General features: G+C 40.4%; 12 protein-coding genes and 1 long non-coding RNA gene across 27 annotated transcripts in view; 2 read left to right on the top strand and 11 right to left on the bottom strand.

Annotated features, from left to right (window-relative positions):
- LOC141776932 (voltage-dependent calcium channel subunit alpha-2/delta-2-like) overlaps window positions 1–18,700 on the bottom strand; it is a 70,774-nt gene extending 52,074 nt beyond the window's left edge. The window contains exons 1-4 of the mRNA XM_074650795.1: window positions 18,591–18,700; window positions 18,210–18,467; window positions 11,885–11,966; window positions 2,405–2,521 (exon numbers count right to left, since the gene is read on the bottom strand). Coding sequence (XP_074506896.1) covers window positions 2,405–2,521; window positions 11,885–11,966; window positions 18,210–18,467; window positions 18,591–18,700 — 567 coding nt within the window. The remainder of the gene's footprint in view (window positions 1–2,404; window positions 2,522–11,884; window positions 11,967–18,209; window positions 18,468–18,590) is intronic.
- Window positions 18,701–19,132: 432 nt separating this feature from the next.
- On the bottom strand, window positions 19,133–21,446 carry LOC141773204 (uncharacterized). The gene is made up of 3 exons (XR_012595034.1): window positions 21,035–21,446; window positions 19,895–19,964; window positions 19,133–19,288 (listed from the first exon to the last, which is right to left on the bottom strand). It is a non-coding gene; the product is annotated as an uncharacterized LOC141773204 (long non-coding RNA).
- Window positions 21,447–37,866: 16,420 nt separating this feature from the next.
- Window positions 37,867–41,770, bottom strand: hyal1 (hyaluronidase 1). The gene is made up of 4 exons (XM_074644784.1): window positions 41,631–41,770; window positions 40,399–41,309; window positions 40,225–40,314; window positions 37,867–38,822 (listed from the first exon to the last, which is right to left on the bottom strand). The coding sequence occupies exons 2-4, from the start codon at window positions 41,305–41,307 to the stop codon at window positions 38,496–38,498; spliced, it is 1,326 nt and encodes a 441-aa protein (XP_074500885.1). The 5' UTR covers window positions 41,308–41,309; window positions 41,631–41,770; the 3' UTR covers window positions 37,867–38,495.
- A 535-nt stretch (window positions 41,771–42,305) lies between these two features.
- Window positions 42,306–50,478, bottom strand: LOC141773087 (hyaluronidase-2-like). The gene is made up of 4 exons (XM_074644773.1): window positions 50,043–50,478; window positions 47,461–48,433; window positions 46,843–46,932; window positions 42,306–43,384 (listed from the first exon to the last, which is right to left on the bottom strand). Exons 2-4 carry the CDS (start codon window positions 48,388–48,390, stop codon window positions 42,992–42,994), a joined length of 1,413 nt encoding a protein of 470 aa, XP_074500874.1. The 5' UTR covers window positions 48,391–48,433; window positions 50,043–50,478; the 3' UTR covers window positions 42,306–42,991.
- A 6,633-nt stretch (window positions 50,479–57,111) lies between these two features.
- On the bottom strand, window positions 57,112–61,796 carry tusc2a (tumor suppressor 2, mitochondrial calcium regulator a). 3 transcript variants are annotated; one of them, XM_074644966.1, is made up of 4 exons: window positions 61,654–61,796; window positions 60,762–61,004; window positions 57,936–58,056; window positions 57,112–57,840 (listed from the first exon to the last, which is right to left on the bottom strand). In XM_074644966.1, the coding sequence occupies exons 2-4, from the start codon at window positions 60,908–60,910 to the stop codon at window positions 57,775–57,777; spliced, it is 336 nt and encodes a 111-aa protein (XP_074501067.1). In that variant the 5' UTR covers window positions 60,911–61,004; window positions 61,654–61,796; the 3' UTR covers window positions 57,112–57,774. The 3 variants fall into 3 exon arrangements, with proteins under 3 accessions (XP_074501067.1, XP_074501075.1, XP_074501060.1); XM_074644974.1 differs by having other exon boundaries at window positions 61,407–61,659; XM_074644959.1 differs by having other exon boundaries at window positions 60,762–61,659.
- Window positions 61,797–62,269: 473 nt separating this feature from the next.
- LOC141773107 (ras association domain-containing protein 1-like) lies at window positions 62,270–78,297 on the bottom strand. 4 transcript variants are annotated; one of them, XM_074644794.1, is made up of 7 exons: window positions 77,976–78,297; window positions 75,650–76,008; window positions 73,506–73,630; window positions 64,885–64,989; window positions 64,504–64,792; window positions 64,288–64,403; window positions 62,270–64,192 (listed from the first exon to the last, which is right to left on the bottom strand). In XM_074644794.1, exons 2-7 carry the CDS (start codon window positions 75,972–75,974, stop codon window positions 64,046–64,048), a joined length of 1,107 nt encoding a protein of 368 aa, XP_074500895.1. In that variant the 5' UTR covers window positions 75,975–76,008; window positions 77,976–78,297; the 3' UTR covers window positions 62,270–64,045. The 4 variants fall into 4 exon arrangements, 2 of the variants coding, with proteins under 2 accessions (XP_074500895.1, XP_074500904.1); XR_012595015.1 differs by lacking the exons at window positions 73,506–73,630; window positions 75,650–76,008; window positions 77,976–78,297 and adding an exon at window positions 67,730–68,322 and having other exon boundaries at window positions 62,270–63,325; window positions 63,408–64,192; XR_012595013.1 differs by lacking the exons at window positions 73,506–73,630; window positions 75,650–76,008; window positions 77,976–78,297 and adding an exon at window positions 67,730–68,322 and having other exon boundaries at window positions 62,270–63,350; window positions 63,421–64,192.
- Window positions 78,298–80,462: 2,165 nt separating this feature from the next.
- On the bottom strand, window positions 80,463–87,779 carry zmynd10 (zinc finger, MYND-type containing 10). Its single transcript, XM_074644692.1, has 11 exons — window positions 87,554–87,779; window positions 85,978–86,086; window positions 85,691–85,807; window positions 85,552–85,605; window positions 85,163–85,386; window positions 83,486–83,580; window positions 83,207–83,379; window positions 82,116–82,241; window positions 81,910–82,031; window positions 81,700–81,825; window positions 80,463–80,836 (listed from the first exon to the last, which is right to left on the bottom strand). Exons 1-11 carry the CDS (start codon window positions 87,640–87,642, stop codon window positions 80,737–80,739), a joined length of 1,335 nt encoding a protein of 444 aa, XP_074500793.1. The 5' UTR covers window positions 87,643–87,779; the 3' UTR covers window positions 80,463–80,736.
- A 2,339-nt stretch (window positions 87,780–90,118) lies between these two features.
- nprl2 (NPR2 like, GATOR1 complex subunit) lies at window positions 90,119–96,204 on the bottom strand. Of its 2 annotated transcripts, XM_074644594.1 has the most exons (11): window positions 95,627–96,204; window positions 94,538–94,629; window positions 94,232–94,400; window positions 94,004–94,112; window positions 92,661–92,797; window positions 92,257–92,354; window positions 91,967–92,003; window positions 90,971–91,064; window positions 90,767–90,884; window positions 90,518–90,660; window positions 90,119–90,421 (listed from the first exon to the last, which is right to left on the bottom strand). In XM_074644594.1, the coding sequence occupies exons 1-11, from the start codon at window positions 95,705–95,707 to the stop codon at window positions 90,354–90,356; spliced, it is 1,146 nt and encodes a 381-aa protein (XP_074500695.1). In that variant the 5' UTR covers window positions 95,708–96,204; the 3' UTR covers window positions 90,119–90,353. The 2 variants fall into 2 exon arrangements, with proteins under 2 accessions (XP_074500695.1, XP_074500701.1); XM_074644600.1 differs by lacking the exons at window positions 91,967–92,003; window positions 92,257–92,354 and having other exon boundaries at window positions 95,627–96,201.
- A 158-nt stretch (window positions 96,205–96,362) lies between these two features.
- Window positions 96,363–105,257, top strand: hemk1 (HemK methyltransferase family member 1). The gene is made up of 11 exons (XM_074644614.1): window positions 96,363–96,663; window positions 97,894–98,067; window positions 98,167–98,258; window positions 98,345–98,438; window positions 98,527–98,664; window positions 102,076–102,140; window positions 102,270–102,319; window positions 102,413–102,518; window positions 103,706–103,801; window positions 104,113–104,223; window positions 104,453–105,257. Exons 1-11 carry the CDS (start codon window positions 96,601–96,603, stop codon window positions 104,514–104,516), a joined length of 1,053 nt encoding a protein of 350 aa, XP_074500715.1. The 5' UTR covers window positions 96,363–96,600; the 3' UTR covers window positions 104,517–105,257.
- Window positions 105,171–107,966, bottom strand: cisha (cytokine inducible SH2-containing protein a). Of its 7 annotated transcripts, none has more exons than XM_074644644.1 (5): window positions 107,818–107,966; window positions 107,625–107,728; window positions 107,237–107,330; window positions 106,316–106,479; window positions 105,171–106,110 (listed from the first exon to the last, which is right to left on the bottom strand). In XM_074644644.1, the coding sequence occupies exons 3-5, from the start codon at window positions 107,254–107,256 to the stop codon at window positions 105,614–105,616; spliced, it is 681 nt and encodes a 226-aa protein (XP_074500745.1). In that variant the 5' UTR covers window positions 107,257–107,330; window positions 107,625–107,728; window positions 107,818–107,966; the 3' UTR covers window positions 105,171–105,613. The 7 variants fall into 7 exon arrangements, with proteins under 7 accessions (XP_074500745.1, XP_074500762.1, XP_074500753.1 ...); XM_074644661.1 differs by having other exon boundaries at window positions 107,237–107,301; XM_074644652.1 differs by having other exon boundaries at window positions 107,237–107,298.
- Window positions 107,967–118,946: 10,980 nt separating this feature from the next.
- twf2 (twinfilin actin binding protein 2) lies at window positions 118,947–128,511 on the bottom strand. Its single transcript, XM_074644543.1, has 9 exons — window positions 128,038–128,511; window positions 124,297–124,475; window positions 122,726–122,821; window positions 122,509–122,613; window positions 122,370–122,384; window positions 122,034–122,159; window positions 121,756–121,906; window positions 120,596–120,717; window positions 118,947–119,814 (listed from the first exon to the last, which is right to left on the bottom strand). The coding sequence occupies exons 1-9, from the start codon at window positions 128,132–128,134 to the stop codon at window positions 119,647–119,649; spliced, it is 1,059 nt and encodes a 352-aa protein (XP_074500644.1). The 5' UTR covers window positions 128,135–128,511; the 3' UTR covers window positions 118,947–119,646.
- Window positions 128,512–129,769: 1,258 nt separating this feature from the next.
- On the bottom strand, window positions 129,770–135,038 carry wdr82 (WD repeat domain 82). Its single transcript, XM_074644557.1, has 9 exons — window positions 134,662–135,038; window positions 133,248–133,345; window positions 132,253–132,319; window positions 132,062–132,161; window positions 131,814–131,930; window positions 131,579–131,734; window positions 131,362–131,431; window positions 130,873–131,015; window positions 129,770–129,981 (listed from the first exon to the last, which is right to left on the bottom strand). Exons 1-9 carry the CDS (start codon window positions 134,820–134,822, stop codon window positions 129,952–129,954), a joined length of 942 nt encoding a protein of 313 aa, XP_074500658.1. The 5' UTR covers window positions 134,823–135,038; the 3' UTR covers window positions 129,770–129,951.
- A 1,022-nt stretch (window positions 135,039–136,060) lies between these two features.
- Window positions 136,061–141,236, top strand: glyctk (glycerate kinase). 3 transcript variants are annotated; one of them, XM_074644515.1, is made up of 6 exons: window positions 136,061–136,275; window positions 137,407–137,502; window positions 139,013–139,399; window positions 139,483–139,634; window positions 139,725–139,900; window positions 139,981–141,236. In XM_074644515.1, the coding sequence occupies exons 3-6, from the start codon at window positions 139,044–139,046 to the stop codon at window positions 140,869–140,871; spliced, it is 1,575 nt and encodes a 524-aa protein (XP_074500616.1). In that variant the 5' UTR covers window positions 136,061–136,275; window positions 137,407–137,502; window positions 139,013–139,043; the 3' UTR covers window positions 140,872–141,236. The 3 variants fall into 3 exon arrangements, with proteins under 3 accessions (XP_074500616.1, XP_074500622.1, XP_074500632.1); XM_074644521.1 differs by lacking the exons at window positions 136,061–136,275; window positions 137,407–137,502 and adding an exon at window positions 137,620–137,754; XM_074644531.1 differs by lacking the exons at window positions 136,061–136,275; window positions 137,407–137,502 and adding an exon at window positions 137,759–137,898.
- The last annotated feature ends 643 nt before the right edge of the window (window positions 141,237–141,879 follow it).

Raw genomic sequence — 141,879 nt, 5'->3', positions numbered from 1 at the left:
AGGCACAGTGAGAGAGGGGAGGGAGCCTAAAGGCGGCGTTTACACAAACAAATAAGATTCAGACGTCTTGTTTCTCTAGCGGCCCATAAGGCATCGACCTTGCAAGTGACTGAGAAGGAGAAAATTGCATACCCATTGTCTGGAACAAGCAATAGCTAAAAATAAATAAGTCAAAAAAGCCAAGTGACATTCCACTAGAAAGAGAGAGAGCACATGAGTGCTCTTATAGTTGGTACATCTGTTAACAGGTCTGTGCGATTGCCTGGATGACCTGCTTGTTTTGTCCGTCTCCTCAGCCGGCTGAGTGGGGAGGAGCAGAGCGAAGCAGCATCAAGATGCAGCACAAATGTCTCCTTGATCAGAGGTGAGAGCGATGTACTGTATACACACACACACTCTGCGACACGAACACAACAGAACCAGACTGCGTACACTCATCCACAACAAGCTGCTATCTGTGTCACGTCTTGACAAAAACTCTAGTTATGCCAAAACACACACATTATGTGAAAACACACACACACACACAACATACGGCATGAAACTCCTCAGCATCTCGTTTGGAAGACGAGCGTGATTGTCCCGGCATATGCGCGTGTGTTTAATGCACATAAGACACACTCTCAATCACCATTGGTCACATATTACACCCACACAAACTTCATTGCGCACACTGTACACTCGCAATCAGCCCTCACTAATCAACATGCAATCAATTATACACACATTTTGTATTCTCTGTGCCCTTTTCTTTTGGCAGGCTCAAACTGGCTGCTGAGCTTGGATGCAAATACAGTCGGAAAGGGTCAGATGTGAGTTGTTGTGACAAATTAAAGATGGGTAGTGGGGGAATCCCTTTTTGGACTTTCACTGAATATTACCGTAATGTGTGATCAGTGATTTTGTAAGGACAGCTGTCACTGTTTTTCTGTTATATGCAGTGGGCAACCTCTGGGTCTGAGAAGTGAAGCCAATGCTGAAGTGCCTTACACTGTCATTCTCTCTAACAGCCAGCAGGGGGCGACTCCTCTGGTTGCAAAAAGAAGTCTGATTGTATAGAAGTCTATGAGAAAATGAGCCTACTTCTCACTTGATTTATTACCTCAGTAAACATTGTAAACATGAGTTTATGGTCTCAATGGCTAGTTTCAAGTCTTCTTCAATACAGCATGATGTTCATTTAGTAAATGATGGTCCCATTCAGAGTCAAATAGACCATAAAGCCGGGTATGCTTTAGGGCGGGGCTACCTTGTGATTGACAGGTTGCTACCACGGCGTTGTCCGGTCTGGGAGTTATCCGTGTTTTAGTCTTACAACTTTAACCCTTTCACAGTGTGTTTTCAGTTCATCAAAGTTAATTGTAACATTTTGGTCGCCTAAAAATTTCGTATTCAGCGTTCCGTTGTTCTTAGCTCCACCCTCTCGTGTCACTTCTGGTTGCAAAAACCAAGATGGTGACAGCCAAAATGCCGAACTCGAGACTTCAAAACAACAGTCCACAAACCAATCCATGACGTCACAGTGACTATGTCCACTTCTTTCACATGTATACAGTCTATGGTTTATATCAATACACTACAATATATATATATATTAATACATACTGTACATACAACATTGGAGTTGACAAATATGCTGCTTTATACAAATATATGTATATATTTATTATTAAAATCAATTAACACAAAAAATGACAGATATTGTCCAGAAACCCTCACAGGTACTGCATTTAGCATAAGAAAATATTCTCAAATCATAACATGGCAAACTGCAGCCCAACAGGCAACAACAGCTGTCAGTGTGTCAGTGTGCTGACTTGACTATGACTTGCCCCAAACTGCATGTGATTATCATAAAGTGGGCATGTCTGTAAAGGGGAGACTCGTGGGTACCCATAGAACCCATTTACATTCACATATCTGGAGGTCAGAGGTCAAGGGACCCCTTTAAAAATGGCCATGACAGTTTTTCCTCACCAAAATTTAGCGTAAGTTTTGAGTGTTATTTAGTCTCCTTCGTGACAAGCTAGTATGACATGATTGGTATCATGGATTCCTTAGATTTTTCTAGTTTCATATGATGCCAGTATCTGCACTCTAGATCTAAAACTGAGCCCGCTACAACCTCTGAAAGATAGATTGCATGAATGTGTTAAAGAAATTAGTGGCGTTAAAACGAATTTTATCACGTTAGCTTTGACAGCCCTAATATATATATATATATATATATATATATATATATATATATACACGTCTAAACTAATATAAGCAGAAGATTCTCCTCACGAGTCTTGAATATATCAGAGCTCAGAGGATTTAATGACAGCTTGTTTAGTGTGTTATGTTATATATACTGTATATATCTTATGGTGCATGTTTGTACACAGGTGCATCATCCTCTTACCTCCAGGGCTTTCCTCTTACTGTTGAGCAGCTTGGAGATGTCCCGTGCCACTCTCTCCACCAAGTCCTTGGGGTTGTTTCTCTTGATTTCAAACTGGCTCTTCTTCTCATTATAAATCTGCAGATGGAGAACACAGGGAATCAGAGGTCAGATTACGGAGCCATTAGTTTAATTAAGAAGACCACAGAGGAGCGGTTTGATTATTCTCAAGGTAGCACACAAGATGGTAAACATTTACTGTAGAGCAGGCAGTATGCAGCCTGGCGTTATACCCATAAGCCTCAGCACTGTAGCAGAATTAAACACAGAACAGAGCCCTAATGGCAAAGCACTTAGCTAGCCAGCTGCAGTCTGGCAGTCAGGATCAAATTAAATAAATGCAAACTCCAGCAGATCCTCACTGCTGGGTGAACACCTTGTATCTCCACAATGTTAAGTCCTTTGGAACTAACACAAGCAGTCTTATTTACAGCTCGGCAACAACACATTTTGTGACTTAATCCAACAGGTCACTGAAGGCTACCCTAAACCAAACAGGCCGGAGAATTATTGCAACCTATGAATGCCCATAATCCCCTAGTTAAAGTGCAAGTAGGAATTACAACACTTTCACTCAGAAACAGCAATATATCAAGCGCTCTTACTGGGGCGTTACCTGAATGAAATCAGGTAAGACCCAAACAGACGCAGACTTGGCAAACCACAAAAAAAAAAAAAAAAAAAGTAAGAGAAATGGGTTTGGGATGCCACAAGGGACTGGGATGTTTGGAAAGTAGCATCCAGAGGCAGAACGACAGATGCTTGGACCGCTGACAGAGGAAGGTACTCGGGAAATTAGTCTGCTCCCCTTGGAAGAATTGTAAAGGCTGAGTCAGCGGCCCGAGCTCTATAGGATCTGTAGTCTACAACAGAGCACCACCCGAGGGATTACCACTTATCCCGCTGCCCTAAGACACCGCAAGACCCACTTTCACACCATAAAACCATTTTGTATAGTCCTTCTGAAGAAAACTGAGGAAAAGCCTGTTGTTGTTGAATATTTTAAAGCAATTAGGGTCTTTTTAAATCTTAAACGCGGGGCTTAAATGCTGCATTTACTCAGGTTGTGTGTCTAGTTAACTGCCCTTAGTGTTAGGTACTATAAATACACTTCTTCAATCATTTACTCAAGCAATTACACACACTTTAAACTCTTCATACATGATGATATGACGCAATGTACTTCACAGAGAATAACTACAATTGAAAATCAGTGAAATCAAGAACAAAAAGGTACATGTTAAGCTTTAGTTTAAGTCTGAGTAGCAAAAGCAAGTGTGAAGACACAGCAGCTAAAGGAAGCATCAACTAAAAACCTGATACTTAACATTGAGAGGTGAGGCGCAACACGGAAAATGTGACTGACAGGCAGCTGGTTTAGCCTACATACTGGTGCTGCAGGTATTAGCACTGGCTGTAAATCTGCAAACTGTATAGTTAATATGAGTGAAATCTTGGATTTGAAGAGCTATGAATTTTTAGGAGGTTGATTTCAGGTTCCTTTTGTTCTCTCAGCAAGGCCTGATGTTGCTTTCATCAACAGCAGTCTGTCAATAAGCATGTTGGTTTTTCTCAGGTGGTCAAATGTTTTTTGTTATATTCCTCATGTGTGGTTCAAAACTTGTGAGTATTAAAAATCTATTCATCTCCTTCACCGAAGCTCTTCTCAGGCCTGAGTAATATGCCAACCACGCAGTAGATTAATGCCACAGATTTTAGTTAATGAAGGAGTCTAGTACAACATTAGCTGGCAAAACATAGATGTAAAACTGTGTGTCATCTGCACAGCAATGAAATCTAATAGCACGCTTACGGTTGCTGCTCACTGAGCCTCACAGCATGACAAACGCAGAAAATAACTCTTTGTAATGAGAAATTCCACAGAGATACAATCACAACTTGTGAGCTAGGCTGTAACACGTCTCCCGGGAAAAAAGTATAATGGTCAAACCATATCAGATATAGAGCAATCAGATATTTAACAACCTTAAGCTTTTCATCATCGTGTGTATTGCATGTCAACTAGACCAGAAACTTCTGGAATAAGCTGTTTTTGTTTCAATGTTGAGAAGCAGAGGTTAATAATGTTTGTCCCGTGCTGCATGATGTCACTGGTTGGTTTTTATTTGCTGAAGTGACACAACCAGACATAACCATTTCTCCTGAAGTGCGCAAATGTGACTTTTATTCCAGTTACAGAGATCACCACTAGCAAATTTGGGCAAAGTTTGAAGTGAAACAAAGCAAAGCCTGACTATCTGCATCAATTGTTGGTTGAGCTGACGGCTAGCAGCTAACGGTGCTAACAGCAGGAACGGTGCAAACACTGGCAACCGTGCTGACAGAGCTAAAAGTGGCGACGCCAGTGGGGCACACACACTGGGACTCACGTGCACTAACATGCATGCACTAACCAGACCGGCTATGTAAACAAAGCACAGAGAAACTCAGATTACAACACACATAAGAGCGACTTCATTCTCTGCTCAGGTAGACATTACTCCTCTATATCTTTACATAGCAAATAGTTGTTTGCTGCTCTATTAATGATCTGAATTTCAAACCACCTTTAAACAACCAATAAAGCTCGGGACACCCTATGCTTATTTTTGATTTGCTTTGATGTGTGTACCTGTGTGTGTCTCTGTGTGTGTGTGTGTGTGTGTGTGTGTGAGACCATGACATCATTTCTGCAGTGTCTAATCAAGGAGAAAAGGAGACGGCTTTTGCAAGAGGGCTGTAATGGAAACACAATTGACCTGCTTTAATAAGAAAAACATGATACCTGCCCTTTGCCCACACTTTCTCAGAGACACCGAACACCGTCACTACACCTGCGACGACACACGGCTTCACCACCTGCAAACAGATCTGAATGTATCTCTTGCTCTTTTGAAGTTTTATCTTTTCTCAGCGAGGGGTGGCGATTCGGCACGTGGCAAAACTCCATCTGTTCATTTCAATATGAATGGGCATGTAAGTTTGGTGCCGCTGGAGCGGCAGAGATGTGAAATTGAGGATGGCATGCAGAGTGGCCCCGACACGCAGGGTTAATTCAAACCGCCTTTGATGTCTGTCTGTGTGTGAAATGAGCTGGTGGTCCAGAGTTCACACAAACACACGCCGGCGCACACATACACGGCCGTGCGCGCGTATACACGTGTTGTAATCATCACACCGAAGAACTCGAGAGACCACTCGTGTAGCCACATGAATCCAAACACGCAGGAAATACCTCCGCTCATATCACGGACTGAATAGCACCAAAAACACCGATGAAAGCTCAACTTTACTGTGTCAGGGAGTCTTAAATCCATTGCACTCTTCAGGATTTCTCTCCTGAGCATGCCCAAACATTCACTCACATGCCATCCACATCCACATGACAATGGAAGCTAAGCTGCCTGTAGGCAAAACAGACTGCTGGCTTACACACACAATACCTATGTAAAGCAGATACTGCAGCTTTACAGCAAGAATAGTCAGAATGAATGAATGAATTTTAACATATCAGACTGTTTAAGATCTCAGTAGTCTGTAACCTTCATAAAAATAAAACAAAATCTGCATTCCCAAAGTTCCACAGTCTTCACACCTTTACAGTCACTAATGTGATTATATGCATTTAGCTTGAATTCAATTAGACCGACTGTGTCATTTACAAGTATGTGCTGAGTGATAGCAATTACAGTGTTGATGCTAATTTAAAAAGAGATGTCATATATAACTGCAACATCGACAGACCACCACATCTAAACTGGCAAATTAAAAAAAGTAAACAAGAAAACAGTCTGAGTGCAGAATTATTAATAAACAAACTCTTGGATTTCAGTTTACTGGACAAGCTGTTAAGTTAGAAGTCCGGCCAATTATACCGAGCCAACCACCGTTTCCATGATTATAAACAACAAGCTTATGTAAGCAGTAATCATTGATTTGTTTTGGTGGTAGCATACTTTTAAACCTATTTGCAAATGAAGCTATTAATAAAATAACACTGCAGCATTAACAACGTGCTGGATTGAGGGAAAGCTGCTCAACAGTTTGATGTAAACAGTTTGAAAACGTAAACTGTAATATTGGTTGGGGGAATGGAAATGGTTTTCATTATCTTTCAATTTGACTGTGAAATGGCACATACTAGAAGCTAATGATGTTCTCTGTGTCTCTAATCAGTCTAACGTGTGATGGTGAGTCTCAGGCCTTTTTACTACATCCTGCTTTGAGCTCCATCAATATTTTATACTGGCCTGCGTTTATGACACTCTTCCTGGTCTATAAGTTTTGATGGTTAAAAAAGGATAAAACAGGCTAACATGTCCTTGTCTGTTTTTGTAAAACTGATAATGACTGACGGAGCAGAGTTGTGATTGTATCAATACAATCAATGTGACAATTTTTGGACAAACTGTTTGCTGTTCATTTATGCATTTTGTGTATAATGTACAGTGTTGGGAAGGTTACTTTTGATATGTAATCACATATTACTAGTTACCCTGTTGAACATGTAATAAGCAATGTAACTATTAAACTACTTCACGAAAGTAATATAACTTATTATTACAATTGTTTACTTTTTGATTACTTTTCTAACAAATGTTTGAAACTTGGCAATGAAGCTGCATGTTTTCTCAGGTTGACATTGAGCATCTCCATGTTTACACTGTACAGTAATGTTTCTATGGTAATCGAGTTAACTAGTTAATCGATCCCAAAGCAACAGAATGAATGTTATATTCTACACATAAGCTTTTTACTAATTTCATATTTTTTCTCAGTAACGAATAACAATTCCATCATTTCCTAATTTATTTACGCAACGCCGTTACATGTTAACTTGTCACTCCTCAACACTGGTAATGTAACTCCTCGAAATTCCGTTTATATACGAGGGCTGAACAATTTAGAAAAAACATACAATTGTGATTATTCTGATATTGCGATATGATTTGTGATATCAGAGGGAATGAAAATTTTTACGTCATTATTCCCATTTTCATTGAAAAACATCAAAATGGGATCGGTACCGAACAAAGATGTTTTCTTAAGTCTGTAAAATATGATGTGGAGGCCAGGACATCTCTGCAGCATCACAATATTTAACTTAAAATGGTATTTTGACACACATGTCGCCTTTAAAAAATATTGCGCCTCCTGCGATTTGAAAATTGCAGTAGGCCATATTGTGATTTTGATCAAATCTTGATTAATTGTGCAGCCCTATTCATCCATCCATCCATCTGCAACCGCTTATCCCGTTAGGGGTCACGGGGGGGCTGGAGCCGATCCCAGCCGACATTGGGCGAAGGCAGGGTACACCCTGGACAGGTCGCCAGTCCATCGCAGGGCTGACACATAGAGACATACAACCATTCACGCTCACATTCACACCTACGGGCAATTTTAGAGTCCACAATTAACCTAACCTGCATGTCTTTGGACTGTGGGAGGAAACCGGAGTACCCGGAGAAAACCCACGCTAACACGGGGAGAACATGCAAACTCCACACAGAAGGGTCCCAAGCCGGATTCGAACCTGCAACCCTCTAGCTGTGAGGCGCCAGTGCTAACCACTGCACCACCGTGCAGCCCCTGTGCAGCCCTATTAAATACTAATAATTTGTTTGGCCAAATATGTTTTGAGAGAAACCTAGTTGATGCCTGGATTACTGTATGTTCACTGTTTTTTAGAGTAAAGTAAGTGCTACTATTTTGTACCACACAAAATTTGTAGGCAGGCAGTTGAGGGACGGCTGGTGTTCAAACCACAGGACTTTGACACCTGAGTTCACATCCTGAGCCCTGCGTGTGGTTAGGTTCAGAAAACAAGAGCACTCTGGTTAAGGGTGGGGAAGATCATGGTTTCTATTGAAGGTTAATAAAATGAACTGGTCCTGTCTCGTGCTTCAACTCACTTTTGAATTTTTCAAAGTTAAACCAAGACCACAGCATTTCCCCCAACCTTAATCAAGTGCTGAAACATTATCATGAACACATTCATCATGCTTTAGTTGCATTTTACACACACTTTCAGTATGAACATTTAGCAGCGATACTTTCGTTTCCTCGTTATGCTTATTAAATTGTAATTCAGCTGGCAATACATTTTTTTCTCAAAACGTATTTGCTGTTAAAAAATTAGTGGGATGACAAATGTCATTTGTAGAAGACAGGGTTGGGTACACTGAATGGATGAATCGTATGCGTTTGCAAATATGTGCGTGCATGAATACACATGCATGAGTATATGTGTAACGCAGCGATTGTAGTGGCGGAGCACAAATCCCATCAAACAACGAAGCCCTGGGAAAAGGGCCAGAGGCGGAGATGAGAGTGAGTCTAGTTGGAAGCCAAAGAAGAGGGTGGATAGACCGAGCAGAGAGGGGGAGCTTCTCTCAGTATCGCAGGTACCGTCAGGGCATCCTGTCATCCCAGGGATGATAGAAAATGTGTTTGGGACGCAGTAAACTCAATATCGCACCCTATTCTTTCTCTGATAATACTACAATGCGAACAACAAATCTGTGTTGAAATCGTCAGGGTGAGAGCTAGTTAACGTTAGCTGTTAGCAGCCGGTTAGCAGTACAATCCTGCACGGAGCGAACAGCTAACGTTAATGGAAGGTATCATTACATTATGATGCATTCAGGCTCTATTCCGTAAAAATTAGTATTAGGGAAAGGTACGTTATAACGTTATCATGGTGTGTTCAAATGTAAGCTTGTAAAATGTATTTATTGTCAAGAAACTTGTTGTTTGACGGAGATGTTTTCACAGCAATAACAAAAATATATATTATGGGAATTATGACCTGTTTAATTTCTTAAAATGCGTATGTAAACGGTGATAAAGGAGTGTATGTTGAAGTCCATGGGATTTATTGTTTTACTTTTGTTTTTTACTGTATCGGTATCAAAATGGTATCGAGAATTGCGGAATTTCACTGGTATTGGTATCAGCTACTAAATTTCTGTTATCGTGATATCCCTAATAGGTATGGGTAGAGTGGAAACAGCTCAGCTTAGTGCTGGAGTTGAAAAAAGTCAGAACATGTAAATCTTTGAGTTCCTAAAGGCTCAAAGGCTGTGCTGGGTTTGCTGCTGTTGTAAATGTGTTAAAATAGCAGTAATTATTTATTCATTAATGTTAACACAAAGACCTCAATAAGAGTAAACCGAGGTGTGTATTGATGCGTGCTAACACAATGACTGAGTGATACTTAAAACGAGCCGGCAGGAGAGAAAACCGGAGCCGGAGAGTAAACTATCTATCCTGCAGAAATAGCCTGTGATGTTTCACACAGCCAGATAACAAGCTGCTGTTGTGTAAGGTCCAGGCCAGAAGATGGAGGGGAGGCGAGAGGAGGGGAGGGGAGGGAGGAGAGCTGAGAGGGGAGCTCTCTCTCTCTCTCCTTTAAAGGGAACTTCTCATGGTGGGAGGAGGGACCTTCAACTCTCCCTGCACACCGTCTACAGGCAGAAGGAGCCATTAAATCAAGAAACAAATGGCACTGATCAGGCCTCACATCATCGTCCGTCGTGAGAGGGAGGGGGGTGGGGGCTGACATCAGCTTTTACAAAATGAGGAGGGGGGTTGTGGAGTGAGAGCAGGGGTGATGTCTAGTATAGCGCTGGGCATTTGAGACAGATTATTGGAAATTTCTGTAGTCAGCGATAGTGAGTAAATCCACCAGTGCACTTTATAGAGATATGTGTTTGTTGGGGCCGGCTGTCTTCTTTTTCTAGAAAGCAGGAGGTTTGCAGAAGACATTTGGCATTGTGTTCAGCCTGCATACAACATCTCCCTCAAGTCATAAAAGCAAACCTGTGCAGATCAAATATGAACCAGAGGCTTCAGTGATGTTAACGTCAAAAAAAAAGAAGACTTCCCGCACACACACACACATTCGCAAGCATGCACACGTACACTGGAAGCACTAGAGGCAAGACGGTCTGTGTTGAACTGAGATAAACCTGCAGCCAGCATGAGGTCAGCGGGCCGACTGATGTAGTGTTGACCACACAGCACAAAGATAGACACACAGAGTGAAGGGCAAAAGGAAAGGGAATACAGCAAAAAACATACTTGTTCAAGTAAAAGGTTCAAGCTCAAATGAAAACTGGATCAATCCCACACCCATTAATTGGCACTCTGTCTATCCGCCCTGCTTCCATGTGTGGGTATATTGATCAGGATGTGCGTCGCTCTCAGGTTTCCAGTAATCAAGAGCAGCAAACAGCAGCAGGAGGAGGAGAGGGCGTGGAGGCGCGGCAGACAGATCCTCGGAGTGCAGAGTTGTAAAGTGCCAGGCTGAACCGACCGAGGGGTTCAGGAGCAGTCATGTGCACCAGGCTAAATTATTCATGCTGATTACTCTTCTTATTGAAATGAATTTGAAAGAGTTCAACATATGTTTCATGGCATCGCCGTTTAAGAGGTTTGCTAAATTGAAGCTGTGACTCTGTGCCAATTTGCAAGTGTGGTGGTGGAAAGTAACTAAGTAGATTCACAAGCACTGCACTTAAGTTTAGAGATGCACTGCACTTTTATTCAGATTTCTGATTTTTTTAAAAGTCTCACCTGCCTATTCTAATTGTTGCCAATTTCCGATTTTCTTTCTAAGAACTATAATTGACAGCAAGGCTCCAGATTAACTTTTTATTTTTATCACCGCCCCGAAAAACAAATCCCGAAAAATTATTTCAACCATCCCGAAGTCAGCGTAAACCATCAACGAATTCTAATTCTGTTACTCTTTGTTACTGTTAATGTCATCTACAGTGGTTATTTGTATAAAAATACACAATTCAAATGATTAGGAAACAAATGATTGTATTTTATCTAAATACTTATTTTGATTAAAAAAGATTTTCGCATTTTTAGTTCTAATTATATATTATAAGCTGCTTAGAGCTAGTGTTAGTGTTAGGGAGTTAAACAGATCGTATGTCTCTCTCTATTATCACACGTTCACACGTGCTACACACAGCCTCATGCGAGGACGATGACACAAACTACCAAAACACCATATTCTGCTAAATGTGATTTTATATCATTAAAATCTCATGCTTCTGAAAACAAGTGAAAACATTTTGTTAATTTGTTGAAATAATTTCACTTTTTTCCCCCAGTGTATCTTCACTTTAAAACACTGATTTCACAGGATCTTGATTAAGGAAGGTCAATCCAGGAGTGAAATCTGACTCTTGAAAAATAATTCTTGAAAATATAACTGATTAGTGGGGAAAAAGTAAATTTATCTCAGAGTAAAATTATCTTAGAGACTACAGTAAAACTATCTTTAAAAGATCAACATTTTTTGCAGTGCTCATACAAACGCACTTGGGAGCTTATGTCGTACAACCTCGCCCAGTGAAATCTTACTGATTAATAATGCAGGAAAAAAGCGCTGCGTCACATGCGAGCATGACGTCAACTTACCGATCTCATCTGCTGAGTCCCGGTGACGTGCTGCAGAACCTTTTCCAGCTCCTTCTCGATGCGTCCGGCCCAGTGAATCATTCTGGAAAAAATTAAATTAGACATTTTCAATCTGCATCACTCGACATTATCACCTGAGCATGTCATCATCATTCATTTCTCTTGTCAGTGGATGTGAGTGAGTGTGTTTGTAAGACAGTGTCAGAAAGAGTCACTCCCCATCTTTGTATATCTCTCTTTTCTGTTGTCAAACTGCCATACAGTACTCTCCCCCCATTCCAGATCCCTATCTGGACGCGTCCCTGTCCAACCTCTCCTAATGTCTGGGTTAATCATCAGCAGCTTCCCTCCCCATCACATCTTGCATATATCTGGTCGGCCCTGGCAGGACCGGTAGCGAACGTGCCTGTCTTGGCTCGGCTGGGATCAGCGGCTCTACAATAAAACTACTCAGGTCTGACAGAAATGCACCCTAAGCAGGAGCTGATCTCCGTTAGACGGAGCCAAGTTTGGAATTAAGAGATCAAACGGCTCAAGCTCATCACTGTATATCTCCCAGCAAGCAACAAATGACTTAATGGATCAAGATTTTCACTAGATCATTTTAAAGCAGCAGGGGCTAACCTGCCAACCTGGATACAAGCTGAACAATCCACATGCATGGCCAACGAGAAATTCTCTACTCAAAAAAACATTATGAAAGCTTATCTTCCAGCAATCAGATGAATACATTCTGTAATGCGTTTGCGAGCCAACCACTGACTCCATGCCAACCTTTTCCTTTCAGCAGCCTGCAGATAGCTAATCACTAGCATCAACAACACAACACAGTCGTTTGTCTTTTAATATGATGACTGAAACAAATGTCATCTTTAAATGTCAGATTGGCTCAGAAGACAAGAGGGAAGACAGATTTATTAAATTTGCACAAATCTGCCAAGTAGTGACAGCGCTCGCCATAATCACAAAGCCGGAGCGGGCCTCATCGGGAGAGTAACAGCAGAGCAAACACGCCAGGCGCACTGGCTGTGTTTATAGGGGACGAGATTAAGAGCAAGCAAGAGGGCCTCCAAAAGGATGGTGCAGAGCGGGACCGCTGGGGAGAGGCCGCCGACTATGAAAAGGTCACCTCGATATGAAATGAAAACGAGCTTACAGTGAGAGCAGAGCCGAGGACGACGCAGTGATACTAACAGTGAGGGACAATACCTCTGCCCCAAGCCAGGCAGACTTCTTACGCAACTTCATTAGTCTACATACACACATACTGTGTGTGTGTATGTATAAATATATATACACAGACACACAGCTTTGACAGAATGACATGCAATAAGAGGATCATGTTATGTCTCATATTGTAAGTGTATGTAAATACACATATACCATAGAGCTGGGCAATCTTAAACACTAAATTGGCTTTTTACTGTATTCATGAAATATTTGATTCACACTTTTTATGTGTGGATGATATTGACTATAATGTGGACTTCATGGCCAAGCAGGCTGACAGTTTGTTTTTTTATTCAAGTTACTACGAGGAACTTTCATTTTGTGTTGATTTTGGCGGTCCCTGTGGACAAAAGCGGTAGTGTTTCTGAGCGCCAGAGTCCCTTTAGAAAACCTCTCATTTTACTGCAGCAGGGTCTGACAGTCTGCCCCAGGCGGTCCTGGTTCTGGTCTCCCCGTGCCTCCCTTCCCGCCAGCGTGCCCATCAATACGGCCTGGGTCTCCAGCAGCGTGGGCGAAGCTCTGGTCCTGGCCGGAGGAAGAGTCGCTGGTGCTGGGCTCTCCACCGGGCTGGTCGGGAGGCCCCGCTGGAGTTTGAGCTCAAGGAGTTTCTGGTGACCATGCAGGATTTTGTCAGATTTTGCGCGGAATAAGACCTAGTGGAACCGATTACAAGCATTAACAATAACTATAATGAAATAGCCAATCTTCTCGCTGATGGTCTTCTTTACTTATGTAGGTCATATAGAGCAGTCGTTCCCAAAGACTGGGTCGGGACCCACAGGTGGGTCACAAGACATTTTATTAGGGTCGCAAAATAAATTTGCAGAATTTCTTCCATTGTGTTTTATTCAACATTTATATCCGCAGTACACCTCTGAGCCACATGACGCAGCCTGAATATTCGTATTGTTCTGATAATTGTGGCCTGCTCATAACATTGGATCTAATATGAAAGGATAGCGTTTATTCTGTTTCTTTTACTGATGAGAGGAAAAAGACTAGAGCCTGTTAACTCCACCTAAATGCATTTATTGGGTCTCTTTTATAAAGTATTTAACATGTTTGTATTGCATGCATAAAACAAAGTTGGGATTTATCAAACGTATGTCTCTTTGAAATGGCTGATTTACATATTCCAAGATAATATAAGGCGATGAGGAAATGGAAGTAAAAATGGTCAGGAACGTTCATTTATGCACAAATTCACTCTTCTCACGATTTATTGATAAGGCCTATTGCGAATTGGGTCGCAAGGATTTATCCTTTCTAAAGAAGTTGGTGCTCAGAAAAAAAGTTTGAGGAGCACTGATAAGGAGGCATCAGTAATTAATTGAGACCATTTCATAAAAGTTCCTCATAGTAACTTTAACAGAAAACCTGTATTTGTCTTAATTGGATAAATATGAGTTAAACATTTCCCCATGTGATATTGAATACTTAAATAATATCAAAAGGTATCATTAAAGATAATAAAAAGTGATAGTTACGGCAATATTAATTTTCCCCATGTTGCCCCACCCCTGTCAGACAGTTAAGAAAATAAGTTTGGATGGACGCCCTGCGTTGTCAGCGACACACCGTCATTCGTTCATTCTGATGCAATGGATCCAAGTGCAACGCTGAAATATCGTGAAGGGCAAAAGGTGGACTATTGACTCCACTAACATCATCCTTTAAACTGTATCACAATATCGTGATAACAAAATACTCAGACGATATTCAGTTCCATATCACGATAAAATGATTACATCCAAACATGCACCAGCTGTACAGACACACTTGCACACATTAGCCTCATCACTCCTCCTTCCTGCTGTTTCCATTTTCTAAATTGATTTCATTACAGTGAAAACGCCGTCTGATGACATACTTAAATATGCAGACTTAATATCCATGATCCAGTGACAGGCAGCAAGAAGTCGACCTTAACACAACTGACTTGCATCAGGCAAGATCACATTAAGTTGACCCAACAACATCTGTAAAATGTTGTATGATGACTTGAGATCTATGTCGGACTAATTGTAAATCAAAAGGAGAACAATACTCGACAGTCCCAAATGTGCAGAACTCTCCATTCAGTACCAACTACAGAGATATCAGGAGACGCTTCTTAGGTAAATTATCTGCACTACTGAGGCCTGATGTTCACTGAAGCTATGATCCCTCTTAAAAACAGAGGAGTTGTCAATGGGCACTACATGAAAGCCGACCGATGCTCTCTGGCTCTTTGTAGTCTGATGTAGTATATAACATCTTTGCTATTCGGCATCTTTTGTTCTTTCTGTGTATTATGATTTATGTTAGAGAAACATTACGGGGAAAATGTGACGAAATTAGTTTGGATGGACGACCTGTGTGTCAGCCACACACACCGCCACCACGTTCGTTCTGCTGCAATGGATCTCATCATTCCAAGAGCGACGCCGAAATATCTTTAAGGGCAAAAGGTGGACTATTTTCGTATGTGTGCAAACAACAACATTTGGAAGAAATTGCTCTGAGTTTCATATAATGTAGACTCAGCTAAGTGATGATATTTTGCATTCCTGAAGAAGATTGTACATTTAGATAGCAGTTATCGAAACAGGTTTCCTCCACATAATTTAGAAATGTGGAAATAATTTCCCCCATGCAAACACCTTATTCATCTACACACACACACACACACACACACACACACACACATGTGCACTGCAAAAAATTAGACCAGGCTTTTAGGTGTCAACGTGTAGAAAATGCACACTTTAGCACTGCTGTAAAAATGAGCTATAGGACATTCTGCCCTCTCTTATGCACACATTTCCTCAGCTAGACCTCCAACACACACAAGCTCCAACTGGTTTGTGTGTGTGTGTACGTGTGCGTGTGTGTGTGTGGGCATATACACCTGATGGACGGCCACAGCCGCTCCCCATACACCTCAATTAGGTAGCTGGCAACAACTGGCAAATAGCACAGGATGTGGGTGACACAAAACCCAGTTTTTAAAACCCCAGAGATGCCTGAATATAACATAGGTTACCAGACCGACACTATTTATCTCATCTAATGAGATTAACCCGGTTTTATTAAAACAGTAACTGTATTCAAGCACAGTTACAACAAATAATCGAAGTACTTCTGAAAAACATTAGGTGTATTTGGAGAGGAGATATTGCTGCAAGATTATAAACAATGCATTTTAATCATTGAATACAGGTGTAGATTTATAAAATAGATATTCAAATACAATAAATATAATTTTTAAAATCCATGTGAATTTGTTCGCAAATCCATCCAGACAAACCCCTTTTCTTTATGGTGCTTAACTTAATCAATGATGCAACTAATTGTCCTTTTAAGTCAATCAACAGTAGGCCTAATATAAGATAAGTGATTTTCCTGTGAAAGTCACCTTGGCATTCAGGAATAACAAAGCGATCACCCAGAGGATGCCTCAGGGAGGAAATCATGTAAGATTCTTCATTTCTGTGAACCTGGTTGACTAATCACCACTACAGGCTGCATCATGTTCACATCAGATCATCACGTCATCATCACGTATAGACTAGGATGAGGGACTCTGGCTTCACTGGGTTTAATACTGGACTGAAAAATCTGAAAAATGTCATTACAAACTAAGCAACGGTCACTTAAAAAAAAAAAATTTTTTAAAAAAAGGCAAATTGTTTGAATAGTTGGGAATAACAAAGCTGAATAAACTGCTGCGTGTGCAGACGTTATGTTTCAGTCTGCCTCCGTGTGTCATCCAAGGTGAAATTGTCCCATTTCAGAAAGAAACTGCGCTTTAAAATTCAAATATTATTTCAAAAAACTATTTCCCCAACAGGTGAACACTGGAAAAAAGTCCAACACTATAGTTTACACCCAGCTGGATGCTCAGCTTTCTGTGCCTGCATGAGGTCACCTGGATAAAGCAACACACTGCCATACTGGCCTCAACTGCGTCTATACATTTCAACTATAAACATTTCTACAAGACTGTTCACTGCAACAACAACAACAACAACAACAACAAAAATGATGCTCCATTTGTCCTCCGTACTGAGTCATGTATAGTTTTGGGAGTTTGTGTGAGAAACGATCTGAGCTGCAGGGACTTTCACCTGAAGGTTCACCATGAGACCATGGAAGAAGCTATCACGCGTATTAACTAATTGGTTTAGTCTCTGAATCAGAATCATCCTGTTATAAAACACCAGTGTATATCCTGCTGTTGCTGCTGTGGGATATAGAGGAGTATTTCCACGGTGCGTGTGCAGCAGGATCCAGTGGAGGACTTTTTTTTAGTCTAGCCTCACTGTATAGCTCAGCCTATCCATCATCATGCGTAAATGGGATATTCTCCCACCCCATGCAGCGACAGCAAAACAACACATCCACTGTTATTATTATTATGATCATTTTATTTCTATCCCCATATGGATGTCCTAATGAATTCTTGCTCGCTTGGTTTATTCACCTACATGGCACCTGTGCATTCTCCCTACAGCTGACTATGACAGATTGAATAAGGCTTTTGGGTATTAAACTATAGCTGTGTTGACCATATTCAAGATTCAAGAGTTGTATTCGCCATTTGCACCTATAAATAAGTACATTGGATTTCTTTACACCAAGTCAGCTTTAAGAAAATTTAAAAAATGTAGAAAAGGCACAAGGTAATTACAGTACAAAAAATAAGTAGCACATTCAACTACAACAAAATAAATAAATAAATTATTAAAATGTAAAACGCCCTCAGTGTAGTCGATAAATAAACTAAACTACCCCCTGCATAGGAGCAATGACAGATGACAGATTGGATAAGGCTTTTGGGTATTAAATGCTGCTGTTGCTGCTGCTGCTGCTGCTGCTGCACACAAACAACAACAACATTATGAGAGCAGACATTCATAACGTAGCATCAAGAGACAGGAAACTGCGTCTCCTGTTGTTTGAACATCATGGACAGCAGCAGCAGCAGCACGGAGGTAAACGGAGCTGCATGTGCATCATGTGCAGGCGGCTCGGTGGGGCCACCTGTCCTAGTTCCTGGTTCCTCCACTCCGCATCCAGGTTTATCACCCCCAAAACGGTGCAGGGTACTTACGTGTAGTGTTGTGGGAAGAGGTGGGTCCCGTCTGTCGGCGTGGAGATGCATATGATAAGTACAGTTTGCATTGTGAAGAGGCAGAAGATACCGCCATTTTCCATGAAATATTCAAGAAACTGAGGATAAATAAATAAGAGAGAGAGAAGGAGGACCGGAAGGACACAGTCTCTCTCTCTCTCGGCGGCTGAGCTAAGAATAACCCGTAGAGAAAGTGTGTGTTGGTGGTGATGGGTTGGTGGAGGAGGCTTCTGCACACTTCAGCCGGGCAGTGGATCAACCTCAGTCAGGGACGCACAGAGAGGACTGGCAGCTGAAGAAGACACTGGAGACCAGAATGAGGAAGATGCTCTGCTGCTGCTGCTGCTGCTGCTGATGTGCCCGCCTGCTGCTGCTGCCTGTTTGCGCACTCGCTGCTGTCCTCCCTCCCTCTCCACCGCCGCACATTTGCTCCTTTTTCTCTCTCCCACTCTTTCCAATGTAACAACCATGCAGAGTAAAGCTCAACACCACAGTGATAGGGTGTCCTCCATCTATCCCCCCGGTTTTCAAAATAAAACCATTTCTTGTTTTGAGGGCATTAAAGGGACTGTTTGTAAGAATCAGAAATGCTTGTTAACAGCGACACCTGTGGCCGTTAAGTCAACGAAAGTCAGCGTCGGGCTCGCACTTGTGCTCGTTCTACATAGACATGAACGAGCATCGCTCAAAACAGTGAGACGACACACGTCAGCTAAAACCACAATATCACTCTATATTTCACCTGCTTGGCAGTAATGTTAGCTGACCAGACGGAGGTCTCTCCATGAATCAATGCCGATCCTAGTTATCGTCTCTGAATGTGTTGTGCCCCTTAAACTTAAACAGAGGAAATAGTGAGAGAGAAGGATGAATAAATCACAAGTGGCCACTTACCGCTTTATTGTTTTTGTATGGTATTGGCATTTCCAACTGATATTTGAAAACCTTTCTAAAAAAATGTAAGCCTCCGCTAGATATCAGGAATTCTTGATGTAGGATGCGAGATGCTACTCATCTACTGTACTGCTCTTTGATGTATCCAGGTAGCCATTTACATACTTGCGACACCATCGCGCACTCATTTTCATAAAGCTTAGTGGTTGTGTCCGTTGCAGTGAAGGAGAAATCAAGTAAAAAAGTTAATACAAATAAAATAAAATCTACAAAGGGAGGGAGAATATCAAACGAACTATTTACATATTTACAAGCTATAGGAACACCCTAATCCAGAAAGAGAGTGAGAGAAAAGCTCAAACAAACTATTTACATATCAGAGAAGAATCAGAGAAATTATTATTCCATAGCCTACTGTGTATGTATTATAGAGTCAACTATTTAATAACTAAAACATAGCCCACTGTGTATGTATTATAGAGTCAACTATTTATTAACCATCTAAAACTACGTATTTATTTATCCATTTCTGTATGCACAACTGTTTCAGAATCAGTATCTATTTATAAGAATGTAAAGTTGTGTGTATTATATACAATATAGAAGACATAACCATAGAAACTCACTACAACTGAACTCCAACTCCAACGGCAAGCAGCGTCTTCCTGCCTGCCCCACACCTTCTGACTGCCTGCTGACAGGCTCAATAGAAGTACTCTGCATATGTGCACTAGTACAGTGTAAGTAGAAACGTGGGGCTTAGTGCTTACCTAGAATGATCAACCAAGGGCTATCAGGAAGGGTGAGGGATGTCTTCACAGTCGCCGCTGTGTCTGACACCTATATAGGAGACAATAAAGGCATTGCAATTCTAAGTTAATGTTAATACAATTAAACAATGCTTTAACTATAGTTGTCATCAATTTTCCTTTTTAAAGAAATTATTTTTAAAATCCCACTGAGCTCCACTCATTGCATTTCAATAATTTCAATGTCTTAATCTGAAATAAACTACATCAGTTATACTCACATCTGCCTGCAAGATGAGGACATCTCTCTTCTATTTGAAGCACCCTGCATGCTCATGTGAGCACCCTGCTTGCTCAACAGTATTCTCTCCATCATCTCTACATGTCCTGATCTGACTCAAAAGATTACCAACTACACAACCTTTATGTGTTCTTGACAAGTGTGATGAAAAAGTGGATATCACAGTAAACATTTTACCACAATTTGTGAATGGACATAAGACTGGTTTCCCCTCTTTAGTGTGAGTCTTCAAGTGAGAAAATAATGTAGACAAACTGTCACATTTGACAGTACAGAAATCGATGTGGCATGATAAAACGTCTAATGTTAATGTCCTTATGCCAGAACATCCTTCCCTCAAGCTTGACTCCCTCTGATCTGGGTGATCTCTATATACATGGCATTTTAAAGCTGTAACTTTGCCGAATGAACGGTTACAATCGTGGAAAGCACATTTAAATGTGATGTGTGGGGTGTTTTGGTGAACTTTCATATGCCTAACAAAGGCATATTTAGTACCACATGCATGGCGGCAAAATTGACAGTTGAACATTCTGGAAACACAAGAGAGATACTGCCTTGTCTCCCTTTTAGATTGCTGCTACCTATTAGTAATTATATTGAGAATTTAAATGCTGACTAAGCTAAAAACCAGCTAGCTAACGAGCTAGCGCTAGCTAACGCTAGCTAACGAGCTAGCGCTAGCTACCGTGAATATAAGATAGACTACTGATGTTTGTTACCTGTGATACTAATGAGTATTGAAATATAGACGAAGCTAAGAACAGCTAACGACCTACCGTTAGCTAACTAATGTACATCCATGCAGGAGCATGCACTGTGTTAGCAAAGGTACAATACAACTTGATAATTTGACTTACCATGAAGTAACGTAATGTAACCACTGGAGTTTCCCTTCGTCTGGTCTGACGATCAAAATGGAACTGGCGGTGGTGAAAATAAGAAGTGTTTATCCAAACTGCTGCTGTTTCTCCTCAAGTTGCACTGGACAACAACGATGCTGCTGCTGTTGAGCTGTTGAGCTGTTGACCGTTGAGCTGTTGAGCTGTTGACCGTTGAGCTGTTGACCGTTGAGCTGTTGAGCTGTTGACCGTTGAGCTGTTGAGCTGTTGACCGTTGAGCTGTTGAGCTGTTGACCGTTGAGCTGTTGAGCTGTTGACCGTTGAGCTGTTGACCGTTGAGCTGTTGACCGTTGAGCCGTTAAGCTGTGGCGCTCAACGGTCAACTCGAAAAAAATACGCGCGAGAACTTAGAAAAATAGCCGTTAATTTATTTTCCCGAGATTCTCAGCGGCAGCAGCAGATTACTGTGAAAAGATACACTTGACCGCTGGGATCATGGGAGCAAGCGTTCTGACTCCCAGAATGCATTGCTTTCACAGTAATATACAGTAAAAGCATGTAACTTAGAATCTCGCTGTAAACTTACATCGAAGTCTTACAGTGCAGCTTACATAGCAACAGCGTTAGCTAGAAACTTTCAAACATAAGAGTACAAAATGTGCACTTTTCCTCTCTAATGAACAACAACGACGTATAACGAATTCTTAACAACATGTGTTTACAACGTTATAGTGCTTTGTGGACGTTATTTAGCTTAAACAGGGGAAATAGTGAGAGAGAAGGATGAATGAATCACACACGCAGCTCTTCCCTTCACTCGTCTCTGTATTGAGTGAGGAAGAGGAGCGCGATCCCCCTACTGGAGCCCCGAGGCATTACCAACAGATCAACGCAAAATCAACCCACACACACAAGGATCACCTATCTGCATTATTCCTCTTTCTGGTTCACTGCATATGTGCTGCATAGTCTCTACAGTGACCAGTATTGATGCATATTTACATCCAAAAATTAAATGACATGTCCTGAAAATGATACAGTAATAACTGAGACAACAAAGAAATTAGCCTTTCTCTAAATAAATGAATTATGCCTGAAAAATTAATTATTCTTGCATTATTCTTGCCTGTCACACCAGCAGCTCCTACAGTCTTCTCCAGCCACAGCTCATTAATTGAGGGCAGGGGAGATGCAGATTCGGCGGGACAGATCAGATCTTTGAAACTTTGCGACGCGCCGTATAGTGCTGGTGTTGCTGAACTGTGGAAGCAAGATAGCCGGTGGGCATGACTTGGATGGGGACCTTTCAAATCCGATCGCATCGCGTTTGGTCCTCCATCCCGGCCCCGGCCACGCTATATCAGAGCAGATAACGTGCTCCAGTAAAGGTTACGACTCATGGTGACATTTGTGTTGAGACCCAGCAATCCTTGAATCCTGTGGACTAACCTGTGTGTGTGTGTGTGGTTGTTTATAATAAAAGTTGGTAAATCAAAATAGCTGGAACAGACAGTCGATTAAGATAGTGAAATAGGAGTCATGAATCCCATTAAATCCCATTCTGCCTTCATGTATTTTAGTATCAGAGACCGGAACACTTTCCAGAGGCAGGAAATGACTGTTGCACCACTTTGTTGACCTTATTCATACTAATATAAAGATGTGAAATCAACTATGAAGCTAACATATTTTTTGGTTGCAGATAGCCTATACAAGTCTATTTCTTGCTCTCTTTAAAACAGAGCTGAGCATTCATTTTTTTTAAGAATTGCACGGCATGGTGAGTTTTCAAAAAGGGAAATCAGAAACGTGATAAGAAGACAATCTCTACGTGTGTTAGAAGTCTGAAAACAGGGAGATTACGGAGTCTAGAAAGTTAAGTCTGTTCTTTTTTTCAGCTTCATCTGAGCTCAAATTTAATTTAACAGCTATTTTCAATTTTGTCTCTGACGTCTTTGTGTATGTATGTGTGTGTGACTAACATTTGTCAGGATAAACCATTTTAACTGCAGGCCTAACATATGTTTATCTGTTGTCTTGATAGTACTTTTGAGGGTCTGTTCAACAAGAAAGTACTGCGACACACTACATGGCCAAGAATATGTGGACTCCTGACAATTAAACACCGATATAAGGCTTACAATATTTTACATTATTACTACTGCATTTTACTGCGTGTAGTTGTTGACAAGAACATGCAACAAAATTATAGTGTGTTATTAATTGAATTGAATGTAACCAAGTACATTAGTTCAAGTACTGAATTTGAGTACAACTTCGAGGTACTTTTTCTTTACTTGAGTATTCATATTTTATGTAACTTTGTACTTCTACTCCACTACATCTTAGAGGCAAATATTGTACTTTTTATACCACACTACATTTGTCTGACAGCTTTAGTTACATGTTTCCTTAATCTCTGATGACATATCATGGTCATTTTATGATTTATTACAGTAAATATACACTGTAAATTATTTCACAGTGCATTCACAGTAAATTACTGGATGCTAGTTGCATTCACAGTAAGATACTGTATCATTTTTACAGTAAGGTATTGTGAAATGACAGCTGTATGCTGTGACCTCACAGTTATGCCAGTATATTACTGTGATTTAGCATTATGCTGCTGTAGAAATACTCTATTTAACTGTTACTTCACAGTAAATGTTTAGATTTAGCAGTAGGCTGTTGTAGAATTACATTGTAAACTACACACTGTAAAATATTTGACTGACTGTAAATTACTGGCTACTAGTTGCATTAATGCAACTCAGTAGCCAGTAATGTGCCATAAATTTACACTTAAAAACCATTGTAAAATACTGAAAAAGTTTTATCGGTTAAGTTAACCCATCAATAACTAAAAACATTGAAAAAAAGGTTAAATTAAAATAAACTATGTTATAAACTATTGTTAATAAACTGTAACAAAAATATGATCAATTTTACACATTTATTTAGCATGAAGAGAAACCTCTCCTGATGAATTCACAGTAGCTTGCTGTAATCACAGCTGTAATAGCCAAGCCTTGCATTAATTTCACAATAACATTATGAATACCGTATTATATGATGTGATGTAATTATAATGTAATTTATTGTTAATTATTACAGTTGCATCTTGTGAAATCCTGGTAATAATTTACAGTGTATTACATATTGGTCCTTTAAGTATAGGATCTGAATCCTTTCACCATGCTTATGATACTGCCTATAAATGCTAAATATGGGAAATTAAAGAAAAGTGTTACTAACCTCAACGACCACATAACAAATTTGATTGTTTGTGGTAACGAGACTTCTACTAATCCTAAATGGAGTCTGGGATCTGGGGTGCTTTGCGAATAAAACCTTACTTTCCCATTTCCAAAACACCCGGTTCATCGCACTTGACATTCAAACTTTGTCAAAGAAAAAATTACGAATCATTATTAGTATTCTGCATTAAATTGAATCTGGTATCCAATCAGCAATTTCCCCGCTGAGGTGACCAGTGTGACACTCCTCAGTGCCACAGCAGTCTCCTCTCTCATAACAAAAGCATTTTTCTTCTGAGATCCACTTCATTACCCAGACTAATATGGAGCAAAATGTTTATTCAAATGAGCCAAGTTCAAATCCTTTAAAATGAATGAGGAAACATGCTGAAATGCTGAAAAGAAATCATATTTGAATTAATTACAAACTGAAAGGGCATCTGGGTTGGAAAAAACACTTATTCTCCTTAGTTATTTTCTTATTAGCTTGCATTTATTTATTCTCATCATCTGCCGCCGCCCAATGCCATCAATATGCGTCCATGAAACGGGAGCATAATTACATTTGATCAGCATCAACATGACAACGACAAGCGTTGTGAGCAACTGATTGGCCGTTGTTTTCAAGGAGAAAGGCACACCGTGAGCTTTTGATTGGCCGCTGCCAGAGGAAAGACTTTCTATTAGCGATTGATTGGGCAGTGTAATTTTCCACCTGAATGGCTCCCGGGGGCAACACACAGTTATTGTGTGACTTCGACAGGAGCCACCTTTGTATCACCAGTGTGTGAATGTGGGTTTCCTTTTGCTCTTAAATGGTAGGCCTATTCTCCCAGCTCTGATGGGGTCTTGCAGGGCGGCGGGGGGGTTTGCGGATGAGCACAGGGCTGCCCGTCTCAGGAGAAGTCACATGGGACAGTCTGTCAGGTCACCTCTCATCAGGAGGCATACAGCAGAGAAAGCAAATCCCCAACAACTATACCAACACACGGACACTAAAAGACATTGTGATATGTTTTAAACACATCCCTACGATCTCATATAAATGTATTGATCACTATCTGTGTGTCTGCATCCAGCCATGTGACGACGCCCTCCTGCAAGGATGTGGTCTGACTGCTGCTGGTGGCGATCCCACCAGTCGACAAACAGCCTCTCTAAGTGCAGATATATCAGAGCGCCATCTCTTCAGAAATAGGACACTGTGACCTCTCTCACACATCGCCTCTTCTGCCTTTTCATTTCACGTCTCCGATTCCCTGCTCTGATTTCATCTTCGTACATGGAGATGTGATAATAAAATGTGATTCAAGGACCCCTCTCTGTCAGTTTAACAGCTTACTCACTCACAATCAGTGCTTTTAAGTGTGAATTAGTGCCATGTGATTCCAGGTGCGGTTTACCATCTGCCAAATGCATATGTGTGATCATGTGGAGCTGCGTTTTTTTTAAACTGTGGAACATTGTGTTACGAAGACTGGAAACAGCTGACCAGACTCTGACCAAAGGTTAAAAAAATCTGCCTACCAGCCCCTCTAAAGATCACAAATTAACTTGTCTCATTGTGTTTGTTTAATCTGTAGAGAAACCAGAGGAGACTCCGAGAAGTCACTGCTCACCGACCAAGAAATAGTCCGTCACATTACCATTTGGTTACAGTTAGGGAATGACCACAGTCATAGTTATAAACCACAGACTGTGTACAATGATGGACGACATAACAGCTACCCAAACAATCCTGTCTCACTCCCGACTCGTCAAATACCGCAGATTGCCCAGCGCCCCTTTAGCGACAGTAGTGACGAACCGTGCTTTCAACTAACTCCAATGTAAACCCACCCATGGCGTTATTTGAAGGTCAGAGCAAGTGACACAGTATAAATAGCGTGAGAGTCTACTCAGGGCGGGCGGGTCAAACAAACACAGGACTTTCAACCAGGAGACCGCTGTTCGTGGCCCGTGTGAAACTGTTAGAATCCCCGAGCGGTCATGGAGGAAATGAGGATCAGTCTGGATGGCATTTCAGCATAATAGCATTTATTTTCCTTTTCACACCCGTCACACATGTTGCCTCCACCGTAGTATTCCCCCAAATGGACCCAAACTCATGGTTTTTATACTCCCCTATATTGGCCCATACCATTTCCAAAACAACACCACACCAATATACAAAAATATCCACATTTATATACCTAAAGACATTTCCCACATATAAATCCTCTTAATAAATACATACACACCTAACTATCTTCAATAAATATCCATAAACATTACCCTTTCACAAATACACAATAAACAGTCCCGCCGAACTCCCCTCCACCCACTTCCCACTGGTTTCGCCCTCCCGGAACTATTAATAGGGCGCGAGTCCCCGGGGATCTCTTTCACCCGCGCACCTTGGGAGACGGAAACCGGAAGTAGTAAGTTGGGCATGTTATTGACGGTTTTAATTAATTAATACCTCTGTGTGTTCATTAAGTGTATTCAATAATCCATACGTCTAGTAATTATAGTTAAACATACACACAAATTACTATATTACTCCCGTAACGGCGAGCCGTCGTTACATTTCCTAACCTCCTCTCCAAAAAGTACAGTACCTCAATTTTCATGTACTCTGGAGAGACAGTCTGCTACCAGGTTGGCCTTTCCTGCCCGGTACTGGACTGTGAAGTCGTAGGGTTGCAGGGACAGGTACCACCCTGTGATACGTGTATTCGAGTCCTTCATCCGGTTCAGCCACTGCAGAGCCCGATGATCCGTCTCAAGGCAGAAGTGACGTCCCAGCAAGTAGTACCTCAGTGAATCAACGGCCCACTTCATGGCTAGACACTCCTTCTCCACTGTGGAGTACCTTGTCTCCCGGTCCAGGAGTTTGCGGCTCAGGAACAATACAGGACGCCTCTCCCCCTCAGCCTCCTGTAGCAGCACTGCTCCAAGGCCGACACCAGAAGCATCCGTCTGCAGTGTGAATGGCTGAGAGAAGTCAGGAGTGTGTAGAACAGACTCACTTGTGATGGCACTCTTGAGATCCTTGAAGGCCCTGTCACACTCTTCATTCCATCTCACTCTGTTTGGGGCTGAGGCCTTGGTGAGGTCAGTAAGGACAGCTGCCCTCTCAGAAAGGTGGGGGATGAACTTGCTGTACCAACCCACCAGCCCCATAAAGGCACGCACCTTCTTCTTGGTGGTGGGCACCGGATACGAGTGGATGGCATCCACCTTCCCCACTCGAGGCTTGACCACCCCTTGTCCAACGACATGGCCCAGGTACTCCACCTGTTCCCGTGCAAAAGCACACTTGTTTGGATTGATGGTTAGCCCGGCTGTCTTGATCAGGTGGAGGACCCGTTGCAGGTGAGCCATATGTTCCTCCCATGTCTGGCTGAAGATGACAACATCATCCAAGTAGGCGGCTGCAAACTGTGGCACCTCCCTCAACACTTGGTCCATGAGTCGTTGGAAGGTTGCTGGCGCCCCATGGAGACCAAAACGGCATCACCCTGAACTGAAACATGCCATAGGGCGTCTTGAATGCTGTCAGCTCCCTGGACTCAGGTGCCAGGGCCAGCTGCCAGTACCCCTTACTCAGGTCAAGCGTGGTGATGAACGTGGACCTCCCAACTCTTTCCAGCAACTCATCGATGCGGGGCATTGGGTAGGTTTCAAACTTTGAGACTGCATTGAGGTACCTGAAGTCAATACAGAACCTCAGTGAGCCATCTTTTTTAGGTACCAACACAACAGGACTGCACGACTCACTGGTTGATGTCTCAATTATTCCCAGCTGCAACATCAGTTCAATCTCCTTCTTGAACTCTGGTACCAAACGTTCAGGGATCCTATAGCTCTTCCGGCGGGGAGCAGCCTCTCCCTTCAGATGGACCTTGTGCTGGACCAGAGTTGTGAAGCCAGGTTTTTCTTGGAAAAGCTCTGGATCCAGCAAGGCTTTTATCTCCCTCTGCTGGGCTGGCTGGAGATGGGACACATCCGCTGAAGTCGGCTCAGAGTTGGTGGGGAACGACTGCTCTCTGTTTTCCTCCTCATCGAGAGCACGGATGAAGAGTTGCTGCTGGGCAGGTTGCTGGATCGGCAGTGAAGGCACCTGAAACTCCTTCAACAGGTTCACGTGAAAACACTGATGTTTCTTCAATCTGTCAGGCATGTGTAGTTCATAGGTTACCTTACCCTGGTGCTTGGTGACTTGGTAAGGCCCCTGCCATTTGGCTAACAGCTTACAGTCACTGGTTGGGAGCAACAGCATCACCTGCTGCCCTGGATGAAATGTCCTGTCTCTGGCCTTTCTGTCATACCAGGTCTTCTGGTTGGCTTGCGCCATCCTCATGTGCTCCTGTGCTAGAGCCGTCATCTGTTCCAGCCTCTCTCTCATCTTCACGACATAGGCAACAACATTCTCCTGATCTGCAATTGGATTCTCACAGTGCTCTCTCAGGAGGTCCAGTGGTCCCCTCACCTGGCGACCATAGAGAAGCTCGAAGGGCGAAAATCCTGTTGAAGCCTGTGGCACCTCCCGGTAGGCAAACAGCAGGTATGGCAGCCATTGGTCCCAATCAGAGCCTGTGTGGGAGACAAACTTTCGCAGCATGTTCTTAAGTGTTTGATTGAATCTTTCCACCAGGCCGTCCGTCTGGGGGTGGTATGGGGTGGTCTTAATACCCTTCACACCTAACAACTGATAAACTTGCTGCAGTAGTTTGGACAGGAAGTTTGTCCCACAGTCTGTCAGGACCTCTCTAGGTATGCCTACCCTTGAAAATAGCTGTATAAGACAGTTGGCAACCTGTCTGGCTTTAACAGACCTGAGGGGAAAGACTTCTGGGTAACGGGTGGCATAATCACAAATTACCAAGATGTACCGATTTCCTGAAGAACTTTTCTCAAGGGGCCCCACTACATCCATGCCTATTCGGTCAAATGGTGTATCAATGATGGGCAGTGACTGAAGTTGGGCTCGGGCTACACCCTTAGGTGAAGTTAGCTGACACGTCTCACATGAAGCGCAAAAATTCTTAACCTGGGTGTACATGCCCGGCCAAACAAATCTCCTGCCAATCCTGCTGAGGGTTTTTTGAAATGCTAGGTGACCCGCCCAGGGGATAGAATGCCCTAGTTCCATGACTTTCTGTGTAAGGCTCTGTGGCAAAGCTAAGGCTTCATCCTTTCCCTGACGCTGGTAGAGAATGCCCCTCTTAACCACATAGCTAGCATCAGCTAAACAGTCTACCTTTCCCTGTTTCTCACCTTCGACCTCTGTCACCTTGTCAAACCAGGATTTTAGCGTTGGATCAGCTCGCTGTATTGCTGCTATGTCGGGGGGAATGTGAAAATCTAAAGGATGGCTGGGCTTAGGTACTCCCTCAAACTCTTCCCTGGCCGTAGCCAGAACCTTTTCCCTCCTTCTCTGAGCTCTGGACTTCAGCTGCTTGACTGGACCTGCCTCCAACTCAACCTGGTAAAATGGTAACTCCTCAAGTGTATTTCTTGCCTTCTGTGCTCTAGTTGTGACCACGTTACATGCTTTAACTGCCGGTTGGAGCTGTAACTGCTGCTCAACCTCCTGAACTGGTGCCTCAACAGTGCCCTCTACATGTCCCTCACTGGTAACTTGCTTATTACCTTTTGCCTGCTCAATCAAATCTAACAGTGTGGGGACATCCTGGCCAAGGATAACAGGATATGGTAGTCTGGGCACTAACGCTACTGGCAGGAGGTAAGTCTGGCCACCAACCGTAAGATAAACCTCAGCTGTGGGGTACTTTTTCTCATCACCGTGTACACAACTAATATTGGCAGTGGTCTCACTCCACAGTTCTCTAGGAACTATGCTGGACAGCACAACAGACTGAAAACTGCCAGAGTCTAAGAGGGCCTTCTCACACTGACCATTCACTAACACCGGTGTTGTGAGCGCTTCTGCCTGCACAGAGACTGGGTTAGCGGGTCTGGGTACTGTACACAAAAGGGAAGGCTTACTCTGTCTGGTTGCGGGGCATGTATACTGAGTGTGACCTAAGGCATTACACTGATAGCAGCGGATGTCCTGCTTAGAGCTGGAAAAGGGCTTGTTACTGTTCGGTTTACTGGGAGGGAACTGCCTAGCATTGTTCTGAGGCCTAAACTGAGTTTAACCACCCCTTTCACCCCCATTGGACTTACTGCGCCCGGTGAAGTAGCTGTCCCGGCCGAAGGTGGTTCTTCTGCTCCCAGTTCTGGCTGACAGGAAAACCTCTGCAAACCGGGCGGCATCTTCTGCAGACTTTGGGTCCCGTTCACGGATCCAGACCTCCAACTCCGGGTCCACCATCCTCAAAAACTGCTCCAGAATCATCAGCTCGGCCATGTCTTTCACCGTAGAGCTCTGTGGTTTGATCCATTTGTTAAACATGTCCTTCAGTCGAACATACAGTTCACGTGGGGTCTCTCCTTGATCAATGTTCAGTGCACGAAACCGCCTTCTATAGGTGTCGGCTGTGATCTCATATTTAGCTAGAATAGCCTCTTTAACCTTTTCATACTCTTCAGAGTCTGTGATGTCCATGAGAACATAGGCACTACGTGCCTTACCTGTGAGCAGAGGAACAAGATGAATGGCCCACTCCTCTTTTGGCCAACGGCAGACAGTGGCCATTCTTTCAAACGTTGTCAGAAAGTGTTCAATGTCATCCTCCGGAGTGAGTGGTATCAACTTGGGGTCTCTATGCATGTGTCGCACCCTCTGTGGTGGTGGCGACCACTCCCGCTGACTGGATTGGCCGGCCATCACCTCCGGTTCTTCCCCGTCTGCACCATCAACACTTTCATAGCGCTCCCCTCTGCTGTCATATTCATCTCTCATCTCTGTCACCTGTGTTTGAATCCGTTGGAACTGGTGTTGCATGCTCCCCCATCTCTGTCCTTGGCGCATGGACTCTTTTTCCAACTGCTGATCTCTGGATGTTTGGGAGCGGACCAGAGACTTCATCATGCCAGTCAGCTCCTCCAGCTTATCAGGATTTCCACCAGCCGCTGCCCCCTGCTGGTCAGCTGAAGTACCTGCTTCCCCACTGCCTGGCTCCTCCTGAGGATCTTTCTTTGTGCCTCTAGTCATCATGCTCTCCTCAATATGTTGTCCGGCCTTTTCTTCTGACACCACTTGTTAGAATCCCCGAGCGGTCATGGAGGAAATGAGGATCAGTCTGGATGGCATTTCAGCATAATAGCATTTATTTTCCTTTTCACACCCGTCACACATGTTGCCTCCACCGTAGTATTCCCCCAAATGGACCCAAACTCATGGTTTTTATACTCCCCTATATTGGCCCATACCATTTCCAAAACAACACCACACCAATATACAAAAATATCCACATTTATATACCTAAAGACATTTCCCACATATAAATCCTCTTAATAAATACATACACACCTAACTATCTTCAATAAATATCCATAAACATTACCCTTTCACAAATACACAATAAACAGTCCCGCCGAACTCCCCTCCACCCACTTCCCACTGGTTTCGCCCTCCCGGAACTATTAATAGGGCGCGAGTCCCCGGGGATCTCTTTCACCCGCGCACCTTGGGAGACGGAAACCGGAAGTAGTAAATTGGGCATGTTATTGACGGTTTTAATTAATTAATACCTCTGTGTGTTCATTAAGTGTATTCAATAATCCATACGTCTAGTAATTATAGTTAAACATACACACAAATTACTATATTACTCCCGTAACGGCGAGCCGTCGTTACAGAAACTAAATGTAACGTTGACTTATTTTGTCACGTGAGTTGTAAGTCAGTGAAGTTAACGTCAACCACAACCGTTTCCTAACCCTACCTACGTGGTTGTGTTGCCTAAACCTAACTTCCAGTGAAAATGGAAGTTAGGCATCTTGTTGTTAGCGGATTGGTCATAGACCAAACTAAAAAGTCAAATTACACGCCAAATAAATTCTTCCCAAAGATGATTTCTGACATTTTAGGTAGTTCTCGTCACGCTGATGTTTGTTCAAGTGTTCGTTTTCCTGATAAGTTTGACTTTAATTAGTTATTTGATGCTATAAAAGGGGGTGAGTGGTCATGATTGACAGCTGCTCTGAGTGAAGTAGTCATGGAGCTGGAGGCTCAGGAAGTGTACTAGAGAGGAGATGTAACTTTAACTTTCCATAACCGTCATGAGTCTGTGTAATAGAACATGTGTCAATTTGATCATAAATGTAGTTATAGAGATATTATGGTTAATTGTTGTGTCTTTCTAGCCAAACAGCTACCGTGGTGCTAACGTAGCAGCTAGGTGGCTCACGATAACAAGCCGCGGCCGTGGCACTGCTCGTGATTGGTTCGGGTGGGTATGTGGGCGGGACCTCGATACTGCGGCTCCAGTCCACCGATCACTACTGCGCAGACTCTGGCTCCAAATGACGTCAAAATCTCAAGATGGAAGCTCCCATATCCGGGATATTTTAGCTCCACTTTTGTACAGTGGGAGGAAGTCTAGATGCGTCGTCCATCTTTATATACAGTCTATGTCATGACTGATAGGAAACAGGAAATGAACAGCGATCTGGACTTTGTGGCTCAATAACAACGTCACACCGCTATTTTGTAGTTTCAACCTGTTTCCAGTGTTTGTACTAAGCTAAGCTAACCTACTGGTTGCAGTTTCATATTTAGCGCACAGACATGAGAGTGATATCGATCTTCATGTCTAACGCTCGGCAACAAAGCAAATATGTGCATATCGAACTCTTCCTTTAAGTCAAACATTTAACAATAGCCTGATCAATGCCCACCACCACGGCTTTGGTGGCATGTAGGCACATAAATCATGTAAACAAGTGCGCATCAGATCTTTAAGAAACCTGATCAGAGAGTCGACTCCTCTGAAGGACAAAGACACAGAGCGTGACAAAACAGTTATTAAACCAAGAGCAAGCGAGACGATCTCTAGACCGAGCAGCAGGGAAAGGGGAGACGTGACCATGGAGGGGTGACAGAGCGAGACGCCAAAATGAAGAGAGGATAGAGAAATAGAGGGCCTGCCAGACCTGACAGAGGCTGGAGGGAATAAAGGGGACCTCTCAAACCAGATAAACAGATCAGACTGGCTTCTGCTCATGTAGTCACTTATGACATTGAAAGGTAATTTTAAAGTTTGTGATATGTAGGGCTGCCTCTCTTGGTCTTCGTTGATGAAGATTTCTTTCATCGATTGGTCATTCTTTATGCTTTTCTTATACTGAATGACTTATTTCAAGAAACTTACGAGCACATCTCTGGTAAACACAAGATTCAAAGTGTTTTTGTGTGATTCTTTGCGGTGAAACTCAGTTTTACAGTGTTAGTCATCTAAGAATTTCTTTGGTCGGGACAACCCCAGTGATATTTAAAAAAGGTGTCAAATTATAGTTATATCAAATAATTCGGCAGTTGAGGTTTCAACTTGTTGTAAAAATGTGGAGTACAAGTTTTGCTTTTGAATGTTCATGGTTTGAATGAGCAAACACCATAGATAGACTAAGAAGTGGACGTAGTCACCGTGACGTCACCCAGTGGTTTGTGGTTTCCGTTTTGAAGCTTCGAGTTTGTCATTTTGGCCGCCGCCATCTTGATATTTTGCAACCAGAAGTGACATGAGAGGGTGGAGCTAAGTACGTCTATTTGACTCTAAATGGGACCATAATTTACTAAATGAACACCATGCTGTATTGAAGAAGACTTGAAACTAGTGATTGAGACCATAAACTCATGTTTACAATTAGGGATGCACCGATACCCATACCAGTATGAGGTATTGGTTCCGATACATGTGTTCATGTACTCGTACTCGCAAAACGGCTCCATACAACGGCACCGATACCACTTTACGGTGGTAAGCCCGACCCCGCTGGGCCGGGATCCAGCCTCAGCCGGCGCGTTTTGCTTGCACCCTCTGACTCGCTCGTGCGTTAGACTCCTTGGTCCGTGTTTCAAGACGGGTCGGGTGGGTTGCCGACATCGCCGCAGACCCCTGGCGCCTTTTACGTGGGCCGAGCCCCGATCTGGCGACACGACGCGGTTGGGGCGCACTGAGGACAGTCCATCCCGGTCGACAGTCGCACCGGGAGCAGGGGACCGTCCCCGGCAGGGAGAGAGGGCACAGCGAGCCCTTTTGTCCACGGTGCAGCGAGGACCGGGCGGGGAGCGCTGTAAAGCTGCGGCTGTGAGCCATCTTCGCCCCGAGCCTTTCCAAGCCGACTTAGAGCCGGTCGCGCCGCACCGCCTCGTATGCGGGACTCCCCAGCCTGCCATGTGTCGCTCACACCCTCCAGCTGGCTGTTAAGGAGGGTTTTTTGGCACAGAGAAGTACTTGTATTAGTACACAAATGTAAGTACTTGTACTCGGTCTGAAAAAGTGGTATCGGTGAATCCCTATTTACAATGTTTACTGAGGTAATAAATCAAGTGAGAAGTAGGCTCATTTTCTCATAGACTTTTATACAATCAGACTTCTTTTTGCAACCAGAGGAGTCGCCCCCTGCTGGCTGTTAGAGAGAATGCAGGTTTAAGGCACTTCCGCATTGGCTTCACTTTTCAGACCCGGCAGTTGCCCACTAGCAAACACAGGTGGAAAAATTCAACTATAACATTGCATTTTGATTATGATTTTAATGTCGTAAACAAACCAAAAACGTTAATAAACCCAAGCCGATTAAAAACAACACATGATTATCATAATTCCTTCTCTGCGTTTGGACAGGGGGAGTCGGAGGGAGAAGAAAATAATCATAACAAACAGACTGACAGCATTGAATGTCAATCAGTATGAGAGCCCTGTTGTGTTTTTTTTCCTGCCATTATCAAGTAACTACAGGTAAATATAGTGTTTTAGGATAGACATTAAATTCTGTCCTCGGCCTTGAAAGCAAATTGTCTGTTTGTCTGGTTCAACAAACTGCACAATCAATTCTAAAGACTTAAAAAGCACACCTGCTGTAGGTATCTCGCCACAGCTTTCAAAAAAGCATCTATCTCCTCTTCATTTCCTCACAATCCAGCCAGAGATGATAAAGTCGGAAGTAGGAAACAGCGAGGCCTTGTGGGAGTCTGTTCTTCCAGCCTGCCGGTCCTCAGAGGACAGAGGAGGGAAATTACTATCAACGACACCAGTTTGGAGCAGCGGTGGCGATCAGATAAGACAACATTGTACACGCCACTCGTAAATCAATCAAGGTCACCTTGTGCTCTCTCTGCTTCTCTTATAGTTTAATTCATCATGAACACACCGCTGCAGAGTTGGGGGATAAAGTTATCAGAACCAGACGCACTGAGTCAAATATGTTTTTGACTCTTCTTGTGATTACTAACAGCCACAGCTCTGACCTTGATGTCTCATGTGTTTCTTCTAGTTAGCTGTCCCATAACGCCACCTGCTGGTCACAAACCTCCACACAGAGGTTTTAAATGAAAGCCACAGCTTGTAAATTATAGGCAAGTGGTGTTTACTAAACTAACAAAAGTCCCAACATAATGTTATTTCAATTAACATTAAAGATCCCCCTTCAGACAGTGGTGGAAGAAGTATTCACATCCTTTATTTTAGTGAAAGTAGCAATACCATAACATACAAATACTCCATTACAAGTGTCCTGCATTTAAGCAAAAGTACAAGAAGCCAAATGTACTTGGCCCCTTAATAGTTTGATTCCAATAAAATATTATAGGATTATTATTACTGATTTATACATTTTTAAGCAGCTTTTTAATGTGTTCAGTCAACGTGGCGCCACTTTTAACACCTTTATAAACTACTGGGTAATTAATTTCTAGCAAAAAATTATCATACTTCACTCGCTAATCATTTGATTTGAATGGAAAAAAAACAGTAACACTTAATTTTCAGGTCCACAAATTTCATGGTAATTAGGTGATAATTAGCAAGTAACCTATTTGAAAATTTCTTTGGATTTACTGCCAAACTACCCCAATATTTATACTGACAGCAAAAACTCTCAAAATGTATGGAGAAAATATGATCTTAAGGTGTTCAATTTTATGTTTACAGATCATAATTACTGTGCAACTAACCATATTACCACTACTACTAATAATAATAATAAAAATAAAGATGATCTTATGAAAGACTGTTATTTCCATTAGTTATCATTTTGTAGGTGTTCATAAGTTTGCTTCCACTGTACTTTGACTGTTCAGGGTGATATGGGATGGATTCCTGGTTCAACTGCTAAAATGTGAAATGATAAGAAAAGTGGAAACGTTTTCTTAATATGTCAGAATACAGGATCAATAAGAAGGTTTTTCTCTGGAGTAAGTCACATAATGCTCCATGTGCTACAGAACGTCATGCTATTTTTGAGGAAGCTGAATTACAATATATGTACAGTAATAATTTATCATGCAGCATGAACACCAAAAAACAAAATTACGAACATATATTCAAATCAAGCACAATTATGGCACTGAATATTATGTTCTAGCAAACTTATCAAGGAGTCAAAGGTCTTTAGTTGCACAGTTAAGAACAGGAATCCTTCCTCTGACCCTTGAAGTCGGTAGATTTAAAAACATCCAGGAGGACAACAGGTTGTGTATGCGAGTTAAGAGAAGTTGAAAATGAATCACATTTTCTTTTGTACTGTCCAAACTATGATGAGTTATGAACTTCTATTTTAAATGAAATGTCTGTTCAAAATCCAGAAATGTTTTGGTGCTCGGATGATGACAGAATGGAATGGCTATACTATAGCTTGGAAAAAACGTCAGTATGGTTTATTTGTTTAGTATTATTAGTAATTTATGCTGCTAAACTGGTTTCTGCCTTTGTCTTTTCTTTATTTTCTAAATAATGGTGTTTGGGCTGGGCATATTATTTATGCATGACACAATAATAATCAAATAGTTAATATTGGGATCACAACTTTTGAAGTTAACAAACTTCAGTGATTCTTTGTCGTCCATTTTCATTGGAAAACCTCAGCCACATCATTATGATGCTTTCAATGAGATACATTAGTTTAATTCCCCATCAAATAAAACACTTTTAAAAGTAATTTCGAAATATTTGATTTAAAAGGTTATTTTTTTTTAAAGTGAGTTTTCAAGTGTTTCAATTGTTTATTGAAGCCCCACTGAGGTCAAAGCGGTGAACACTGAAAACATAAAAAAGTGTAGATAAGTAAAAGGTGGAGTCAAACCAGGAGTAATGTCTGAAGTCTGGAGGCACCTTTGGTAACCCGCCTCCCTGTCTCTGTCAGCAGACACTCACTCAGATCAGGACTGGGATCAGTCTGCAGGTCGTGGTGAAGAGTGATGCAGCTCGTCCTCCTACTCAGGAAGTCACAAGATCCTGTCGTCGTCGTCCCCCCCCCCCCCCCTCCCTCCCCAAAAAAAAACATTCCTCCCTCCTGCAACTTCAAATGAGACCAGCGAGAAGTCCATGCAGTGGATGCAAGGATTATTTACACAATATTATGTTATGTGTATTATTAACAGAAAGCAATATTTAAATTTCTGAATATCACGGTTATCGTAAATACCGGTATAATCGTGACACCCGTAATCCCAACATAATTAAGATTAAAGACATGTTTTAAGACTGAAAAATGCTCTTTATTACTTCAAGTTACTAAGTACTAATTTGTGTCTAACATGATTTAAAAGATAAAGAAAAGTTCAATTTACTACTTTAAGAAAAAATCTTAAAATTACATCTACTCATTCTCCCTCATTGAAAACAAAAAATCCAGAGTTTATGAATATGCATATATTGTTAATTTCAAAATGTAGCTGCTGGACACAAGATGTCTCCTACTTCACTGTAAAGTCCACTCTCAGTGTTTGTGTACTGGAGGCTTCCAGTTTCCACATCACACTAAGTTGTCCCAAAAGCCTGCTCGTACGTACGCATGTTAAACGTAATCCAAGTGAAGAAACAATAAACAGGACATATTTCTGAGTGGTAAAAGATGATGGAAAAAATATTTGACACATTTTATGTCATTAAACAACACATTATTGTAACACATCGCTGGAATGTAAAAAAAATTGTCGACTTAATTGTTAAATGGGGATTTATTTCACATTATCTCCCATATAATTCAAGAAAAAATTAAAAAAGTTAACTTCACAGGAGCCCCGGTTTGCCTCTGGAGTGGTTCATTTTCACCCTTTTTACAGATTTTACTGTCCTTGAATCACCTCCATCAAGAAAAGTCTTTTATCCCTGAGCTGGTTTGGAGCAGCTCTCCCCGCCCCACCCTGGATAACACTTGCACTGAAACTCAGACTTCATGAACGTTACCTCGTGTGTTCTTATTCGTCCTAAAACTATGTAGTTGTTCCCTCCCTTTGGTTTATTCTCAGACACCACCTTCCACACGGCCGGGTCCAGGTGGAGGTAGGCCCTGGAGTTGAGGTTCTTCCTCTGGCATCTTCCCTGAGAGGAACACATGGTCTGGCTGCAGAGAGTGGCCGCCGCCGTTACGTTCACCAGGTAAGGACCCAGAGTCTCGTCGATGAAGGATTTGACCGCATCACAGGTGGCCTAAAAGAAGGAAAGAAACAAGGCTCACCAATAAAACATTTACACACCTCTGTCTTAATGACAAAAAGTCAACAACACCTCTTTGAAAATCGATACAGTATCACAAAACATAATATCACGATGCTCAATATTTGCGATATCTTATGTAAAAAAAGACAAATTTTCCAGTCGGTGAGATATCATTTACATCACAGCATGTTTTAGGAGATTATTTAGCCTTTAAAAAAAGAAGCTATATATTTGTGATCCGTGTTTAAAGGTGTCTGTATTCAGTAGGAGTGCCCACGGGATAGGATTTGATGTCAATAAAAGAGATACAGAATAATGCCAGATGTTTGTTTGTTTGTTTTCTAAGAACATTTTCAAAGACATGAACTTAGGAACAAGAAAGCAACAACACAATAGAGAGCTGCAGGAATGAGTCTTAAAATCCAGAAATGAGTTAGCATTTTAGCACTTCTGGTTCCCCTGGTCTGGAAGTCAATGGGTTTTGAGTTAGATGCCTGAAATAAGTTCTGTGGTTAACACAAGCTTAAGAGATTTTAACCTTTTTTTTCTACGACATAAAATACGTCAGTAAATACTACACTCGTGAATTTTGAAGCTTTTATATGTCTTAAAAAAGGCGGTTGCTAACAAGTAGCTAAATGAGACTACTAGACGTCATCACGGCGAACACTACTCAAGTCATGTGACCGTGGTGTAGTTCCTTTATAGCCTAACGTTAGCTTTTTATTTCTGGCGATTGCATTCACACTTCAAAAATCACAAAGTGGTGTTCATTTGTGGAGATTATCTTGCTGAACAGAACGTGTAAGTATCATAAACGTGTGTTTGCCACAGAGTTTATTTTCTGCAATAATCCAAAACCCGATGGAACAATCCCATTGGCTTTTTGTCGAGGGAACCAGGGCGATGCTAACTTCCTGGTTGGCCTACAAAAATATGTCATCCCTGGAGCACTCTATTTAAGAAGTTTCAAAGAAACAGTTTTAAAACAATATCTGAGGAAGGAGGTAAATCTCCAAAACATATATTGGTACAATAAAGTTCAAAGAAGGCAACAAGTTGCTGTTCTTCTTTTTAAATTGTCTAACTGTAAGAACGCACACACCATCAAAATTAAAATGGGTCGCACAGCTCTTCTCTAGTACACCCAGCACTATGCTTACATCATGTTTTTTTGCTATCTTGCAATCATCAGGGTGGTGTCTGAGGTTTTTTAAGGCTTCCTCATTCATCAGTCGTGTGACTACTAAATCACCATAGACACCAAGTAAACAAAACCACATCCCCATCATCTTTCAGAACAGTTTTTACAAAAGACTCTACATCCATAAAGAGATTTACAAGAGAAATATGAACGAGCACAAACACAAAACGTGTAGGTCAGTTACTGTACCTGAGATTTGGAGAAGGCATGGTCGCCCCACAGCACCACTCCTGCAGATCCTAAAGCAGCAGTCTCTCCGACGGTGTAGACCAGGTGCTCCTGCAGGAGGAAAAAACAAGAACATTCAGACCAAATCATGACAATCCCAAACGTGCATGGAGTTCAAATATATCTGCTACTTGCCTGGGAGAGGAAATCCAACGTGTACGTGTAGACGATGCGAGCGTAGGGGAACACGGGCAGTGTTGATGGAGTCAGCTGACCTCCTGCTCTCATGGCCTCCAGGATGCGGTGATGGGAGTAGAGGAGCACCTCTTTGTGGAGGTCTCGCAGCTCCAGGCTGAGGTAGATGTCCGGATAAAGAGCAGAGGAGACGTTCCACAACCACTGCAGCTCGTCGTTCCTCTTCAGCTCTACGGGCGGACACTCCCCTGTGTAGTTTGTGCTTTTGCTGTTGTAGTAGTTGTAGCAGTTGGGAAAACCATAATAACCCCAGAGCCCATTTGGTCTCATCTGTTGCCCCAGTTTGAGTGTTTTCTCCATGAACTTCCTCCCAGCAACCTCAAAATCCACCCGTGCTGCAGCGTCCACCTGCGCAGGGCTCCAGTCTGGATGCTTGGACTTCACCAGTGCTCTCGACCCCTCCCAGTACACCTTCTTACTCTCCCAGTTTCTCTCCCACACAGGTCTCCAGCTCTCCCAGTCCACCACAGCCAGGCCCTGGAAATCCTTATCAGGGATGTATGTGCGGATATCTTCAGAGGCCACTTTGAGGTGTTCATCGAGACTGGCGTTCTGCGGCACCCCACCATTGATAGCCTCCGCTTGGGCGGAGTACCTGGGATATAAGCCGAGCTTTTCAGAGTAAAAGATGGTTATGTTCTCACCCATGAAGGTCTGGTTCTGGTTCTGGACGATGCTGAACGTGCCCAAGTCGAGGTCCACGCCATATTGAGAGAGACAGCTGGCAGTAGGGGCGTTCCACACGGTGAGGAAAGGCACCTGGGAGAAAGATGAGGTTGCCGACTGCAGCCCTGGTATGAGGCTGATCAGGTTTAAGAAAAGCAGCAGCTCATGATGAAAGGACCTCATGCCTGCAAAGAAGGAAACGACAGCGACAGGATATTGCAAGATTGGTATCTTCAAACATTTTTTTTTAAATGTTGTGAGGAAACTGGTGTTTGAAAGATCAAAATTCAAAGCAAATTAGTTTTTTTTTTCAATTTCAGATTCTGTATAAGGCAGCACGAATTTCAACTTTTGACCAAACATGTTCCTTCCTTCCTTTTCCCGTCTAATAATCCTGCATGTTTCCCAGATAACCACACATGTTGTTGTGTTGTAGCTCTATGGGACTAAAGTAATAATAGACTATAATGTAATATAGTGTGACTAAATGACTAACAGTAACTTACCTGTTTAAGAAGTAGATGAGGATTTTGGTTTGTACTGTGTGGTCTGGAGCAACCAGCAGTCTCATGATCTGAATGACACAATATGAAAAACAAGGAAGGAACAAAATCAGATGGATTTCTAACAACCAATCAGAAGTGTGCAAATGTTTTCAAACAACCAATCAGAAGCGAGACATGCAGTTTGTTTCAGGAGCAGATTTAAAGTCACAGGCACACTAAAAACCTCATCCCATTATTCTGTCTGACTAAACAATTTTCATTTTGTCTCAATAAAAGAGTATCTATGATTGAAAATAAATAGTTTATTGAAGAGATTTGAGCTGGAAAAACAGTCTACTCTAAATGTCTGTCAAGCCATAATGAAGTCTTCCTCCTGCCAATTTAAATGTATGCCTTGCTCAACTCTTAAAAGTAGTAAAAATAACTCTTGGCTTAACGGCACCCTACAATTACATGAGGAGAGGAGGGGGTATGAGGCAGCAGCCTGCAAGATGTGTCCCTCCCTGAAGACCAGCTGGCTTTGCCTCCCCTTAGTGGACAATGAGGACATGTTTTTCCACCGGAAGTTTGTCTTTTAATGACTGCAAACAGCAGAATCATACCTCGATTATCTGAAAACTAAAGTTTACTCTCCCCTCTTTATTGTAAATCTTAAAAGGAAAATTACACAAGGACTTTAAGAAAGAAGTTTATTTACTTAGACAAAAGTCAAATTTGAGAAAACAGCACAAAGAGAGGCGGATATGTAAGTGTCAGAAATTTGCTTTTTACATTGTTTGTGCTTCTGATGTAAAACAGCTGCTGAAATACAGAAAATACTGTTCTTAAGAGAAAACTAGTAGTCATGTTTTGGACACAAAAATAAGAAAATATCATATAAAACACCTAAAAATACATTCAAATAAATAGTAATACTGTAATTGCCTCCAGAAAAAACATCAGATGTTAGAGAGAGGTCATGTTGAAAAAAGAGATCAGGCACTTCAGATATATTGTGCTGTTTCCAGATTTAAGTGCATCAATTCCTACTGACATACATCATCACATTTCCTCCAAAAAACGTCCTCTCTATGAAAAATATGGAAGTTGACACCTTGGGGAAAACAGTGACCGAGAGGAAACTGAGAGCAAAATGTAAACAAGGTCACTTCCAGCGAGTCCTCCATTGTTTAAAGAAAGTTCCAATCAAATCTCCACAGTGTTTCTTATACAACTTCACTTTGTGTCATCCATATTTTACAGCAATTTAAAGAAATAAAAATGACACTCATCACTCCTAAAAATCCCCACCTCGTCCTCTCGTATGCTCCAGTATTTAGACATATAAAATGCAGCCATGTCTACAGTATTTATGGTGTGTATTAACAGAGGAGCAGAGAGACAATCAATAAGATCACACATTGCAGTGCTGACGCTGTGATTTGAGATGCCGTCCCTCTTTGGTGTAGAGGGTCAGTCTGATCGCAGCCGTCTCCCTGGTAGCCGCTGTAACACTGGCACTGAAACTGGGTTTGAAAACTCTTCTTCTCTTCTTCGCCAAGCCCGCCGATGACCGTCGGCTTGCCGCTCTGCGTGATGATAGTGTGGCTGAGGGGGTTCAGATGCAAGTAAACATCGCTGTCGGAGTTTTTGCGCAGACAGCGGCCGTGAGAAGCACACAAGGTCTGGCTGCATAGCTCTGCTGCCGTGGAGACGTTGAGGAGGTATTGATTCAGCGCACCCCGCAGATAGGCGTCCAGGTCGGAGCAGCTGTTCTGGAGAGGACAAACAGAAAATCACAGTCATCACTCACTGGGGTCAAAAGTCACAATAAGTCAAGTCGGCATTGCCGGGCCTTTAACGCCAAACCTGCATGTGTTTTAACTATGTTAACCATGGGTGTGAGGGTCAGGGTTGAGACTTTTTAAGTACTTTAACAGCTTTCTGTGTTACATTCAGTGGTGGAAAAAGTATTCAGATGCTTAACTTAGGTGAAAGTAGTAATACCAGTATATACTTACACATACTCTGTTACAAGTACAATTTACTGCATTAATTGTTACTTAAAAAGGTGCATTATGTAGGATGGGGCGGCATCTGGTGGTGAGGTTGCAGATTGCAACCAACTGAAATTTCTCCCGTGTGCCAAGCGTGTAGGAGAACTACAGTGACTGACGCAAAAACGTGAAAACTAGAGCTGTCAAAGTTAAAGCAATAACGCGTTAACGCAAATTAGTTTTAAAGCCACTAATTTCTTTAACGCAATCGATATTTTGGAGGTTGTAGCGGGCTCAGTTTTAAGGTGAAGTCTAGAGTTAAGATGCTGGTATCATATGAAACTTGAAAACCTAAGGAATCCATTGGTAACAACCATGTCCGACTAGCTTGTTGCGAGGGCAAATAACACTCCAAACTTAAGCTAAATTTTGGCGATAAAAACACTTGACAAATCTCCCTTTAAGGTGCATTTTGAACAGATAAAGAAATGCGCGATTAATTTGTGATTAATTACGATTAATTATAGACAATCATGTGATTAATTGCAATTAAATATTTTAATTGATTGACAGCCCTAGTGAAAACGCAAATGTCCCTATGTAGAGCCAGTGTTTGGTTTGTCCGTTCTAAGCTGTAGAAACATGGTGGCCAGGTCCATGAAGAGGACCTACTCCGTATGTAGATATACACGGCTCATTCTAAGGTAATGAAAAACACTTATTTTTAGGTGATTATACACTAAAGAAAACATACTTAATATTATATTCCATTTCTGTCTAAAGTATCAAAAGTAAAAGTACTCACTGTGCAAAATAGTTATATTATGGCATTATTGTTTGTGATTGATTAATGTGTAAGCAGTATTTTAATGTTGTAAGAGGCTGACTGGAGTTTTAACCATTTTATATACTGTTGGGTAGCAATGCATCATATAAATTAAAGTAATTAAAATACTTGAGTACGCCGTTATCTGTAAAAAATATTGTTATAATGTACTTAATAGAGTTTTCCTTTCTTGTGAGCTACACATCCAGTTCTATTAAATGGGACGTGTAACTGTGTTGAATCAGGAGAAAACTGTCTTTTCTAGAAGTGATGCAAAGACTACATTCATGAATAAAAACAAGATCTCAAATCTAAACAACACATTTCAACTACATGGCACCTGATCACACCCAGTGTAGGATGTGCTGATTAATTAAAAATAAAGACAAGCAAGAATACAGTGCATTTTCACTGGAATCCCGTCCGTATGAGTGAATGTCTATAATATGCTGTATATATTCTATTTATTACTCTTACTCCCAAAAAAAACCAATAAGATGGATGTAAAATGTATATATTCATAATATCAAAAGAAGAGGATGACCCTGGTGAATCACTGCCGCTAAACGTAACACGTTTGTCAACATGAAAGTAGAACAGAGTAGATTAATTAATGCCTGTCCATCCTGCACAGCTTAAGAAGTGTGTGGTCATTTACTGTGGGTGATTCTTACAGCTATTTAAAGACTTAAGTATGGACCACGTGTATTCAGGCAAATCAACCAAAACCACGATTTTCTCTCATTTTCCTTCAGTTTGAGTGAATGTGAGCTCTGCTGCAAAAAACTGGTCTTTCATAACTGGGAACAAACACTGTTCATGGCTAATTTTAAAGGGGACATGTCATGAAAAATTAACTTTTTCAGTGCTTGTGTTCATACATTTGGGTAACTGGAGTGCCTACCAACCCACAAACTGTGAAATAAGACAACCCAGTCAGTTTTTTTGTGGGCTGCCTAGATCAGAAAACATGTGATTCAATAAGCCATTCAGATTTGGCTCCCCTTCCTATGTCACATGTACGCTCATTAGAACAGTGTTTCCCAAACTTTTTTTTCTGGGGACCCATTTTTAAAAAAATTACAAACCATCGTGACCCAATTCACAATAGGTCTCATCTATAAATCCTGAGAAGATCTAATTCTTGTGTAAATTAACATTCCTGCTAGGGCTGGGCGATATGGAGAAAATCAAATATCATAATATTTTTTACCAAATACCTCAATGTCACAATGATATTGTAGGGTTGACTATTGGTGCTTTTATATTTTTAGTAAATAATCATCAGTAATGTGGCTATAATGGTGGGTAAAGGCAATTAATAGAACAGCTAGGACAGTCTGGTAAGTTCAGAAAATTACATCACTTAAATGCAATGCAGCGTTTAAAACCAGGAGAAGACAATACTTACCTACTTGCCATATTACGATATCAAAAAGACAATATCTAGCCTCATATCACGATATCATCGATATAATATCAATATATTGCCCCTCCCTAGGTCCTACACATTTTTACTGCCATTTCTGCATCACCTTATATTATCTTGAATAAGTAAACCAGTCATTTCTAAGACATTGATAATCACTACTTCATTTTATGCACTTGTTATTGAAAATATATACACGTTAAAGACTTTATAAATGAGACCAAATAAACACATTTAGGCGGAGTTAAGAGGTTGTTGTTTTTTTCCTGTCATCAGTAAAACAAACAGAATGTGCGCTATCCTTTCATATTAGATTCAATGTTATAAGTGGACTACAATTATCTGAATAATACGAACATTCAGGCTCCCTCACGTGGCTCAAAGGTTTACTGAATATATAAATGTTAAAGACTATGGAAGAAATTCTGCAAATTTATTTGCCAACTCTAATAAAATCTGGGGGTCCTGACCCAGTCTTTGGGAATGACTGATATCGCCCACAGCTTGAGAACTACCTTTGCAAAGGTGCACCATTTTTCTCTCAAGCCAATCAGAGCTTTTACAGGAAGGGGTCTTAAAGAGAGAGGAGCTGAAACGGAGCGTTTCAGACAGAGGGTGAATACAGGTATATTCAGACAGACAGTGTGAGGAAGTGTTTTTGAACATTAAAGCATGTAAACGTGTTCTAGTAGAAACCCAAATACAAATATGAACATGAAAATAAGCATGTTACGTCCCCTTTAAGATTACCTAGCAGCCTAACTGTGACTGAAAAAAACAAAGACATCTCCTGTGTATCTGAAGACAGTTCCAAGAGTCACAAGTCCATGTGACTCATGCCACTAACTTTGAACTGGAGCCCTGAGGAGTAATTGTTAGTTATCGAATGACTGCACACATGACTGACAAGATAATATGGTTGAATGTATAAGTAGTGTCGGAGTGATTAACGTCTTTTATAATTAGCGTGTGGATGCTTACTCTGCTGCTTGCATAAGCTGCGTCTCCCCACATAATGATTCCAGCTGCTCCCAGAGCCACGCTCTCCCCGATGGTGGAGACGAGGTCAGTCTGTAAAAGACGACATAGCACGTTATCACATTTAACCTTTTACATTTCTAAGACTGCACAGGAAAAATACACGGTTCAGTATCAGGGGTCAACATGTTGCTACTGTACGTGAAGTGCAGCACCAGTTCTTATATGTTCATTCTCCCATGAGGAAACAGTCTATAGGGTGTTAGCAAGATTTTCAACTCGACCAACACCCATCCTGCCAACTCCACATACACGGGAGGTATTGGGGTGTCTGTCAGCTACCAGAACAGGAAAAGACTGTGGCTGCCGATAAGGAAAAGCAGAGCTGTAGCTCCACACACTGATCAGAGAGAGTCCTGAGTGTTACAGCTACATTGTGACTGAGAGCTAATCTTGGAACAATATCCTTCCTAACTGTGTATTATCATACATGACTGATCCTGGACAGCAGCACATTATAGTCATTTTAAACCTCACCAGAATGGGAAAGGAAAAAAAAAAAGGTTTCAGGAAGAGAAACCAAATTCAGGACCGGCAGTGTTTCTAAAGTTAGAGCGTCACCTCGGTCAGCTGTTCCAGGGAGTTGGTGTACGTGGGCCGGGTGTACACAAAGACAGGACGTGCCAACCCGTCGCCTGACGATGCCAAACGCATCCCCTCCTTCACCCGGTTCCGCACAAACTGCCGTCCAGAGTCTGACGAACGCAGTACGGTGGCCATGTAGATGGAGGGGAAGAGTGCCGTGCTCTCAGTCCACAACCATTTCAGCTGCTCGTTGCGGGCCACCTCCACATCGGGACAGCGGCCTGTGTAGTTCTCCAGAGTGCGTCTGTAGTCGTGGTTGTAGCAGTCAGGGAACAGGTAGAAACCCCACAGCTGATTGGGCCTCAGGTTCTTGGCATGCCTCAGCGTCTCCAGCATGAACTTCCTGGCAGACATCTCAAACTCCTGCTGGGCCACTTTTCCTACCTGCTCCGGAGGCCACGTCGGGTTCTTCTGACGCACCAGCTCACGAGAATGTCTGCGGTAAACATCTTTGGTTTCCCAGTTACGTATCCAGAGCGGGCGCCACTCCTCCCAGTCGATAACCGCCAGACCCTTAGCCCCCGTGTCCCGTATATACTTCTGAACCCCCTCCGGCATCTTCTCCAGGTGCTGCGTTAGACTGGCCACCTGCGGCAGCCCCCCGTTCACCGCCGTTTCATCTGGCTTAAAGGAGGGGTACAAGCCCAAGCGGTCCTTGTAGAAGATGGTGAGGTTCTGCCTAACAAAGCCCTCAGTGGGTGAGGCCACGATCTGGAAATGGTCCAGCTGAAAGCGAATACCGTGCCGCGGGGCACAGTCCTCAGTCGGGGCATTCCAGGCGAGGACCAGAGGTTTTTGTGAATACAGTGGCCATCTCGTGGGTTTCAGTCCCAGAGCACAGAGGCGGTCCCAGAGCAGCACAGTCAGCAGCAGTACTTTCCAGTCAGGCAGAGTCCAGTACAACATGTCTTCAGATGGGAATGGACAGACAGGACTGTCACTCTCTGCTCTGCAAGTCACAGGGGAGATTGAAATTTAGTTTTTCTGTATACTTTTCAAATTAGTCCCCAGTACATTCCTTCACTTCCTTCCTTTTAGAGAAAATCAAGGCTACAATCAGAAACTAAAATGGGAGATAAAAACGGCAACAACCTCTAGGTCTTTTTGGTGTTTCTTTATTGAAAACATCTCAGTTATGTGTGCAGAAAACCTTTCTGTTATGTGAACTGACATAAAGTCACCGTTACTCTCTTCAATCCACAGAGACAATTGAAATGTGTTTAGGCTACTTTTCTAATAAGTGACAATTCCCAGTGTATTAGTCCAGTGGGTTTCAAAGTGGGGTCTGGGGACCCCCAGGGGTCCTTAAAGGGGGTTCCAGGGGGTCCCCAGAAAAAAAGGGGAAGAACTTATTTTCACGATTATAGAGAGCTGCAGGAATGAGTCACAAAACCCGCAAATAAGTTAGCATTATAGCACTTTCGGTTCCCCCGTCTGGAAGTCAATGGTTTTTTTTAATGTGTTTTTAGTTTGATGCCTGAAATAAAGGTTGTGGTTAACACAAGCTGAAGAGATTTTAACGTTTTGTTCTACGATATAAAATACATCAATAAATACCCCATTCGTGATGAGAAAGTGTGCTCCGACTTGTGGGCGGTGCTTGGTATTTTCTCAGCTAATCTCAACATGGCTGCCGGGTCACAAACTTTCTCATTTTACAGCTAAACAGTACACTACAAGATGTTTCTGAAAACATTTGAGGAGAGAAATAGTCATTACAGTAACAGAATATTGATTCATATTTGATCAGCGCTGCCTAGTTTAACCGTTTGATCGGAGTTTGTGAGTGATTGACAGCCAGCTCAGAGACGACAGACTCCAGCTCGGCTCTGATTGGTTGTTTTCCTCCGGTCTGTGAATTCTTACAGATGCCATTAGGAGCATCGGAGGACACGAAGGCAAATGATTTTTTTCAGATTACCTGGCTTATGCACTATACTGTCAGGATAAAGTGACCGTTTTATACAAATATTTTTTTTATAAAAATGACTTTAATCATATTTGTTTCTAATTCTACCCACTGCAGCTTTAAGTCTTTGAAATGATATAATGTTCCCCAAGATGAAACACTTAATGTATTGTGTATTCCTGAAGGATATAGGTAATTCATGATAAAGTCTGTTTTTATGTGTTAATGAAGGATGTGACCATTTTATAAAAATAACTTTTTTTAAATCACATTTGCTCCATTTCTACCCACTGCTGCTTTAATCCAGAGTTATGAGTAATGCTTTTACATTCAGAGCCTGACAATACAGTGACGTTTTACTGTATTGCACAATTGAATGATAAATGCTACAAACACAGTATAGCTAAATAATGAGGAAAAACACAAATCTAGCTAGTTTTCATCTTTATTATTATTATTTATTTATTTTATTATTTAGGGATCCTTAGTTTTATGTGCAGACTCTCAGTGCTCTCCCAACCCTTTTCTGTTGTAGTTACCATAAACTGGCTTTAATTAAATAACAGTTTATTAACAATGAGTGACGTCAAGGCAACAGTTAATCAGTCTCAGAGCAGCTGCAGCTGCACAAACTTTAACTTTAACTCACCTTTACTGGCAGACTGAGGAAGCATACCCAACAACCAGGAGCTGCTACTTCAAGACGAGTTCTTTACTGTTGCTTCAAAACAAAGTGGGAAAAATTAAAAAAGAGCATCTCCTCTGAGTAATAAAAGGACGACAGGGTGACTTTGCATGTGTATCTGGTCCGAGTCCTCTATCTGTCGGTGTGTCCAGGTCCAGAGCAGAGGAGAGAAGTTGCCCCCTGCGATGTTGTCAGCTGCAACTCTCTAGTCCCAACGAGCCAAACCACTTTCAGGATGTTCCATTCAGCTCGGGGAAAAGGGGGGGAGCGGCGGACTAAACCGGACATCCTAACTCCTCCGTCAGCCTGTAACGTGTTACAGCGACGTGATTCTTCACCTAAACTCTGCACACAACCTCAGGGATAAGTCTAGGAAACCTCCGCTTTGGTTCAATTATTTTTTATTTGAGCTGAACAGCGCGGAATGAATCAGCCCAAGAAGTTAGTGAAACAGATACACTGTAAAAGGAGCAATGTCAAGACTGAGAGAAGGTCACAGCGGGCCAGAAGCCACATCCCTAAAAATAAGAGCAGGCCCACAAATGACCACTGTGTTCCTGTGACCTTTCAGCTACATTACAATCACATATACAGCTTATGAGTACTATGACATTTAGAAATGGTGTGAAAACTTTACTGTAAAATATGATGAGGTGTATTTTGGTCCACTTGAAAAACTTGCTTTCATATGAAATAATTGTTCTACATTTTGCAGAGTGTGTGTTCATGTAGGATCCCATTGCTTATAATAATATGATTTAAAAAAAAGTTATTGTACACCTTTCAACCTGCACAATTCAACAATTTAGTTTAAGGTATCAGAAGCAGGAACAAGTTCATTAAACTTAAAAGTTAAAGCTGCAGTGGGTGGAATTGGAAAAATATGATTTAACCTGTGTGTGGTGTTTGGGGTCTGTGGGGCCCGTTTTCAATGTTTACTAAAAGAAAAATGATGTGATTCATTATTTTTTCAACCTCAGACTCATTGGCCTTGGCTCATTTTCTATGAAGAACATATAAAAGAACACATTTTTCAATGACTGCACACTGTACATCCCCCTACACAATTATATTACATATGTGATGTTCGGGTCCTCTGGACTCCCGAGGGAGATAAATGTGTGGAAATTGTAGGTGCTGTGTACAGTACCTATACTCTGTCATCCTCTGACCTGGACCTACTGTAAGTGTGTGTGTGTGTGTGTGTGTGTGTGTGTGTGTGTATTTGTCTTTCTGCTCCTGCTGTTCCCGGATGAGGTTGTTACATTTCAAGCACCGACACTTGTTTGCTCCCACATTCCCGCACATTTTACCCTCCGTCTTGCGGGTACTAGTCTATATTTTCTCACACTATATCCCAGCTGCAAATTGGCTGTGTGGCTCCTTATCGCAATCGATCAAGATGGCGAAAAGACTCTCTGCGCAGAGGGCTTTAGAAATGATTTTAGAAGAGAGAGAACTTTTGGAAGATGAAGATGAAGAGGAAAGTAAAAAGTACAATATGCCTTTGAAACATAGTAAGGTTCAAGTATAAAGTACCATAAAATGTCCACTTGAATGAATGTTCTTGCTTACACCACTGTCTACAACATTAAAATACTTACATATATTAAATGCATCAGTCACTTGATAGTGTGAGATAATTATTCATTAGGAGTCCTTTTTCGATCATTTAAAAGTAAAATTCTGAATACAGCTTTTGTCACATGTTACATGTAGTTGTTTTTTACATGTTGCTACTTGAGTGAAGTGATTTTAGTGTTTTTTCCACTAATGCTCCGAGCACACTTCAGACGGTGGGCACGAGGCATCTGGCATGCAGATGTCCCTGCTGCCCGAGGCATGTGATGACAGCCACTGGCAATGGCTCAGTGAAGTAACCAAGTACCACATGCCATCATCTTGCCAAGTACAGCAGATAGGACGGTGCAGAGCCATGAGGGGTTAGGGCCACAGGAGAGAAGGGTACAGGCCACGCACTCACACATAATTAACCAGATCCAACCACCTGTTTTAATACTCTGTGTAAATTAGAAAGAGGAAATCTGTCAAAAGTGTTTCTGTCAACGTTTTGAAGAACAGTGTTCCTGTGAAAGCTAGACTTGTTCTTCTGTTCAGATACATGTGAGCTGAAGGTCCCCAGAGCACATGATTGTGGGGCGAGGTTACGGCCTGGAAGTGAGATGTTTTCCTGTGTCCGCTGTTTGTCTTCCGAGCTTTGCTGACTCACCTCACCATGTCATCAGTTTCTCTCTCTGTGTGTGTTTAAGGAAAATGCAGAGCGTGAACGACCCATGTGAATGAGGAGGGGAGGGAGAGGAACAAAGGAATGGCTCGGCTTTTCCTCTACTCTCAGCTTGCCTTTGACCTCTGCCTCCTGAACGTTACATCAGCACAAGTCAGGGACCGTCAGGAAGCGAAAACAATGGCAGGGAAACTGGAAACACGCCCTGCCACCTTCACTTTGCATCCCAAACACTTAATGCATTGCGATACATTTGGGGAATCGTGTGAATTGGTAAACTGGGATGGAAGGAATTTCATTTGAACAATTGGGTTTGACCTTAATACATGTTTACTTCCTCATTTGCCTTGATTCTGCTGACCAAAATAAGATAAAAAAGCAAAACTAATTTGTATGTGAATGAATGAAAATATGGCAGAAAAGTACCTAAATGTCCCATAAGTCCCCAAAGACATACCGGTATACACATTCCACTGCCTCTGTTGCATCTACTTTCTTGTGGATTTATGTATAGATTAGAAACACAGGATGTTACCGTATAATTTCCTAGAGCATTATTTATTTTCTTCAGTGGTGTAAAGTAACTGAGTACATTTACTCAAGTACTTAAGTACAATTTTTAGGGATGCAGTGACACCGATACTGGATCTGATATCGGTGACAATGGGATCAATCTATTCAACTCAATTTAATGTTTTTATATATATTATATATATATATTCACTGATATTTTAATTTCTGTATAAGTTTTGACCAATTTGTTGCTGTATTAAAAAGGCCCACAATTTAATTGTAATTCCTGTTAATTATGAAGATTTTCCAAGTCGCTGGTGTACGATTTATCATTTTAATAATAAAGAACAATTAAATTAATTTATATGTATTTATTTGTTACATTTTGTTTTACAAAGCAATTTTATGTCAAGCCTGATGTTTCCTAACACATAAAAGAATGATCCCAGTCACTTCCACACAGTGAGGCATACATCTTATTAATTAAACACTGGTATCGGGTCGATACTCGGTATCGGCCGATACCCAAAGCCCAGGTATCGCTATAAGTATCGGGAAGGAAAAAGTCAGTTCGGTACATCCTTAACAATTTTGAGCTACTTGCAACTTTACTTGAGTATTTCCATTTTCTGTTACTTCATACTTCTACACCACTACATCTCAGAGGGAAATATTGTACTTTTTACTCTACTACATTTATTTTAAAACTTTATTTACGTAAATTTTGATTATTGATACAAAATACATAGTAAACTAATAAGTTATAATATATTAAAATTACTAACCAGCAGTATATAAAGTAATTAAAATGAGCTCCACCTTTACCAGCTGCATCATTAAAGTGATGTACACATTAATGCATCAATAATTATAATACAATAATAGAATATATACTATTCTGCATAATGTGTTCTCTTACTTTTGGTACTTTAAGTATATTTTGATGCAGATACTTTTGTACTTTTACTTAAGAAACTTTTTGAATGCAGGACTTTTACTTGTAACAGAGTATTTTTAAACTGTAGTATTAATACATTCACCAAAGTAAAAGATCTGAATACTTCTTCCACCACTGCTTTTTTTTCAGTTACTCTGTCATACAGTGTATGATCACGCTCTACCTCAGTAACATAATCCAACTGTGAATAGAGATAAAACAAGCCCTGCTGTTTTACTTTAAACAGCATGTTAAGTGATCCCAGAGAAAACAATATATCTCTTTTATTGTTTATAATTCAAAGCATGTTTTAGTTCTTTTTCAAGGCTGCTGGTAATTTATAACGACTATCTCCCTCAACCACAGCCACATGGACAACTTATCCCCTTTACAACACACACTGTATACATCACAGAACACATTGTACGGATCAACAGAGCTATACAGTGTCATATTCATTATGTTTTCAAGTATGCTTTATAAGAAAGGGGCTCATCCTTATTATATAAGCCGGACTTTTAGCAAAGCATCAAAGACCACTGGAGAGGAAGCACATCAAAGTGACTGACCTCTGGCCCAAAAACACACCCGACCACATTCCACACAATTACAGACACCAGGGACTGACTGCAGAGGAAGCCCTACCCATGTATTGTGGGGATTTGTCAACTATGCCGAATTATGTTTACATTGCTATTAAAGTCTGATACTGTGCCAGCTGGCAACATTAGCCTCAACCGGTCACGATTTAAGTCTTTGAAGATTTCCATCAAACAAGATTTAATTACATCTTCAGCCTTTTTTTGGAAAGTCTAACCGCGCAGGATTATCATTAGAGGAAAGAGAGTGAACATACAGCATATGACACAATAAACATAATCACACAGGAACTCATTTAGTACAGGTGTAGGTTTCTGCCGCCATCTAGAGGTGGGATACCTATGTTATTGAAGTGTAAATTAACTGTATTTCACAGTAATGTCTGCGGATTATCTCCATCTTTGCATAATAAATAGGCAAAAATGAATACAAATCTGGCTTTAGTTGCTCACAGCAGCTTTACAGCTCAGCAAGGCTGACCGAAATTCAAGAAGGCAATGAGGAAAAAGCTAAAAATAAGACTGGAGATATCAGGGTTATACTTCCAGCTGTCATGGAAGCGCAGGAATTGCTGACTACATTTTTTAAAAGTGGCCACTTGATTGAATCTGAACTTGTCCATTCACTTCCAGCAAACTAAAATGATTACACCGAGTTTCTTTCTGGATCGTTGGCGACTGGTACTTAAAGGACCAGTGTGTAACATTTCAGGGGATCTATTAGCAGAAATGGAATATAATATTCATGATTATGTTTTCATTATTGTATAATCACCTGAAACTAAGAATTATTGTGTTTTTGTTAGCTTAAAATGAGTCCTTCAAATCTACATAGGGAGCAGGTCCTCTTCACGCTGTCCGCCATGTTGCTCCGCCATGTTTCTACAGTAGCCCAGAACAGACAAACCAAACACTGACTCTAGAGAGAGACTTTCATGTTTTTCCGCTACATGAAGGCCATCGTAGTTCTCCGACACGCTTGTGAAACTGCGGTAACGAGAGCCACAGAGTGCAAAACTTCTGACTGTAGAGTGCCTACTACAAACACTTCTGATGATTCTGAAGTATACATATTAACTTTAAAGCCGGGTCAGTGATCTTGAGAAACTAGCAAGAGTAGATTTTTTTAAATTATCCAACCGAAAAAAAACGAGCTTGATGTTGCCAACTCTTTTCCAATAAAAGTAGCTAGCAGCACTAGCTCCAAACGCCCCTAAATCTAGCTAGAAAGTCGTCAAGTCGGCCACCGCCTGACTTCCGTTGCTCCTAAAGTAGTGTTATTATGGTAAGGATGGCCTCTGAGCGAGGCGAGCGGCGTTACCACAGTTTTGCACTTAACTGCCCAAGTTACCGCAGTCCTGTAAAGGGAGGAGTGAGCGGAGGGGTACTCAGTTGCAATCTGCAACCACTAGATTGGTTCTGCCCAAGGTTTCTACCCGTTAAAGGGGAGTTTTTTCTTGCCACTGTCGCATAACAACGCATGCTCATGGGGAATATCTTGTTGGGTCTCTAAATTATAGAGTCTGGTCTAGACCTGCTCTCTATGAAAATAGTCTCAAGATAACTTCTGTTGTGATTTTGACGCTATATCAAAATAAATTGAATTGAATAGATGCTGCCGAATCCTACACACTTTACCTTTAAATGAATTGTTCTACATTTTGGTAAATACGTTTATTCACTTTTTTGACAAGAGTTAGATAAAAAATACAGGGTAACACTTCATTTTACAGGTCCACAAATCTCATAGTAATTAGGTGATAATTAGCAAGTGACCTATTAGGAATTTCTTTGTAATTACTACCAAATTACCCCAATATTTACCTCAAAATGTATAGAAAATGACTTTATTATAAACATTATTTAATAATTATATGCAAAAATAGCATATAATCATTAAAATAGGGCCTTTAGGCTTGAGAAGCGGCTGTGCGTTGCTCTTCATCGGAGATGGAAAACCAAAACTAATAAAACTAATAGAAGACACTTCTGATCAGGGACAAATCTCACCATTGTGTGACTTATTGTCTCAACAAATGTTAACTGGTAGCTAATGTCATGATTCAGGGAGTTTTAATAGAAATTTCAAATAAGTTATTTGCTAATTATTATTTATTTATCAGCAGACATGGAAATAAAGCATATCAATTAACTTTGTATTCTTTTCCTGGAAATGTATTAAATAAATTACCAGCTATTGGGAAATAGCAGTATATAATTATTAAATAATGTTTATAATAAAGTAATTTTCGATAAATTTGAGGTTAATATTTGGGTAATTTGGAAGTAATTCCAAAGAAATTTCAAATAGGTTACTTGCTTATTACCAAAGATTGATACCACTCTCATGTCTGAGCATTCAATATGAAGCTAGAGCCAACAGCCGACTAGCTTAGCTTAGCATAAAGACTGTAAACAGGGGGAAACAGCTAGCGTGGGTCTGTTCAAAGTTAAATCCACCTACCAGCACCTCTAAATCTCACTAATCCACGTGCTATCTTGTTTGTTTAATCCGAGAGTACCAATCATGTCATCAAACTCTCGGCAAGAAAACAAATATGCTTATTTCCCAGGATGTTGAAATATTCCTTTAAATGTGCACCTTTTCATCAGTTAACATCCAAAGTAAGATGTGTATGAAACCATGTAGTCAAATATTGTTATGTGTGATTGGACACAACTCAACGGTAACAGGAGGCCATGAACAACATAATAGAACAAATGCCTTGACTCAAGATATTCAGCTCAGTAAACCATTTATTCAAGTATTTCCAACTAAGAAATCTGATATTATTTACAATACATTATGTTCACTAGTGCAGGTCTGAGCTCCGGTAACTGAGACAGACTCAGACGTGACAATACAGAACATGACTATATATACAATAAATTTCACAATCCTTCATTATCCTACCCTGTAACTACATCTTCAGTCCCCCTCTCACACACAGTCACTCAAACAAACCTAAGTGCACACATGTACACATAAAGACACATACAGTTTCACTCTACGGCTCACAGAAGGCATAAACCATTAAAGCCTTTTCACATCAAGGATGTTTTTTCCCTGCAAAGAAACTCACAAGAGAAATACAACTTCATTTGATGTATTCTGCTTACATATCAGCTGGGTAGTGGACACACAACCTGTACCGACACTACTTTTGTGAATATCAAAATATGGATTTTTTGTGAACAGGGCACCATCTGACCAAAGTTGAATTCAAATGTATAACATTTCATTCAATATATCAGTTTTATACGACAGTTTGATTTATCCTTTTTCTCTCCAGACCACAGCTCCAGTCTTGACTTGAATGCTTGGACACTAGGACAAGACTTTGCTCCGAGAAGAGTACACCTGTGGATGCACTTCATAGTAGATCAGTCCTGTGCAACTTCTCACACCTCACAGAGGACGACGGGGAAATCTACATGTATACAGGGGTGGTCAAGCTTCACCATTCCCTAAAAAAATAAATAAAAATAAATATTAAAATTGACAAATTGTTCGAAACATCCTTCAACCAGATGGATGCTGCCAAACTTTGGGCCCAGCTCACCTGTGGAATCAGATTTTTCTGGATCCTCTTCAACTTGGACTTTTTTCTGCCATTTTTTGTCACCACCGTCTCTTCGTAGAATTCATGGGCGAGGTCACCGTCCTCGTCGTAGTACAAAGAGCTGCCAACACAGCAAGTAACCGTCAGTCTAAAACTGCAAGTCAGAAAAGGAAACTTGCACCAGATCAGAGATAAGTGAATCTTATATTGTCAGTAGTTTTGTCAAAAATATCGAAGTGTTGAGACGTATTGATACTGAATATTTGAAACTGTTTCAATACTCATTTTCCGCAGTATCGATACGTGGGTACCAGCTGTCTCTCTTCTCTCCGACAGAGAGTTGACACACACACACTACTATTTATCACTCACTCACTCATCTTCAACCACTTATCCGGGGTCGGGTCGCAGGGGCAACAGCTCCAGCAGGGGATCCCAAACTTCCTTTTCCTGGGCCACATTAACCAGCTCTGACTGGGGGTTCCCGAGGCATTTCCAGGCCAGTGTGGAGATATAATCTCTCCACCTAGTCCTGGGTGTTCCCCGTGGCCTCCTCCCAGCTGGTTGTGCCTGGAACAGCTCCCTAGGGAGGCGCCCAGGGGGCATCCTAACTAGATGCCCGAACCACCTCAGCTGGCTCCTTTCAACACAAAGGCGTAGCGGCTCTACTCCGAGTCCCTCACGGATGACTGAGCTTCTCACCCTATCTCTAAGGGAGACGCCAGCCACCCTCCTGAGAAAACTCCATTTCAGCCGCTTGTACCCGTAATGTAGTTCTTTCGGTCATGACTCATGTCCATAGGTGAGAGTAGGAACGAAAATTGACCAGTAGATTGAGAGCTTTGCCTTCCGGCTCAGCTCTCTTTTCGTCACAACGCTGCGGTACAGCGAATGCAATATTGCCCCCGCTTTTACGATTCTCCGGCCAATCTCACGTTCCATAGTCCCCTCACTCGCGAACAAGACCCCGGGGTACTTGAACTCCTTCACTTGGGGTAAGGACTCATTCCCTACCCGGAGTAGGCAATCCATTGTTTTCCTGCTGAGAACCATGGCCTCAGATTTAGAGGTGCTGATCCTCATCCCGGCCGCTTCACACTCGGCTGCGAACCGATCCAGTGAGTGCTGGAGGTCACAGACCGATGATGCCAACAGGACCACATCATCTGCAAAAAGCAGCCATGAGATCCTCAGCACATCGAACTGCAAACCCTCCTCCCCCCGACTACGCCTCGATATCCTGTCCATGAATATCATAAACAGGATTGGTGACAAAGCGCAGCCCTGGCGGAGGCCAACCCCCACCGGAAACGAGTCCGACTTACTGCCGAGAACCCGAACACAGCTCTCGCTTTGGGCGTACAGAGATTGGATGGCCCTGAGTAGTGACCCCCTCACCCCATACTCCCGCAGCACCCCCCACAGTATCTCCCGGAGGAGAATTTGATGGCCTCAATGTTGTGTCAATTCTTTCCCTGTGGTATCGAAATCAATATTTTTCAAAGTATTGTATCGAAGTTGGAAATTTCCGTATCATAACAACACTAATGGTCAGTTCACTCAAAACACTATAGTAAATTTCTCACTTACCCCCAGTGGCAACCAGCGAAGTTTAATGTGAGGTTTTGAGATTCCCAACTTGTAGCGCTTTTAGTTACTATGCACATTTAACTTTTATGTATTTTAATTATTTATTGTATTATTTAATATTTTCTATATTTTATTGAGCTGTGTGTGTGCTCTGCTATCTACTCTTTTTAATTGCCCCACTGTGGATAAATAAAGTTATTAAATTTAACTGATCCGCCTCTGAAACAGTATAATCCACACACCTCACTGTGGACAGTTTTACATTGGGACTATTTTAGTTTAGGGCACCCTGGTGGCCTACTGTAGGGGTTAGGATGTTCACCATTGATCGCAGCATCCCTGGTTCCATTCGTCCGCCCTGAGACCTTTGTTGCATGTCATTCCCCATCTCTCTCTCCCCTCGCTTTGTGTCATCTCTCTACTTTCAACTAAGGCTGACCTGAATGCTTCAAAGTTTCAAACGTTGCCATGGTAATCAACCTCCAAGTCAGTTTTCGAATGCTTTGTTTTTGTTTGTTATTTTATTTAAGTATGTAATAATAATGTATAAATCCCCAAATAGCCCATGAAATAAAGTATAATCCCACAGCATTATTCATATTCAACGTTAATTATTATTAGTTATTCTCTGACGGATATCGACGTTTGTTGTGTGAAGAGGTGCGTTTGTGCACAGTAGTGCGACAGCAACGCTGTCTCGGGCATTGAAATGGGGGAGATGGAGACAAACAGAGAACATATCGGTCTGCTGCACTGCGTCGCGAAGCTTCGAAACCCAAAAAAAGGTATTCGGGACAGCTCTACTTTCAACTATATAATAGAGGCATAAATGCCTTTATTACATAGCCGTTCACCTCCATTGTATTTCCCAGATATTGATATCTTGTGTTAGCGCGGGTTTTTCTCCGGCTTCCTCCCACAGTCCAAAGACATGCAGGTGAATTGTTGACTCTAAATTGCCCGTAGGTGTGAATGTGAGCTTGAATGGTTGTCTGTCTCTATGTGTGTCAGCCCTGTGATAGTCTGGTGACCCGTCCAGGGTGTTCCCCGCCTTCGCCCAATGTCAGCTGGTATCGGCTCCAGCCCCTCGCAACCCCCGAATGGGATAAGCGGTAACAGATAATGGATGTATGGAAAACCTCAAACCCAAACTACCTCCACTAGGAATACGTAAGAAATATGTTGTAATTTGAGTGAACCTAACCGTTACCAGTTTTGCAATCATGTATTATTTACCTCCTCCTGGTAAAAACAAACGGTGTTGCACTTCTGGACCCTTTGAGGCGGGCCACAGACTGCTCGTTCCCATCACTGGCTGAATCTCCTCCAGCTCCACTGCCCGAGAAAGGCCAGACACCTTTGGCTTTGGATCCACTTCCACCCATTCTCTCAGAGATAACACATAGTTAGTCTCCAGGTAAAGCTTTCAATCTGGTTTGGAGGCCAGACGCTCTCTCAGTTCCTAACCAAAGCCAGGATCTGAAAAGTAAAAAAGCACATAAAGAAAAAACACACATTCCCAATCAGACTTTATCTGCTTTAGTGCTTAGTGTTCAGCTAGTTGTGTGATTACTTGTGAGACTTTGATGAAAGGCTATAATACACTAGATCTAATGCACAGTTAATGCTATTGTCACAGTGATGAATGATCATTTGACGCTGTAAAATGAGTCAGTTTGATTCAGAGACTGTACTGTACTGTACTATAACAACATCAGCTCACTAAACCTGACTGGTTTCTTAGGTTACGTTATGCTAGCTTAACAGGAAGCTAACACACCAGGCCATACAACTAAGCTACCTGACCATAAACGCAAGCAATCCTATTAGTTACACGTGCATTTGCTATATTAATGCATAAACACAACATTCATGTTATACCTAAAGCACAGTCCATGCCTCGTTAAAGCACCCTCTCGATATGAGGCCAGTGTGGCTAATAACAGGTAGCTAACTGGAGCTAACGGTACCTGCATGTTGAGGTGAGTTAGCCTGTTAGCTTCCTTAGCCACTGACGCAGGTTAGCTACACTAGCTAAGCGATAACTAGCTAAGACAGGGCAGCAGTGTGTCTCCTAAACAAACACAAGATCATCATTAAACTACATGTTTCCTGGTTAATGTCCTACCTTATCGTACAGGATTAAAACGCCATGTCCTTTCATAACTTCTACCAGCGGCTACGTTGAGCTAGCGTTAGCTGTTATGGTCCCTTACGATGTGATCAGCTGGTATGTGACAGACAGGCGGTACCTAGACTGTTAAAGCAAACACACTGTATTTACTACTTAATGATCATCATGTCAGGGGGGTTCATATATGTTGTTTGACCTAGAAGCAGAGTCAATCGGGAGCTGTGTGTGTTTCTGATTATTCTCACTTTAACGCTTCATTAACACTTGATTTTAATGTGTTTTGTATGATATTATGTATTTACTTTGCATTTGTTTTATGTTGTGGCGTCTGAAACTTTAATGTATGTGTAATGCTGCTGTCTTGGGCCAGGTCTCTCTTGCAAAAGAGATTCTTAATCTCAATGAGTACTACCTGATTAAATAAAGATTAAAAAAATAATAATAATAATGGTTAGATAAACATGCATTTTGACTCGAGGTTTAGAAATGTGGGGGTTAAGGGTTTGTTTTCTGAGTGTTTAATTATGGGCAAGGTCATAAAATAGGGCACATATTTTACTTTTAGTGCTATTTTAACATTCATTTATGATATCTGAAGAAATACAAAAGCTTATATGAACTGGAAAATTCTTTACTTGAACGCAGTTCACGTGTCACGACAGTTTGAATTGTTGCTTTAACATGTAAATATGTGCATAGACGGATACAATGATAGTGAATATTTTCTTTAAAGGACAGAAAAACAACAAAGATATAAAGGAATGACAAACAGCTTCTAGTGAAACACATGTATACCAATATTCATTCAAGATTCCAGTCAACCAGAGTGACACTGCTCTCTCTCTGACATTCATAGTTGCATACAAATGTCCATACAAATGTTCATACATCAGTCAAACTCGCAATTTGACGGTAAAATAAAAAAACAACGAGTTGCACCCATCAGGGGTGTCGAGAGGACACGGCAGATTTTTTGAGGCCTGGGTCAAATGAAAATCCAAATACCTTTCAGCATCAAATGTGTATTTAACTTTCTAACAGGATGAATGAGAAATGTCAGTATTAAGAAGTAGAGGTTTTCATGGTAGGTTGAGTTTATCTAAACTTGGCTGTAATGTCATGATTGGATTGGACACGTTACCAATTTTGTATTCTGGAAAAATGAAAAGGGAATGTTACTTCCAGACATGTGATTATCACATACTTGCCAACTTCGAGACCTCAAAAATAGGGAGGATTTCAAGAAAATCTGGGGGTCTAAAGTTTCAGAGACTTTGTTTCCTGCATCCTGATTCTGATTTAAAAGAACGAAAATAACAAAATAATAAGTACACTGCAACAGCATTTTTTTGTTAAATAGGCCTACTTTTAATTTTACTTTTATATCTCAGGAAAGAAAACTGAATAATTCGCCCCTCTGGCATAAACTTGTGTGAATCTCTGAAATAAACTAATATTCATCAGTTTTCATTCATTAATTTTTTGCCCGTGTGAGTATTTCTTTCTCTTAGAGCTCTCCATCTCCCTCTCCTTCTCTCACTCCCTGAAGGCCCTTTCAGACGCAATGCAACAACGGCACCACTGCGCTCTGAAACACGTTATTTCCAATGGCTTGTGCCATGCCGCGCCGGCTTTGCTGTGATGCTTTGATGTACAGCGAGCACAGCTCAAAGCCGTGGTGTCGCGAGCAGCTCTCCTTCGTCGGGAAAAGACATTTGGTGTAACTCTATTGTCGTTCGGGTGGAAACATATGGCTTATACACGCTGTGCAGTGCCAGAAACATGTTGAGGTAACGGAAAAAGGGAAAAAAAGGTGTGAAAAATTGGCATAAATCGGGAGAAATGTGGAAGAATTGGGACCGCGGGAGGAAACCGGGAGAGGGCAATGAAAAGCGGAAGGGTTGGCAAGTATGGATTATCAGCTCAATTACTACTCAGGGCTCGACTTCAGGACCTCATCTACAAATGTATAATAAGCATATTTTTTTTGTACCTAAAAATACCAAAACCGTCACTGACATTCTCCTTAAAGTTAAAGTGACACAGCTGAGGTACACGGGATAATCAGATGGTACCCAATAGCAATTACTGGATACAACCAGCGTCTCATCTGCCAGTGTCGCTTCTCTCAACTCAATTCTCTCAGGCACATCAGGCACATCAGACTCTCCAGGTGTAAGGCACTTCTCATCTCTCGCATCATTTCACACGCACATTCGCGCTAGCTCTCTCTCATTGTCTTGCGCCCTGTCTCACTCTCTCGTTCACCCAAGAGGTGTTTTGAGTTGCATTATCTGGGATCTTTGGATGCAGCGATGACTGGTCATCTTCCAGGTGATTTTCCAGCCAAGAGTTGCACGTTTAACCCCACGAACGCAGAGTCGTCTCAGCCGGGGGTTGAGCCAGCCAGAGCGTCCCGCATCTTAGCGCGGGCTATAGCGTACCGCTGCACTATCTGCTTGACGTGCTCCTCTTCTTCGCGCTGCAGCATGCGCACGAAGTTCTTCAACTCGGGCATGGAGAAGGCATGCCACTGTAAGGAGAGAGAAATTGCATTAGGGTATGTACAGTTTATAAACTAACCAAATGGTTTGGATCCCTTAATTCTCGTATTCATGTTGCACTCACGTTGACTTCTCCAGTTTCATTCTCCTTCAGAACATAGCTGAGGACTTTCTCATTGGGCCCGGCATTCAGACGCAGCCGGAGGGGACGCTCATTATCAGACACCTTGCGAACATAAACTGAAAGAGGCAGACAAAAAGACTCAATTTAATGGGCACATTTTCATTTAAAAACACCGCAGGAGTTCAACGTGTGAACATAATGAAACGGGAGTGATACCTTGCTCGTGACGCTCGCTGCGCTCAAACAGAGCGAACTTGCCAGGATTGTCCACCACGGTGAACTTTTTCAGCAAAGCCTCGATGACCTCGCGAGCCGAGGTGCGTGAGCTTATGTGCAGGTGCTTGGATGCGTCCTTTGGCAGGTAGAAAGAGGTGCGGCGCTTCACTCCGCTGCCCTTCTTCCCTCCAGCAGCATCGTGACTTCCTTTCTTTGGAGGTGGAACCGACACAGGTCGCGCCAACTTGAACTGCACCTTTATGAAGCCAGTGTAGGAACCATCCTTGTTCTGTAGAGGAAAATAAAAATGTTACACTGAAGAAAAAAAAAAAAACATCACATTAAAATGCATGGATTTGTTTGTGACTCGTCACTACCCACCATGTTCATGAACAGGTTGCTGTTGATTTGAGCGTTGTATTCCTTCACCTTCTGCTGGATATCTGCAGATGTCAACTCCTGCTTTCCCCATTCAATCTGTTCATCCTGGAGGGGACAGGGAGGAGTTACAGTGTTAGACCACCAGGTGTCAGTGCTCACCTCCAAACCACACGGCGCAACACAAACAATACACCAGAGTATGAGAATGGACACTGGATACGGCCACGGGTTGTGACATTATGTTCTTTAAAACGTCATGTTTTGTAAAAATCTCTTCACAACATGCTGCTGTTGTATGAAAACATTGTATGTCACGAAACAAGTTTTTCAGGAACTGAGAATGGGTGTTTTTTTTGCATTATATTTAACACAGGAAGTTGGAAGAAGGTGTGGCGCTATCATGTTAAAGCAAGTCTGTAATCCAAATTTGATTTTAAGTTCTTCTTCCAAAAATATTGCTTAATGTTACTTAGTAGGGATGGGCGGGATACTCACAAGCTACTCATCCGGTATCAATTACTTAAAAAAAAGTATCGATAATAGTGGAATTTTTTTTTTTACACTCACAAACATTTTTTTTTTTTAATTATTGTAGTCACATTTGCTTTTGTAATAAATCTTTTGTGATTTGCCTTTAAGTGTAATTATGGGGTTCTTTTTCTCTAAAAATTAATTTTTTAAAATCACGTACCCATTTAAGAAATGATCAGTATCGGTATGGGTATTGGTATCAGTGAAATTGTAACAAAAAGTTTGGTATCGCCCATCACTTTTGGTTAGAAAAGGGAAGTGTTGCTAATTGACTCTCTGGTAAGCCCCCGTTATTTCTATCAGCGAGCACCAGTTGCATCAGACTCTCAACTTCCTGACAACGTAGCAGAAGCAAAAACGATGATGTCAGCTCTGTCCAATCCCATTGGACTGCTCTGATTCCTCTTCCTATGAGGGGGTTAGAGGAAGGAGGGGTTCGTCCAACTTGCAGCTGTTTGCCATGACTGCGACAAACGGTTCTGCGTTGCATTCCTCAACTTGGTATTCATGTAAAAATAGCCTCCCCTCTCCGGCTCCCACAAGTGGGGGGGAGACAAAGCCCTCCCTTGTTTTACAGACACATCCTGTGAAGTCAGCTGCCTCATCAACCGCACAATCGCAGTCATGTTTCAGTCATGCACATTTGGCCTATACCATCTGCATGACCGTTAGCTCTATTAGGGCTTGTCCTGAGAGTACTGACCAGTTGGTATTTCCTGTGTAGAGAGGAAATTCAACAGAACTGTGAAGCAGCACTAATTTATTTTCCACACTGTACGCCAGATAATTCCTCGAGGGAGGAGCAGGGGGTTTCCTGAGGAGTAAAACCCAATCTCAATATCCAGCATATATGGATGCTGCATTGATACTTTTCTTATAAAAAATCTTGTGAAAATGCATCGAACTCTACCCTGCCTCCATCTATTTTCATGACCCCGGACTGTCTAATGAAAAACAAATCAGGCAAAGTTGCAAGCTTTAAAAGGGCTGGGTAGCTTATAAATCAACGTCAAGCAGAACAAGATCAATAGCAGCAATCCTCAGGCAGATTGAAAGGCTGTAGAGTTAATATGCTGCTGTTAACAAGTCAATAAATCAATATGAGGAGGGCCATGTTGAGCTTTCTCATATGGTAACAGGAGGAGGAAAAACAGATGCAACAACTGTGTTCCTACATGCCCGCAGAAGAATTGTGTTATCAAAAACACAGTCGACAGTGCCAACAACGCAAATAATGGCTTCTGCACAGAGACAGAAAAGGTTGAATGTTTCTACAATAAACAGCGTCTGTTTCTCAATAAAGAAAGCCGATCCCTTAGTGGGTGTGGGTGACTAAAAGGAACAGGACATGAACATCTCCAAAACAATACATGAATCATCTGTGATTGAGAAATGAGTGTGAGGAAAAACCTGAACGGTGGGTGTTGTTGGCTGGAAACTTGAGATGTGAGGGTGTGTGCGTCAGAAAACATGACATTTGGGTAGTTCTCAGCTGTGGGTGCTCCTTACAATAAAAAAAGATGCACTGACTGATTGAGTTTCTAAGCTAAAACCAGCAACTTCCTTTTTCCCAGTACTGCTTTTTATTATAGGTTCCCACAACTCAAGTCTGTTTCCTCAAAACAGAAAAGAGGAACCTGAACTCTCATGCAAGCTCAAAGGGCAAGAATCCTGTCTGCTGGGGTGCCCATGAGCAAAACACACATATACACACACACAGCAGCTCCACATGGGTGCTGCTGAGCAACACATCATGACATTTGACCCCTAAAAGTGTGGATAAAGTACTCAATTTAAGTCACAGAGCAGACATGTCAAATATCGCGAGAGTAATGTTAGTTATGATGAACCACCCATCACCCATCTCTCTGCTCTCACTTCCCCTTTTTTTACATTAAGGCTTTATTAAAGCCCAATGTTTATGATAGTCATATTTGTTAACTTTTCTCTATTTCCCCAGTGCTGACATGCTTTTTATTATAGGTTCCCTGGAGGAACCTGAACTCCCCTGCAAGCTCACATGGCAAAAGCTTCCCGTCTGCTGGGGTGCCCATGAGCAAAACACACACACACACACACAGCAGCTCCACATGGGTGCTGCTGAGCAACACATCATGACCCCTAACAGTGTGGATAAAGTACTCAACTTAAACAAGCTGTCACAGAGCAGACATATCAAATATCGCGAGAGTATAACGTTAGTTATGATGAACCACTCATCACCCATCTCTCTGCTCTCACTTCCCATTTTTACATTTTATTAAAGCCCAACGTTTATGTTAGTTAATTTACTTTACTTTTCCTACTTTCTCACCTTCTTCACGTTAGCATTAACGTCAGCTTTAACGTTGTCTTTCCGTGTTTTGGGGAAGAAGGAGGTCCGGGCGGTGAAGTACTGCTCGAACTCCGACTCGGGCTCGTCGTCGCTGCAGTAACCGGAGCTGGTGGAACTGCCCCACGTCATCTCGAAGGACGGAGACTTGTCCGAGCTGCTGGCCGCGTCTGTCATGCTGTCTACCGGGTACTACCTTTAACACTAGAGCCCAAAAGCGACGAGTAAAGATACGACGAGTTAAAGTGTGAAAATGAATCACTCAGTGAGCTCAATACTAAACCTTCTGAGCACAAGTCTGACTGGAATGTTCTGATTAACGGAAATAAACGGCTAACTTTCAACGGTTAACTGTCTGGTCTCTCTAACGGCTGAATATCTCTGTATCTCCTTGACAACAACGGTCTAACCGACTTTTTCTTCTTCCGCTGACTTCAACCGGGCCACGTTTCACTGTACCAACTGAGTCTGTGTGAAACAGGATGTATATTCAGGCCCCCGCCCTGTTGCTTCCTTCCCACCGCCTCGCCGAGGCCCCACCCAGACCCAGACCGGGGCCGCCCCATGGGGTCGCCGGGGCCGTTGAGCTGAGTTTGGAAAATACACAAAACCCCCGGAGCCGGTCTTGATTGGACGGAGAGGGGCAGTACCAACGACTTCATCCCTCCCTCTCATCACGGGGTCGTGTCCAGAAGGGAGCCCGCAAATTGAAATATCGCGAGACTCGCTGCCACACAACCTAACTATTCGAGCCCAACCTTAACAATCCCGCGAGAGTGCCCAGTTTGCTGGCTCCCTTCGAGCCCCCACCCTCAACGGATGCTGCTGCTCCCTCCAGTCTGTCATGTGATGATAGGTCAGTGTGGTCACACCAGCACACACACACACACAGACAACATGTGAGTCTTATTATGCATCAATTTATGAGTTTGTAAGCAGATATGTTGAACTGATAGACACCAAACATAAATTCTAAAATTTTTTTCCTTATCTAGTTTGAAAAGCTTGAGAGGGGTGAAAACCATGCCATTAATACCATAAATATGCAGACAGAATCACTTTGGCCCTGTTCAGACCTGGCATTAAAGGGACTGTTTGTAAGAATCAGAAATGCTTGTTAAAGGGACTATTTGTAACTTTGTACGCGCATAAATGTAGCGGGTCGTCACACATGCGCGTTCGCATATGCGCGCTCGCATGCGGCTGGAGCCTCGTCTCCGCTGCATGCTCTCCTTCACTCAGAATGCGCGCGCGTCCTCGCTGTGTAGTGAACGCGCGCTCACTACACACTGCAGAAGAGTTTAGCTCTGAGAATATCTAGTGAATGCACAGGGGACGTTTGTGCAGAAATAAATGCTGCAGCTCCTCCAGACCAACAGAGGTTTCCCGTGTCTTGTGAAGTGACGGAGCTCTGCAGAGAGTTATGTTACCCTCTCGTTACCGACCGGGTGCCGGTGTCTCCTCTGCTCTCTCCGGTTGCGGGCGGAGAGAGCAGAGGAGACACGCTGCAGAGCCCCGCTGCATCAGCCTGCACTTAGGCAGGAAAAGCCAACACTAGGACCAGATCTAAATCATGTTCATGTCTATGTTCTACATAGACATGAACGAGCATCGCTCAAAACAGTGAGGCGACACACGTCAGCTAAAACCTCAATATCACTCTATATTTCACCTGCTTGGTAGTAATGTTAGCTGACCAGACGAAGGTCTCTCCATGAATCAATGCTGATCCTAGTGTTGACTTTTACTGCTTCAGCCTCCGGACCGGGGTCAGAGGGAACAGGGGAGACACCGGCACCCGGTCGGAGATGATAAAGTTTCTCGCTGCGGAGCCCCGTCACTTCACAAGACACGGAAAACCTCTGTTGGTCTGGAGGAGCTGCAGCAGTTATTTCTGCACAAACGTCCACTGTACATTTACTAGATATTCTCAGAGCTACTAACTCTTCTGCAGTGTGTAGTGTGCGCGTATGAACGTGAGGTGGAGCGAGCTGGCCAACACTGTTTTGCAAGACGGGCTTCACCAGATAGAAATTTGCGGTTTTGGTGCTTCTGTATAGTTTGTGTTGGAGTCTTATCTGAACAGCGTAGCCACACGCGAGCTCGCATGGGACACCGACCCGGATTGATTTATGCGTTTAAGAAGTTACAAACAGTCCATTTAACATGTGTCCTCAGTGATCGGATCACAAGTGGACAGCTCTAAGTACGTCTGTTCACACCTGGCATTAGAATACGTCTCCACATGCGTCTTGAGGGGCCAATTGTGATCAGATCTCACTTCCCCGCTCTATATGCAAATAAACACTTAGTAAACACATTTCATATTTTACGTTGTGACATAATATTACATGAATGTCAGTAGTAATGTCCTACATATTCGTGAATTCGGGTACATTTTATAAACATACAAATATAAGGTTATGTATCAGCGGTCCCCGGTGACCTCCGTGCTGCCGGCACAGCTGCCTCCAGAGAGCCAGGGATTAGAGCAAGCAGGCGGGTGTCAGGTCCGTGCAAAGCACTGGAACAAAAACACTGACACATCTTCGACAGTATGATAATAATGCACTTCCTGTGCCTAGTCTGATAGTCTGTAGATATGTAGCCTATAGATTAGATATATTTTAATTAAATACATTTGTACCGACAGGATACAGTAGAGCACAGAGCCTGTCTAGTCACATGAGGAGCGCAGTGAGATCCCACGGATCCCAGCGGGACATCAGATGAGTAGGCGGTCCTTAATGTGGCCCAGGACATATTCACGTACACACTGCTAAAAGAATGTGGCCATATGTGGCCCAGACCACCTCTCAATGTGGTCTGAAAGATCCGATCTGAATCTGTCCTCAATGAGTCTTCAGTGTGTTCACACCTGTACTTAGAGCTGTCCGCTTGTGATCCGATCACTGAGGACGCATGTTAATACCAGGTCTGAACAGGGCCTTAGATATGCAAACAGAATCACTTAGTTGATATGGTTGTGATATTTCTGTCAATGAATCGATTAGTCGATCAACAGAAAATAGGGGTAGGCCTACCACAGTGATTAGACTTCCATACTAGGGGACTCGAGGAAGAGGAAGACAAAAAAGAAAACAATCAAAGCAGCAGAGGGCGAGATATCCTAACTTTTAGTGCCTAGTAGCTCTTAAAACACTGGATCCTAAGATTCCCATAATGCAACTTAATAGGATCCTTCATTATGCCGCCTAATGTCGTGTCCGACTTATTATAAACAAGTAATTACGACTGGGAAACCGATTTCTTTTGAAAGCTCCGATATATACGACTTGGCATGGACTGAGAAGGAAGGGCCTGGAAATCTATTTCTTTTCAGTTTTTTTTAATCATTATATGTAAAATATTTTGGAGTTTTGGAAAGTTTGTCAAAAAAAAAAATAGCAATATGAACGTTACTCTGGGAAATTGTGAAAGACATTTGTCATATTTTTCTGACATTTTAAAGACAAAACAATTAATCCAACAATTAATTAAATAATTGAGAAAATGCTCTGGAGAAGCCAAAGACATTGAAGTCAATCTATATAATCATATCAACAGGGATGCCAGATTTGTATTGATCCACAATAAACAGTTTCTTTGTCAGTGTCAGAAATTATATGTTTATGTAATCAGTTATATTCACGTTGACTCATGTTAAATAAAAATTATTCCAATGAGTACGACACAGTGAGATGTATAGATTTTAAATTAGGGAAAAGGACAGCTCTGGTATCAGAACAGTACTCAACAGAAAATAAGTTACATCCCTAATTTTCAGTTTGCATATGCTGCAATGTAAACTCTTTTTAATCTGATATAGTGACTAAGAAGACTCAGTACCACGTTGATAGCTTTTGTAGTGAGAATCTGGTTACGAAAAACTATGAACAGGTATGTTGATAAAAATTAATTTCTGCATTTAAAGCTGAGATAAAAGGCTTTTTTTTCAGTAACTATGATTTTGACACAGCTAAACAGTCCCCTTTTTTCATTTGTGCATCTGGAACAAGCCACCCATAGCATAGCCTTTTAGTTAATTCAAGTAATAACACTGAGAACATACAAACCAAGGGGCACATGTCCAACTGGTGAAGACATTTGTAAGTTGGGCATATCTTTTTTGGCTATCAGCACCAGTATTGGCTAATGTGTACTAGCAGGAAATACTCCCAAGTTATGAGTTCACATACGTAGCTACCCCCAGAAACCCTCCAGCTGTTCTTACATTAAACTCTGATTGAACCAAAGGTGAAACATCTCAGTGGTACAAACCTTGAAGTGAAAATAATAAAAAATGATATAAGGATGATCTTGTCTTCCATGTTTGTTTTTTTTGTTAGTTTGTAAGTTTTGCCTTTTTGGTAATACAGTGTTTATTGCAGATATTTTAGGGCATAGCAGGACAAACACAGGTGTAATTTAATGACATGAATTATGGCTCTGGTACTTTAACTAGCACTCCACTCTAACAGAGCCATCATCAATGGTCTATATTAGTTCCACCTGTGCTTTTTCCTGCTATGTCAAGTGAAAATGTCTGTTGTGTAAAAGGCCTATGCACACAAAAACCCAAGCACTGAGAACATATCCAGCCATGTCTTCATACCGTTCATACACTGCTGAACAGCTTTCTGGAGTTTTCACATTCCAGTCATCCTCTAATAAGCAACAGGTGTTTTGATAGAGACGGAATAAAAACCTGTTACCAAGAGACCAAACCCTGCTGCCTTGAACAGCTACTGGCCCGTAGCCTTGACTCCCCTCTTCATAAATAACTCTGTGGTGCAGAAAAGCACAGTGAGGAATCTTCTAGTAAGATTTTAGATTTACAGAAGCCAGGACTTTATCTGTCTGTTTATCTGGATTGGGTGTATTTCAATGTTTTTTTTTGCCCCTATAAAAACTAGCAAAGACAGGGCTAATAAAACATAAAACTCTACAACTAACAACACATTTTATGATACATCATGATAAAAAATGTCATCTGATTTTTATTATTTAAATTTGTTGTTGAGTTTGCTTTCATAAATGTATAAAACAATGGGTGTGACAGCATGCTCATGGACTCTGCATAAGGATTTTTCACTGTAGTAATTAAGTAATGGATAATGTACAGCGAGCTGGCTATTGTTGAGAGAGTTTATTTTACAAAAATGACCCGCTCGCTGTACATTATCCCACTTATTACACAGCTACTTACTTAAGACATCAATAATTTGAGACAAAAACTGTCCACCAGAGTCTGACATCAGAACTGCGTCCATAGCAACGGTCTGTTATAAATAGCAACAGTCTGCTATAAAGAAATAACAGACTGTTTAACGTCGTAATTGACCAATCGGAATCGAGTATTCAGCAAAGCTGCGTAATAAATAAACTGAACCAGGTCTTGCAGAAGGTGATCCCTGTAACATTTTGTGTTGCTCAACAATAACAAACTTCCCCAGTTTGCAGTTAGTGGAACTGGATTTATTGCCATGTGAAATGGTTCCCATTTTTGGCCATTAAACAACTGATTTTGTTCCCTAAAGCAGTCCAGCAGAATTACCAGTCAGCACATAATCTAACATGCAAACTAGAAGCTACCAGATTCCTCACTCACTGTCTCATTTTGATGGTAACCATAAGTGGCACAAGATGTTGAAAAGCAAGTAAACACAGTGACTACGACCACTTTGACCGTGAACAAAACTGCTTATGAGAGAAGATTACTAAGCTAGTCATACTGCCAAAATACAAAGGTGCTTACCACATTTGTGTCTGTTTCTATGGTGTGCTCCACAACACATGTGTGGTCGGACACAGAGCCTCGGTCCCAGCTGCAGTCCAACCGGATCAGAGCACGACAGCGGTAGTGGCACGTGAATCTACAATCTGTACGTGTAGAAGGTCACAGAGTTAGGGCTTCCATAATAAACAAAAGTATTGGACAAAGTAAAATGTTGACCTGATAGTGGTGTTATATATGAAAAGTCAGAAGGACACCAAAACCAGCATACATTCTCTGGAGACCATGAATTTCTGTACTAACTTTCATGACAATCCATTTAATAGTTATTACTGTAAGAAATTTCAGTCTGGATCAAAGCGGTGGATCAGCCGTACTGTCCAACGTCCTGCTATTGCTATCACCTAGAGACAAACACTGCCAAACACATACATACACATGTGACATCGTCAACAGTAAACATGCATGTGATGTTACTGTAGAGTGCAATTGTCAATAGGTGATGTCCTCCTCTGGCCAGTACTGGTCACTGCAGTTACTATAAGTTGGCTTTCCCCTGCATTTTTGTTGACATTGTTGGAAATGTGTAAAATCAATGTTTATTATTGAGGTCGCAGTTAAAGGTGGTGTTGTACTGGATGACTTTATATAGTATTTATATTTTTTTGTCCTTCACATTTACATAAATGAGGGAGCAGATTATTAGAAACACCTCTGAATATAATGCAGCTCAGTACAACACCACCTTTATATTAAACGGCTTTGTTGAATACTCGATTCTGATTGGTCAATCACGGCGTTCTATGGTCTGCTATTTCTTTATAGCAGACATTTGCTGTGGACACCGTTCTGATCTCGGACTTAATAATCCTTAAATATACTATGACCTCAATAATAAACATACTGTATCATTTAAATTACATATTTCTGACAATGTCAGCAAGAACTGAACATTATAGACATCATAAAGGTAGACTTTATGGTAGAACAGTTGTATTGGATTTAGGGATATCAAAGTTAATGCGATAAGACTGGCATGGCCATTTTCAAAGGGGTCCCTTGACCTCTGACCTCCAGATATGTGAATGTAAATGGGTTCTATGGGTACCAACGAGTCTCCCCTTTACAGACATTCCCACTTTATGATAATCACATGCAGTTTGGGGCAAGTCATAGTCAAGTCATCACACTGACACACTGACAGCTGTTGTTGCCTGTTGGGCTGCAGTTTGCCATGTTATATTAGTATATTGTTTTATGCTAAATGCAGTACCTGTGAGGGTTTCTGGACAATATTTGTCATTGTTTTGTGTTGATAATTGATTTACAATAATAAATATGTACATACATTTGCATAAAGCAAGCATATTTGCCCACTCCCATGTTGATAAAAGTATTAAATACTTGACAAATCTCTCAAGGTACATTTTGAAGAGATAAAAATATGTGTGATTAATTTGCGATTAATCACGATTAACTATTTAGCCCTAATTGGATTGCTTTAGATTGTACGGGTGTACCTGATTAAGTGGCTACTGAGTGTACAATATAGTATAAAAACATTAATAAATAGCAAATAATTGTCTTCAGATACACAATTACTGTAACAACACTGCGTTTGTTGAGTGGAGTTGTGAAATAGAATAGAACTAAGATATACAATACTGGGATCATGACAAAATACCAGGTGTCATATAAATGTCCAATTGTATAAATATATTCACCGGGTGGTCGGAGTTATTATTGTGATTTCATTGCGGTTTAATATTTAGATTACTGTTAAAAAAAAAACATTTCCTCCTGCACACTAAATGCTTTACACAAACCGCAGCTACATTTCAGTGGGTTTCAGTTGCTGAAAAGGAAGTTCAAGTCTATTGCAACACTAAGATGAGTCTTGAGCAAGAAGAGCGTACAGGTCTGTAACCAACCAGTCTAGATAAGGATCACATCACCAAAACCACTAAAGCAACTGCATGCATGCATGCTCCTTCCGAAATAGAGAGCATGTATGGCGGGATTTCTATGTTATTAGGCTGAGTACAGGGTTATTCTGGCCTGCACCTACATTGGCGGCTACATCTTTCTCTGTCTAACCACAGTTCATCCTACTCTCAGTGTTGCTCTCATTTCTGCTCATGCATATGCACACACAGGCTACTCACTGACACAGCGCAGGCTCTGCTTGTACAAGCCCCAGATGAAGTCTCCACACAGGTCACACCACGTGGGCTGAGCGTGGCTGCAGGGCTGGAAGTTGTGTCCCTCTCCCTTCTCCTCAGTGAGCTGGGGGTCCTGGGTGCTGCTCAGGACTCTGATGATGCCCACCCGGCTCAGCAGGTCCGGGACCTTCCCCGGGCTGATCCTCAGGGCGTTGGCTCTCTCCAGGCGTGGAGGCGAGCAGGGCGATAGTGTGCCGTCCGTCAGCCTTATCTGCTCTGCCCTGTCCGACCTCAGGTCACGGAGCTCGATGAGCTCCCCGAAAGACATTGTGTCACTCAGAGGCCGGCTTCCTCCATTATCACTGACAGGCAGAGAAACACACAATAACACACGCTGGTACCGGCTTACGATGATTTGGCACCTCTTTAACATTTTAAGCAATGTGATCTATCTGGTTTCACATTGTGGGTTAGACACGTCAACCTGTCAACCTGTTGTTGTTCATGTGGTGTTTCCTTTTGACATACATTTGAGTTTCTGAATGTTGGACCTGCTCTATCTGGAAACAAAATGTGTTTTTAAAAATCAAATAGAAGATTACATTTTAGACTGTTTTATCATACGAAAAATAAACTATGGAAACTATATACAATAGTGGCAGATCGGGTACTAATCCTCTCGTTTTTGTTATCCTTAATGGCCTCTGTTTTTAATTTCACTAATATATTTTAGCATCTACAGTCCTCTTATTGTGTTATTTTATCGCCTATATCCTTTGATTGAAAGTGTGTCATTTTTATTTCTCTTGTATGAAAAGTGCTCTATAAAGAATTTATTATTATTATTATTAATAAATGTATCAATACCACAATTTAAAAATACTTAATTATAAGTCAACATCTTGAACTCAAAATGTTACTTTAGTAAAGATGCAGAGTATTATCAGATATAAAGTACTCATTAAGCAGCAGAATAGCCCTATTATATTATTGAATTATTACAGATGCTTAAAACATTATTTTAAGGTTATAATCTGTCAAAGTGGAGCTGATTTTAACTCATTTATATACTGTTTGTTTGTACCAATACATCATATTTTATAAATTGTATATAAGCTGTCTTGCAGTGGAGTAAAAAGTACAATATTTCACTCTGAAATGTAGTACAAGTATAGCAGCCTAGCATTAAATGGAAATATAACTGTACTGAAGTTCAGTGCAAGAGCAAATGTAAGTTACACTGACGATATATTGCATAAGTATTACATAATGTTAGTTTCGTTTTGGCCACTTTCATATACTGTATACAGGCTACAATAGATTTCAGACAGTTAATTTACATACTATTATTTTGTAGGCTATAATAGTACATTATTTTGTAGGCTATATGATGGTTAACCATGTTTTGTATATGATACGTTGGTTTGTCATACATAACATACTCTATACAAGTAATTATATAATATTTGAAAAGAAAAGCAGGGTATGAAAGTAGCCATAATAGCGAAATGTAAAACATGTGAATGTACAAAATGTTCTGTATGCTTTACAAAACATGAGCAGCAATAATTCTTGTTATATTATTATTGTTATTATTATTATTATTATTATTATTAATAATAATATACAATACCACAATTTAAAAATACTTTATTATAAGATCATCCTGCATTCAAAACTTTACTTTGGTAAAAATAAAGAAGTATTATCAGCTACAAAGAACTCATTATGCAACAGAATGGCCCCTTTACATATTATTGAAAAATGATTACTGATGCTTTTACGTGTAAATGTAATGTTATAGCTGTCAAAGTGGAGCTCATTTTAATTTTAACTCATTTAAATAGTGTTGGGGAGTTTTAATTTGTACCAGTACATCATGTTTTATAAACGGGTCTTATTCTGTAGAGAACAGCTGTGATGCAGTGGAGTAAAAAGTACAATATTTCAATCTGAAATGTAGTACAAGTATACAGTATATACTATAGTATGGAAATAGTCAAGTAAACTGTAGGAAGTACAGACATGTAATTTATTATTTTGTAGGCTATATGATGTTTTAGTAACCATAGTAACCTAATTATATAATAGGCCTGTTGGAAAAGAAAAGCAGGGTATGAAAGTAGCCATAACAGCCTAATGTAAAACACGTGGATGTATAAAATTGACAAAAAGTGATGAGTAGCAATAATTCCTGAGAATAAAACAAAGCATTTACGAGAGCTCGTGGGATGAAAACTCAAATGTTTAGTCCCAAACAACAACAGGCTTAATGGTAAATTACTCTCATTACTTTATGAAACTTCAAAGTAAAGTGAAATCTTCTTACCAAAACAGCCCCGCCGTGGCAACCGCTTTGTCTCAAAACTTCTTCCATCCGAGGAGAAAAAACTTTCCGCAGAAGAAAGCCCCGGTTTCCCAGCAGCAGCTACCGGAGGTGTGCAGCAGCAGCCGCGGTACATCTCTGGAAATAACCTCTCATCATCATTATCAGCGGCTGCTCACAGCGCCTACTGTCCTCTCTAACATCAGAGGAGCACCTCTCAAGAGACCAGAGACATCTTCTGCTCTGATCCTGTCACACTGTGTTGTAGGAGGAAGCAGCTTGTCATGAAAAACAGAGAGTAAGATGATCATGAGGCTGCACCGACATCCGGCATGTTTTCACATAGGGGGTGATACTGAGTCCGGAGCAGCTGAGTGGGCGTGCAAAGTCCCCCAAAACCTCTGTCTCAAGCTGGGGTGGATCTGAGTCTCATTTACCAACCACAGCAGGGAAAACCTTTAAAGCTGCAGTGGGGAGAAATGGAGCAAATATGATTTAAAAAAGTTGTTTTTTATAAAACCGTCACTATATCGTGACAGTAGTGCATGAGACAGGTAATCTGAAAAAATCATGTTCCTCTGGTGTCCTCATTCTCCTAACGGCATCTGCAAGATTTCACAGATCGCAGGAAAACAACCAATCAGAGCCGAGCTGGAGCCTGCCGTCTCTGAGCAGCTGTCAATCACTCGCAAACTCCGGTCAAACTAGTCAGCGCTGATCAAATATGAATCAATATTCTGTTACTGTAATGCCTATCTCTTGCATACAATGTTTTCAGAAGAAGAAGAAGAAGAAGAAGAAGAAGAACAAGAAGAAGAAGAAGAAGAAGAAGAAGAAAGGCACTCTATTGATCCCCGAGGGGAAATTAAATTTTTTCACTCTGTTATTTTACATATTACATAGTACACACAGGCCCGAAATACACACACATGCACAAACAGGACCTATACACATGCATGAATGGAGAGATGTCAGAGCGAGGGGGCTGCCCCTGACAGGCGCCCCGAGCAGTTGGGGGTTTGGTGCCTTGCTCAAGGGCACCTCGGAAGTGCCCAAGAGGCAAACTGGCACCTCTCCAGTGACCAGTTCACACTCAGTACTTGGTCCATGTGGGGACTTGAACCGGCGACCCTCTGGCCATGTTGAGACCAGTTGTGGAAATTCCATGGATGTATTAACAGAACTGGATACAGTGTTGGAGACGGGGCCCCGTTCATTCCTATGAAAGTTGCTCAGTGGCGCATGAAGCTTAAATGGCTCGACTTCCCTCTGGGAAAGTACTCGGATCTTGGGTACATGGAACATGCGCAGTCACATGACTCGGTCACATGACTCGGTCACGGGGTCCTAACGTCAAGCTGTCGTCATTGCTTGCGCTCCAGCCTCGGTCTGGGTCTCATTCACATGAACGGAGGAAGGGAAATAACTCTGTATTCAGCTATTAGTTGATTTTACATCTTTAAAAACTTAATTTTTAAATAAGGGCTATTAGAGTGTTCGTACTGGGAAGTTAAATCACCTGAAAAAAATTATCCGCTGAGTTACAGACGTCTCTTTCCCAATGTAAGTCTAACGGAAAAAGTATTTTTGGGCCCAATGCATCACGTGACTGACACGGAAGTTGCAGTACCGCCGTTTTGCCCATTACGAAAGTCGGAATCGACGACCGGCGCACTTCCTGGGGGCTTGAGAAATACCAAGTACCGCCCACCAGCCGGAGCAAACTTTCTCATTTTACAGCTAAACAGTACACTACAAGATGTTTCTGAAAACATTTGAGGAGAGAAATAGGCATTACAGTAACAGAATATTGATTCATATTTGATCAGCGCTGCCTAGTTTGATCGTTTGATCGTAGTTCGTGAGTGATTGACAGCTGCCTCCATTGAATGAACAGCCAATAGGAACGCTCTCTCTCTGAAATGACCTGTTATTGGTCAAAGTCTCCCGTCACGGGCTAGATTGATTAAATCCTGAAAACAGAGCCATGAGGAGGTGCAGAAGTCTAGTTTTCTCTCAGAGCACTTGAATTACAATATGCTGAAAGGTTATTATGGGATTTTTGCCCAATGATGCCAAACATATTCTGCCTACTGCAGGTTTAATACATAGCCAGCCTATTATATACTGTATATAAACTGCAAAACTTCTTCGAAATATGTATAATGCTAAAACCCACAGCCGGTGCCAACATGTATTTACTGACAGAAAGTTAACAATCCAACATTCATTGAGGGTAAAGTCTGAACATAACTAGCAGGAATATTAACCAAGAAGAGGAACCACTCATTCGCAGCCACTTTAACTATGTGAGACTATAAATAAGTGATTATATCTGTTGATGTTGTCATTTGAAAACATGCTTACCTACATGCTTAATAACAATGGGCAAGAAGACAAGGTTGCTGCAAGTGGTGTGTAATGAAGATAAATGGATATCCACTGTGTCAAATAACACAAAGGATAAAATCTCTTGACAGAGAAGGAAGCTCTTTTATCAATTAGACAATTGATTTATTGGTTAAAACAGTACTCCACAGGGTTAACATAAACAAACACAACAGTAGGCTATCCGAAACAAAAAGGAACAACAATCTTCCGTAACTGGGCATAAACTTTTCCCGCTTTAAAAGAAAGATTTTAAATGTACAGGAATGCAAATTTGCATCGTGCACATGCAGATCTGCTCTCCCATCTTTTGACTCAAGAGTCTCATCTCCTGTCCACCACCAGTCCTTAGATGAGCTTCAGCAGACTCTCTCTGTTAGCTGTTGATGTTTAAGTCCCTCTGGATCTTCTCTGTGGCTTCAACCATCAGCTGGCATGCTCTCTTGTGTTTAGACCAGTGGTTCACCTGGCATTCCCTGTGAAAAACAAGAAGATGAATGAGGCTTTACATCAGCAGAAACTAGGGCTGTCAAACTGTTATCATCATAAAGTGTGTAAAGAGACTCGTGGGTACCCATAGAACCCATTTTCATTCACATATCTTGAGGTCAGAAAATGGCCATGACAGTTTTTCCTCACCATAATTTAGCGTAGGTTTGGAGCGTTATTTAGTCTCCTTTGCGACAAGATAGTATGACATGGATTCCTTAGGTTTTGTAGTTTCATATGATACCAGTATCTTCACTCTAGCTTTAAATTCGAGCCCGCAACAACCTCCAAAAGATCGATAGCGTTAAAGAAATTAGTGGCGTTAAAACAAATTTGCGTTAACCCATTAGTATCATGTTAACTTTGACAGTCCTTGCAGAAACATATCACACATTTAGTGTATGATATCAGTATAACAAAAACATGTATTTATTCATTTATTAAGATATTCAGTATTACAGGAAAGTACACAGACTTATTAACATCCATCCATCCGTTTTTTCAGACAGTTGCCGTGGCAGCAGGCTAAGCAACGTAACCCCTACGTCCTTCTCCCCTAGCCACGTCCTCCAGCTCCTGGGTGATCCACGCCATCTGGGATATATTATCCCTCAAGCATGTTCTGGGTCTGTGTTCTACATGAGCTCTATCTGGATGTCGGCACAGGAAACTAAATTCGGCAGCTTATATCCACAATGTCATTCTTTCAGTCATTACCCAAAAGCTTGTGATCATAGGTGAGGATTGAAAAATACATCCACCGGTAAATTGCGAGCTTTTCTCTCAGGATCACCACGACAGTCCGGTACAGCGTCCGCATTACTGACTCATATCTATAGGTATGTCTTACCTGTGACAGTACCATTCTCCCTGACATCGAGAGCATCTCTTTGCAGCTTCTTTCCCACAGCATCCACACTTTGGCTTCTCGGGGAGTAAACTCTCCATCACATCCAAATTGTACACCTGGTTTAACCTGGTAAAAAACAATCTCAATAATAATCACAGAGCAATTGGATTGATTTCTCTGTATCTCAGACTTGTGTTTTCCAAGTATTACCTCTGTGCCTGCAGCCTCAGGTCACTCTCAGATGGGCTGAACGTTTCTTTGACTTGATACTTTGCTATTGCCTTCCACTTCCCAGAATTCTCTCTCACAATGTGGCTCCACATTTCTGGGATCTGTACATAAAGCAAAGCTGAGGGTAAATACACAGGGGACACAGTTACTGTAGGTATAGAGATACTGTATGCGTGCACATGTACCTGCTCCAAAACTAGTTCTTTTTTTGGAGGGGCAGGGTCTGTAACGGTGAGATGAGCCAGGAAACGCTGCAACTCCACTAGGTTTGGCAGCTGGTCGATCAACACCTCTGTCAAGAAACCCCGGAGCTGTGGCACATGAACGATCGGCCCACAAATAATACAGCAGCCACAAAAAACAATGTCAACTTCATCCGAACTTTCTACAATAAGCTACTCAGACTGCGTGAGAAACCGCCTTGCGGTTGTTTGCCTCCGCCAACCAGTCAAGTAGCAGTTTACATCCATGTCTGTTCAAAATGTCATCACCTCATCTTTTTATCCTGTTAGACATTTCTGCGAAATTGTCATAATTAGCATATGAATTCTTGAGTTATGGCCAAAAACATGTTTTGTGAGGTCACAGTGACCTTGACTTTTTACATTTTGACAACCAAAATCTAATCAGTTCATCCTCAAATCCAAGTGGATGTCTGTGACACATGTAATACAATTCCCTCCAGGCGTTCCTGAGATATTGCTTTCACAAGAATGGAATGGACGTGAGGTCACAGTGACCTTTGACCACCAAAATATAAACAGTTCATCCTTGAAGTCCAAGTGGACATTTGTGCCAAATTTGAAGAAATTCCCTCAAGGTGTTGCTGAGATATCGCGTTCACAAGAATCAACCGTCCGTACATCCATACTGTACATATGTACGTATGGACATAAGGACATGGCTGTCACCGGCGTGGAGGCACAACAACATGTGATTACAGGAGGATGCACAAGGCTCTCTGGTTATATAATTAATGCAACAGGAAGAGGATGAGAAAGCGTATAATAGGAGGAAACATCTTAGTCAAAACAACCAAGGGAAACTGAATCTGTGTTTTAACAAGCGAGGAGATCAGATATGTTGTTGGAAGACAATGATCTGGCACTCGCACACTTCCTGAGCTTCAGTTTACAGCTAATGTACAGGAGCCAGTTGGATTCAGGAGGAGTTGATTGATATAAAATCATTGATTAACTAAAATTACTCAAGCAGCACAGCACAAGAACATAAAGAAATGATGAAAATGGCTGTCAACATTTTGTTGTCAGTATACCTTTAGAAGCTGGTTCTTGTTGAAGTTGTTGAAGTCATATTTCCTCTGGCAGTCTTCCTTCAGCAGCAGATTGAAAAGGGAAATCCACACCTGACCATCTAGTTTTGTCATCTTCAAATGGTCCTCAGCAGGAATCTTCTGCCATCTGCCATTTATGTACTTTTCTACTTCACCTTCAGCGGGAGACAGAGAGAGTACAAAACTGAATGAAGGGTCACTTTGAAATTTGTTCATGCACAAATTTAAGAACGTGTTTGATATGCAGGAGTTGTGATATACCTTCTTCACAGCGACTCCAAGGGCAGCAGTCAACCAGCTGAACCAGCACACAGGGCATGTTATGGGTACACAGCATGCGATTGATGACACTGATGCTGTTAAGAAAAGAAATGTCCTTCTGTCAGCAGCAGAGGTGAAAGGTACTGGTAAATTAATAAATTAACAGAAAACTAATCTGCAACAATTTTGATAATTGATAAATTGTTCATTTTCAAGCAAAAAAAAAAAAGCAGAACAATCCCTGATCCCAGATGAGAATTTAAAATCTTTCGGGTTTGCTGTTGGTTGGACAAAACAAACAATTTGAAGATGTTAACCTTTGTTAAAAATCCCAACAAGCATTTTTACAACTGTCTCATGTTTTTTTGTGATCAAATATGTTTTAAATTAACTGTCTCATGTTTTATAAACAAAATGATTAAAAACGTATTTTAAAAAATTTATAAAATCAATAATGAAAATAGTTAATTCTCTCCTGTAAACTTCTAATCCCTAAATGTATTGACGGTTCAGACCAGTGGTTCCCAAACTTTTTCACGTCAAGGATTCCTAAACTGACAAAAATTAGACAAAGGACCCCCATTTGATTTTGTCCCCAGTTTATTATTTTGCTTTTAGATATTTTATTACTAGGGCAATCGATTAAAATATTTAATCACGATTAATCACAAGATTGTCCATAGTTAATTGGATTGATCCCAAATTAATCACACTTTTTTATCCGTTCAAAATGTACCTTAAAGAGAGATTTGTCAAGTATTTAATACTCTTATCAACAAGGGAGTGGGCAAATATGCTGCTTTATGCAAATGTATGTGTATATTTATTATTGGAAATCAATTAACAACACAAAACAATGACAGATATTGTCTAGAAACCCTCACAGGTACTGCATTTAGCATTAGAAAATATGCTCAAATCATAACATGGCAAACTGCAGCCCAACAGGCAACAACAGCTGTCAGTGTGTCAGTGTGCTGACTTGACTATGACTTGCCCCAAACTGCATGTGATTATCATAAAGTGGGCATGTCTGTAAAGGGGAGACTCGTGGGTACCCAGAGAACACATTTTCATTCACATATCTTGAGGTCAGAGGTCAAGGGACCCCTTTGAAAATGTCCATGACAGTATTATTAACTTTGACAGCCCTAAATCCAATACAACTGTTCTACCATAAAGTCTACCTTTATGATGTCTATAATGTTCAGTTCTTTCTGACATTATCAGAAATATGTCGTTTTTCCTCGCCAAAGTTTAGCGCAAGTTTGGAACATTATTTAGCCTCCTTCATGACAAGCTAGTATGACATGGTGGTGGTGGATTCATTAGGTTTTATAGTTTCATATACCAGTATCTTCACTCTAGCTTTAGAACTGAACCCGGTACAACCTCCAGAAGATCAATTGCGTTAATACGTTAAAGAAATTAGTGGCGTTACAACAAATTTGCATTTACGCATTATTATCGCGTTATCTTTGACAGCCCTATTTATTACAGAAAGTGTATGAAACCCATGACCAGAATAGTAAGATATTCTCTCACTGTTATTTATGGGTGGAATAATAGTCAAAATAAATTCTTCCCCTTTCCTGGGGACCCCCTGCAACCTCCTAAAGGACCCCTGGGGGTCCCCAGACCCGACTTTGAAAACCACTGGTCCAGACATTGCCCTACCTCTCGGTGTGATCAGTGATGAAGCGCAGCACAGACACAGCCTTCAGGGAGATTTCAAACTCCCGTGCAGCACTCTGCATCTGCAACTCCTTCATCAAGTCAGATCCCAGAGGGTCATGAGTCGTGGCGCCCTCCCTGGTCGCTTTGCTGGCCAGCAGGGTGAGTTTGCGGTGGCAGTAATCCACCAAGTCAAGAACAGAGTCACCAGCTGCCTCACATGACTCCTGCACAATACACAAAACTCTTTCAACTTATCACATAAAGCTTAATTTATAGAGAAGAAAGAGTCTAAACTGCCTTGCTGCGTGATCACTTCCATGCTTTAACATGTATAAAAATATGATGCATATTAATATAATTTCGGGGTATGTATTTGTGTACACACTGACCTTATGATACATTATCGTTTCAAGTAGGTTTATGATCGTGGCTTCATGGTGGATCTGAGAAGGAAACATTAAAGTGCACACAACATCAGTTATGAGCGCTGCAATCTGATCATCATTTTACATCTCATTTCACACTCACCACCATGTAAAGAGGAAATGTGTTCTTGGGATTAAAGTCCTCCAGCTGACATAAAATGGGGAACACTTTGTGCTTCCACACTTCAACAAGGATCATTTCATGGACCAGAACAGGTATCTAGAGAGGGGGAGGGGGAAAAGATACTGTCGATAAAAGCTTGTTTTGATGTGTTCATTGTGCTATCAAATTTAATTCTAAACAATTGAAACAACCAGAAAACTTGATTTTTGCAGGGCTTCTTTAAATTCCACTGACTTTAACATCACATGTAGAGAGGTAGCATTCACCTTTCCATATGACACCAGGAGCTCCTTGACAAACTCATCGTGCATGGCAGAAGCATTCAGTATTGCCTGCATGTTAAGTTTCTCGATGTGCGCATGCTGTCTGAACCACCTGTCAACACACAAAGAGAGAAATCATAAAAAGCAGTGTTAGGCTTTATGAACAGGTACTTTATGAACCGTGTAGACATCTCATGTCGCCTGTGACAGGTCCGTTTACTGTCCCTAGAGTCAAAACTAACATGCAACAAGCATCATTCAGTTTCTATCCGCCACATATCTGAAATAAACTCCCCAAAAAACTGAGGTCCACTCCAACTTGACTATTAGTTCATATCATGTTTATATCTCACTCATTCACATATTTTATATCTAATGTAAAGCACTGCCTTGTTGAAAGGTACAAATAATGCATCACATATATGACAAAAAAGGCCTTTTTTTACTGGACAGTAGCAATTTAATATCAAGGATCCAACATTTATTTATTCTACCAGTCAACAGAACTTATAGTCACAGTAAGAAATGTCTCCTGGAGACTTTATTTCACAATCAGAAAATGTTACCAATGTATTTATTTACAAATCTGTTGTATGTGTGTGGTAAAATTGATCAAATATACTATTTAATTTCAGTTGTTTAATTTGTATTATCAGGTAGCAGTTTTTATTTAGGCCTACATTTCACTCCTAACACTCATATTGGCTATACTGCAGATATTACACATTGCTAACTACTACTACTACTACTACTACTAGTAGTACAACTACTAAGAATTGAGTATTTTTGTGTGTGTGTTTTTGGATATCCCAACCCAAGATCTATCTATCTTCAGGACATTGCTAACTACTACTACTAGCTGCTACTACTACTACTACTACAACTACTACTATTGGTACTGCTACTTGGATTTGAGTACTTGTGTGTGTATTTTTGGATATCCCAACCCAAGGACTATCTATCTTCAGGACATTGCTAACTACTACTAGTACTACTAACGTTACTAGTGTGTGTGTGTGTGTGTGTGTTTTTGGATGTCCAAAGACCTATCTATCTTCATTTAGAGGACGGGAAACAGTATGTGACACAACACCTGGTTTAGGTAGCTATGTTAACCATAGATATATATACACGTATGTATACATATATGTAATTTATTAAACACACTCACACACACACAGACACAGACACAAGTATTCAAATCCTAGTAACGTTAGTGGCACTAGTAGTAGTAGTTAGCAATGTCCTGAAGATAGATAGGCCTTGGGTTGGGACATCCAAGAACACACACACACACACACCTAAATAAAGGCCTAAATAAAAACTGCTACCTGATAATACAAATGAAACAACTGAAAATAAATAGTATATTTGATCAATTTTACCACACACATACAACAGCTTTGTAAATAAATACATTGGTAACGTTTTCTGATAGTGAAACTCCAAATAAAGTCTCCAGGAGCCATGTCTTACATTGACTATAATAGTCCATGAGCCAGGGGGTTGGACGACCAGCTCATGGACTATAAGTTCTGTTGAAGTGTTGTGCCTAAGTTAGCATAGGTGTTGATCTCACCTCTCACAGCCCACCTCCTTCAGGGAGAACGTCTCCAGACTCTGAACAAACCCCTCTGCTTCCACAGGGAGAACTACAGACGGGTCCATGTCGTTGTAGGAAACTACTCAACAAGCTATCAAGCAAAAGAAAGGATGATCTCACTCTCTATCTCTTCAGTCAAGTTGTTGTGGAGTTAACTTCGTTTCCTGCGGTTGTCATGGTGACTGTAAACCAAGCGCACCCAGGCCAGGCAGTTCCTCTGAGCCGCCGGAGAGGGGCGGTGCAGCTTCAACATCACCAGAGAGGGGCGGTGCAGCTTCACCAGAGAGGGGCGGTGCAGCTTCACCAGAGAGGGGCGGTGCAGCTTTAAAAGAGAGGGGCGGTGCTGCCTCAAGTAAGGAGGTCTAACATCAACAAGTACAGTATCCACAGCTGCAGTGCCACACTGTAAAAATACTACATTACAGTATTACAGTACTAGGAACATGTAGCCTACTTCAAGTTAAGGGCCCCGAGGCTGAATCACTTAAAGGTCCCATTTTCAGGTTCATACTTGTATTTTGTGTTTCTACTACAACATGTTTACATGCTGTTATGTTTAAAAAAAAACTTTATTTTCCTCATACTGTCTGCCTGAATATACCGGTATTCACCGTCTGTCTGAAACGCTCCGTTTAAGTGCATTTCAAGGGAATTGAAACGGAATTGCATTGCTGGGCAACAGTTTGGGTCCATGTTTACTTCCTGTCAGCTGATGTTATTTACATACACGAGTCATATCTGGAGGGGTATAACACATGCGCAGTAAAATCTCGTCCGCACTCGCCGAAATTGAGCCAATCGCAACGCACGACTGCAGCTTCAGTTACACTGCGCATGTGTTATACCCCATACCCCAAGACCGATGTCCGCCCGTGACCCAGCCTCCTTTCCATAGGCCTTGCACTGCAACAGGAAATAAACTGGGACGCATTTAGAATGCTTACATTTAAATCTGTGTAATGGTCTATATATTGTAGACTTGTGACATCACAAATGGACAGAAATCCTAACGGACTGTTTCAAATGCACAATTTCTGAATATGCGCTGTGTGTATTTCTCCGTATATTGAGCGTTTCGATAGTTTAACAGTATTTACAGAGCACTTTAACTTACTTTATAATAATAAATAATAATAATAATACATTTTATTTGGTGGCGCCTTTCTGGACACCCAAGGACACCTTACAAGAATTAATTAAAACATAGACAGATAAAACAATATAAAAACAACAGGACATGACAGAGACATATTTGTACAGACACATAGGATGGGTGATGATGAGTGCTAGAGAGAGTATGCCAGTTTAAACAGGTGGGTTTTGAGGAGGGATTTGAATGATGTGATATTTTCAGACTGCCGGATGTGTGGGGGGAGTGAGTTCCAGAGCCTGGGAGCAGAGCAGCTGAATGCCCTGGCTCCCATGGTGCTGAGGCGTGAGGTGGGGGTAGTCAGAAGTCCGGCTGATGATGAGCGGAGGGAACGGGAGGGGGCGTACTCCTGGAGGAGGTCTGTGAGGTAGGTGGGGGCGAGGTTATGGAGGGCTTTGTAGGTGAGCAGGAGGTTTTTGTAGTCAATCCGGGATTTAACAGGGAGCCAGTGCAGCTGGATGAGGATCGTTATAATATGAAAAACATGAGAATCTCACTTTTTACAATATGGGTCCTTTAAATCTTTGGCGGAGAGCCTTTCCTGACTTTCTTGAGTTTTAATTTCCTTTGAACTGTCCTTTATTTCCTTTTTTTTTCTATTCGTACCTTTTACTACACTATGTTGATTTTTAAACACCAAGTTGTTTTTTTAAATATGATTTATCACTTGTTTGTTTTATTTTGTTGCCTTTGTGAAGCACTTTGTAAAATGGACTTTGAAAAGTGCTATTGATGTAAGTGTAAGTTACATGTTTGCTGTTTAATAAATTGCTGGGTAGTTTAATCTATAATAATGTATCATATTTTATAAGCTTATAAAATGATATATTACATTATGATTTTATACACCAAATTGTTTATCTGATCTGTTGGTTTTATTTTGCTGCCGTGGTGAAGCACTTTGTAAAGAGGACTTTGAAAAGTGCTCTATAAATAAGGACTATTATTATTATTATTATTATCAAGTATCAAATGTAGAAGTACTTACTGATGTAAGTGTTAGTTACATTTTTACTGTTTAATAAACTGCTGGGAAGTTTAATCTATGAATATATATACATAACGATTTATAAAAGAATAAATGTTGTGGTGTAAAAAGTAAATTTTTCTCTGAATAATTGAAGACATGAAATACAAAAGTGAAGTACAAGTACTTTACATCTCTACAGTACAAAAGTAAAAATTTATGAAAATTAATATTGATAATGTTTCTTGTTGTAATTTCAAAGATAGATAAATATTTTTTTTCCAGTCTGATAACATGAGATCTTCTGTATCCACTTGTTCCAGTGCTTCAATGTGAGGCTCATTTTTTATGGCTACAAAATGACATCAAATGTAAAATTCAGATTTTTTTTTTTATGCACGGTGATTCGAGACAAACAGTCACATTGTGGTATAAAATCTTTTATTAACCACAAATGATCTTTTGTACAATATTAATAAATATCACCTTCCTCACTTGACCTAAACAGAAATGTATGCTTCTTGATGAGGAGATTTGTTTAAAAAAACACTAATCTAACCTAAAAATTACAAAATACTACTTCACTTCCACTCTTTCCGTCACTGAAGGCATCTTTGGTTGAGGCATCTCTGTATCTTTCAGTCTGTTTTCAGTTCACGTCACTTCCAGCACACCACGATGTTGGGATCATTTTCCAAACGTTCGTCCAGCTCCTGGTAACTGATCCCTGTAAAATGACAACATTGTAAGCAGACTTGTTTTCTACCATTAGTTATGAGTTATAATAAACACACAGAGAGAGAGAAAGAGCGTTGAAACCTGCCTGTTTTGCAGCAGATCTCATCATAACTATGGCAACCGGTATAGAGTCGAGGCAGCCTGCTCCTCTCGTCACGGATCACCTTCACCGGATATTTCTGCAGCCGTCGAATAAGAGACTTCATCAGTCCAAATTGGATCAGCCTCCTGAAAGGCAACGCATGACATGACACACAAGTCAATAAATGTCACTCTGACCTGACTTTTCAAGAGTCAGGAGATTTCAGAGATTGATAAGGTGATTGATGGCGACCTCTCATCAACCCTTTGAAGCTGCTGTGCGTAGCGAGAACAAAGGTCTCGGACTGTGGTTCCTGGACTCAGACCGCAGTACAGCTGGAACACATCTCTCAGACTCGCACGCTTCTGACCTGACAGACAATAAAATATATGTCAATGACAAAATAAAAACATAAAAAAAGAACACTTGTGTTCAACAATCGTGACCTTTGTTTACCTTGCTTAGTGACGTAGCTGAGGCACTCCTCCTGAATGGACTTATCATCTATGAGGCTCTGGACTTTGGGGGTGGTGCAATACACATTAGAGTACTGGAGGTAGGTAAAAAAAAAGGCACAAGACGATCAGCAAACTAAACAAACCCTCTAATAGTTATAAAGGAGAGTTGGGCCACTGTTAGGAAAAAGTAGTAATATTACCAGAAAGAAAGTTGTATGTATAAAAAGATTAGAATTGTATTTTTTTTAGGATTAAAGAGGAAAATGTATGAGAAAAAAGTCATAATATTTCTAAATTTGAATTCTCTTAAACAGGAGAGCATTGACGTGTCAAAAGAAAGATTTGAATGACCTTAAGTTATGTATTCTTTTTCTATTATCGCATCATGTTTCCTATTTATATTACTATTTCATTATGCTTTATTTTAACTTTATTTTCATATTTAAGTTGTACTTGTTTTAGTATTTCTATATGCACTTCTATATATGTTGCACTTTTATCTGTTTTGAATTCAAGAATTTGTTCTTTCATTGGCACTTTATCTGCTTTATATGAGATCGCTTCTGATATTTGCCTCTTATTTTTTATATATATCAGGTTATTTTCTGTACTTAAATTTCACCTGCTTTATATGGGCTTATTTCTCTTATCCATATCTTACTTACCTATATGAACTATTTCATTTATTCTGCACTTGCACCTCCATCTGTTTCTAAATGGGCTCAGTGCTGCTTGATATACTCTATGTTTCATTTTATATCCTGTAAACTGTTTCTGGAAAGCACTTTGTGCTTATGCTTGAAAAGAGCTATATAAATAAATAATATTATTTTTAAGTTATAAGTTTCACCAATAACTTTTCTCTCACAATATTACAACTTTTGCTCATAAAAATCAGATTTTATTATGAAATACTATGACTTTTTCTCGTAATATTATGATTATACTCTTTAAATCACAGTGGCCCTAATATAAAAAAATAGTGCTGCCATACTTGGAATATTGACACCAACGTCACGGCACCATAATACCTGTGAAGGAAAAGGAGGATTTCAGTGTCTCTCTTTCTGTTTCTTTTGGAAATAACAGTCTTACAACACCGAAGTGCGACACACAAACACACATAGCATAATTCAAAGAGAGAAGATGTGTGCTAACGACCATCAGCGCCACCACAGATAGTGGTTTGTCATGATGTGCTGGTGTGGATCAACCCCCGGGCTAACTGTACATAGAAAACTGCCGCTGGTGTGTGTTGCCCTTTATTCAATGAAATGTACTCACAAGAGATTCTGCACCGCAATGCGAACAAGATTCAGCTCTACATCCGCTTCAGCAGAGATTTTCTGGATGTGTCTAAATCCATCAATATAGGGCAGGATCTGCAGTAAACAACACGCAGTGGAACATTACTGGCTCCTTCTAAACTCCATGACCTGAATTGCTGGGTTAATAAGAGTACGTTGTACCAGCAATAACACATTATTGTACCGATAAAATGCCACCTTCTCCTAAACTTATGCCTCCTTTTCATCCATAAAATAAATGGGATGTGAAACAAGACGTCCATATCACGCCATGTGCTGCTGATAACAGACCTTCTATCACTAATCTTTCTCCTCTTCTTAGAATTTTGGCACATATCTTATCACAACGTCCGTTGATATCAGCCACAAGGCTTACAGTACCTGTTGAGTGGTGAGATCCCATTGAGATTTGATAAAATGGTCTTTGCATTGGGTGAAGACGGGCACATCGTACTCCTGGACAATCGGGGGGTCCTTTCGTAGCTGGATCAGCTTTAAGTGGATGGTGTTGGACTCATCTAACAGCACACACAGAACAGAAAAAGAGACTAGATAAAAATGAAATAAAAAACTATTGTTGCCCCCATACCAAAATGAGGTTTTCAAATGCCAAACCATGAACTTCAGTGCTCAATACTTTTCAGTTAGAAGTCTCAACTGAACATTTACTGACATGTCTCATTCTAAAACAGTTATATTGTATATATTTGTTTTAGTATTTTTTATAGTATCTTTTTTAATACTTTTATTGTAATTTTTCTATATTTATGTTCTTGATATAGTATTTTTATTGTATCTTTTGGATATTTTTACTAAGAATTTTCTATTCTATATTTATGTTTTTGTTATAGTATCTTTTTCATATTTGTATTGTAATTTTTTCTATTCTACATTTATGTTCTTGACTTCTGCAGTACTTTGCCTGTATTTTCATTTTCTCTTAATATGTTTACTGTAAGCACCGAACACCAAGGTAAATCCCTGGTAAGTGAATAACCTACTTGGCAATAAGCCTTATTCTGATTCTGTGCTTTTTACCGAAATGAATCAAAGTTAAAGATGAAAATAAATTAAAGCACTGGTTAATAATTATGTTTGCACTTTTGAAGGATCAATATGATTAATAACTGTTTCGAGAAAGGACATCCATTTCTTATAATCAGTTTTAGAAAAGGGTCTAATTAATCTGTTAGATACCACATCTTGAACATATATCATTGTCTGTAAATAAATTATGGAATATTGTAGGTTAATTTTTCATAAAATAATAAATTTGAGTTTGAAAGCTGTCTTTAAACAGCTAGAAAAACAACTAATATTACAAAATATAATGAGTAAACTGCCGAAAAAGCAAAATTTTGTTGTTGAACATGTCTTTACAATACGCACTTTACACTACTGCTTGCACCGTGGTGGTAATGAAACCGAAGTATCACTAAATAAAATTTATGGTCAGTCACTTTTGGTGCTGCGGTGACAATATCTTCAAAACTAGTTGGAAGAAAATGAGCAGCTGAACAACATGTTTTCTACTAACACTTTTTCAAAACACTTTTACAGTCACTCACTAAATCAGAACTGTTTCCTGCAAAACACACACACACACACACACACACACACACATACATATAATTTGCATTTCACCACCACCCTCCGCATGTATATTAAAGAGTCAAATGGTTGTTTGTCACAGATAAAACACAGTAAAATACAGAATAATGTACCTATGGGTAAGGTGCAGGCTCCTGTGGCATTAAGTTCTTCTAACAACGTCGACATAATGGGTAAAAGTTTCTGCTTGCTCTCCTCATTGGATATAAAGCCACTCTCCAGCTGCAACACAGCGAGGCACAAAGATTTAAAATCATCTCCGAGATGACTGAAAACTATCAGCAAAACATTAAAGCAACCAGATGTGACAAGTACAGATGTGAAAATGCATCATTCACTACCTCCAGGGTCGTGAGGTACCCAGACAGCTTCTTGACAATCGGCTCCAGAGCACACGTGTTGGTTTGGGCGTCACAAACAAGGCCAAGGTTAAACAGGAGGGCATTTCTGCTGTACTTTTTATGCTCGATGCACACAGGACACCCGATTAGCTTCTTACCCATGGCCGTGCTAAAACAATAAGATAAAAAGAGCATAGAGAGGATAGTTTGATACTGAAAAAGAGCAACATATGCATAAACATAGATCTCAAAGGGGCAAAAAACAAAACAATTAATTATGTCAAGGAGAAAGAGTAGATTACATACACTGTTATCAATTTGTTTTGCAGTTCTGGCTTGGTGATGATATAAACCTGAACTGTGTCAAAGAGCTCCCGTGATATGTATTCCTCTGGGACCTGTCACGAAAGGACATAGGGGACATAATACATCCTATAAGATACCATAAGAAGATTATGTACTTTTCACTTCAAGGTCAACACCACAACAATATGTAGAGGGATTAAACACCTGCTTACCATTAATAAAGATTCAATTATTCTAATTTTAATTACATCACACGTACAGTCAAACACAAGGATGCAGAGTGTCCCAGAGCGAGCTGTGATGCTGGAGCTATTTGCCAAGATTTATAGCAACATGAGAAACAAGAAGAAGAAGAAGAAGAAGAAGAAGCATTTGGGGCTTTAGTGCCTTGCTCAAGGGCACCTCAGCAGTGCCCAAGAAGCATTCTGGCATCTCTCCAGTGACCAGTTCACACTCAGTACTTGGTCCATGCGGGGACTTGAACCATCGACCCTCCGGTTCCCAAGCCAAGTCCCTATGGAGTGAGCTGCAGTGGCCGAGGTGTCCTTGAGCAAGGCACCAAACCCCAAACTGCTCGGGGCGCCTGTCAGGGGCCTCACTCTGTCATATCTCCATTAATGCATGTATATAGGTCCTGTTTGTGCATGTGTGTGTGTGTGTGTTTTTCGAGTGAAAAATTGAATTTCCCCTCGGGGATCAATAAAGTGCCTTTCGTCTCCTTTCTTCTCTTGATGTTTCTGATATCAGAAACATAATCAATGCCTTTATATGTAAGGCATTGATGTATGTATATATTTATATTAATATTTATATTTTTAATATCTTTTAATCCTGACTTTTTACAGTGCTTCCTGTATTGTAATGAGATATATGTTATGTATTGGTTTTCTTATCTGGACTTTGAGTCTGCAATAAAGTTTGAATTGAAAAAAATTGAATATCAAATTATGACTTAACACACATAATTTAACTATCACAACAAGAATAATTAGGCCATGTTTTATAGTGACTATGGTAATTATTAATAAGACAGTTGTGCTCATTTTATTACTTCTCACCTTGTTAAAAACACAGTATTTGCACACTTACCTGGTATGTGATCTTTGGACCCAGGGTGGGGTGAAACTCACTGAAGAATATACACTCTATTCTAGTGGTCATGCCCATCATAACCCCAGATAACCTACCAAATGATCAGCTTGACACACTTTAACCAAACCCTCTGTCTCCTGTGTGTGTGTGTGTGTGTGTGTGTGTGTGTGTGTGTGTGTGTGTGTGTCTGCCCTGATTTGCCTCTAACTGTTATTTAGCATCTGAAGCTAGCTTCCTGTTGTGACGTCTTATAACAAGCTAGAGACCTCTGGTGAAACACATTTAGCAGTTCTTACATCTGGACAACATCCGTACAAATGTGTTAAGACTGTATTTTGGGATTTAAATGCTGTAAACCTAATAGCAAACTATAAAACAACAACTCTCCAGTACTCGACTCACTCAGACACACACAGCAGATAGAGGAACAACAATACTGGTGTCTTCACGAGCCACTCGGAATTTACTAACTCAGATAACCGACCTCGTAAATACTACGTAGACAGTGAATGAAAAAGAGGAGAATGCGTCTTTTTCACCAAAAAAAAAATAATAAGATTATCTCAATGTATAAAATCAAAAACATTTCCGGGTTTTCAGCAACTATCACCACTTTTCAGATGGTCAACCAGCTAAAATAATATATATTCAACAGTCCCTAAAGGCAGCACTAGTCACCATGGTTAGTGCTGCGCAGGTGCGACTCAAGTGGAGACGTATTGCGTCATGACGTCACTAGTTGGAGAGGCGTGCTGGCTGCACCATGTGTAGTTCAACCTTCAACTAGCTCTCCATCCGGTTATAGAAAATGTAGTTTAATGACCATTTAACCGATTTAGGGCGATACAAGTGACCCAGACAGAGCTCATACAGGATAGCACAGCTGATGGCTACACAAACGATGTGTTCCTGTTAAAGGAAAGGAATGATAATGATGTAAAAAGGGGGTGTTTGTTTAGTTTGTATCAGTCATGTGGAGGAGATGTCTGAGTGCAGGCTACCGATGCTTTGGGTGCAAGAGTGTTGGACCAAAGGTAACTCACTCTATCACATAGATGTTTGTTGTTGTTTTCTGGGAGTCCTGTAACTGTGACTGCATTTAGCACAAACGAGTAAAGCAGGCTGTTTAAAATATAGCCTTAACGTTACACTAGAAGGTACATACACAGGGAAGAGTAAGAAATTAGAGACAAATGATCACCAAAGAAAAGTAACTGTCCCTACTAAACTTTGAGGGCTATTAGGTACATTATTTGTAGCAATAGACTATGGAGGACCACAAGAGAAATAGTAATAAGGCATTTAATTGAATAATAACTAATTGTACAATAAAAATAGCCTTTAATACATTTTTATATATTTTGTATTCTTTTTATTGCCCATTAAAAATTCAAATAATGAATTACTTTGTAATTTAGTCCATTTATTCATAGATTAATAAATCAATTTCTAAACTAATTTATTAATGGCTATTTTTTATTGTACAATTAGTTATTAATCAATTAAATGCTTTTTTAATATTTAAATGACTTTCCTCCATAATAGACAGCCAAACTTACAAACTAGTGCACATACAAGCAGAGGGATCATGCTTTGTTTATTATTTATTTATTGAGCTATTTATTGGATGATGTGCATTTACATATGAGTGGATCTAAGATCTTTGTTAAGTGTGTGTCTGTGTAAATTGTTGATATTCAGAGTACTTTCAAACAAGTGAAGGAGGGCTCATGTGTTTAAATTAAGTATATGACAGCCATTTTTTTTTACCGCTTTTAACCTTTGAGGGTCAAGACTCCCTGTGTGTCCAAAGTTACAGTTGTAGGGCTGCAACTAACGCTTCATCATTGATTAATCTATAAATCATATTTTAATAATTGATTCGAAATGCCCACCACATGTTTGTAGAACCCAATGATACGTCTCAAAATGGATTATCTAGTTTGACTAACACCCAGAGGTATTATAATGGCTCAGAAACACAAGCTTGAACCCAAAAGTAGTGACCGCCAAAGATTAGATGTTTTCCTGTCATTTTACAGAAAATCCATTTACACACAGTACATGAGAAACACCTCTCTGCATCATCCAGTCTTGTACTATATTGCATTAGATTGTGAAGGCAGGCCTCTGAAATTTTCAAATTTGACTCCTCTGAGTCGCAAGGGGCCCGGGGGAAATCAATAATTGCCTGTTAAACCACAGCTTGAATGCACGATAGCTGTAGATTTGTGGTTAATTAGAAACACTCTGTAATCTTTTAGGGTCTTTGGGGCGTCCATGTGGTGCGTACATGCAGCGGTCCAGCAGTACCTGGCGGCAGGATCACAGCACTTCAGGTGGTGGATTTATGGAAGAGACACTTTGCGGAGAGAGGCGTGTCGGAACCGGACCACTCCAGCCTTTACATCATTGCTCATCTGCTCGGGGCTAAAACTGTGAGTGGACATTTACTGAGCTCATTCATTGCCTGACATAATGAATGAATAGAGACATTAACATTTAACAGCATCCCTTCATGCCATTTCTTTAAACAGATAGAAAGTCTTGGACAGGGGAAGTTAACAGAGGTCCTCAGCCCAGAAAAAACAGAGCAGATATGGAAGCTCTGCTCTCGACGCCTATCCAGGTATAAAGTGTCTACATACACATCTGTATAAATATGTATTCAGATGTATTTTTACTGAGAATACTCATGTGTGTGTGTTGATGCAGAATGCCTGTGCAGTATGTGATTGAGGAGTGGGACTTCAGAGATCTGACACTGAAGATGAGGCCTCCTGTGTTCATACCAAGACCTGAAACAGAGGTTTGAGAAGAGAGAAAAACAAACGTAAAGTGAAATCCCAGTGATCAATCACACACGATCAGTGTTTTCCATTTATGTGTTGGTGCAGGAGTTGGTTGAACTCGTGCTCGCTGATCTGGAGATGAAGACCGGGACTGGAGTCTGTGCAGACACCCACCATACATGCTTGGAAGTGGGATGTGGCTCTGGTGCCATTTCTCTTAGTCTGCTGAAGAGTCTGCCTCAGGTGAGGTTTGTGTTTATTGTAGGAAATAGATTTTTAGCCTCTAGGAATGGCAGTGTCTGTCCATCAGTCCACCACTTTGATCCAGGCTGAAATATCGTAACTGCTGGATGGATTACCATGGACTTTGGTACACACTTTCATGTTCCTCAGAGGATAAATCCTGCTGACATAGGTGATCCCCTGACTGTTCCTTTAGCACCACCAGAAAGTCAAACTAGTCACTTTTCACCATCAACATCTGATCGATGTATTGGCACCACATTTTGTATTCATAGTCCCCAGAGGATGTATCCCAATGAGTCTAGTGTTCCTGACCTTTACGTCTAGTGACACCATGAGGTTGACATTTTGTGGTTTTGAGTGAAAACCGATGGATTGCCATTAAACTTGGTACAGACATTCATGTTCCCCTCAGGATGAATCTGAATAACTTTGGTTGTTCATTAGGAGGTTCAGTATGAAAGGTTCCCCATCGTCATGGGCATCGGATCAGAATGTAAAAAACTAAATATTTGAATCTGAACAGTTTATTTTTCTTCAAAACTCAAGTAGTGGCATTTAATGAACTTAAAGGGGAACTACACCCATTTTCAAAATTCATACATGTTATTCTATATGGTTTAAGACCGTTCAAAAATATTAAACATGAACGGCCCCCTCCCAAATCCGAAAAAGACAAGAGTGCTAAAACTATTTGTTGCTCCACAGACAATGAATGGGAGACTGATTTTATGGACCCACAGAAAGTTTGTTTTCTTTTTTTATACCCAAATGAGCTTTATTCTAGGGATGCACCGATCCATCTTTTTCAGTCCTGATAACGATACCTGTGGTTTGGGTATCGGCCGATACCGAGTACTGATCCGATACCAGCGTTTAATTAATAAGCAGTATGCCTCACTTTGTGGAAGTGACTTGAATCATTATTTTATGTGTAAGGAAACATCCGGCTAGACTTGACTTTCCTAACTTTGCAAAACAAAATGTAACAAATAAATACATAGATATAAAATGTAATTGTTCTTTATGATTAAAATAATTCTGCACCAGTAACTTGGTAAAAAAAATCTTCAAAATTAACAGGAATGACGATTCAGGTGTAAACATTTTCAATGCAGCAAAAAATTTGTCAAAACTTTAACAGGAATTTAAATGCCAGTATACATTACTATGTATGTAGTGTATAAACATAGAATTAAATTGAATAGATCAGCCCCATTGTCAGACACCCAATCCAGCTATTTGAGTCAGTATCGGCCTGATATCCGATCAAGTAATCAGTACATCCCTACTGTACTTTATTCTATTGTAGTGTTGTCAGTTGTGAAACAGAAAACAGATCATCCCCCTGGGTGCTCTCAGTGTCATCTTGAACATCTCTCCCCATTCATTGTCTATGGCGCAGCTCCACAGTTTTACACCCTATGACATCACAAGATTGAGATTTAGCCTCAGGTTTTTGGATTTGGGAAAGAGTTGTTCATCTTTAATATTTTTTTGGACTGCCTTAAACCATAGGAATAACCTGTATGAATTTTGAAAATGGCTGTAGTTGCCCTTTAAGCACAAGACACACATGGGTTGGCATATCTGAAATAAACCAAATACAAGATTAGACATTAACACAATAAATCAAATCAGTCTCAAATGTCCATCTTAAAGAAATAACGCTAAATAAAGCTCTCAGTTAAACATGGACATAGGAAAGAAGTAAAGCGTAATACAAGGAAGACACACCTCTTACCAGACCTGCCGCTGCCCCATGTGAAGGTGAAAAAGAGTGCAGTCTTTAAATAAGGAGTGAGCAGGTGAACTTAATCAGGTTAATGAGGGGCGACAAAGAGTGGAAACAAGAGCCAATCAGTGATGAGGAAAGGAAGTGTAAAAATACAATAATATACAGTAGATATCTTTACATTGGTGATCCCCTGACATTTCATCTGGTGCCAAATTCATTGCAAAACTAATGACATCCCCATCAGCTGTTAGCGTGCTGAAATGTTGAGCATGCTAACACGCTAAACTGAGATCTTGAACATGTTAAATATGACACCTGCTAAACACAAGCATTTTAGCATTGCCATCGTGAACATGACGCAGTGCTGACATTAAAATAGTACTCCACCAATTTAGCATTGCACTCCTATAACATTGTCAAGATGTTGTCTTTTGTATTCCATGCTGACTTGTTAAAACCTGGCGCCTACATTACCCACAATGCAACACGCACAGCAGTTAGGTTGGAGATTCAGGTGTGTTATGCTAGTAGCAGCTAATGTTTTATCATTTTTTTTCATTTTCAAACTGAAATGGTGAAGTGATCAGTTGGCTCAGAGAGAATATATTTATTACAGTTATGACTAATCACTGGTTGGTCTCAGTTTAAAAAATGTGAATAGTTTGTCAGTTTCCGGTCCTTATACGTTGAATACTTTGGGTTTTTAGGCTGCTGGTCAGACTAATGAAGTCATTTTGTTTTGGTATCAGGTGATGGCCATGTGTCAGTTTTGACATAAAGACTAAATGATGAATCACTTAGTAGAATAGTTAAAGGCCCCATATTATGCTCATTTTCAGGTTCATACTTGTATTTTGTATTTCTACTAGAACATGTTTACATGCTGTAATGTTAAAAAAAACTTTATTTTCCTCATACTGTCAGCCTGAATATGCCGGTATTTACCCTCTGTCTGAAACGCTCCGTTTTAGTGCATATTTACGGAATTGCAACAGAATTGCGTTGCTAGGCAACAGTTTGGGTCCATGTGTACTTCCTGTCAGCTGATGATATTCACATACACTGCAACCAGGAAAAAACTGGGACACATTTAGAATGTTTACGTTTAAAATTGTGTAAAGGGTCTAAATATTGTATATTCGTGACATCACAAATGGGCAGAAATCCTGACAGCTTGTTTCAAATGCAGAGCTTCCGAATACGGGCTGTGTGTATTTCCCTGTGGATTGAGTGTTTTGATACTTTCACGGTATTTATATAGGACTTAAGCCTGCTTTATAATAAAAAAACATGAAAATCTCACTTTGTATAATATGGGACCTTTAAATAGAACAATAGAAACATCAGTAGGTTAACAGATAATGAAAGAAAACATTAGTTATCAGCTGTAGCATAGATATACATGGTTAAGTCGAAGGCTTCGTAGTAGAATACACTATTGACCTCACATCACAAAGCACAGTAAATATTGTCAGCTCACTGCTGACTCATACTCTCTACCATCCTGACATCTGGTTATCTATGTCTGTTTATTTGTCTTTCTCCAATGTTAGCAGATCGTAAAGTTGTAAAAATGTCTCCTCATGCAGACAAATAGATCCTTTTCCCTGAGGTACTTGTATCCAAACAGAAAACAGCACTTTTAATTGCCGTGTTTGTTTCTTTTTCCCTAGCTTAAAGTCATCGCCGTGGATCAGAGCCAGGATGCGGTGGATTTAACAGGGGAGAATGCGTTAAGGTAATTGTACCATGGCACACATAAGCAAGTTGTCAATATCCTTATTGATTTACTTTTATTAAAGACTTACAGTTTAATTGGGGCGTATAGAGTAATGCATAAAGTCTGATGAAGGACTTTTCTCTGCAGGTTGGGGCTTCAGGACAGATTACAGATTCATCATATAGATGTAATGAAAGGTAAGTGAAAGCAATGCATTGCAATTATTAAAAAATGCACCTAAACATACTGCTGATTTTTTTTTTTTGAAGTTTAAATTTGTGTTTTGTCAGATGCAGAAGCTGTGTTGAGCCTCTGTAGCCATGTCTCAGCGTTGGTCAGTAACCCCCCGTACCTGTTCTCAGAGGATATGACGACGTTGGAACCTGAAATATTACGGTGACTTAATCATATTCAACCTGTCTTAATTAATTTTTTACTTAACCTCTCCCCATAGATAGCCTTTATAAACAGTATTAACACTTAATAATGTGCTAAACTATAATGCAGTTTGAAAGTGTGTATTAATGGATTTGTCAACAATTAGGCAACAACTCTAACTGGTGTATAAACATTTAATGAATGATTGATTGTAAAATAGTTGTTATCATTGATAAATATATATTACATGCATGAACAAATCCTTATAGTGTGCTATGAATAATCTATTAACTGTTCACACATATGACTCACTCACATTACAAAATGTCTTTATATCTGCCTACACATTAAAGGCTGTAGCATACTGCCCTACAAAGACAGACAGCAATAACTACAGAGAACCTGAAGTTCAGAAAGTAGTGGTTAAAGGGTTTAAAGTTTTTCAGGCTGACTGGGGATATGTGTAATAAATGGATATGATAATGTCTTTTCATTTGACAATGTGACTTAATAACACCGAAACATGGATTTCACTAGAGTCAAGAGCAAGAACGTAGCTGCTACCTTATTTATGTTGGATAAGAAACTAAATTACCAAGATATTAATTATTAAATATGAATATATTTCAATAACAGGAAACGGCTATGCGGGGAAAGTAAATGTAGCTTTAGCCTCTCACTAGCTAGCTTTAGCTTGATTTGGCTCTCTTGCTTTAGCTGTGGGTAGTTCACTGTTTGTTTTAGCTGTGTTTTGTTTTAACTGCACATTTAACATACTGTTTTCTTCTAAATTTTACATTTCTATGACTTAATGAAATTATATATGTCAACAAGTCAAATTCTGGTCTTTTCTAAATTTTGACTAAACACTTTTTACTTAATTGTGGCTTTGTAGGCAGTATAGTGTGTTATAATGTGCTATAAACCATTTCATTAACTGTATATATACTGTTTATAAATGCTAAACAGGTGAAATAAAGTCATACTAATATTTAAGATTTATTTAAAAATAAAATTGTATGTACTACATTTTATCTTTGTGTCAGAGTAACCAAAACAGCAGGTCAAACCTTTGAAAACGCATAAAATGTATAAAATTAATTTGCATTAGTGCATTACTTGTCCTTAGAAATGTATATTTTTTTTGGAAATATGTGACATCAAATGAATTTATTCAAGTGATTTATGGATTACTGTGTGCCCAGGTTTGAAGACCACGCTGCTTTAGATGGAGGTGAAGATGGCCTAAAAGTGATCAAACAGATTTTGACTCTGGCTCCACAGATTCTATCAAATCATGGGTAAGAAACCCCACCGCCCGACACACACACACACACACACACACACACACACACACACACACACACACACACACACACACACCTGGGTTTAATTCCTAACAGCGGCGGCTTGTCACTAGAACAGCATGTTCAGAAAAACACACGTATCGTGTTGCCTTTTTAATGAGTTAAGCTTTTTAAAAGACTTCCAGTGAATACAGCTCCCGACTCGTGCCACTGCTCTCATCCCAAGGTTGCTTCTGATCATTCTGTCCGGTCGATAATGAATTTTTAATCCATTTTGTGTTCTCTGTTTCTGGTGAATATAACAGCCGTGTTTACTTGGAAGTGGATCCCAGACACCCCCCGCTCATTCAAACGTGGGTGGAGGCGAACGTGGAAGAGATGCGTTATGTGGAGACACGGCACGACATCAGCGGCAGGTTAGAGCAGCCTTTATATGTCGTGAAATCATTTTGTCATCATTTGAGCTGCTGTAACTTCATGCTAAAGTGTTGATCTTTTAACCCCATCACTCTATCTGATTTAAAGTAAAATGCTGCACTGTTAAAATCAGATCTTAATTACAAAATGAAGCACAATACACCCCTCCTGTGGGCTTCTTTCAAATTTCAAGTCCAAAATTCAGTGTCTTATTTGTTTGTTTCTCAGGCCGCGATTCTGCATCCTCCAGAAAGAGGAGTCAAACAAGGAGCACAAGCTGGATCAGGATTGAGAAACTGAGATCCTATTACGCTGGCTTTAGCCCAGGTCGCCACAGCCCTCGTTCTCCCCTACCCCCACTGAGCCGCTGAGCACGCGCCCCCACCGGCTTGATCACTCTAAATGCACAATTTGCAGAAGCTCAAATCATTTTCACTGTCACTGTTGCACTTTTAATCCGGTAACATTTGTGATTGCATCCCTGCGCCACAATCAAAAAATGTGTGCGAGATGGCACAAAAGCAGGCTGAAAGCTGAAGGTAATTACTGAGGCTTTTCTTAGAACCCTCCCTCTCAGAATCTCACCCTCCTCCCAGGAAGCATTCAGCAGTTCTGTGAATCCGCTGATGAACGGTCCTCCCCTTCGCTCGTCCACTCGCTGACTCAGATGCAGGCTATACGCATTGTTGAGCAAAAAAACGCACACACACACACACACACACACGCTCACACAATGTGGCCTTTACTTCCTCACACAATCTGCGCCTCTCACACACTTAAAGCTCAAAGTCTTTGTGTTTCAAAGGTGATTTGGAGCAGAAAATATTTCGTAACAAGTGTCACAAGGGCAAGTCATCATGTGGTGCTTAATAATAATGATGATGATGATGACAGTATTTACCCCTGTGAGTAACACACGGAGAAAATGATTTAAAAGGACAGCGAGTTAGACTCCAATTGGTTGTTTTAATAGAAAAAATTAACACATGTAAAAGGTAGAAAAACTGAGAAAAATAAAACGGCGTAAAAGATGTCTCAATGGAATCAGTGTACTTCTTAGGAACAGTATGTACATCCAGAACTGATGAGGGTAAAACAGCCACATCCATCATGAAATAAGTGATTACAGTACTGAGGTTTGCTCACGAGTTGTCTTTTTTTTTTTCTGGGGTACTTCATCACTCAGTCCTCGACAAATTGAGTCTGAAAACCAGGCACGTCAACTGAATTTGTACACATTTTCGCCAGCACAAACGTGACCCTGTGTCCAGTATTTTTTCGTGACTGGCCTCCAGCTGCTGGAGCAGCGATGTCATTTACAGGCACTAAGGGACCTGTTGGACAGTTTTTTTCCCCTGTAAGTCATATTAATGGACTTGAGGGACCCCCTCATACCTTGAAGGGATAGTCCTGTATGTAGCGCAGCAGAGGCCTCGGGAGTGGTAGCTGGTCGGGGCAGTCAGAATGTATGTTGATGACGAGCCGTGTGAGGTGCTGCAAGGAGGGGAGGCCCTGGGGCTTGAACACGGCCCGCTTCAGTTTCAATACCACAGATGTGTCCTGAATTATCTGCTGAGAGGGTTTTGACGGAGCCTCCTCCACCACCTTCCCCTCCTCCGCTTTCCTCTCTGGTCCCATGTAGTGCTGCACCAGGCTTGGCACGTTGGGGAAGGATGACAGGCTGGGCCGGGCCGGCGAGCTGGAGTCCAGCAAGAACTGGGCACCGCTGTACTGGATGCGTATACTGGTGGGGCCGCGTGCAGTCCTGACCGAGAGGGTCAGCATGTACAGAGGGTGGCTGCTGTCCCGTACCAAAAAGGCTCCTTCAGATGCCTCTTGAAGTGCAGCGTGGGCCTGAGCTGCCGTCACAGCTCCCCAGTACCATCCTACACACACACACACGCACATTCCTAAATATTAGTCATCAGTCCTTTTCACTGTCCTCTACGCTGCTTGATTTTACAGTTCACAGTCCACAATCAAACCATTTAACTAAATCTTTTACAAAAGAAGACAAAATATGCCCCCTGGAACAGTTTGTGGATTTTCAAGAATCTTATTTGTGGCTGTAAAACGTGAAACAATTTGTACCTGAATTTTCTAGATAGCAGAAATTGCTGGCAATCGCCCGCAGGTCCTTTGTGGGGTCCCATAGCGGAGGGGTGCTTTGAAGGCAAGGGGTAGGATGTGCAGTTCCTGCCCGCATGCCCCGAGGGGATTCAGTGGACGGAGAGGCGGGCAGAGGAGCTCTCGGACTGGAAATAAAAAGGAAAATATGGTTTAAAAACACATACGACAAAACAGTCACAGCTTTTGCATATTAATGCAGGATTCTACATCATTATTTTTTAGTTCAGTGTCTATTGCTAAATTAGAAGAAAAGGTCACTTCACTGTCCAGTTTCAACACACAAAATGCACACAGTGATGTGAATGTTTAGTCTTGTTTATGATTATATAATCACATTTTTAATTAACTCTGACTTAGTGACATATTTTGTGTTACTTGTCTTTTGTCTGTTATTGATTGATATTGAATCTTGGTCAGAACACTCATTAAATTAACATTTTAACCTTAAATAAGAGGTTAAATTTAAAAAGTACTGTATAATTACTACTATTAGTATTATGGAGTTTCTGATGAAGAACATTTTTTAGCTTTTATAATCAATGTAAAATAGGCATTTGGAAATGGTAGACTTGAGTAAAAGACAACCTTATAGAGAACATGTCTAATTTAAAAACTGCTGTATAATTACTACTATTAGTATTATGAAGTTTCTGATGAACACCATTTTTTTGTTTTTATAACCAATGTAATGTGGAATTGGTAGACTTGAGTAAAAGACAACCTTATAGAGAACATGTCTAATTAAATCTCATCTCTTAAGACTTTAAATACAACTTAACACTAATTAAAAGTGCATTACTTCTACAGGTATAGACTTGTTTAGTGGTGTGTGTTTATTTAACACAGCAGACATTAAAAGAGAACAAAGAGAAGTGAACTCACCCTGGTACACAAAGAATCATGCTATTTGTTGAATCCTCTGTGTTACGATCCACTCAGTGTTTCTTCTCCAGGAAATAACGAAAACATAAAGAGACTGTTTAAGAAATAAACATTTTTTAAAAAACAGCCTTTAGTTGAAAAAAATGAGCGTGAACGTCGTTATAAGCTGTGAATCGGAGAATAAAAGACTCCGTGTACCCGGTAGGGCTCTGGTCCTGTACTTTATATATAAATATAAAGTATATATATAAAGTTAAAAGATAAAAACACTAAATATAGAAGGTGTAAATGTCCGTAAAGCAGCGTGTAGGTTGTGGAGTGTGTTGTCACCAGAGTGGCTCCCAGTGTGTGAAGGACACAGTGTAAAGGCTTGGCTTTTAAAAATTACCGTTTCCTAGAAGTCTATTCTGAGAACAGCACCGGCGGCTCTGACGTCACACCGGCCGCACCAACTCCACATCCCGCACCGTCTCGCTCTCTCGCTCTCTCTATCTGTGAGACACGCAGATAAAGACACGTTTCTCTCCGGTGAAACCTGCTTGTTTTTACCGGTTAACTCTCCTTTTGACACCGCGCCGCACCTCTCCTCTCCTCCCGGTGTGTTTCAGTCTCATCTCCTCCTCCTCCGATCCACCGGGTTTTGTTTCCAGCCGCCGGCTCGTGCCTTCGCTGAACTGTGCGCTCGCTCCCAGGAATCGCGCGGCAGCTTCTCCCTATCCGCTTTCCAGGAATCCTGACCGGGTTGACTCCGCCCCGCCGGGCCAACCCGGTGAAGCAGAGACAGCAGAGCAGAGAGTCAGAGAGTGTTTCTGGGAATCCAGCGCCTCGACATTAAAGATAATAGGAATGCACACAGGCTGTTTCCACTAATATAGATCCCCCCTCCGATCCACCGTGGAAAAACACCGCCAGAGCTTTTCTCGGAGGTTTGTTATGCTCGAGAAAGTTATTATGACAATAAACTACAGAATGGTTACTGTTTGGTCAGAGGAAATGTCATGTTTGTTCCTCTATAACCGTGTCTTTTATACTGCTTGATTTGATGAATCATGTGTTTGTTAAACTGTATCTCTGCTCATGATCTCTTTTCTAGGGAATCTATCTAGGAAAGCTCGACATCTATTAAGCTTATTTTAAATTAGGGATGCACCGATATACTGATACCGGATCGGATATCAGGCCGATACTCGGTGAAAATGGGGCCCATCTACTAAATTCAACTTTATGTTTATATACATTATATATTGGAATTTTAGCTGGTGTACGATTTATTATTTTAATACTGATGCTGGAGGTTTTCTCGGAGGTTTGTTATGCTCGAGAAAGTCATGACAATAAACTGCAAAAACGGTTACTGTTAGGTCAGAGGAAATGTCATGTTTGATCCTCCTCTATAACTGTGTCTTTTATACTGTTTGATTTGTTGAACCATGTGTTTGTTAAACTGCATGATCTCTTTTCTAGGGAATCTATCTAGGAAATCCACATCAGCTCAATATCTACTTTAAAGTAGTGATGCACCGATACTGATACCGGATCGGATATCAGGCCGATACTCGGTGACAATGGGGCTGATCTACTAAATTCACTTTTATGTCTATATAGATTATATATTGGAATTTTAATTCATGTTTAAGTTTGGAGCGATTCGTTGCTGCTTTAAAAAGGTTTACACTTGAATTGTAGTTCATTTTGAAGATTTGTTTTACCAAGTTGCTGATGGTGTATGATTTATTATTTTAATAATAAATAAGTCAATTAAACTATATGTATTTATTTGTTATGTTTTGTTTTGCAAAGTTAGGAAAGCAATGTTTATAAGTCAAGCCTGATCTTGCCTTACACATAAAAGAATGATCCCTTCCACATAGTGAAGCTTATTAATTAAACACTGGTATCGGATCGGTATACTCGGTATCGGTCGATACCCAAAGCCCTGAAGGTATCGCCATCGGTATCGGGACTGAAAAAGTTGGATCGGTGCATCCCTACTTTAAATGACTAGATTCAGGCCAAATAAAGGCTTCTGAGTATAACACTGAGGCTGGAGGTTTTCTCAGAGCTCAAGAAAGCAACTTGTTATTTGGACAATAAACCACAAAACGGTTACTGTTCGGTCAGAGAAAATGTTATGTTGCTCACGGTTTGTCCCATCTTCTAATCTTGTCTTTTATACTGGGTTATGCTTGATTTGTTAAACCATGTGTTTCCTATACTCTTACAGAAAAGAAGTATTCTTAAAGCATACTTGAATAAACTTCTTTTTTGTGAGGGTAGCGTTGCCTGAGGTTAAAATTGTATTTCTGCTCATGATCTCTCCTGACATTTCTTTTCTAGAGAATCTATCGGAAATCCCCATCAGCTCAATATCTATTTACTTTAAATGACTAGATTCAGGCCAAATAAAGGCTGCTGAGTATAACACTGATGCTGGAGGTTTTCTCTGAGGTTTGTTATGCTCAAGAAAGCAACTTGTTATTGTGACAATAAACCACAAAAACGGGTTAACTCTACTGTTAGGTCAGAGAAAATGTCATGTTGCTCAGTGTGCTCCACCTCCTAACCTTTGTTTAAACTATGAGAAGTATACTTCAAGTTCATTTTATGAAGTAAACTTAAATATAGTTCAAGCATATTCCCAAGTATAATTGATATACTAATATCAATGTACTGGTAGTATACTTGTAAGTGTACTACTTCAGTACTTCTTGGGACTAAATTGGCCCCATTTTTAGTTTATAAAAGTATACTTCTAAGTATACTTTAAATGGCAGAGTAGTACATCAGTTGCATTTTGTACTGCAACTATACAGTATATGAACTATACTTCAAGTGAACTTATAGGTACTGTTAGTTTACTAGTTAAATACTAGTTACCCACTTTGTAGTTTATGAAAGTACTGTTTAAAGTATACTCTCAGTAAACCAATAGTTCAATAGTTTTTTTAAGTAACTAAGTTTTCTTTAAGTTATCTTTTAGTACTTATCCAAATATACTTATACTTTCTGTATACTTTTCAGTATTAGCCAAGTATACTTGTACTTTTCAGTATACTTGCCAAGTACTTTAACTCTGATAATAAAAAGTGATCTGAAAGCTTCATTTAAGTTTAAAAGAAGTATACTTATAGCATACTTGAATAAACTTCTTTTTTGTAGCTTTGCCTGAGGTTAAAATTGTATTTCTGCTCACGATCTCTGCTGACATTATGTTTTCTAGGGAATCTTTCTAGGAAATCCACATCAGCTCAATATCTGAGGGTGGAGTCGGGTAAAGTGGGCCACTTTTTGGTAAATGATTTATATGACCATCAAAAAAGCTATGCATGAGATCTAATGATATTTTTTATAAATTGGCATTGTCTCTTAAATATTTATTTGTTAAAAAAAAAATCTGAAACACTAACTATTGTATTTGGTATGCCGTAGTAACAACACCATAAATACATTTCATGCAATAAAAAGCCGAACAAATATTTCATTGAGTAATGCATGTAAAAGATAACTGATCATGTTGTATGGGTGTGTGTTAGACATATAGATTCAGGCCAAATGAGGGCTTCTGGGTATAATACTGATGCTGGATTTTCACCTTATTGTTCAGGTTTTCAAAACAATACCACACACATAACACACACGTGGTAGATTGAAGCAGCACATGAAACTCTTCTGTATCATAATCATAGCCACATCCTGGACGGCCTGCTGATCCAGAATAGCTAAATCTCAACCTTTTCCAAGAAATCCTGAAATGTGCTTTTCTTTTCTAAGAAGTCTTGTGGACTTTTATCAGTCCCTGCTGGATGCGGTCGAACAAATATGGTTTTTAAGTTCAGGACGAAGAAAGAACACCACAATTATATTTGTGTTTTGCTTTATTGTATATTATATTCATCTCTTTTGTTAAACCTGACCAAACTGGCAGCAAGTGTATATAGTCTATTTACAACAATCACTTGTAGCACATTAAAACAGGACCTGACAGACATGAGAAACCATATTTAAAGAAATGACATACCTCATAAAGGATTGTTTGAATGCCTGATACAACAGCAACAGCATTTCCAACTGTGAGTGTTGTCTTGGGGTGTATAATATGAAAAGGCAGTTTTGCTGAGAGAGAGAAGAGACTCCAGGGACAGGATTTAGTTTGGTAACTGGAGAATGCAGCACGTTTTACAAGGTAGGCAGGGAAATTACCAAGAATTTGAAGATGAACAGGAACATACTGTATGAACCTTCCTGGCTGTATGTTCCCATTGACTCAGCTAAATTTAATTACATTTTTGAGTGATTACTTTTGTGAAGATAATTGCACTCACAGCACATTATTAAAGATGTATGGAGGCCAAAAACAACAAACATGGAGAAAGGAATTTTCTGCACACATTAGTCAAGATACAATCTTAATTGTATCTGTGGATATTTCATTGTATTTGGACTAAGGCTGCATCTAATAATTACTGTCATTACTCATTAATTTTCTTGATAACTCCAACATCAGCAAATATCAAAAAAATTCTTATTGTCTGATCAATCAGTAAATATTAACATTTGACAAGCTGGAGGCTGGATCTTTTTGCCATTTTTGCTTTACAAATGTCTTAAATGATCAATTGATTATCAAAGTGCTGCTTATTTATTATGCTGATGACCTAATGGATTAATTGACTAATCATTTCAGCTCTTGTTTGGACTTTTGGGAACCATAATTATCCCATGATCCCACAATTGTTTGTGTTTACGTATTTTGCAAAAATTAAGACTTCACAAACATAAACAAAAAAATAAATAATATACAGTGCAGAAAGAGGCAAAAAAAAACACTGGGCTTATCTGAAGCCTCCACCTAGAGACAAGATTAATATACTAGAAATAATATGACTACATAGTAGTATAATAATCCCATGTGTACTTGCATGGAAAAGCTTGTTGTGCTTGGTGTTGATGTCATTATAAGCTTTCCCTCATGTCAAACAGATCGAGTGTTTGGCTTTATTTAATATTTTTTTCAATTACAAAACCAGCTCCAGTCTGGGATTTGCATCATGTGTTACAGTATCCTGATACTAGAACTAGAGGCACACAAAGGCAGTCATTAACGGATTTTTATTAACAGTTTTTATTTTATGATTATTGGCCACAATTCCTGAAATAAACAGCATGGGCTCTGGGCTGTTTATCCACAGGCTTGTTGCTAGTTGTGTCTTTTAATGGTGTGAGTTTTCCAGTAAATTGTAGCGATTGTGCTTTTTTCATCTTATAAATAAATCAAATTATGAAGTTGCTGTCTACTTTCTCTGCAAGCCAGGCAAGGTCTCTGGAAAAAGAGTGGAGTTCACAGCATTTATTTCAGTAAAGTCTCTTATCTTCTGTGTCCAGGTACAACAACACATGTTGTGTATCAATGCAGAGGCAGTATAACAACTATTGAGGCTTCACACAAACGTTTTTATAGATCTTCTCCTAACATGGCACCTACTGTATGTTTAACCACTGGAAATCTCTTGCAACTGAAAAAAGCACATTATTATTGTTCCTCCAACAAATTATTATTGTAACTTGTTTGCAAAATCTAGTAATTCATCACCAGTTTGCTACTTTTGTTTTCATTATTAATAAATGAACATATCCAAGCCATTGTTTGTATATTAATAAACCTTATATTGTGAGAGAAACTGCTTATTAAACAAAATATTCTTCAAAAGATTTTATATATTTTTTTCCAAGATGTTCCTGAAACTATAGAACCAGCTAAGTTAATTTTAATAATTTTCATCTGTGACAGACTCCTTTATTTCTATTTATGCACTGGATTGTAGCACAATAGTGCCTCTCAACACCACACACACCACATATTTGCCGATATGTGGAATATACTTGTCCTGTGTGAACCAGCTTAATACCCAGAACTTACTAAGAATTGGTAAGTGGATTGATGTGTGGGACACAATGAATTACTGTTGTCCTCTTCCAACCGTGGAGGAAAAAAAGCTGGATGTTTTCCAGAGGATTCTGAGAAAAGATTTAATTGCCTGGAACCAGCAACATAAATCCACCTTATTCATCAGCAGAGCTTTGCTCACAGGGAGCAGGCCGACTGCTGAGTGAGGCTGCTGTCCTCCACCAAAGAAATGCTTTGTCAACAACTTCAACTAATGCATCATTTTAAAAATGTGTCAATGATTTTTCTGCCATAGCAGCATTGTTCTTGATCAGTGGTTCTCATCCAGGGGTTCTTGAGGGGGTCTTAGAAAAATAGGGAATAGTTCATTTTCACTATATAATTCATTATAGAAGTGAGTAAGAGTCATAAGAGTGACTATTCTGTTAAGGTGACCAAAGTGGCGAGGGCTGGAGACTCTGTATTGGACATGAGGAAACCCAAATCAGGCAGAGAGAGAGAGAGAGAGAGCCAGGATATCCCACCATAAAGGAGACTATTTGAGATGACTCTCCCCTTTAACCTCAACAAGTGTTGGCGTCTGCATTAATACACAAACCAAGGCCTATTGAAGGACGCTGGGTCACGCATCATCAATGCGTCATATCTTTAGGGTACAACACATGCGTAGTAAAATCTGGTCAGCACTTGTGAAATTGAGCCAATTGCAACGCCCAACCGCAGCTCCAGTTACACTGAACATGCGTCATATACCCCCTTACCCCAAGACCTGTGGCCGCAGTCTGTGGCCCCAGCCTCCTTCAATAGGCCTTGGGACACACAAGGAAGATGCATGACATCAACACTGCAGAATTGCACATGCATCTAATCATCATCTTAATTATCAAAGCAAGTCAGATAATATTTGAACACAAACATATATTCCAGCTAAACCTATGTATCTAGTCATAAAGTGAACAAAAGGAATGGCATTATAAGACACTTTCGAAGACGCACCTGATGAAGGCTGAAGGATGAAGGGGATCAGGTATGGCTGGTAGCGGGGCAACAGAGAAATGTTCTTCCTCCTCCTCTCCTACTTATAGGAGCACAGTGTTCACATTGGGCTCACCTGTGCTGTTAGCTGCTCTCAGAGCTCAGTAGGGATGTAGGCAGACATGAAAGACTTTCCAACATATTCTGATCATAGGTTTCACTTGCTCCACGGTTACCTCCTCCACTAACAACCCAAATCTTAAGTGCTATATAAATACTATGAAAGTATCGAAACACTCAATCCACAGGGAAATACACACTGCCCGAATTCGGAAACTCTGCATTTGAAACAAGCTGTCAGGATTTCTGTCCATTTGTGATGTCATGAATATACAATATTTAGACCCTTGACATCATTTTAAACGTAAACATTCTAAATGTGTCCCAGTTTATTCCTGGTTGCAGCGTATGTGAATGACATCAGCCGACAGGAAGTACACATGGACTCAAGCTGTTGCCTAGCAACGCAATTCTGCTGCAATTTCGTCAAAATGCACTAAAACGGAGCGTTTCAGACAGAGGGTAAATACAGGCATATTCAAGCAGACAGTATGAGGAAAATAAAGTTTTTTGAACATTACAACATGTAAACATGTTCTAGTAGAAACACAAAATACAAGTATGAACCTGAAAATGAGCATAATATGGGACCTTTAAGAGCAATGTCTGGCCTATTTTCTTTTAAAGTATATGTTACGTTCTCCCGTTTACCATCCAGGGGATGGAGGGAGTAACAATATATTTTAACCCAGGAAAGAGAGAGACGGGCAACGGATGTGCACATAGAAAGGTAAAAATGTATTAACAATAAATGAAAATGTCCAACAACCAGCTTAAATTTACTTTCTAATAGAAAGCGTTAGGCTACAGTCAGCACTACAACAATATACACACTTAACTCACGACAGGGAAACCACTGCCGACTTAGACACACACAAGCCAACCACCGACATAACCACCGCACACACACAGTCTGACAACTGCCGTTTGGCCCACTGGCACCATCTGCTCCTCTCTCCTGGTCTCTTATACGGCCAGCCATGATTGTTGATTAGGCGCAGCCACGTTTATCCGGTTACTGCAGCTGCACAGCGGGGGAGGGCGGCGCCTGAAGAGACACAGGAGAGGGCACAAAAACACAAAACACACTACGGCACGTAACAGCGTATCATTTAAATAATATGTAAACAAGAAGTATAAGTAAACACATTTATAGGGCAAGTAAATCATAACAGACTACAAGTTATTATAAAACAAAATGTAAAATCTTGTTAAAGTGCATGCTCGACCCCGGGAAGATCTGGCCTCACAAGTCATTTTGATCTATTCAAACTTGGTATTTATGCATAACATTGACTTTATTTTAAAATGTTGCTTTTACATTAACTGCATGATAAATGTGACATAACACATACATCACCACGGCTGCTTGGCCTATAAAGTGCTCCAGGGATGACGTATTTTTGTAGGCCAAACAGGAAGTTGGCATCGCCCTGGTTCCCTCGACAAATAGCCAATGGGATTTTTACATTGGGTTTTGGATTATTGCAGAAAATAAGCTTTGTGACAAACACGCGTTTATGATACTTACATGTTTTGTTCTGTAAAAAAATCTCTAATCCACTTTTATGATTTTTGAAGCAGGAACGCAATCGCCAGAAGTAAAAAGCTAACGTTGGACTGTAAACGAACTACACCACGGTCACATGAGCGCGAGTATAAACAGCGAAACTGTAAAGGTGGACGAGTCAGCATGATGATGTTTTGTAGTCTCATTTATAGGCAATTATTAGCAACCGCCTTTTTTAAGACACAGAAATTCACACAAGAAATTCACAAGTGGGATATTTACTGACGTATTTTAATGCTAACTACTAAATGCTAACTAATGCTAACTCATTTCCGGGTTTGAGGACTCATTTCCGGGTTTGAGGTCTCATTTCCGGGTTTGAGGTCTCATTTCCGGGTTTGAGGACTCATTTCCGGGTTTGAGGTCTCATTTCCGGGTTTGAGGACTCATTTCCGGGTTTGAGGTCTCATTTCCGGGTTTGAGGACTCATTTCTGTAGCACTCTATTGCGAAGAATTCAAGCTGGCTAGCAAGCTAATATTGCTAGCTATACCGTTATTATCGTAACAAAATCAGCTAGCCAGATAACAATATTTTTTTTTAGCGTTGGTTAGCAGTTATGTTATTGTGTTAGATGATTGTGTACATATTTTCTCAGAAATCTAGCATTATCATGAATGTCCATGGGGGGCGTTTGCATCGCTATTCAAAGATTAGCAAGGCCACTAGCATCCAAGAAAAACTAGTTCTATCTAGAGGTCAGAGGGGAATAACGGGGCGTCTTACCCTACTTTTGTTTACGACCAAATACCTGAAAAAGTAATGTCATCCCTATCATCCTGTACTGTTTCCTGTTGTACATGTGTAAAAAATTTAACATGCTAAACTAAGATTGTTAAAAGTATTATACGTGCTAAACATCACCATGGTAGCATTGTCATTGTGAGCGTTGTCTCACAGAGCTGCTATCAGGCTGCAGACTATAAGTCTTGTTTCAGTAAGGACTGAGTACTACCATTACCAATAAAAAACACCAGAAATGTAGGTAATCTGCGTAAGATTTCTTAGTCAACCAAGACCCTTATGACCAAGTAGTCTACAAACCGACTAAGGCCCTGTTCAGACCTGGTATTAACATGCGTCCTCAGTGATCCGATCACAAGTGGACAGCTCTAAGTACAGGTGTGAACGCACTCAAGACGCATTGAGATCGGATCTTTCAGACCACATTCAGAAGTGGTCTGGGCCACATATGACCACGTCTTTCAGCAGTGTGTATGCGAATGTGTCCTAAGAGAGAGCAGCCACTCTACTGTGTGTGCACATCGTTAGTGTCAGTGTAAACAGCGACCTTGTTCCTCGCTGGCTTTGCAAAGGCAATAAGTTTATAGTATTTACACAGACTGATCTGACAGCGGAGATGACCTCCAGAGCAACTTGAAACGAGTGGTTCTGCATTAATAGTGCTATTACCAGTGATCTTGTCACCAAGTCTTGAGCTCGCACACTTTAATAGGCTACTCTATCAAAAAGTGAGCACAACTACAAGCCAAGTATACATCTCTGTAGGCCTATGAGACAAGAATACTTAATTATACTTTTCTTAAGTATATCTCGATCAAAAGATTAAGTACAAGTAGGCCATATGCCAAGTATACTTTTCTGCATACTTGTCAGTATAAACCAAGTATATAGACTTTTCTGCATACTTGTCAGTATAATTCAATTCAATTCAATTCAATTTATTTTGTACAGCGTCAAATCACAACAGAAGTTATCTCAAGACGCTTTATATATAGAGCAGGTCTTAGACCATACACCATAGTTTAGAGACCCAATAAGATCCACCAAGCGCGCTGTGGCCAGGACAAACTCCCCGATTACTGGGAAGAAAACTGGAGCAGAACCGGGCTCTGGGTGGGAGGCCATCTGCCGAGACCGGCTGGGGGGATAGATAGAGAGAGAGAGAGAGAGAGAGAGAGAGAGAGAGAGAGAGAGAGAGATAGAGAGGGAAGCAGCCACAATAATAGCCTAGCAGCTGTAATAACTAATACAAGTAGGACTGATAACACAAAACCAATAGTAGTGGATGGAAAGAGTGATAATACAACTATCGGAATTGATATCATTGGGTCGTCCTCAGACGGGCTTTCAAGCGGAGCTTCCAGCTGTCTCAGTCCTCCATACATCTGGCTAGCTCGCCAGCACTGTCCAGCATCTCTCCTCAGTACGTCCATGTGTGTTGGTGTGGGACGTCCCTGTGATCGATGCCCGTGCGTTGGTTCCCGCAGCATCAGCATGCTTGCTGGGAGTTCTTGATGTCTTTGGCAATGACCGAGAAGTGTTAGTCTCCAGGCTGCCACTTTGTCACTAAGTATTGGTAGTCCCTCATTAGCGTTGGTAGTCCCTCGTACAGACGTAGTTAATTAATGATGGTAGCAGTTGGTGTCAAGCAGGCACCGGACGCGGTAGCAGATGCAGCCACAATACCGGAGACATCCGGATCCAGGTGAAACCCCGCTCCAAGTGTGCCCCTGCTCCAGGTATTACCTCGCTCCAGGAGGTAAGCCAAGCATACTTAGATTTTCTGTATACTTGTCAGTATAAGCCAAGTATACTTAGACTTTTCTGTATACTTGTCAGTATAAACCAAGTATACTTAGACTTTTCTGTATACTTGTCAGTAGCAGCCAAGCATACTTAGATTTTCATGTATACTTGTCAGTATAAACCAAGTATACTTAGACTTTTCTGTATACTTGTCAGTAGCAGCCAAGTATACTTAGATTTTCATGTATACTTGTCAGTATAAACCAAGTATACCTAGATGTTCTGTATAATTTTCAGTAAGAGCCAAGTATACTTATGTATACTTTTTTTAAGTATATCTCCAATAAGTACATACAAAGTAAATTTTAAGTATACTCTCTTATTTTAAGTTTAAAAGAATTATAGTAATAGCCAACTTGAATAAACTTCTTTTTGGTCAGGGTTTGTCGTTTGATGACGTAGCCATGGCTGCACATGTACTTGTACTGTACTCTCAGATGACACTGCACTGGCCAGATCTCCTGCTGAATTGATTTTCATGCAGTTAAATCAACACAGTGGCGTCTTTCAAACACTGCAACTGCACTGCCGTGACGAGAGGCTTTTGACGTCTCGATGTACTGAATGTTGGTCTCATTTAAAACCTCGATCTAATTATCCCTTGTTTATTTCAACATTACAGGCCACAAACAAATCCAAACCATGTTGGATATTTACAGACATGTGACAGGTAGTATTAACATGCATGAAACGATGCACGCTTAATAAAAATACGCAAATCTGTACCATGAATATTTATAACACCACAGTATAAACAAAATTTATTTGGAACTTCCTTTCATAGTGTTTTACAAACAGTGTTGATACAAAACTTGTATTGAAAGCCAGACGTGAGGACTGAAACGTCTGACTAAACATTTACAATTCATTACAAGTCTATTATATTGTAAACTGCAGATGTATTTTTATAAGCATGGAAAAAAAACAGATGATCTTCACAATAACAAGGCCATCTGTCAGGATCTCAGCCTGACTCTTTTTTTTTTTTTTTTAATGGAGGAAGTTATCAATAAACATGAGTGATTTGTGTTATGTTTTTTAGATATGTTATATATAAATGTCCTTATATTTATTTGCATGTAAGACCTGATTTGTCTGTTGGAGAGGCAGATAATTTATCAGCATATTTTCCATCAAAAACATATTAGTTATATTACACAAGTGTTTAAACAGCCGAGGAAATCCATCACTATGCTCGTTCCTCTGAGCCTGACGAGGTGTTAGTGGGTCTGGGGAAATGTGTGGGGGCTGGAACGGCAGACTGGACTATATGAGAGACATGTGTCCGCCTCTAGCTGTCCTGTCTGGTCTCTCCTGTCCCCTTAATGAGGCGCTTGTGTCCCCTTTTCCCTGCTGGGCCGCGGGGCTTAGCGAAGGCCTGTTTGTGAGCGTGCTGCTTGGGATGGACCTCGTCATACAGAAAGTCCTCCGTCAGTTCATCTCCATTTTCAATCTCCAACTGGACATAGATGAAACAAATTAAAATGAGCACAATAAGCAAACGTAGTACTCAGAATGTAGGCTGAACCATAGACTGTATATAAACAGGGCTGAACATAAATAACATTTGTTAGTCAGCTTGAGGTTATGCGTACAAAAAACAGGATTTTAGAAACGTTCAGGTCATGAGTTCAAATTCCCCCCATGCAACCCTCCATATTTATTCAATTATTTAGATTTTTTTCATTTCGATTATTTGTCAACTATCAAATTAATCACCAACTACTAATTTTCCAAGAAAAAAAAGTACAAGATTCTTTGATTCCAGCTTCTTAAAGGTGAATATTTTCTGGCTTCTTTACTCCTCTATGACAGTAAACTGAATATTTTTGAGTTGTGGACAAAACAAGTCATTTGAGGACGTCATCTTGGGCTTTGGGAAACACTGATTGACATTTTTCTCAATTTTCTGACATTTTATAGACCAAACAACTAATCGATTAATCGAGAAAATAATCGTTAGTTGCAGCCCTATACTTTATATATTAACAGTTCAGTTAGATTTTCTGTAAATTCTGTCTTCCAACATGTCAAAGCCTCTCTACACGGCTACGAAAACACTGGTTGTCCTCTATTTGCTTATCTCTGTAGGTCTAAAAGTACTCAAATGTAAATATATTGAGTCTCAAAAACACAGAAATCAGCCTCTCAAATACCCAAAACAAACAAAGAGGACTGGTAGCTACAGCCCTGTATGAAACAGTGTTGTGTAGTTTTCTATCCCTCTATCCATCCGTCACCTTTTTAGCAACTTCCAAGTGGTAATCTTTCTCCACGTCCTCCAGTAGTCGACTCTTGCAGCTGGAATACAACATCCGCTCCTTAATGCTACAGCTGTATCCTGGCATGGAGTATACGAATACTGCAGACAGGGGAGGAAAAAAAGACCATATATAAGAATAAGAATTTTATGTTGATGTAGATCAGTGGTTTGAAACCTGGGAAAAAAAGATTAATCTGGACGGTGATTAGATAATTAAAAAATATATTTCTGTTACATAAAAATGTGTTTTCCTTCCTTGTTTCTAAATTTAGTTTTTTTTCTTGTGAAATACTGAATACTTTCACCTCTTCAGACCTATACAAATTCCTCAAAACAAATAAAAACAATGAGAGAAGGAAAATCAATATTTGGTTGAACTGCTCACAGACCGTCTACACAACAAGGCCATTTACTGTGATGAAAAGTCACCAGTAACTATTGCCAGTGGTGGAATATACTCATACTTTCCTTGATAATTAAAATGTTCTGCCACTTTATACTTCTACTCCACCACATCTCAAATGGAAATATTGAACTTTTTACTCCACTACATTTATCTGACAGCTTTAGTTACTTTGCTGATTCAGATTATTAATACAAAATATAAATCAACTTATAAAGGATGATATATTACTATAGATTAAAGTACCCGGCAGTATATGACGTAATTAAGACCAGCTCTATCTTCACCATCTGCAACATTAAAATGATGAACGCATTAATGCATCAGCAATTATAATCTAGTGATAAAATACGATTCTGAAATTCTGCATAATGAGTGCTTTTACTTTTGGTACTTTAAGTTTATTTTGATGCCAAAAATGTTGTATTTTTACTTGAGTAAGATTTAGAATGAAGGAGTTTTACTTGAAACAGAGTATTTTTACACTGTGGTATCTCACTTAAGTAAAAGATATCTGCGTACTTCTTCCACCTCCGACTATTGCTTAATTTTAAGTAGCCAAACCGGTTTGGAACCAATACTATAGAGATGATATGGTGTGCACTACTACTGCTGCTCGCTCAGCATCTGGCCTCCAGGTGTACGGATGTAAACCTCCTTGTGCGAGCTTGTACATCTTGTACAGATGTGTGAACAGAAGAGGATTATGAGTGTACAGGGAGTCAGTGACATACCGACAGATTCCAAGTAGTCTCCTTCGTGGGAGTGTTTGTAAAGGAAGAAGTGGTATCTGGGAGTGTCTTTGGGAACTCTGCGGGGCAATTCGCGAGTTTCTGTCGGGTTGGAGTGGACCAGCTCTATGATCTCCTTCACTACATCCAACCTCTGGAACACAGTAATATGCATAGTATGTCAAAGTAAGAAGTATATCAACACTGACACCAAACTGCTCCTGATGGTGTGTTTTCTTTAAGACTGGAGAGTAAGCTTATATACTCTTATATCAACTCACCAGTTGTATGTAGTTGATGCGTTTTTGGGACAGTTGCTGCAGGGCTCTTTTGGCTGTCTCCTGCAGAGGGAAAGCGAGGCCCTGAAGCGTCTGGTGCTTACTCTCCACGCTGATCTCTGTCTTCACCTGCAGAGGGCAGCAAGCACACACACTTGACTGTCTTGACTGTCTAGTCAAGCCTCAAAAGGAAGATCCACAAAGTGTTTTACGGGATAATATAGCTTTACATTTTCAATACTGTAGTACAAAATGCATTTTCATAAAATTTTTCCCAATTCAACTTAAATCTGAATTCATATCCAATATAAACATACGGTAAATAATGCATCAACATACCTGTTTAACCAGGCCCTGAAAAGGAAATCACAACAAAAAGTTACATTTCAAATAAAGGACGTTATATAACAGACACAAGCCGACCTTGGTTGGCACAAGCAACGATGACAACACTTCTGAGGGCAGGTTGACCTCTCACCTCTGTGATTTTGATCCTCTGGAGCTCCTGCTCGGCTAACGTCAGCGGGGCAGGACCTGAGCAGGATGACACATGATGCTGGTAGCCCAGCAAACAGATGTCCTCCTAGTGTTGCACGCAAAACAAGAGGCCCTTTAACAGGCAGCGCAGGACAAACACCTCTAAAACACAACAATCTGTCACACAATAGATTCAAATGAATTTAAATATTTCTGACCTCAGCTGTGCCAAACACCTCATACTTCACATGGCCACCGCCAAACTCTTTCTTCAGTGTGGCACGGGTGGCAGCGTACAACATCTTTTGTTTAACCTGCAGACAACAGAGGAGAAAATATATATATGTACTGTTTGTATATAATGCTGCTACATTGCTTATAGAAGAAGTATTCATCTCTTCTGCTGAAGTAATGTTAAGTATTAACATCAAAATATACTTTAAGTACCAAAATTAAAAGTACTCAATATGCAGAATGTCCTATTTCCATTTCCATTACTGAAATATAACTAGTGATGCATTTATGTTGTGCAGCGCTTTAATGTTGCAGTTGGTAAATGTGGGACTAATTTCAACCTCATATCCTGCCGTGTAGCTTGATCTATAATAATACACCATAATTTATAGGTTAGTTGATTTATATTTGATAATAATAATCTAAATCTGCTGTAGAAGTATAAAGTAAAGTACTGAACTACAAGTATTTTAGGTAACACTTCATTTTACTGGTCCGCAAATTTCATGGTAATTAGGTGATAATTAGCAAGTAACCTGTTTGAAATTTCTTTGGAATTACTGCCAAATTATCACCTAATTACCATAAAATTTGCGGACCAGTAAAATGAAGTGTTACCGTACCTTAACGTTCAGCACTTGAGTAAATGTACTTAGTTACATTCCACCACTTGTAAACACCCTGAAAACTGAACCGATAAGTTTAATCGGTTATGGTCACTGAGCTACACACAAGACTGGTTTTAAAGGGGCACACCACCGCCTTTATCCCGTAACCCTGATGGTGTCATCAGAGTCATCTTAGATGGTGCTACAAGTATTTGAAAGCTGTGTTACAAATTGGGGGTGTCGGGCTTGAAAGACGCAGGCACTCACCGGTGCAGGTGGCGTCTTATGAAAGATGCTACTGAGTTGCATTATGGGAATTGTAGGAACCAGCAGTCTTGGCGTGAGAGTCAGGTTTCTTCTTATGAGATTGTGGATGTGGTCCTTATACTCATTTAACATCTAACCTACTCCTATAATTTAGACTTTTAACTTTTTGACTATTGTGATTATTATGTACTCGTATGATTCACACCCAGATTTTTAGACAATATTAACCTACCTTTATAGTAACTACTTTCATAATATTATTAAATATGGCCCATGTTAAATAAACAAATAAACCAATGCCAAATACAATGTTCTCATAATATTCTACTGTAGGATACATATCCATACTTTGACATTTATATTTCCTACTGTACGATTAACATACTATTACTGCTTACAACAGGAAGATCCCAGTAGGGTTGTGTTTACAATCAGACTCATTGACCTTCATTAGTATGGTTCCTGGGAGGTGCTGCTGGAGCAGTTCGGTGGTTTCTCCCTGGGCTACGTTTATTCACATGTGTTAGTGATGCTGTTTGCCTGTATGAATGTTGTCTGAGGACCAACACGTCATTAATAAAGTGAGTATGAGTGATGGACAGTGTGCAGGATTCTTTGGTTCTTCCAAAACAAATCCTCCAGTATGTGGTAACTAACGAAGAGTATGTGGTACAACATACCGGAGACTGGTCGGGAGACCACGATATGAAGATCCACTCGTAGCCTTGTGCATTCTGGGAGTCGAGGCGGTATAGGATGTAGCAGGGCTCCTGGTCGTCCAGGAGAGGAAGCAGGAAGTGATCATAATCCTGCTCCCAGTTCTTCTCCGGCTCTCTGAAGGCCCCTAGCACCAGCTGCTCTGAAAATCAGACCACTACTCATCACATACCTCACCCACCCCTATATATGTAGCATGGCCTTTGCAGATCACATTGACACATATAGTATAAGTTAGACGCCAGGCATAGTCTACAGTCACAGACAATAATGATTTGCATGTAGGAGGAGTACTGCACAACCTATTTGATGTTAAAAATGTGACAAGGCAAACTTTTAAATGTTATTTTTATTCAAAATTGTTACTATTATTTTATTCTTAGATTTTAGCTTTACTTTTATCATTTTCTTTTACTTTTTTAAACTCAAATGAGCTCCATATTTTCACTGAAGTACAATGATGTTTTACATTATAGAGGAATGTGTATGTTGCTTGAACGTGCACATGACACTCAGGTAGTCATTTGATTCATGATCTCTACCGAGACTCCACATTTTAAGTACAGTATTTATATTTCTAAGCACAGTATAAACAACTTTAGTATATATTTATGTCGTGTCATTCAAACACAAATACAAACGTCCAACCTGATCCACATTGTCAAAGAAGAGAGAAGCAAACAGGGTAATAATTTATTTGGATAGTTGCCTACAAATAGTTGATAGTTGATTGAGATTCAACATTCAACAGATTATCTATAGAGTAAATGTGACAATTCATAACTGCATATTCTCAGAATAATTTAGTTGAACTTGAAATACTCACTGAACATATGCTCTACAGGTTAATAAACTATTTGTAGGCAGACTATCCAAATAAAGTGTACCGTATTTTGGTCGACTAGAGATGGAACTAACAATTATTTTCATTATTGATTAAATTGAGGATTATGTTCTCCGTTAATAGATTAATGGCTCGGTCAATAAAATGTCAGAAAGTAGTGAAAAAAATGATGAAAAGTGACACCTTCAAATATTTTGTTATGTCCGACGAACAGTCCAAATTTACAGCATTCAATTTAAGAAAAGCAGCAAATCTTCACCTTTGAGAAGCTAAAAAACAAAAAAGTTTGGCATTTTTGGTTGATTATGAAAATATATTTCCTACTGACTAACTGATTGACCAACTATTTCAGCTCTATTGTCAACCACCAACACGGTCTCATGGGTCACCACCTCATGTGTAAACTAATAAAAACGGTCTGAGGTCTCATGCCGTGGTGAAAGACGGCAAAGACTAACCTCGGACTGATTTCTGACTGACTTGACAGGATGATTTTAAATCTCTCAGTGGAGTTGACAAAACCGAACAACGTAATCACAACACTGACAGCCTGGAAATCACAAAAACACAGCTAAAGCCTGATGTCCTTGTGGGGTGCAGGGGGATTTCCCGACGGTCTCTCGGGGCTTGTTGCTATTCTGAGCCAGAACACATTCCTGCTCTGCACACACATACTTTCCATTAGCCATTCTCTCTTAGTCTTTATATGTTAGTATTAGACTGTATGTAAAAACCTCACTTTAAGTATCTCTTTTCCTTCAAGTTTAAAACAAAGAAATAACATCATAAGCTCTCAGGGGACAGTTTGGTGACAGAGGAAACCAAAGCCAGCGGTGATGAAATCCACCAGAATGATCTTGTTTCTCTTTTGACATTGGAGCGAACAGGAGTGTCACCGGGCAGCAGCAGCAGCGAGCGACCATGTCACGTCACATGTCGCTCAAAATAGCCGAGTGACGCCCGGAAAAAGATCACGGTCAGTGCTTCAGTAAGGAAGTAAAACAGGCCTGAGTGACACTCTCTGTCTCTGTAGCACCACAGCTCATCTCTGTTGACATCAGTACTTCAAATATGAGAGCAAATATTTGATACGAGGCACAGTCCACAAAGATAGCCCCCAGAATGCATCTGTCACGGATCAGATTACAGCGTCAGATACCAAAACAAGATATAGACACCTCACTGACATATCAGTCCACATCCATAATCTGCTACCTAGAGACCCATTGCCTCACTGACCACTTCTCACATCAGCTGACACACTGGATGTCTGTTGTCACACAGCTGTCGCAATAAAGTCTGGAGCAACTTTGTTTTTTGTTTATGACCCTTTAATATGAAGGAAGCCACGTCTGCTTGTGACGCAAGTCTTACTCACAGGAAAACAATCTGAGAATTGAAAATTATTCTTCAATTAAGCCACAATTTGTGCCTCATTTATTGACTCGAGTCACAGAGCCAAGCATCCGTTCCCCCCCCCAAAAAAATAGATACCCAGCAACACTTGATGTCATTCTGAAAGTATTACCAATTTAAAAGACTCTTCTAGCTACCCGGATGAACACATATTCTGTTTGCTGCACGATAAGAATGCTTTTTAACCCAAACAAATATGGTAGCCGGAAATAGCATATATACTGTACGTCCTTGTTCAATATCTATGATGTGAAACAAAATGATAAAACTTGTACAATCAGTTATTATTAGTCTATACTGATGTAACATTGTATTATTCTATATTTTTTTAATACAAAATCATGTGTTTTTCTGTGTGTCGTACAAAACAAGCAAGGAGAGATGTCATTTCCGGCTACATACATGAGGAAATATAGTCGTTACTTGAGAAGCGGGTTAAAAATCTTTTGGATCATGCAGCAAACAGAATATATTTCAACCACATGGTTGGAAGAGTTAAACAACCTTCTGATTTTTTTTTTTTTCAAAGATCATCTGTTCTTTATTTTTCCACAAAAATGGATAGCTCGGTTACTCAAATGTACTGGTAATACATTGGGGATAAATTGGAGTGATTTTCTATAGTTTCATGTAAATACCTTTCAGATGGCTGAAGAAGCAAAACTAAATGTGACGCAAGTATTTCACAAGAAGTAAAAAAAGAAGCAAAGATTAGAAAAGATACTTTAAAATAAACATCATTTTTTAGGCCTATTTTAATATTTCCTACCCCGATTATCATCGTGTGACCACTTAGATTAACCTCACGACCCCTGGAGAGAGTCCTGACCCCCAGGTTGTAAACCAAAGGTCTAAAGGTTAAGAACAAAGAGTTTGCAGCTCATGAGAAAACGTGACTGTGGTCTGAAAACATTTTGAGCCACTGGAGGCCATTACAGCCACGTTTTAGGTCTAGATTATATTATAAAGTAGTGGTCTCCAACCTGGGGGTTGGGACCCCTCAAAGGGTCCCAAGAAAATCAGGGTCACCAAATAAATAAAGGGATAAGAAAGGAAAACTATTCATATATAATACTCCTGAACACTGAATACTTTCACCTCTAAAACTCTTTCAAATGAAAGTCTAAAAAGGAAAACATGCTGTTTGTTGAACTGTTCACAACTCGTGTCCACACAAAGACTATAATGTGTGATCAGTGGTCACTAGTAGACATTTTAAGGGGTCACAATCCAAACATTTTGGGAACCACTGTCATAGAACTTGTTTTCCCAGATGACATTGATTTGTCATGTGACCATACATCTCTGGACAGCTGCCCAACAGATTGTGTAAGAAGTTTTTAAGTAAGCAAAGTTTAAGAACTTTAACTATGATACATATAATGAATGATTTCTGTGTATTACATCTCACTGAGGGCTGCCTCATCGTCCTGGGGTCACTCACCGTCTTGGATGCGCACCTTGATGAGGCGCACTGCTCCTCCTCTCGCCCTGGCCAGGAACTCCCTCAGCTCCGGCGTCACCACTAGTGCGAGAAACATGGCGGGTCAGCAGTCTCTTTCCTCCCGCCGAGCACTGTAGCGTTGAGTGACAGAGGGAGAAGCAACAGGCAGGGACTGGAGCTCCACGGTATTCAGTCCAGTCAAGTGACACTGAAGTCCAACCAGAGGAGGTTGTTGAAGAAGAGAAGTCCTTTACTTCAGATGATGAAGCCGAGTACAGGTTCTGACTGCTGAAGAAGAGGATCGCTGAGTGTGTCTGGACTCGTCGAGAGAGTGCGACAGTGTGAGAAGGGACATCGCTCAAGTAACTAGGACAGTATCATGTGTACACAGACTGGCAACCCGATCACCTCTCTACCAAATTTAGCTCCCAATGACTGACGGTCCAGCCCCGGGAGCTGGACTGTGACACCCCCACCACACACCAGGACCTGGAGGACTCTGACCTGCAAACCTAATTACTGTACCAACATCTGAGCCAAGAACAAGTCAGATGTAGAGTCCTGTGATAGTACTTGTAAGATCTCTGACAGTCACAACACTGCACTGTTGTTTTACTATTAACACCAACTTCCTGCTGTTTAAGAATGATAAATCCCAATGATTTGGGCTGAAACAAAAACAGTAAAAAAAAGCAGCGGTTACATCCAATTTAAAAAGGATCATATTGTTTTGGAAAGTTTACTCAACCTATTCAAATTTGTCAATCTCAGTTTACGCCACACATGACAACCGTGATGGTCAACAGGTTGAGTAAGATGTTTGTGCGGTCACAAATCACCTGGACATGATGACAACACTTTCCCAATCACTGATCCACAAATAAAACTGATATTGAGGGTTCCTTAGAACTCGTGCTTTAAAGCTGCAGTTGGTAACTGTGAGCAAATGTGGTTAAAAGTTATTCTTATGAAACTGTCACTATATTCTGACGGTAGACAGATAATCTGAAAAAAAAAATCCATGTTCCCTCTGTGTCCTCATAATGGCATTAGCAAAATTTCACCGTGCCTGAAGGGAAACAACCAATCAAAGCCAAGTAAAATGAGTTTGTGACCCGACCGCCACGTTGAAAACAGTCGAGCCAAACCAAGCACTGCCCGTGTCACAAACTTTCTCATTTTACAGCTAAACAGTACACAAGATGTTTCTGAAAACATTTGAGGTGAGAAATACACATTACACTAACAGAGTATTGATTCATATTTAATCAGCACTGCATAGTTTGACTGTTTGATCAGAGTTCACGAGTTTTAAAAGCAGTGATTGACAGCTGCCCAGAGGCTCCAGATTTAAATGTAAAAAGTCATATGAACTAGATAAAAAACTGTAAACATTTAATTACCTATAATAATAATTTGTACTTCTAAAACGTATTTCATTTTAATATATAAACATTACATTAACAAGTTATATAAATGCGATTAATATAGAAAAAAATGCTATATAAAGTTCATTGTACAATCTGTTTCGGCCATTTTAAACTGATAAAGTGAATCAGGGCAAAAATATAACACGTTTCAGTAAGTTTGGACAGATTCATTCATAAAAACATTCATTTATAAAAATCAGAGGTTGAATCAGATGAATATTTCTTGCAACACTGGATCTCTCCATGACTTGTGTAATATGCTCGTACACACACACACACCACAATAATACATTGACAAAATCAACATCTTACAAAAGAAATGATTTAATGTTAAATAGAAATATAAAAAAAGAATAGACAAATGATCTATTTCTGCAAACTACGTATTTACAATTTGTGAAATTTACATCGAGCTGGCTGGGCTGACCCCTGCTGCTCGCTTTGACTCTGGCCTTCGGCAGAATCCTTCGCCTCGTCATCGTCATCAGTCGTCGATGGTCGGGAGCCAGAACGCCTGAAAGATGAGAAAAAGCATTAGCAATGTTTCATCACATTGGAACCAATCTGATTGGCTGGTGTTTTTGTGTGTGTGTGTGTGTGCTTCATAAAGGTGAAGTTGCAGTCTGTATATCCAATTTACTTTCACGTCTTGCTTCCCATTTTTCTGTCTGCTGACACTGAACTGAACAACATGACTCGCTCACAGTCACTCACACGTACGGTTGTGTGTTGTAAAAGTGTAATAATGTGACTAAGAAGATGGTTATTAAAGCTATGGTTGGTAATCTTCTTCAAAATTGTTTTTTTTTGTTATATTAGTTGAAATTCTTATTACATCCAGGCTGCATTCTGGGTATCATCAGGTATCTGTGGCTGTCACAGAACTGTAATAACCCGTCCAATCATTTCATTCAGGTCGAACGTAATGACTGGACGTGCTACCTACCTGTCCACCTGCTCGCACTCTGCTCGTGCACTCATTGCGCGTCACCGGAGTCTTATACAAGCTGCAAGCTTGACAGCTGTGAGTACTAAAAGTAGTTATGTTCGTTGTTTACATTCATAATGATAATTGTGGGGGAGTGGCTTTGGAAGGAGGCCTCAAGGGCCGGACTGTCAGTGTACTTTAGGAGCTAGTGCTGCTAGCTACAATCATTGGAATAGAGTTGTCAACACTGGGCTGGGTTTTTCAGTTGGATCAATTTCTTAAATCGAGCGTACTCTTGCTAGTTTCTCAACATTACCAACCTTAACTTTAAGTCCATGAAATGCTCAGTTTAGTGACATGAGCATTAACATGTTATTGGTACTTAATTCCCACAAAACAACTTAGATGACGTGTTAAACTACCTAATGCAGCTTCCAAAAATTATGTTTTCTGTCCACGGCACCACCTCCCACTCACCATGTTGGAGCAGGCACTTGCAAACGTCATGAACTTGGGGTTGAACTGCAGGCAGGTAATCGGTCCGGTGTGCTTCCCGTCTAATAAAGCCACCTTCATGCCGCTCTCTGCATTCCACACGTGGATCTTTCCGTCCTCAGAGCCTGACATACACGGACAAATAAACAAAAACAAATATTTGATGAAAACACAATTATATGACGGTTATATGATGGATAAGCTAAATGCCTTTATTTGTCAAAAGAATGGTGTTTGTGAGGCATTTCATAGAGTGAGCATAGCTTCGTATTGTTTTAATATGCAAAATGTTCTGCAGCATCACTAGGATTTAAGAATTGATTTTTGTACTTCAGGCTATTCCTATCATTTGTTTGTCTATGTATGGCTTTAGTAGAATCAAAATCAACTGACTTGGGGCTATTTATGATTGAGATAAAGCGCTTTGCATGGAACAATATATGAATCCATTTCCAACGCTGAGGAACTTACCGATCATAACAAACTGAGAATCCGGAGTGAATGACCCCTCCAGTGTTACACCTTTACTGTTGTTGTAGCCCTGTGGGTGATTGAACAACAGCATTCATGAGCAAGTATTTTTCCACACATTAGTACTGCAACAGTGAACAATTAGTTGGGAAGTTTTCACATCTTCATTATCCTCTCTGTTTTCACACATTGTGCATGTCAATGAGTTGTCCCTTACCCCAAAGGAATGCAGCACAGCACCCTTAAAAGCATCTAAGACGCGAAGGGCTCCGCCGTTAGTAGAAAGAAGAATGAGTTTTCCGTCGTTGCTAAACTTGAGTCCCGTCCACTCGCACGTCCGGTCGTACTGAAGCTTGAAGGTTGCAAAAGGACCCTGTTGACAAGAGGCATCGTTAGTATTATGCTCCTATTAAATTAAAGCCATTTCATTTTACTGTTGCTATTAAACTCACCTTGTCAAACGACCGCAGATCATAAAGTTTAACCATCTCTGAATTTATTCCTGCAGCAAAAATTAGACCCTCTGGATCAAAGGAGCACACCGGCTTCCCCTGCAGGTGCATCAAACCCTAAAAATTGACAGATGACAAAGAGAAAGTCAACATCAGCTTGCTAAATCCCTGTTTTATAATTTCACATTACAGATTAGTGAAACACCAGCGGATGCTCACCAAATTACAAAAAAAAAAAGGACACTCACCTGGCAGTTAGGTGATCGCAAATCCCACAGTCTGATAGTTTTATCTAACGAGCCGGAAATAAATGTGTCGTCCACAGGAGACATGGAGAGAGACGTCACTCTGGTTACACACAAAAAAGAGAAAAGTGTGAGAACGCAACACTTAACATCAAATCAAGGTACAGAGAGACCAGCATCAATCCAGCCCTCACCTTTTGTTATGCCCAGGAAAGTAGCGGATGTATTTGTTGTCGTGAAGGGACAGGTACCGGATAGTATCTGTAAGAAAAATAACACTATTACTACGTCATACATCAAACAAGGCAAGAAACAAGCTGGCATCCAAACATGAAGCTGATGACGGGCAGGTCTGATGAGTTGACTCGACCGTGGGCAAGGCAGTCACTTGTACAGTTAGCTCCTGTATGGGGCAGAATCACAGACCCTCAAACTGTACAAACAACTACCTCAGACCAAAGTGAGAGAGTAGTGTGTCCCCGTCGATCCAGCAGCGGCTCATAGGGGTCCTGTATACATCAATCACAGTCCAGATAATAAAGCACACTGTACCCTACAGCTTGTACTGTAGACTGAACTAATATGTCAAGACAAGAATGTTAAGATAATGTTTATAATTTAGATAATCCTAAACATTGTGATTTAATTTGAATGGTGTCTTCTCCTGCATTACAATGAAGGGATTCACTTCTCTGGATGTATATGACAGCTCTAGCCGAGTGAAATGCACAACAAATATCTCTACTAGTTTGACCCTATATTCCCATTATTAATGACTTTTCCCATTATTAATAACTACATATATCACATTATCAATATAGTCTAGGGCTGCAACTAACGATTATTTTCATTGTCGATTAATAGTTTGGTATATAAAATGTCAGAAAATGGCGAGAAATGTCGATCAGTGTTTCCCAAAGCCTCAAATGTCTTGTTTTGTCCACAACTAAAAGATATTCAGTTTACTTTCACAGAGGAGTAGAAAACAGAAAATATTCACATTTAAGTGAATTGTGACTTTTTTCTCTTAAATAATTACTCAAAGCTCCATTACAGTCCAAAGACATTGTGATATTTGATTCTTATATGAATTCTTCATTCTGCGATGCATCAACAATATCACACTGGACACAACCTGAATCTTATTCATGCTACGCTACCAAACAAAAGTATTGGTGCATCAACATACCATCGATTTTGTTGGAGCTGTAGACCACAGTGTTTGCAGCATGTGTGTACCTGATCAGATCCACTCCATACTTTTTGCTGTAGAGGGTCCTCTTGGGTCTGTCATAAATCAGAGAAAGAGAAAGAATTAACATTTCAATCATTAAAAGATATCAATCCATGCTGACAAATAATCTTGTCTTTTTTATAATTATTCCTGTTTATTACCGTTTCACAAAAAATACCAAACACATCAAAGTTACAGCCTCAATGTACAGATACTTTTTCTAAGTTTTAAATCTGTATATTCTGAATACTGACAGATTTTTTTGGGCCGTTGATCAGCAATTTTAAGACATTGCTTTGAGTCCATTTAATGGTGAGTGTTTAATTTAACCTGTAAATCAGATAAACACTGATAGATTACTGTACGCTGCAACTAGCATGTAATGTTCATTATTGGTTACTTTGTGTAATGCATTGATTAATTATTAGAACTATAACATGACAGAAAACAATGAAACATATATGTCAAAATTTCAAATTGATTGTTTTGCCCACCCAAAAAGCCCAAAAGAATTAATTTACAATTATATAAAAGAGAAAAGCGATTGGCGATTCAGTGTCTGTGCATCAACTCATCGTTTCAGGACTATTTATATCAGCCATCTACTCAACAGTATTGATAGATGAATAGATATTGAGGAGTTATCAGCCCTGTTTCCACCACTGCATAACATCACTGTGACCTAACAATTAACGTAAGATAAGATAAGATATTCTTAAATTAGTCCCGCAGTGGGTAAATGTGCAGTGTACAGCAGCAAAGGGGATAATGCAAAAAACAAGATGCATCAGCTAACACAGTAAAAAAGAGCTAAACAAAGTGTAACAAAATATGAACCATTTAAATAGAAGGAAGTATAAAAATAGGAGCAGTATGTACAGTATTGACAATAAACAGACTAATAACAAAATTGCACAAGTGGGAAATGATATTGCACAGTGAGAATGAATGAATGAAATGAATGAATGAATGAATGAATGAATGAATGAATGAATGAATGAATGAATGAATGAATGAATGAATGAATGAATGAAATTCCACCTGAAAATAATGTCAGGTTATTGTCAGTGTTTGGTGTGTAAGTGTAAGTGGTCTACTGGGAAAACGTGCTAGCCTGTTTAATTAAACTCAAGCAATTTTAACAGATTATGGTGTATTTCTAATAGGATGAATGCCTATCATATGACTTCCTACTAGACAATGATTAATGTTGTTAAACTATAACATGCTTCATCTCATGACGTCACACCGCTGCTGATGGTTATCAGAGGAGCGTTAGCAGGCCTCGCTAGCTTAGCATAGCTTAGCTTAGCATGTAGCTCCCGTGATAAACAACAACAGAGCTAGATGAGGATAACCCCGCTCTTACTTTCCCTCCTGGCAGTCGTACAGCACGAGGGAGTCGTCGTCGCTGCTGGAGATAATGGTTTCTCCGTTGGAGCTGAAGTCGAAGCAGTTGATTTTGTCTGAGTTTTCTCTGAACACCTTCGCGACCCTGAAGCTCCGCAGCACATTGTCCGTCAGCTTCATGGTGAAGACGGCCTGTGAGGGTCTGGAGAGGGCCCTCCTCTACTGGCAGATCCGATAACACGGGTTATTATATTTATACTGTATATAGGAACTGCAATGGCGCTAACGGTGCTCTTTATAAAGCAGTATAGTTCAAAAGCAGCGATGAAAGCCCGCCTGAGGTACTCTGATCCCCGGGAGTGAGGAGGAGGAGGAGCTAGCACCGCCTTCCACACCGCGGTGACGCGCATTTCATCTTCTGATACGCGCATTGGTCGGAAATCACGCTATGTTGTAGTTATCGCGATAGTTTAATGTATTTTCCTTTTATTTATTTTTTATTACTTTATTTTTTCCCTTTTTTTTAAGGCTGTTTTCATATATTCAATCCACTGTTCGTAATTACAACAGTTTATAAACCAAGTTTTAAGTATATGAGCCTTACAGACAAACCCATCAAGTACGCTAGAGAAAAACAACCTCAACATTCAAAACCGAAACAAAACCAAGAAAAGAAATAACAATAATAATAATAATGACAAGAAGAAAGAATAGAGTTAAAAAAAACTAAAAAAAACATAAAAAAAATAAATAATAATACAAAAATATGAGAGTAATAATACATTAAATCAACAAATAAGATAATAGAAAATAAAAAGGGGGGGAGTGCAAATATATAGTAATATCATTTACATGGGCACACACGCATCCTCCGTCACCTCCAAGCATATGTATATGTGCATGCGTGTTAACCCATGTAACTGTATTTTCCTTTTAATGTATAAACGTTACATTAACAAGTTATATTAATGTGATTAATATAGAAAATATGCCATATAAAGTTTACTATACAATCTTGAGGTTTCGGCCATTTTAAACTGACTTTCTAAAATGATAAAGTGAATCAGGGCAAAAATATAACACACGTTTCAGAAAATTTGGACAGATTCATTCATAAAAACATTCATTTAAAAAATCAGAGGTTGAATCAGATGAATATTTCTTGCAACATTGGATCTCTCCATGACTTGTGTAATATGCTTGTACACACACACCACAATAATACATTGACAAAATCAACATCTTACAAAGAAATGATTAAATGTTAAACATAAATATAAAAAAAGAATAGACAAATGATCTATTTCCGCAAACTACGTATTTACAATTTGAGTGAGGAGGAGGAGGAGGGAAAAGCAAGCACCGCCTTCGACACTTCATAAACGGACATTCGCATTGGTCGCAAATCACGCTATATTGTAGTTATCGCGATAGTTGCAACTTCGCTGAACTGCTGACCACACAGAGCTGTAGGTGTGCAGATAGATCTGTTGGGTAGCGACAACTAAAAGAGGCAATAAGTGTGCTTATAAGCTTGCAAAAAAGGGCCGTACAAAACGAAATAACTTGGCAGAGGAGAAGGAGAAGCTAAGAAGAAAGGAATGGAGAGAAGAGAAGACAAAAACTGAGCGAGGTATTACAAAATACATACATCATAACAAGACACACGTTTAAATGGTAGCCCTACTATGTTATAGTGCTGGGGGGAAAGAACAGTGACAAGTGTACGAGTTAAAGTTGAAATGTTGAACATGTTTTAATGCACTGTATTGCTTTCTTTATTGAACACATGCCCATTAACTGAGGTACAAACATATATATATAGACAATTGAAAAAAACAAAAACAAAAATTACACATACATTTCATAATGCCGGAGTTTATGTTATATACATTTTTTTTTTATTGTGTTATAAAGTGATTACAAAACAAGTGAAGACATGTTCAGGGACATATATAAAAAGACCAAAATATATTATACAGAGAAAGACAAATAACAAAGTACAAAAACAAAACAAAACAAAACAAAAACAACACAAGGAGATAAAAGCAGGTTGAAGAATGTGTGTGTATGTGTGTGTGTGTTTGGCATTGAATGAGGCATTGTTATATGACATATATCTACTCTTAAACACATATATTGTAAACATGCACACATATCTACACACACGTACAGATATTCTTCCTTTTATGTGTAGAGAATAGGGGGAACAAAAACAAAAGAAAAAGAAAATAAATGAGTAATATATATATATATATATATATAATACAGTATATATACATACGCATATATATTAATAAAATGAATAATAATAAAGATGATGATGATGATGATGATGATGAGGTCATGATAATAATATCAATATTTGTTTGTGTGTTTTTAACATTTGGTAAGATGGTGCTATATTGTTTGAATTCATTAATAAAATGCAGGAAAGTTGGCTTGGTTGCCATTGAGTGGGAAATAAGAAATAGGGTGAAATGTTTGCACAGTCCTGTACAGTAGGTGGCGGTATGCACCATAGGTTCTATAAGCGGTCGTGTTTAGATGGTAACATGCTAATTGTGAGAAAATTGTGAGGGCTTTGACCTCGAATAGTTGAGGTTAGTATTGGTCGTCGACTCGCAGTTTGCGGGCTACCTTCTAGTCACGACCCCTTCAAGCTTTCCCATCATTTGTCTGTCTGGTTTGAACAGTATCAGCTGCCCCTCTGGTCCTCCAGCATTTTCTGGCACTATTGTTAACCTGTTCTGTTTTCTGTCAGCTTCTAGTTTTTGCTCCAGTCACAAAAAATAGATGCAGGAGAAGTGAAGAAGACGATATCAGCAGGAGGTCTGTCCACACAGGATGAAAGTCTGAGGTAGGAGCCAACTTTAACTGTTATGTCAGCAGCCTGTGTGTGTTTTTGGTAAATGTCAAGAGGGCGGACATGTGCTCGTCTGGTTTGATGTGTCCTGTGGTCCATTCAAGTCAATCATTACACACAGAATACACAACTCCTGTCAGTCTGTGGTCAGATCTCTGCTACTCTGACTGACTGCTGAGCTGGAGCGCACATAACACGAATCCACAGGAATCTACAGGCTTTATATCCCATTTACAACCTTCACAGGTAGGAAATGTGTAACAGCTTTGTTTTGGTTGATTGAAACACAAAAGGTCGGCAAAACAGGCAACACATGAACAAATTATTAATGTAAGTGAGTACAACAGCCCCACCCTAGTGTACTCCTGAAGTCTTTGGAGTTAACCACAGGTAAGATCAGAGCTACCAATCAGTGACAGGACTGTGCAGCTTATTAACTTGTATGATATTACAATTTAAGTATAGCTTTCTTGTGGCAACAGCCAATTGTTTTTGACTTGGATTTGACCACTTGGCTGTTAAATGTATTACTTTACTGCAAATGTCACATTTGGCATTTTAGTCTGCAATGCACTTTAGTAATTAAAGTTGTGCAACTTCCTCACCTTGATAAAATGTTGCCTTTCAACAGTACTCACCACACCATCCAGTACAGCAGTGACCTCTGACATTAACACAAACATCATAAATGCCACAAGATATTGAATTTTGAGTCCATGCTTTCAGTTAGAATTGCAGAAATTGTGTACAATAATGAATAACTTAATATACAGTAGGGCTGTCAATCGATTAAAATATTTAATCACGATTAGTCACACATTTTATCTGTTCAAAATGTACCTTAAAGGGAGATTTGTCAAGTATTTAATAGTCTTCTCAACATGGGAGAGGGTAAATATGCTTGCTTTATGCAAATGTATGTATATATTTATTATTGGAAATCAATTATCAACACAAAACAATGACAAATATTGTCCAGAAACCCTCACAGGTACTGCATTTAGCATAAAAAATATACTAAAATCATAACATGACACACAAGCTGTCAGTGTGCTGATAAAGTGGGCATGTCTGTAAAGGGGAGACTCGTGGGTACCCATAGAACCCATTTTCATTCACATATCTTGAGGTCAGAGGTCAAGGGACCCCTTTGAAAATGGTCATGACAGTTTTTCCTCACCAAAATTTAGCATAAGTTTGGAGCGTTGTTTAGCCTCCTTCACGACAAGCTAAGCCACTCTAGCTCTAAAACTAAGCCCGCTACAACCTCTGAAAGATCGATTGCGTTAAAGAAGGCGTTGACTGTGACAGCCCTAATATACAGTTAACCTTCTGATTATTTCAACATTTACGTGAGAGGTAAAAGTGGGCTCCAACCAACAAAAAATACTTGTGAATAACTGTAGAATATCTGACCTATTCTACTGTATATATGTGGTCTTTTTAAAATAACATGCTTTTGTGAAAACTGTCTTTCTAAACGATGCTTTTTTTAATCCCTCAGGCAGCTTCTGCTCAGACCCACTGAACCGTCCATGGCCCGTGTCCTTTCCCTGTTCCGGCCTCAGCCTTTCCTGGCCCACGTGGGCAGGAGAAAACCTGCGTTGTGCAAAATGTCAATGGACTCGAGGGCACGCCAGATGTTTGCAGCTGCAGTGGAAGCTGTGCAGCCAGACACGGTGGTCCGGCAGAGCATAGAGCGCAAAGAGGACTCAGTCGTTATCAATGGTCACAAATTTACACTCAAACACAACCTGCACTTGGTGGGCTTCGGAAAAGCTGTACTGGGTATGGCTACCGAAGCAGAGAGGATTATGGGTGATCATTTAGTGAGAGGAGTAATAAGCGTGCCACATGGGATTCAGCAGACACTAAAGCAGCATGGAAAAGAGTAAGCAAACGCCTTAAACAACTTAAAGTATTACACAAAAATAAGATTAATCAGCATAATGAAATGTTTCCCTTCCATCACAGCCATCTCTTGTTAAAAGAAAACAGTCGCATCAGAGTGATGGAGGGAGCCAAACACAACTTGCCTGACGTTGACGCCCAGAAGGCCGCTGAAGGGATCAAGCAGTTAGCCAGTGAACTGACGGAGAACGACCTGCTGCTTGTTCTTATTTCAGGTAAAAATATATCTTCTCGTTGCTTTTTCTTTACAAAAATCATACCTTGAAATGTAAATCTCTAACACAAAGTGGTGAAACTGTGTCTAGGTGGAGGCTCAGCGCTCTTACCTGCACCCATCCCACCAATCACACTGCAAGAGAAACAGGATGTCACCCGCAAACTTGCAGGTGCTGGTGCCACTATTCAAGAGTTGAACACTGTGCGACGCGCCCTGTCTTCTTTAAAGGGTGGAGGGCTCGCTCATTGTGCTCACCCTGCCCAGGTAACATACTTTTCTTGAATCAGCTTTATATTGTATAAAGGAACTCTTTGAATATCACTCCTCTGATCACTTCTTCACAGGTGGTTTCACTGATATTGTCCGATGTCATCGGTGACCCTCTGGACGCTATAGCCAGCGGCCCCACGGTGCGGAGCGAGGTGTGGAGTGAAGAAGTGTTGTCCGTCCTTGAACGTTACAAGCTGTTGAGCTCTCTACCAGCCTCCATTAAGGAAGTCCTTGGGAGACCAAGTCCCAGGTGGAGGGAGGATAAAGATGAATCCAACACATCAGGACACGTTCTCAATGCTGTGATCGGCTCCAACAGCGTTGCCCTCCAGTGGGCGGGTCGCCGTGCTCGAGAGTTGGGTTTCCGCCCTGTCGTGCTGGCACCGGGAGTGTGTGGCGACGTAAAGGCGGTCTCCAGACTCTACGGCCTCCTGGCCCGCTTCGCCTGCTCTCGGGAGGAACCTCCTCCAGAGATTGCCGCTGAGCTGCTGAGGCTGGGGCCTGACGTCGGCGTGGAGAGCTGGGACCTCTGCCGTACCATGCAGGTGTTGGGCGAAGGGCGTACAGAAGGATGGGGCTCCACGTGTCTGTTGGCTGGCGGCGAGCCCACTGTGGAGCTGACGGGCATGGGTCGAGGCGGTCGGAACCAGGAGCTGGCTATGCGGGTGGGACAGGAGCTGAGAGGCCTGAAGGTTCCTCCTAACGGTCCCGTCTTCCTGAGTGGTGGAACTGATGGTCAGGATGGACCCACGGAGGCAGCCGGGGCCGTCACTGATGGGGGGATGTGTGAAGAGGCACAAGCACAGGGGCTGGACATCGACAGCTTCCTCACCAACAATGATTCTTACACTTTCTTCTCACGTCTTTCTGCCGGGCAGCGCTTACTCGTACCTGGCCTCACCTGCACTAACGTGATGGATGTGCACATGCTACTTATTCCACCAATTCCCATTATCATAAGATAATCCCAAAGCACACTAAATAAAATGATCCAAGTCCAGTGGATCTGCATAAATAAAGTACTTTATTAGTCTATCTGACTTGCCATTGTACTACCTGTTTTTTCAACTCTATGCAAACATTTTTGACCGAAACTCTTTGTAATTCTACATGTAAGCAGGACTGGTATTGCTATATTAAATTTGAATGTATAAGATAGGAATGGAATAAAAAATGTCACCAGTCTTGTTATCAGTTTTAAGGTTTCATCTAGGAACAGAAAGCTTATAAAGAGAAGACTTGCTGATTATCTTTTTTAAATCACCGCACTGCCTTAATCAGTATTTTCAATCACAACATATTAAATATAAATCACGCTATTTGCACAAAACTTGCGCAGTCGTATTTTCTCCCAGCTTTGCTGCAGGCACTTCAAAGTATCTAAAATATGCTGATGATTTTGTAGTTTAGTTCAACAGTTTCGACAACAAGGACTATGTACATCATTAAATATTTCTGTAAATACACACTGCAGTACATTGTCTTGTACTACCGACTTGTCTTTGTACCATTATAACAGTATTATAACTTGTCAGTTATAATAGCTGATTGTAAGATGGCTCAAGGCACATTTAAAGTATTCAACCCCTCTTTTACTTTTTCATGTTTTATTATTTTACATTAAATCGCAGTGGATTTAACTACACTTTTTCACACATTAACAGGAAAAAAACTAATGTCAAAATGAAACTGAAGAGCACAAATATATAAATATTATTAATCCTCAAGTAAAGTGGCACCTTTGGTAGCGATTACAGCTTTGAATCTACTCAATATGGATAGGTTGGTTCTTTGCAAATCTGAATATTGCAATTTTCTTTTACCCATTCTTTGCAAAACTGCTTAAGCACTTTTGAGGGACGGTAAGAACAGCAATCTTCATGTCCTGCTTCAAATGATGAATTGGACAGAGATGTGGACACTGAATTGACCACAGAGGACTTTGTTTTCTTGCTAAATGCAGCAGCTTTTCC

Source organism: Sebastes fasciatus, chromosome 1 (genome assembly GCF_043250625.1).
Source record: "Sebastes fasciatus isolate fSebFas1 chromosome 1, fSebFas1.pri, whole genome shotgun sequence".
Classification (NCBI taxonomy): Eukaryota; Metazoa; Chordata; class Actinopteri; order Perciformes; family Sebastidae; genus Sebastes; species Sebastes fasciatus.
Note: the sequence above shows the minus strand (reverse complement) of the source record. Positions and strands in the feature narration are given on the sequence as shown.

Coding starts and splice junctions, on each gene's coding strand:
- hyal1 (XM_074644784.1), bottom strand. CDS start 41,307: ATGAGGTCCTTTCATCATGAGCTGCTGCTTTTCTTAAACCTGATCAGC. Junction 40,315..40,398: donor CGTTGGATTTCCTCTCCCAG/GCAAGTAGCAGA, acceptor TTCCTCCTGCAG/GAGCACCTGGTCTACACCGT. Junction 38,823..40,224: donor ATGCCTTCTCCAAATCTCAG/GTACAGTAACTG, acceptor TCCTTCTTTTAG/GCCACCTGTGATGCGGTCAA.
- LOC141773087 (XM_074644773.1), bottom strand. CDS start 48,390: ATGTTGTACTGGACTCTGCCTGACTGGAAAGTACTGCTGCTGACTGTG. Junction 46,933..47,460: donor CCCTGGAACAGCTGACCGAG/GTGACGCTCTAA, acceptor CGTCTTTTACAG/ACTGACCTCGTCTCCACCAT. Junction 43,385..46,842: donor CAGCTTATGCAAGCAGCAGA/GTAAGCATCCAC, acceptor TGTCCTCTCCAG/AACAGCTGCTCCGACCTGGA.
- tusc2a (XM_074644966.1), bottom strand. CDS start 60,910: ATGGGTGGAAGTGGATCCAAAGCCAAAGGTGTCTGGCCTTTCTCGGGC. Junction 58,057..60,761: donor TTTGTTTTTACCAGGAGGAG/GTAAATAATACA, acceptor CTGTGTTGGCAG/CTCTTTGTACTACGACGAGG. Junction 57,841..57,935: donor AGAAAAATCTGATTCCACAG/GTGAGCTGGGCC, acceptor TTATTTTTTTAG/GGAATGGTGAAGCTTGACCA.
- LOC141773107 (XM_074644794.1), bottom strand. CDS start 75,974: ATGTCTTTCGGGGAGCTCATCGAGCTCCGTGACCTGAGGTCGGACAGG. Junction 64,990..73,505: donor TAGAAACAGACACAAATGTG/GTAAGCACCTTT, acceptor TGTCCCCTCCAG/GATGAACAGATTGAATGGGG. Junction 64,193..64,287: donor ATGAAACTGGAGAAGTCAAC/GTGAGTGCAACA, acceptor CTCTCCTTACAG/TGGCATGCCTTCTCCATGCC.
- zmynd10 (XM_074644692.1), bottom strand. CDS start 87,642: ATGGACCCGTCTGTAGTTCTCCCTGTGGAAGCAGAGGGGTTTGTTCAG. Junction 85,808..85,977: donor TCCTGGTGTCATATGGAAAG/GTGAATGCTACC, acceptor CCCCCTCTCTAG/ATACCTGTTCTGGTCCATGA. Junction 81,826..81,909: donor CTGAGGCTGCAGGCACAGAG/GTAATACTTGGA, acceptor GTTTTTTACCAG/GTTAAACCAGGTGTACAATT.
- nprl2 (XM_074644594.1), bottom strand. CDS start 95,707: ATGATGGGCATGACCACTAGAATAGAGTGTATATTCTTCAGTGAGTTT. Junction 94,630..95,626: donor GTCCAAAGATCACATACCAG/GTAAGTGTGCAA, acceptor CTTTCGTGACAG/GTCCCAGAGGAATACATATC. Junction 90,661..90,766: donor CTTCAAAGGGTTGATGAGAG/GTCGCCATCAAT, acceptor GTTGCCTTTCAG/GAGGCTGATCCAATTTGGAC.
- hemk1 (XM_074644614.1), top strand. CDS start 96,601: ATGTGGAGGAGATGTCTGAGTGCAGGCTACCGATGCTTTGGGTGCAAG. Junction 103,802..104,112: donor CAGATTCTATCAAATCATGG/GTAAGAAACCCC, acceptor TGAATATAACAG/CCGTGTTTACTTGGAAGTGG. Junction 104,224..104,452: donor CGGCACGACATCAGCGGCAG/GTTAGAGCAGCC, acceptor TTTGTTTCTCAG/GCCGCGATTCTGCATCCTCC.
- cisha (XM_074644671.1), bottom strand. CDS start 107,256: ATGATTCTTTGTGTACCAGG. Junction 106,480..107,236: donor ATGATTCTTTGTGTACCAGG/GTGAGTTCACTT, acceptor TTTTATTTCCAG/TCCGAGAGCTCCTCTGCCCG. Junction 106,111..106,315: donor CTGCTATCTAGAAAATTCAG/GTACAAATTGTT, acceptor GTGTGTGTGTAG/GATGGTACTGGGGAGCTGTG.
- twf2 (XM_074644543.1), bottom strand. CDS start 128,134: ATGTTTCTCGCACTAGTGGTGACGCCGGAGCTGAGGGAGTTCCTGGCC. Junction 121,907..122,033: donor GCATCAACTACATACAACTG/GTGAGTTGATAT, acceptor ACTGTGTTCCAG/AGGTTGGATGTAGTGAAGGA. Junction 119,815..120,595: donor ACTTGGAAGTTGCTAAAAAG/GTGACGGATGGA, acceptor ATCTATGTCCAG/TTGGAGATTGAAAATGGAGA.
- wdr82 (XM_074644557.1), bottom strand. CDS start 134,822: ATGAAGCTGACGGACAATGTGCTGCGGAGCTTCAGGGTCGCGAAGGTG. Junction 132,320..133,247: donor CAGCTCCAACAAAATCGATG/GTATGTTGATGC, acceptor TTTTTCTTACAG/ATACTATCCGGTACCTGTCC. Junction 131,016..131,361: donor TTCTCAGTTTGTTATGATCG/GTAAGTTCCTCA, acceptor CGTGTATGTCAG/GCTCTGAGGACGGAAAGATC.
- glyctk (XM_074644515.1), top strand. CDS start 139,044: ATGGCCCGTGTCCTTTCCCTGTTCCGGCCTCAGCCTTTCCTGGCCCAC. Junction 139,400..139,482: donor CTAAAGCAGCATGGAAAAGA/GTAAGCAAACGC, acceptor CTTCCATCACAG/CCATCTCTTGTTAAAAGAAA. Junction 139,901..139,980: donor ATTGTGCTCACCCTGCCCAG/GTAACATACTTT, acceptor ACTTCTTCACAG/GTGGTTTCACTGATATTGTC.